The following is a 143071-nucleotide window of genomic DNA, read 5'->3' as shown; positions in this document are numbered from 1 at the left end:
TTTTTGAGTTAGATTGATGGTCTGGCCTTCCAGTACCCTGATGTTGTCATGAAATAACTGCTTAAAGATGATAAGATTAATGTTTTTAAAATCAAATCGATCATCAAACTGAAAAAATTATCAATTTTATAATTTAATGTTTAGATCAATAATTAAATTAGGATAAACTAATAACATCATAAATATATAATTTATATATTATTCAAATTAAAAATAATTATAAAAAACTAAGAAAATATGTATAAATATAAATTTATTAATACTTTAAATTTTAACAAATAAAATATGCATAATATTTAAGTATAAAAATATATTTACGATGGAAGAAAAATTATAATAATTAATTTTATCTATGTATTAGAAGTTATATATGGTATATATGATTTTACAATTTTTAAATTTATTACATTATTTGATTTATATTATTTTCATATTCATCACTATATAAATAAATGTGCAAAAGTGTTTTTCATCCTCTAATGATCATTATGCATGTGGTGGGTTGTGGACCATGATGACCAAAATGTGCTAGACCAATGCATATTATTGTTTCTTTTTTTTTAGAGTATTAAAGTTCCTATATGCCTGATGATTATTCCCTTGACCCCAATCTATAAAGGATATATATGTTTGTATCGTTTCTCCGTTTGAACCCTCTTATGATCAGTCCCACATTGAAAGATGTTAAAGCTATGGCGTATAAATAGGTTGCAACAAATGGAAGCTTTACAAGCTGGTTGCTTGAGGGGCCTATGGAGAGTTTGGGTTTTAACAACTAATTGACCAAGGTTTCTAACAAATGGAAATTTGGGTTTTATTTGATTAAAAAATAAAAAATAATCCCAAAATGGTATAAATGAGAGTTTTTGTGTAGGGGCTAAAAACTTCTAATACAAATTATATGCAAAGGAGTTCATTTTCTTTATATTGAAATTGTCTTTTGAAAAGATGAGTTCACTTCTAAATTAATAATATAATGGTTTTATAATTATTTTTTGTGATTCGGTTTTTTAAAATATTACACTATTAGTGTAAAAAAAAACCCCAAGGAGTGAATGATGATGACATTTGGAAAGGAGAAATAGCAATAGGAGTTAATATAATCGACAGTGATAGGATATCATTTTCCTTGTATAAATCTCCAAACAACACTTGGAAGAGTCAGATTTTTTTTCCTTTTTTGGTAGTATTATTCTAGGGTTCTTGTCCTTAATGTATGACTCTTAACTTCAAAAATGGCACACCAACCGTCCTGTTTGTGCGTGCTAATGAGTCATGTTTGGTAGAATCTTATATTATGAAGAAGTGACCCCCGTTGGTCACTCCAACATGGATGATTTATCTATGACTCTATAACCCCCATGAATTGAAAAAGTTCCAAGATGAGCTGACACCCTTTCCCTAGATCTATTACTCTATAATCGCCATGTGTTGTCAAGGAAAACAAGGATGTCAATTTTGTCTCCAACCTCGATTTTAATCCTACCAAAGACTCTATAAAAGGCATCTTGTATAGATGTCAACTCAATCTTCTCTAATCGACCAAAAACTCCATAATTTTAGGTTATGAAGTCATCTTGTATAGATGTCAACTCAATCTTCTCTAATCGACCAAAGACTCCGTAAATGGAATAGGTTGTGGCTATTAGACTGATGAAGTAATTGAATGTTATGAATTTACACATTGTCATATTATAGTGTGTTTGATAATGATTATAAGAAGTATTTCTAGTATATTTAATATTTAAAAATAAAAAAATTTCAAGTGTTAAAAAGACCATAAATACTTCTTAAAATCAATACTAAACGTCCTCTTAATTTACAAAGATTTTTATAATTCTATTAAATGACTAGTACGAACAATATTTTTATTTATTAAATATATATTAATTGATAAATTATTTAGAGAAATTTATCTAAAGCTTATAAAATGTTTATTAATTCAACCAATCCAAACATATATTTATTAACCTGATTTGAACTTGAGTTTAGAAAAATAAGTTTGTGATAAACTTAGATTGAACAGTTGTCTACTGAATCATGGATGAATGGACTTAATTTCTATTAAAGCCTCCTCAACTGTCACTTGAGACTCCAAGGGCATGTTTGAAATGTTAGATAAGCATGTGGAAATGAGGCTTCATTTTGTGTTAAAATAACTTATTAATAATGAAAAATTGGAATTAAAATTTTCATTCTTATAAATATCAAAACTCAATCATGTTAGAATTTGGATTCCTATCTTCATAATTTAACTTCCCAACTGAGTACTTTTTATGATGGTTAGTTTGCAAAGAGGAGATACGGCAACCCTCACCTTCATAGCTTGGGATTATAACTCCCAACTTTTTTTGTGGAGTCTTTATTCTACTATTAAATGCGTAAAAATAGCCCATTAATTTGTGCATTTGTAATGACTAATTGTTACATTATGTCAATGCTTCTTTTTCCCTTTTCTATCCAAACAAACATTTACCTGTCCGAACATGGTCTGTCTAACCAATTCATGTCCGGGCATCTCATTCCCTATTTTAGATAGTTCTACACATTTTCTTAGCCGAACGTGATCTAACCGCACAGTCCATGCCCAAAAACGCTTTGCTTCCCCACAAAACCAACCTAGGAGCCATACTTATCTTAGAGTTTCCTCCCCAAATAACAATATTGTTGGACCCTTAGATTTTGGAGTCCTCTTTTGTTGTGATTATGACACAAATCGAGTTATAGATCTGTAAGAAAATCAAGAAGTATATATAAAAGAAAAATAGAGTAAGTTGTATAATACTTGAAAAAACAAGGAGAGTACACCTAGGCCCCGCATTGTGAGCACTCTAATACTTAAGTTAGTCATCAAGAAAAGTCTTTCTAATTAGATTTGACATTATCTAGATTTATTTTTATTAATTAGATGAATATGGGCTAAGGGTGTGTCTCCTGTACTTTTTGAAGACTTAAACTAATTTAAAAGTTTGTTTGATAATGTTTTTAAAACACTTCTAACATAAAAGCATGCTTAAAAAATAAAGCATTTGAAAAGATTTAAAAAATACTTTTAAAAAATTAAAAAACCATTTAAGTACTTCTTAGAGAAACATTTGATAAATATTCTCCTAAAAACACTTTTAAAGATAACGTTTATATTAAAAATACTTTAAAAAGAAATACTGTTAGAATGTGTTTGACAATTATTTTAGGAAGTATTTTTAATCTTTTAACATTTGAAAATTTTTATTTTTCAAGTGTTAAAAATAGTATAAATATATTTCATAATATTTGTCAAATACACTCTTAGAGTACGTTTAACAGTGATTTTAAAAAGTGTTTTTAGCATTTTTTTTTTTTTTTAATATTAGAAATGCTAAAAATACTTCTCAAAATCACTATCAAACACACTTTTAAACACATTCTAAACCTCTAGCTAATTAAAGCAAGAAATTGGTGAGGACACATTATGGGCCATTAAGGCTTGCATGGGAGGTATTACATGGTAGGTAGAGGCTTGGCCCATGGGCCTTTTGACAAATGCTTCATGGAACTTGGTCTATATGCCTAGTAGAAATTGCTCTATGGATCTTAATTTATGGCATTTCAAAAATTGCACTATGGATCTTAGCCTATGCATGGATTGAAAAATTGGATTTTATCGGCGATATATCGGATATCAGGTGACCTCGAAATGAAATTCAACACCAACTATCGAAGAGGAGGAATATCGACGATATATCGGTTTGGAACCGATAAATCAGCAAAAAAATCTAGTGTGAAGCGATGTGCGGAGCAACGAAGAAAGCCTATCAAAATATCGGAGATATATCGACAATATATCAGGAAAATATCGGAGATTTTTTTGAAAGTTTTTTTAAAAATATTTATCCTTTTTTATTTTTTAATTATTCATTTTTAATTTATTTTTTATTTTAAATCTATATTATCATTTTATTTTTAACTACTTTTTATATTTATCTCATTTATGCATGGCATGTTCATACTTACAATCAATACTATCGAAACTTCATGTCCTAGTATGAATATTGTCTTCAACAAGATGGGCTCCCTTCGTCTAACAATATGATAGAATCACATCGATTTTCATTTTGGTATTAAGGACTATTACAATGTCATATGTATTATGTTTATGTGTCAATTATTTTCATTTAATAAAATCAAATATTTCTTAACTCAATTCTAACTTTCTAAGTGTGCAATTTCAAAATTTATATTTTCTATTCTTAAAATCCAAGTATCGTAAACTGTTTACCAATATTTTTTTTCTTTGACCATATTTATGTCAATTACACTTATAAAATAACTTTAACATGTATATTCTTGTTTATTTTATCATTCTTTGAATTTTTCTAAGCATTCTCATCAATTTTGGATAATTTTTGTCTCACCGATATTTGTGTAAAAATATTCATCGATATTTCTCCGATATTTCTAATATATCCGTAAAATTCAAGTACCGATATATCTGTATTTATCGATATTTCAATCCATGAGCCTATGGGCCTTTCAAATTTGTTCCATAACAATGTTGGGTCATCAAAGCTTACATCGAACCATATACATGGGTTCTTTGTCACAAAAGTAGCTTCGTCACAAAGTTAAAAACTTTTCCACCACTTGAAAGACGTATCAGCAGATGATGAGACTCAAGAATTATTTTTAAAAATATTTTTCTGATTTATTTTACGCTAAAGTTGTTATATGTACTTATATATAATGTAAAAGTTCTTAGAGTATTCTCAATTTTAATTTTGTTTTAATAATTAATATATTTTATAAAATTAATCCAATAATTTTAAATAACAAATCAAATTTAATTACTTAATGTTAATGTTGCTACAAATAAAAATTAAAACATGCACTTTTCCCCAAATTTAAATATTTTTTTTTAAATAATTCAATTATCATTTTAAAAAAAATATGAAATTTGAAAATAGAAAATTTTTCATCAACAAAGTTAAATGATAATAAGGTTGGGGTGAAAAGGGATGAGCACGTGGGGTTGTGGCATTTATCAAGAGTCCTATTTCTCTTTTAAAGAATTTATATTTGTATCCCTTCAATAGTTATAATCATTGATCTTATATATGCATCCACTTTAAAGCATTAATTTTATTAACACATACACCTAAAAAAATTTAATTCACCTCAAATATTCCTTTGATTATTCTCTTCCACGCTTACCTTCTTCCTTCATATCTTCATTTTTTTCTTTTCAACAACAAAACTTAAACCAAAATCCTTTCTTGGAAACTTGTTTGTTAACAAAAAAATATTTAAGATAAATTCACAGTTAATTCAAACCATTTTTATACATATTTTAATTTGCACACTAATGTTGTGGTCGTATTGCCACATGAATATATTTTAGTGCTTACTCACAGCACCACTCTCCACCTGATATTGTCAGATTCAAGGTTGTAATGATGCATGCACGACCTATTAGTCAACTAGAAAATATCTCGATAGTGTGTTATGAAAGCCCTCGTTGGCACATTTCTAACCGAAAATTAGGTCTTATACCATTCTATTACAGTCCCACTCTCCACCTAATATTGTCTTATTTAAGGTTGCAGTGACGCACACAAAGCCCACTAGTCGGCCCTAATTTTGCTTCTTTACTAGGCCTATGCCCTTAAGAAAAGGTCTCAATAGCGTGTTATGAAAGTCCTCCATATATAGTTTTTCACCATTCACTCCTCAGATGATGTAGGACACTACAATCTTATATAAAATTTGATAAAAAAATTGTTATGAAGATAGTTAAAATATATATATATATATATATATGTAAATAATTTAAAAGTGAGAAATTTTAAAAAAGTGAAAGAAAAATGAGAAAAACAAAAAATTATTTCGTTGTATCTAGACCTATGAGGATGAATTCTAGGTCAAAATTCTCATTGTATTTCTCCTAACTCAGTCACACTAAATTCTTCATTGGACTTTTGTTATTTCCAAATTGTTCATGATTAAAGATTGTTAGAGGAGATGATATAAGTGTTTTTGAGGTAGTGGATGATATCAAATATTAGTCAACCAAATTTTAATCTTTTATCCTTTTGTCGAAAAATGGAGTTGAATATTTTAGTGTCAAAAATTGTATTTAAAACATTTCAATTGATTTTTGATCGATCAAACTAAAAGGTAACTAGTTTCAACTTGTACCAAGATGTTTTTCAATCTTTTCTAATCAATTGGACTTCAATCACATATCCGAATTTTCATTATTTTCCAAATGAATTTCAATCATTTCATGGGTTTTAAAACCCTATTATTTAAGCCCTATTTCTAAAAAAAGTTAAGAGAAAGCTAAGAAAGCTTGGTGACCCCTCTTTGAGCTTTACACTTCTAACCAAATTTGGAGCGTGTTTGTGTTGAGAGAAAATCTTATGGGTTTGAGTTGAAAATCAATTTTTGATTGAAAAAATTTCCTTCAAAATGGGTTTATTCAATGTGGTTTTCATCTCTACTCTTATATTCAATATATTTGGGATAAAAACTCAAATTTCTTCTTGTGTGGATTCAAGAAAAGGACAAAATCAAACTTGATATAGATTCCAAGTATTCTCCAAAAGAAAAAAAAATGGAAAAGTGAAGTTAGAAGGTTTTAGGCAAGTGATCCGACAGATGATTGAAGGTTTAAGTTAAATAAATCTTTATACTCAATTAATTTTCTTCATAGTGAATGTCTTACTTGCTTAATGTTCATGGTTTTCATCTTTTCAGAAGTTTTCCATATTAAAATTTTGGTGTCATTGCCTGTTTATTTTTCTCTCATCTTTTTATTAGTTTTTCATTATTTTATAATATTTTCATTAGGTTATTATGTCGATTGATTGAAGTTATGAATTGGAATTGGTTCGTTTAAGCTTTGGAAGAGTATGAAATATTTCAATTTTGATGTTGATATCAAGGGACATATGAAAATGTGAATTTGAGTTGATGAAATGTCTTATATTTCTTAATTAAGGAGCCAACCTATTTCTTAATTAAGGAGAGTTGGCTCATTTGCATGTAAATTGTATTGACTATGAGAAAGTGTTAATGCATCCATTATTACTTGTAATTTGCTTGCTTGTTAATAGAATTGGTTTTCAATACTTGAAAAATAGGGGAACCTTGCATAGAGGTGGCTCGAACCCAAGAGTTCCTATCAAATCAAGATACTATATTAAACTATCAATTTTTCTAAAAATTTAAACTTGTAAGATTTAGGTTTAATATTCATATTATGCTGCTTAACAATAAAAAACACCACTTAAAAAAATAAAATAAAAAATAAAAAATAAAAAAGGCCCTATGCAGTTCCTTAAGCTTTCAAACATTCAAAGGAACATGGCAAATGATGGACAACACATTGTAAATTAGGAGAACAAGATTTAATGCCACAAGGCCCACGACCGTCCAATCTTATCTATTCATGTCTCATGTCCTGCAAAAATTCAATGCACCATTCTAGATTTTTCATTTTGGGCCCTCTTCCTAAAGTTGGACCGTCTCACAAATTCAAACTATAATTATTTTTTAAAATTTTCATTTTATGAAGTGTTTTTCAAAAATTATACATGTAAACAAGAGATTTTTATTTTTATATTTGAATTTTAAAAATTCTTATTTTTAATATAATTTTAGGTAACTTACAAATTATTTACGGATTTTGAAGAATCTATATTCATTACATATTTTGAAAAGAAAAAAAAAAACTATTTGGTATAATTATACTTTTACATTTTGTTGGTAAAATAAATTTTTTATTAATTAAATTATAATTGAATTCATCGTCAATATTGTGACTTCTCTGAATTTAACAAATTCAAGTTTGATAATATACATTGAACACGTGATATGCAATTTCAAAATATAACATGTAATAAAATTTAGAAAGCTACAAACCAATCAAAAATAAATAAAACAATTAAGGTAAAAAAAGAATTAAAAACATAATTTTTTTATTGATAAATTTTCTAAATAAATGAAACAAATTATTAAAATCATAAATCGATTTCTACTTGTACCAAGATGCTAAAAAAGGCACATTGGATTGATTTTTGATCGATCAAACTAAAAGGTAACTAGTTTTTACTTGTACCAAGATGTTTTTCAATCTTTTCTAATCAATTGGACTTCGATCACATATCCGAATTTTCATTATTTTCCAAATGAATTTTAATCATTTCATGGGTTTTAAAACCCTATTATTTAAGTCCTATTTCTAAAAAAGGAAAAGAAAGTTGACAAAGCTTGGTGACCCCACTTTGAGCTTTACACTTCTTGCCAAATTTGGAGTGTGTTTGTGTTGAGAGAAAATCTTATGGGTTTGAGTTGAAAATCAATTTTTGAGTGAAAAAAATTCCTTCAAAATGGGTTGATTCAATGTGGTTTCCATCTCTACTCTTATATTCAATATATTTGGGATAAAAACTCAAATTTCTTCTTATGTGGATTCAATAAGAGGACAAAATCAAACTTGGTATAGATTTCAAGTATTCTCCAAAAGAAAAAAAAAATGGAAAAGTGAAGTTAGAAGGTTTTAGGCAAGTGATCCGACAGAGGATTGAAGGTTTAAGTTAAATAAATCTTTATACTCAATTAATTTTCTTCATAGTGGATGTCTTACTTGCTTAATGTTCATGGTTTTCATCTTTTCAGAAGTTTTTCATATTAAAATTTTGGTGTCATTGCCTTTTTTTTTTATCTCATCTTTTTATTAGTTTTTCATTAGTTTATGATATTTTCATTAAGTTATTATGTCGATTGATTGAAGTTATGAATTGGAATTGGTTCATTTAAGCTTTGGAAGGGTATGAAATATTTCAATTTTGATGTTGATATCAAGGGACATATGAAAACATGAATTTGAGTTGATGAAATGTCTTATATTTCTTAATTAGGGAGCAAACCTATTTCTTAATTGAGGAGAGTTGGCTCATTTGCATGTGAATTGTATTGATTATGAGAAAGTGTTAATGCATCCATTATTGCTTGTGATTTGCTTGCTTGTAAATAGAATTGATTTTTAATACTTGAAAAATAGGGGAACCATGCATAGAGGTGGCTCGAACCCACGACTTCTTGCCAAATCAAGATACTATATTAAACTATCAATTTTCTTAAAAATTTAAACTTATAAGATTTTGGTTCGATATTCATATTATGCTACTTAACAATAAATAACACCACTTAAAAATAAAAAATAATAATAAATAAATAAAAGGCCCTATGTAGTTCCTTAAGCTTTCAAACATTCAAAGGAACGTGGCAAATGATGGACAACATATTGTAAATCAGGAGAACAAGATTTAATGCCACAAGGTCCACGACCGTCCAATCTAATCTATTCATGTCTCATGTCCTGCAAAAATTCAATGCACCATTCTAGATTTTTCATTTTGGGCCCCCCTTCCTAAAGTTGGACCGTCTCATAAATTCAGAATATAATTTTTTTGTTTAATTTCATTTTATGAAGTGTTTTTCAAAAATTATACATGTAAACAAGAGATTTTTGTTTTAATATTTGAATTTTAAAAATTCTTATTTTTAATATAATTTTAGGTAACTTACAAATTATTTACGGATTTTGAAGAATCTATATTCATTACATATTTTGAAAAGAAAAAAAAAAAAACTATTTGGTACAATCATACTTTTATATTTTGTTGGTAAAATAAAATTTTTATTAATTAAATTATAATTAAATTCATCATCAAAATTGTGACTTCTCTGAATTTAACAAATTCAAGTCTAATAATATACATTGAACATGTGATATGCAATTTCAAAAAATAACATGTAATAAAATTTAGAAAACTACAAACCAAATCTTGTCAAAAATAAATAAAAAAATTAAGGTAAAAAAAGAATTAAAAACATAATTTTTTATTGATAAATTTTCTAAATAAATGAAACAAATTATTAAAATCATAAATCGATTTCTACTTGTACCAAGATGCTAAAAAAGGCACATTGGATTGATTTTTGATCGATCAAACTAAAAGGTAACTAGTTTCTACTTGTACCAAGATGTTTTTCAATCTTTTCTAATCAATTGGACTTCAATCACATATCCGAATTTTCATTATTTTCCAAATGAATTTCAATCATTTCATGGGTTTTAAAACCCTATTATTTAAGTCCTATTTCTAAAAAAGGAAAAGAAAGTTGACAGAGCTTGGTGACCCCACTTTGAGCTTTACACTTCTTGCCAAATTTGGAGTGTGTTTGTGTTGAGAGAAAATCTTATGGGTTTGAGTTGAAAATCAATTTTTGAGTGAAAAAAATTCCTTCAAAATGGGTTGATTCAATGTGGTTTCCATCTCTACTCTTATATTCAATATATTTGGGATAAAAACTCAAATTTCTTCTTGTGTGGATTCAAGAAGAGGACAAAATAAAACTTGGTATAAATTCCAAGTATTCCCCAAAAGAAAAAAGTGGATAATTGAAGTTAGAAGGATTTAGGCAAGTAATCCGAGAGAGGATTGAAGGTTTAAGTTAAATAAATCTTTGCACTCAATTAATTTTCTTCATAGTGGATGTCTTACTTGCTTAATGTTCATAGTTTTCATCTTTTCAGAAGTTTTTCATATTAAACTTTTGGTGTTATTGCCTGTTTATTTTTATCTCATCTTTTTATTAGTTTTTCATTAGTTTATGATATTTTCATTAAGTTATTATGTCGATTGATTGAAGTTATGAATTGGAATTGGTTCATTTGAGCTTTGGAAGGGTATGAAATATTTCAATTTTGATGTTGATATCAAGGGACATATGAAAATATGAATTTGAGTTGATGAAATGTCTTATATTTCTTAATTAGGGAGCAAACCTATTTCTTAATTGAGGAGAGTTGGCTCATTTGCATGTGAATTATATTGACTATGAGAAGGTGTTAATGCATCCATTATTACTTATGATTTGCTTGCTTGTTAATAGAATTGATTTTTAATACTTGAAAAATAGGGAACCGTGCATAGAAGTGGCTCGAACCCACGACTTCTTGCCAAATCAAGATACTATATTAAACTATCAATTTTCCTAAAAATTTAAACTTATAAGATTTGGGTTTAATATTCGCTTAACAATAAATAACACCACTTAAAAATAAAAAATAATAATGATAAATAAATAAATAAAAGGCCTTATGTAGTTCTTAAGCTTTCAAACATTCAAAGGAACGTGGCAAATGATGGACAACACATTGTAAATCAGGAGAACAAGATTTAATGCCACAAGGCCCACGACTGTCCAATCTAATCTATTCATGTCTCATGTCCTACAAAAATTTAATGCATCATTCTAGATTTTTCATTTTGGGCCCCTCTTCCTAAAGTTGGACCGTCTCACAAATTCATAATATAATTTTTTTAAAAATTTTCATTTTATGAAGCGTTTTTGAAAAAATTATACATGTAAACAAGAGATTTTTGTTTTAATATTTGAATTTTAAAAATTTTTATTTTTAATATAATTTTAGATAACTTACAAATTATTTACATATTTTGAAGAATCTAAATTCATTACATATTTTGAAAAGAAATAAAAAAACTATTTGGTACAATCATACTTTTATATTTTGTTGGTAAAATAAAATTTTTATTAATTGAATTCATCGTCAAAATTGTGACTTCTCTGAATTTAATAAATTTAAGTTTGATAATATACATTGAACATGCGATATGCAGTTTCAAAAGATAGCATATAACAAAATTTAGAAAACTACAAACCAAATCTTGTCAAAAATAATTAAGGTAAAAAAAAAATTTAATATAATTTTTTTTATTGATAAATTTTCTAAATAAATAAAACAAATTATTAAAATCATAAAATCAAAATCAAATAATCAAATTTTTAGAATTTCAAATTTAATTTCATAACTTCATCTATCAATAAAAGTAACTTCCTTCAATGTTGGAGCCTTGGAAGAACACTTCACAAGACATTCTTAAATCTAAAAAGGCACACAAAGCATAACGTATACGCTTCATTATTTTCAAGTTCAATAAAATCATTCAAGAATAAGTCACATTAATTCGACTTTGATATTATGAAGACACCTATATCAATGATGAATGAAATCGGATCAGAATAAATTATTTTTTTATAAAAAATATTATCCCAAAGAATTAGATTCAACAATTATTTGAATGGAAATATTTAGATTGGACCCATTAGATGTTGTGAACCCATCAAGACAATCACATCTTTGGGCTGTCCAAGAGAGGTGTCAAGCATTTGTTGAAGGGTTGGCCTTTCATGACCCACCATGTCATAAATGGGCAATAGGTAATATCCCTAGTGTAGGACTAACTACAAATGAAGGTGACCCTCGTTCAAAATGTCCCCCCTCTCCTCAACCATTGGGGACCCCCTTCATGGGTCTTCTCCCTCTACAGTCTTCTAGAGATTAGACCAAGGACCTTTTAGCTCATGACTTGTGGGTAAGAAAATTTTTAGAATAAAAACATTTAATTTAATAATAATAATAATATATTTTAAAAAAAAAATTCAACAAGTTGGTATGATGGTCCATCCAAATAAGACAAATTCTATAATCTAACTACGCTGGATGCATACAAACCTTAAAAATTCATACTTTGACACTGTTTGGATTATGACTAAAAATAGGAATAGGAATCAGATTTTCGTTTTCATATGAATCAAAATTGAAGAAGTGCAAAAATGAGTGAATAAAAATCATTTGATATCAAATGAAATGGGCCATGATCAAATCTAATGTCAATTATTAAAAATAATAATAATAATAAAATCTGTCATGTACATATTCTCTACATGGAGTGCGTCATGCATCATGGTGTCCAGCGAAGTTGAGTGCTCAGACATAAACACGACGTTAATAAACAAAGACAGACAGTCCAACACTCGATTATTAAAACCCATGGTTGCCTAATTTCAAAGCGCCCTTTCACCGAGCTTAAAGCTGGAGCTTGCTGCACGACACTCAGACCCAGATCATGCAAAATTCAAAGACGTCAAATTGCTATTAAAATAATGAAAAAGTTCTAGTCCTTTTCCCTGTACTAGCATTAAAAAATGGTAAAAAATAAATAAAAACCCATGTCACATAGAGAGAATCCAATATAATACAGCCAAACAGCCCCTCTGGGGCTTCCTAAATATCAACAAAATTGGGAGAATGTCTCTATATATACTACTACTATATATAGAGAGTAGTAGAAAATGAAATAAAGGTTCAGTCGGTGCTCCCACAACGGTCCACGCGCTTTTCCTTTTAAAAATGGCCACAAAACAAAGACACGGCATGGCTCGGTACTCTGCCCCATGTTTTTGAGTCCCCACAACACCCTCAGCAACCAGGCAAGCCATTTCATTTCTCATCATCTTCCCATAATTTTACTCTCAGAAAACGTCTAAAGAAATGGCCTCCAGTTCAATTCAAATGTGCTGTGGGTCCATATGTTGTGCCCTATCAGCGCATTCGATAATCTTGGTTCCATGGCAGATTAACATTGGGAGAGATATACCTGACACTGTATAACAGTTTTACCGATCCTGAATCCTGGAACTACAGTGAATGCCACTCGTGAGTGGGTTTCCGGTGGGCAGTCTGGGGCGGGAGATGGTTCATCGATAATGCTTTCCATGTAGACTTCAGAGAAGGGGCAGCCCTTGTTGACTTGGAAGATTTTGGCCTCAGGGTTGAATGAAAAGGCCAGGCAATGCAGGAGCCAAACCCGCTTCGCCATTTCTGAGAATGAGGTGAAGAAGGGGGTGTCTGGAAACTTTCCAGAGTTGACAATGCTTCTCTGGCTGAGGTTGCCGAAGAAGGATGATTCCATCTTGGGGTGGACGAGCTTCAGGTACTTGGCACGGCAGAATTTACCAAATGTTGACTTTGGCTTCTGGGCAAGATATTCCTTCACTCTTGTGGATTTCAATTTGATGAATCTCTCAAAGAAGAACCGCTGCCATTGATTTTGCTCTGGCAATGACTCATTTGGGAGAGAAAAGTTTGGGAAGTGAAAACTGTCAAACATTTCTCGGCAAACAAACGACTCAAAGGCCAAGCATCTGTGAGTGGCTTTCAAAAAGACTACACTTGGTTGTATAGCTGCGGCAGCTGCATTGATATCCCAGCCTGATGATTCCATCTCATTGATCATCAGTCTGACAAAGCTTCGAATAGATTTAACCGTATGCTGAAGAACTGTGATGAAATGGCTGGGACTTATGCCCGATAGGTGCAGATTGTCGAGCACAGATAAATGCGCACTTGGATTTAACCTCTTCTCAAGCGACTTGTTCTGCTTATGGCAGTCTTCCAACTTCTCTCTAAGAAAAGTGATTTCAGAATCCTTAAGTTTCATCTGACATTCCAACTTCTTCCTCATGATTTCATACGTTTTCAAAAGACTCTTCTGCTCCTGAATTTCGGCCAAACACAGTGTCCTTTCAGGGGAAGGATCAAACTGTTTCTTCAGATAACACCGCTTCAACTCTGACAAATTCTTCAACTCAGAAACCACAATCTGATCAGCAGATTGAATCCCATTGGAATCATAAGGAGACTGAGCATACTGTAGCTGGGCATATGCCGATTTAACAGATGATATGCTAGCAAATAGTTGTGCAAGATGGGCTTCCAGCTCAGCTGTGTTCCTGAGTTTTTCATCGTTGTCATCGTAAGACTGAGACCGAGACCAACTACCGGTATCCTGATCATCCTTGCTGCTTTCCGGTGCCTTGATTTTCTGAATTCCATCTACTGGGGCAACGCCAGTGACCATGCGAAGGTGAAGGACCTTAGCAAAAGTGCGGGCCAATCTACTCTTACTTGGGGTCACTGCTGATCGCTTAACTGAATCCATCTGAATCAAAGAAAACACAGATAATTATGAAGATTATGATGAGGCCGATGTTGATGAGAGGGACTTGGCAATATATTTTGAGTGGTTGCAGGTATTAAAACAAAGGATATTAAAAATTGACACAAAGGTGACAAGGATGGCAATGATGAGCCTATTCCAACAAAGGAGAAAAGTAATATGCTTTACACTCTTAGATATGCTTTAACTCTTGGATCGAGGCCATCAATGGAGGATGAAATTCTTTTTCCTTTTTGCCTGTGAGAATTTCCAATTTGCTTCCCTTTTGAAAGTGTAAATAATGTAGATTTTGAAAGTGGGAAAAAGAAAAAGATGTACAGAGAGGGAGAAACAGGAGGAACAAGAAGAAGAAGCTGATAAAAGCGACTCAAGGGCACGCTCAAAAGACAGCATCCAAAGTTGAAAGTTCCAAACGCTTATCCCAATAACACAGATTTTTCTATGCCACAAACCTCTTGTGCCAAAAAGAGCATCTGAACTAACAACTCGTGAAAATTATGCCCACACATTTTTTGTTTGGTCATCATATGCCTACTATTCAACAATGTTTAGGTAAGAAAGTCCTACTAAAGAATTTTAGTTAGTCCAATGTCATTCCACACAAGCAATGTATCTTTTAGGAAAAGCACAGACGCACAGCATTACCTTAAATTGGCACTTCTTAGAATAATCAACCATATGTCATTAGTGATTGAAACTTCCCTTTTCATGTTCAGTGTATGAGACGATGTTATTATCGAAATTGTTTTGTTACTTTCAGGGTAAATTAAAGCTAATTATGTTAAATAGCTATATGTGTAAAGCCATGGAAGCAACAAAACAACTCTAACAATAACACCATCTGAACATATCTATCAAAAAAAAAAACACCATCTGAACATGAAAAATATTCTTTCTATCTGCAGAAGCATCAATGACTGTTTAATCACATGGCATACATGAGGAAACTCGGTGATTGAGGCTCCAATTTATATATGATTCCAAAGGGTCATTCTCTTATTAATCGAACTTGGATTCCACCCTTCAAAACAAGGGTTCAAGTTATAAATCACAAAGGAAAAGGGTCATCATTTTTGGAACGAAACAAATCTCTTCATGCAATAAACCTCTTTCAATTCATGACCACCGTGTGACACACCATAGATAGAACTCATGCTCTACCAAAAGAAATTCATGTTGCGTAACACGACTCCCTAAAGATATGTCAGTCAATAAATTGAATCCTAGCTAACCTTAACACATTTTAATCCCGACCCTTATGCCCAACCCACAAACTGAGTTTGGCTTTGACTCACCATGCAGCCAGGTAATGTGGAAAACCTTTTTCCTCATATTGGATCCCCATTAAAAATGAAGACAAGCATGATCAATTTATCCCATCCTCGCAAATTTTTGCACATTTCCTTGAGGGTCTATTCTAAGTTTGCGGGAAAGAAAATAGGAAGACTTTAGGTGGTGTTTTTTTTTTACTTAATTCTAAATAGAACCTTAATGCTTAATAGTGTTAAATATTAGGTTGTTTGTTTTTGTAGTATTTTATTTCTATTAAGTATTAAAAAGTAAAAAAATCCAATATGTTGTTTTTTCTATTTAGAAAACGCTATATATTTTTGTTTTTTCTATTTAATAAAAAGTTTATAATAAGTCATGAAAAAATAGAAAAACAAACAACCTAAATTCTGAAAACAAACTACTTTAAACAAAAAGTCAAAAAAACAAACACCACCTAAATAAACAATAAGATTAAACCCTATAAATTTTGAAATCTATTTTCCCTCTTTCAACTTCTATACAAAGAACAAAAATTTTGAAGATGCATGAATTTTTAAATAATTTTTATCACATCTTTCAAGATTCTTGCCTTTATTTTCCTGCTTCTAATACTTCTCATGACCCCAAACAGATCCTCCGAATAATGTTAAATACTTTAACTTCTCTTTTAGCCAAACTCATAATTACTCCCATTCTTAAAAAATTCACCCTCTTAAGTGACTAAACCTATCCTCCAAAATTAATCATAGGCTGAATTCTAATCTTAGCAAAATGACTCCCACCCATAACACGTGACCACATGGATTCTCAGTCCCACCCCCTTCAATGTGCCAAGCCATAGCCTACTGTGTATCACCAAATGTTGCAGAATCATGTGGGCCCATCTTGGCCCACCATTTTCTCTCAAATTTGTTTCCTACACATGACAACTAGTCACTAGACTCACAACCACATAATACTCAGGTCTCGACCGTTCGATTTCATTGGCACAGAGGGCTGATCCTTGGGATTCGTCTTTGTCTTACTTTAAGGTATTTCAATAAATCCAACGGTCATGATAAAGTTTCCAGTCTTGCTTACACAGAAGAACTGGCATTTACAGAGAGTATGACAGGTCGCTACCCGTCTACCAAGTCAGCAAGAAATATTTTCGTCCTAGCCGTTGGATTTATAATTAAGTGTTTTGGACGGAGGACAGAGCTTAAACACATGTGGTCCCAATCGGACGGCTAATATTCATATCACCAAAACGCGGCGCTAACGTGGCGACAAAGACATCGCGCACCTCCATGGAGGTTCATAGAGCTTACCGAGCCACACCGAACAAAACCAGTTGGTTTCGAATCAGCGAGAAATTGGCGTACCTTTCAAAATGCCGCGAGAAACCGCGATTCACGTTCAACTCGTCCTCTTCATCCCAACGCGAATCTCAAGAAAATAGAGGAGCCGATTCCACGGCCGCTAACGTCCTCCGACGGGCTCGACCTCTGCGAAACCAAAACCGTAAGCGAAAACAAACTTCATATGCTTTCCGAGACGCAAAAATGAAAATCAAAACCATAAAATTTTGTCATTCTCACAAACAAACCCTGCAAACCGCTAATAGACTCTGATTCATCAACGAGAATCGGAAACAACACAAATAAATAAATAAAAATTCGAAAATAAAATTTTAATGATGCTATGAAGATTAGAGACTAAGAATGAGGATGAAAACCGACCAGGAATGGAAAGAAAATGGGAAGAAAAAGAGAAAGAATCGGTGAAAGGATGGTTTCGAAGAAAGCTCCTTACCTTGCCAAGAAGCTTCGTGTGTATGTATATGTACCAAAAAACAGGAAGAAAATCAGAGTTTGACAAGTGACTTCAATGGCGGTTGTTGTGTATGGAAAAAGGGAGATTGCAGAAGAAAAAAAAAAAAAGAATCAAGCCCAAAAGGTGGAAGAGACGAAGAGGAGAAGACAGAGCGATGGCAAATTCAGAATTTGTCAGAAATGGGAGGGCATCGAGAATTAAAAATTTCTTAGCTTCGGTCAATTTTTTATTTTCACCAGACGGTTTTACCCTTCATATTTGCTGCTTTTTACGATCCTAGGAGAGATACTTAGAATTTAAAAATTAAAAATAATAACAATAATATTACACTATATAATTTTTACATAAATTAGAGTAATTTATACCATACTTTCTATAAATTGTTTTTGAAAATATGATTTTAAAAATGTTATATTTTATGAATATTTCATTAAATTTAAAAAATATATTTTTAAATAGAAATTAATTTTTATAGAAAAAATAATTACTTCTTATTCCATTCATGCCTTGTTAAAAAAGAACAGGTTAAAATATAAATATAGTAAAATTATTTTTAGATTTAATGCAAATTATTTTTAAGATATAAAATTTAATTATATTATAAAGGGGAAAATAAAAAAAATAAAAATAAAAAAGGTAGTGGGTGGCATAGTGCTCGTATTATTTCTCTAAAAGAGTGAATTACTTAAAATCTTCCAAAAAGGGCATTGGTGGCAGAGTGGGAGATATCAACGTCTGGAAGGGTAGTTTCGGCATTTCAGAAAAGTTCTGATATAGAAATGGGCTGATCCCGCGATGGGTGACAGTGGAATCAACGGCTGATATGTGTCCTGGAGAGAGTGTGTCCCGTGTAATTACTCGGACAGGGTGGCTTGAAAGTGATGTTGGTGGGTGCACGCCATGTGGCTTCTATGACTGATGTGATGTGTCCACGTGTTATATGCCAGGTGATTGTGATGACTAATCACCAGATCACCTCGAACTTGAGGTTCAAATTTGTTCATAAGCCTCTCTAATTTATTTTATATTAATTTTGGAAACAACATATATATATATATATATAAATAAAATAAATTTTTATTATTATATATTTTTCTGACCAATTTTATTTATTGATATTTTAAAAATGTTTACATATTCTAGAATGTCCACAAGCCAAATTAATAGTTTTTATTTTAAATTTTTGATATTTTAAAATAATTAATACCATCATTTAAATGATAATTAATGTCATCCTATTAAAAGAAATATTAAATTAAAAAAAAAAGTAGAAGGGAAAATAGATTTGAAATATTTTCATGGAAAAATAAAATAAAAAGAACATTGATTAGATGGTACTATTTACCAAAGATTTGTAAATTATAATGAAATAAATAAGTTTTTAAAAATCAGTATTATTTTTAAATAATTTTTATTTTAATGTTATATTTGAAGATAATTTTATCTTCATTTTGAGATTAATGTTTGTCTTATATTCCACTTAAATTTTATTTTTTTAAATTCTTTTTTTATTTAATATTATTAAAAAAATTAAATATAATAATTTAAAAAATTATTTCCAACTCGTAAAATTCAACAAGTTATTTTATAAAAAGACAATTTTTGAATATTAAATTATTGAAAGAAATCGACATGTTTCTAAATATTTTTTACAAATTTTTTTATTAAAAAAATCAATATAAATATCAAAATTCCCAAAAGTCCAAGCTCCCATCAAAATTAAAAGCTATAGCCAAAAACTTTGACCAAGCCTCATCATAATTTTCATACTTGCATACATTCATCTTTAAAACTTTTAATGTGCTAGCTCATTTCAATTGGTGGTCCCACCTTTGAAAATTAAGAGATTTAAATATTTGATGTTGGCATCTTGAAAAGGCGTTGTGCAATTAATTAGATGACTAGTTTTTTTCTTAATTAAAGAATAAAAATAGCCCAAAAAATATTTAAAAAATTTTAATAATTGGGTTTTAATTGGTCTGCACACATTTTTTTATTAAGCATATAAATTAATGATTTTCCCTTTTTTATGAATGTGTCAATTATCATGTTGGAAAAGTCCACCATGGACTTGTGTATGTGGAATAATAATGTCTAAAAGTATAGACTTAGACTATGATATTAAAAGAAAAGGTAAGTAATCATCACAAATAGTAATTTTCAGTGCCATGTGGAATAATTTTGTTCAATTTCACTTGAATATGTCGAAAATAATAATATGAGGAATGCATAAATAATATGATTAAAGATACAAAAAAGTGTGATTAAGATTACGAATAATAAGATTAAGATATGAAATCACATTAATATATTAAAATCTCGATATTAAATTTTCGTTATTGAAAAAAAAGTTTTTAATCCAAAAGGTTTTCTAAATTTTAACACGGGTTTACATGATTAAACGAAATTTATCTATGAAATATGAGATATTATGATAAAGTTTTTTTTGTATTTAATGTTCTACATCATTGACGGGATATTGTCAGAAACTTTTTCTCGTAACTAATATGGATACCCCATATCAATAAATATTACCAAGTTTTTTCTATTTTGAAATGCTTCTAGTAGGGACTCTTCAACCACTCAATTGCCCTTTTTTCTTTCTCACCAAACAAACTAATTTATCCTTAATTGTAGCCTTCTCATTTTCAAGTGAAAATTACTTTTGGTGTATAATTTAGTATTTCTAACCAACCAGCCACCAAGAATTCCCAAGCTTAGTATTTTCTTCCACTAGGAGTTTTAGCTTTGAAGTTTATCAATAGGTCTTCTATCTAGTATATTGACTTTTCAATTGAAACCTTTCTTTCTAATCACAAATTTGGTTAGCTACATTGTTTGATAAAGCCAAAACAAAAATTAAGAATATTTATATTTTTTTATTGTTTTTAATATAAATATTTATTATTTTTTTAAAACTACATTTGGATTTTGAAAAGTTTGTGATAAACCAAAAGTAAAAGAAAATAAAGAAGAATTTTAAAAATTAAGTAATATATATATATATTTGCTTGAATTTTATAAATTTATTTCTCTTTTTGCTCTTTGAATAAGAAAAGAAGAATTTGAAAATATGTTTTTTTTTAAATAATTTTTATTATATTTTATTTCTTTTGAAAATCTTAAAATAAATTTAATAAGAGATTTTGAATTCTTTTTCACTCTTTTTTTCATTCTTTGGTGCTTTTTATTATTCAAACATATTATAAAATTATTGAAGGGAAAAGGTTTTTTTTTTATTAAAATAGCTTACATAAAAATCAATAAAACATGGCTTCTCCCACCAAAAGTTTAAAACTTTTTTTATACCAGCATTGCCCTTTTAAAATTACAAATTTAGCTTTTTTTTAAATAAAAAATTAATTGATTAAAATGAATGAAATAATCTCAAATTTATACCAGTAACCTTTTTCATATTTGAACTTGAAAAATAACCCGTGTTTAACATAAATATCCTTCTATATTTATATTACTTTTATATAGTTCTAGACAGAAATATTACTTTTACAAGAAAATATGAAAGATATTCTTAAAAAATATTGATCATTTTTACATGAAATTTGTGAAGAGTTAGATTTACATATTTAAAATTATTTCATCTATTTTGATCTAATAACCCATTAAATAAAGCCAAAAATATCAAACCTATACAAAGAGAACCTTACCCTATGAGGAGAAAGAAACATTTTCCCTTGGTTGGGTTTGTTTAGGTCAAAAACATGATAATTCTATGCCAAGCTCAAATGGCTATGAAAGCATGGTCACATTTCATTTTAGGTGATGAGTCTTACATCATTTCATTCTCTTATGAATCAAGCAAAGGGTTACACATTGGCTAAGAAAATGAAATAGTAATAGTATATAATATTTTGTACTTGTGGGTGTCAACCAAAACCCACAAAGGCAAATATTTGGTTCTTCCCTTAAAAATTGAGATCACACCAAGTGTTTCAACATCAATGGGGGTGGGGGGCCAAAAGACCAAATCTAAAAACATGCCCAAATCTTATTTAACTCTAGTTTAACTAAAGCATGAGCCTTAATCTTTGAAAAAAAATCCCAATGAAAATGACCCATGAACCAATAAAAATTCCAAAAGAAAAAGAAAAAGAATGAAAAAGAGGGAGGATCTAATAGGTTTTTATTTTTTATTTCTCTCTCCCAATTTGGTAAGAATGATGGAATTGATTGAATGTTTCTCTATTAACCACACCTTGATTAGATGTTTCTAATTGTTTATGAAATGGGTTGGTGGTGACCCAATTGTTTGATTCATCAACATCTAAATTTTGAAATAAAATCATATATTTGAAAATGGATCTTTAAGAACAATAAATATAACATTTTTATTCTAATATTTGGATAAAAGCTATTTTATGTTCTCATCAAGTTTTATTCTCATAGTGCTGTTTATTTTTTTTTATTTTTTATTTTAAATAGAAATTTAATGTTTAATAGTGTTAAGTAATAAATTATTTATTTTTTAATATTTTATTTCTATTATACATTAAAATGTAAAGAAAAGTCAATATGTTATTTTTTTCATTTAGAAAAAGTCAAATATTTTGACATTTTCTACTAAAAAAAAATTATAATAAGTTATGCAAAAAAAAAAAACAATTTAAAATTTGAAAGCAAATTACTTTCAATAAAAAGGGTTTAGTTAATTTAAAAGTTGTTTTAGAGTAAATGCAAATTTGTTTTATAATTTTAAAAATGATATTTACAAAATTGTATTTATTTTTAAATAAATAAAGATGTATTGTTAATTTTTTTATATAAATAATTAAAAAAAAAATTCATTGGCCAAAGATTTTTAAATTTGAACGAATTTTATATTCAAATATATACAAAAATTTAAGATCCCATATATTTTAACTTTTCATTTGAAAAGCAAGAACACAATTTCATACTTAAGTGGTGTTTATTTTTTAGCTGAATAGAAAAAATTAAAATATTTTGTTTTTTCTATTCCGTTAAAATAATATATTGATATTAATCAATATAATTAAAATAAATTTTTTATTAATATGTTTAATTTAATTATATTGATTGATATTAATAGGTTACAAAGAATAAGAAAATATCCCAAAAGGTAGGGCCAATGTGTTGGTGGGTCTACCATCACATTGGATGCATCAAGTACACCACCAGACAAACAACACTCCAATGAAAAACAATATTTGTGTGACGAATTGGTATCAGGCATGCTTAACAGGTCATTGTGCTCTGGATGATGATATATGCTCAATTATTCATACCCCTTATTTATTTATTTATTTATTTATTTTTATTTTTATTTTTTTGAAAAGTTTGGGTGGAAAAAATTAGTATTTGACATAACCCTTTAGTCCCAATAAAAGTTTTTGTGTAGTAAATTTTTGGATTATTTGATTAAAAGCGTATTGAAAATCAATTTTGGAAATCTAATCTTTTATATATTTTTTACAATATTTTGACTAAAATACCCTTATTTTTTTCTTGTAAAAATAATTATTTCTTTTAAAACTTATATATAAATACTTAAAATAATTAAGGGTGTTCATATAAAAAATGAGTTATTTTTCAAAAAAAAATATGAAAGAGATTAAAATCATAAATATAATTAATTTTAACGGGTGTTTGGTTTGATTGCTTAAATTTCATAGAAAATGTGCAAAAAAGAAAAATATAGAATATAGTAAAATGAAAGAAAAATAAAGAAAAATAAAAACTAAATTTAAAATTGATAAATTATTTTTAAATTCACACTACTTTTTTTTATGTAAAGATTAGATAATTTGAAATTAAATAAACTTATAATTAATTTTAATTATTTTTTATATTTTTTTTTTCATTTTCTTTAAAAAAAAATGCCGATTGGATTGAAGATACCATAAATTATTATTTTCTCATATACAACAAATGATAATTCAAAATAAAGTCATTCCACTTTAGCAAAAGTTTCTAATTAGGGTTTTGAACAAAAGAAAGTGTTTCTATATTTATGACCTTATAAATTTTAGAAAATGATAATTATTCTTCAACAACATTTAAAGAATGTTAAAAATTACGTATTTATTTATTTATGTAAAAAGTCATACTAAATAACTAAAAAATATTTTTTTCTAATAAGCTTCCTTTAGGTATTGATTTAATAAGGTTCCGAAGAGTATTAAGTAAAGAAAAAAAATAAGAAAAATGATTTTCTCATATTTAGTTTCATCATAAAAAATTCAAAAAAAAAATTATAATTGAAATTAATTAGAAAGTTATGTATTTTTGTATTATTTAAATTTTATATAATGAAAGAAAATAAATATAATGAGTATTAATAAACACAGACAATAATTATTAACTTTAAATTAATTTTTTATTTTCTTTTTAATTTTTTTTTTTAATTTTCCAGGATCAAACTTAGCATAAAAGGCTTTATTCAAACTTAAAAGGTTAAAAAGGAAATTTTTTTTAAGTATAAAAAAAAAATAGAATAAATTTTCCTTTTAAAAAATAAATTTTTTTTTTTGAAAATTTTTTCTATGAAGTACTTGTTGCAACTTTTGAAAGTTGAATCAGCAATAATTTCAAAAGCAAAATGAGAGGAGATTGTGGGAGAATAATGATAATATTTCAAAATTTTCACTCATTTTCACTCTATAGGTCAATCCTACAATCCTCAACTATCCCACTTTTGAAGGGCACCGTGCCCTTAAAAACTTTTATAAAGGCTTGATGGGAAAATTCATCACTGCTTCACCAGCTTTTTTTCTCCCTCTTTCCTCAGTTGAGCACCCACTAATTCTGCATAAAAAATATATTTTTTATTTTTCAAAATAAAAATAAAATGAAAAATGAAATGTATAGAATATGTGGTAATATTAAAAATAATTAGTTTTTAAAATAATCACTTGAATATTCTTGAAGATTAAAAATAAAAAAAACAAATTAAATAAATAAATAATTGTACGTGGATGAGTATTAAGAGACCATGCAAAGGACACATTCACATGGTTTTCATGAGTTCAAACCTGCACGTACACTTAATGCAGAAGACCATTTTAATGAGCTGAGCGTATGGTATTATTATGAGTGATTACATCGTGGGCCCTGACAGCCCAATTCAAATTCTCATGCTGATTAATTAGGCTGAAATTTTTGACAGTCCATGTGCCATGGCCTCTGAATTTCTTTTTCCTTTTCAGTCTTTTTTGTATTTTTTCATGACTTTTTCAGCCTTTTTTGTACTTTTTTATGACTTTTCAGACTTAATGTCGAGGAGGAAGGCTTTGGGTTTTCTTTTCTTGTCCTTTTTTTTTCCACAGATGAGACAATCAGTGGAAGGTATTCATTGAATCCAATGGGAATTTGATAAGCAAGGGCCAAAAGAAGAAGAAGAAGAAGAAGAAGGTAAGCTAGGTTTGTCCACACTGGTCTTGATATTGTAGACTTGGGTATATTTTAAGTTCATTAATCCTCTCCATTCAACAACTCTATAAGAATTGAGTATGACATTGAAATAATTACTATTTATTTATATAGATATTATCTATTTTAAATTTATTGGAATCTTAAGATATTTCTCATCTCGTATTCACATAAATATCATCTACTAAATCTATATTAATATCGTTTACATTAAATCCATTAACTTTTATGAAATAAGTTGTAATATTATAAGGTGTCACATTCACGTAAATATTAGACTTTTAAATTCTTGATTTAAAATCAATATAAATATTGTACCAAATGAGAGGAATCGGTCAAAGATTCATATTCATTCTCGCATGTATGCAAAAGGGTACTCATCATTATCCATAAAATTTACTAATTTACTTTTTATACTGAACCCATCTTTTTAAAAGACGAGTTTACTTTTTGTATTAAATTTGTCTTTTCAAAAGGTGAGTTCCTTTTTATATTAATATCATCTTTTCAAAAAATGAATTTCCTTTTTATTCTAAAACTTATAACTTTTTATACAAATTTGTTTTTTCAAATAAATAGTTCATCTTTTTTATATTGAACTTGTTTTTTTAACTTTTACACAAGACAAATTTTATTCAAAATTGAAAAATACCATAAAATTATTTTTTAAAATACACGACTCCCATAGAAAACCCCGCCTTTTATAAGTACAAAAATTCCTTCCCCTCATTGAGATATCGATAGTAAAATTTTTAATATTTTTTTTCTCTCTCTCTATATATATAAATCATCATTTCCACTATGAAATAATGTTAAATTTAATATTACATTATTTTTAACCAAATTTAATAACTTAAATTAAGTTGTTTGATTATATTAAATCAATAAATAGATTTATCAATAAATAGATTTATCAATAAATAGATCTATCAATAAATAGATTTATCAAACCTCTCTTAATTGATCCTTAGATGTGTTTGGTCTAAACTCCAACAACATTGCATCATTCTTAATTCACTGTAACAAAATTAATCATTTCTATTGAATTGAATTTTAAGTTTCAAAGCTATGTTTTAAAAACAATTTGATTAATGATAAAAGATAATTATAATATTTTTAAAATTTTAATTAAATAAAAAATTGAATCCTTTTGAAAAAATTCCATATTTGTTTGAATTGTATATAAGAATGTGTTTGATAGTATTTTTACTCAAAATGTTTTTTCAAGAAGTGTTTTTATGATAATCATCCATCATTCCTAAAAAGCATTTAGTGATTTTTCAAGTTGTTAAAAATGTTTCTTAAAATTTGTCAAATGTTGTAAATGAAAAGTAATGAATGACCACATTGATGGCCATTATGAACTCCATTTACTCATCTTTAAGATGAGTAATGGGAGTTCATATTATGAAGCCTATAAAAGGCTTCTTACCCCCCCATGTAAAAGCATCCCGAGAAAAGAAAGAAAGTTCTTCCTCTCATTCTCTCTCTCTCTCTCTTTCTTTCACTTTCTCAATTCTCTTATTTGATTCCTTCTTCCATATTATATATTAAAGTAAGATATATTTTATCTCTACTACTTTGATTTGCATTATATTTGTCCTTGTTTTACAACACGTTATCAGCACCAATTGCTCTGAAGGTAATTCTCGTATCTTAAACTTGAAGTTATTTATATAGAATAAAATTTTACATATTTATATTATTGTTGATTTGTTTTGTTACATATTGTTAAAAGTTATAAACAAATTATTTGATTTTGTTTATAATCAAAGTTATACCAATGCTATCAAGTTATTATAACTGATTTTAATAATATTGTTTTGTCATATATATGAAGTTATTTGACAATGTCGAATATCACAAAACTCGAATTTGTGGCACTTGACATTTCGGGAAAGAACTATCTATCTTGGATCCTTGATGCTGAATTACATCTTGATGCAATGAACCTTGGAGCTACGATCAAACAAGGAAATCAAGCATCCCTGCAGGATCGCGCAAAAGCATTGATTTTCCTTCGCCATCACCTCCATGAAGGTTTAAAAAATGAGTATCTTACGGTAAAGGACCCTTTTACTCTATGGAGTAATTTGAAGGAAAGATATGACCACCAAAAAACTGTGATTCTCCCAAAAGCTCGATATGATTGGATGCACCTAAGGTTGCAAGATTTTAAAACTGTTAGTGAATACAACTCTGCACTTTTCAAAATCAGCTCTCAATTAAAGCTGTGTGGAGAAAAAATCACAGAGGAAGACATGTTAGAGAAAACTTTTACTACGTTTCATGCCTCGAATGTGCTCCTGCAGCAGCAATATCGAGAGCGTAGATTTACAAAATATTCTGAATTAATATCATGTCTTCTTGTTGCTGAACAAAATAATGAGCTTTTGATGAGAAATCATCAGTCTCGTCCAACTGGATCTGAACCATTCCCTGAAGTGAATGCAATATCGTCCCAAACTCGTGGACGTGGACGAGAACGAGGACGTGGTCGTGGTCGTGGTCGTGGAAGAAATCCTCGATACCATGGTTCTTATAGTAATAATTCTCAAAAAATGAAAGCCTCATTGCACCACCAGAAGTGGAACAATACTGAGACAATACAAGAAAATGGGAAGCGTTTACAAGATAAACCTCCTAAGAACCATGAGAATAATTGTTATAGATGTGGTATGAAGGGGCATTGGTCGCGTACCTGTCGTACGCCCAAACATTTGGTCGACCTTTACCAAGCATCAATAAAAGCTAAAGGAAAAGAGATAGAGATGAACTTTACCGATGGTGATGGATTGGACCTAACCTACTATGACATTGATTTCTTTGGAGGTCCCAATGAAAAAACAGACCATTTGATAAATGATGAAAAAATTAACATTGATTGATGTTACTCTATATATAAAATAATATATTATTATGTCTTATATTTACATCTGATTTACTTTGTTATTTACATTATGCCTTGTTTTTTTGTTATATTTGAAATCCATGTGTTATTTGGTCTCAAGATGAATGAGGATGATGTATGTCTCGCAGACTGTGCGACCACGCACACAATTCTTCGAGATAAAAGATATTTCCTCGAATTGACATTAATAAAAGAAAATGTAAGTACCATATCTGGTACTACAAACTTAGTTGAAGGCTCTGGAAGAGCAAACATAACATTGCCAAATGGAACTAGATTCCATATAAATGACGCGTTATATTCTAGCAAATCCAGAAGAAATTTGCTCAGTTTTAAAGATATCCGCAGAAATGGATATCATATTGAAACTATGAATGAAGATAATGTAGAATATCTTTATATTACTTCCATTATATCTGGCCAGAAGCTTATAATGGAAAAACTCTCGGCTTTTTCCTCTGGGTTGTATCATACAACTATAAAGCCTATTGAATCATATGTTGTCGTGAACCAGAAGTTCAACGACCCAAAAGTTTTTGTCCTTTGGCATGATAGGCTAGGTCACCTAGGGTCTTCAATGATGCGTCGAATAATCGAACACTTACATGGGCATCCACTAAAGAACCAGAAGATTCTTTCGCCCAATGAATACTCATGTGCTGCCTGCTCACAAGGTAAATTGATAATTAGACCATCTTTTACTAAAGTCATATCTGAGTCACCAATCTTTTTAGAAAGAATACATGGGGACATATGTGGGCCTATCCATCCACCATGTGGACCATTCCGTTATTTTATGATCTTAATAGATGCTTCTACTAGGTGGTCACATGTTTGTCTCCTTTCTACACGTAACGTAGCCTTTGCCAGACTCCTTGCACAAATAATCAGATTACGAGCACAATTTCCAGATTATCCAATTAAGACAATACGTCTTGATAATGCTGGCGAATTTACTTCTCAAGCATTCATTGACTATTGCATGTCAGTAGGGATAAATATTGAGCATCCTATTGTCCATACTCATACCCAGAATGGTTTAGCAGAATCCTTCATCAAACGTCTCCAATTAATAGCTCGACCATTACTAATGAAAATCAAATTACCTACTTCCGCCTGGGGACATGCTATTATGCATGCTACAACTTTAGTCCGTATTCGACCTACAACTTACCATGAATACTCCCCTTCACAACTTGTGCTTGGAAAACAACCAAATATCTTTCACTTACGAATCTTTGGTTGTGCAGTATATGTACCAATTGCACCTACACAACACACTAAAATGGGTCCCCAACGAAGACTTGGGGTTTATGTAGGTTTTGATTCTCCATCTATCATAAGATATCTTGAACCTTTGACAGGCGATGTTTTTACAGCCCGCTTTGCGGATTGTCATTTTAATGAGAGTGTTTTCCCATCATTAGGGAGAGAAAAGTCGATTCCTGAAGAACGACGAGAAATTAGTTGGAAGACATCTACTATGACCCATCTTGATCCTCGTACAAATCAATGTGAACTAGAAGTTCAAAGGATCATTCATTTGCAAAATCTTGCAAATCAATTACCAGATGCATTCATTGATACAAAGAAAGTGACAAAGTCACATATCCCGGCTGCAAATACTCCAGCACGGATTGATGTCCCTGTAGGACAGTTAACAAATGAATCTAAGATACGCCTGAAGCGTGGTAGACTTGTTGGCTCAAAGGATGTAATTCCCTGGAAGAGGAGAACCCAAGAAAAACTTGGCACTCTAGAAGAGGCCATCAAAATGACTGATCAGTTTAAAATTGATAAATCTATAGCCCTAGAAGAGGCACAAATAATGCAGAAAACCCCTGAAGAGGTACATATTGAACAAGAAGCCCCCGAAGAGGCACATATTGAACAAGAAACCCTTGAAGATCCACATATTGAACGAGAAGCCCCTGAAGAGGCACAGGTACCTGAAAATTGTGAGATCTCAGTAAGTTATGTACAAACGGGAGAAAAATGGGATCGAAATAATATTGTTATTAACAATATTTTTGCTTTCCAAGTGGCCTCTGATATCATAAGAAATGATGAAGATCCCGAACCACGAAATGTGGAAGAATGTCGACATAGAAATGATTGGCCAAAATGGAAAGAAGCTATACAGGCAGAATTAAACTCATTAACAAAACGAGAAGTTTTTGGACATGTAGTCCAAACACCTAAAGATGTAAAGCCTGTTGGGTACAAATGGGTATTTGTACGAAAGCGCAATGAGAATAATGAGATCATAAGATATAAAGCGCGATTAGTAGCACAAGGTTTCTCGCAGAGACCTGGTATTGACTATGAGGAAACATATTCTCCCGTCATGGACACAATCACATTTCGTTTCTTAATTAGTTTGGCAATCTCAGAAGGACTAGATATGCGTCTCATGGATGTTATTACAGCATATTTATACGGATCCATGGATAATGATATATACATGAAAATCCCCGAAGGATTTAAATTGTCTGATGCAAATAATACAAAGCCTCGTAGCATGTACTCAATCAAGTTACAACGATCCTTGTATGGATTAAAGCAATCTGGACGCATGTGGTACAATCGCCTTAGCGAATACTTGCTAAAAGAAGGGTATGTGAATAACCCTATATGCCCATGCATATTCATTAAGAAATCAGAAACCGGATTTGCAATTATTGCAGTGTATGTTGATGACTTAAATCTTGTTGGAACTCCTGAAGAGCTCACAAGAACAACAAATTACTTGAAAAAGGAATTTGAGATGAAAGATCTTGGAAAAACAAAATTTTGTCTCGGCCTGCAGATCGAGCATTTTCCAAATGGAGTTTTAGTACATCAATCAACATACATTAAGAAAGTTTTGAAGCGTTTTTATATGGATAAAGCGCATCATTTAAGTTCTCCAATGGTTGTCCGATCACTTGATGTGAAAAAAGACCCATTTCGTCCTTGCGAAAAGGATGAAGAGTTACTTGGTCCTGAAGTACCATATCTTAGTGCTATTGGTGCACTTATGTATCTTGCTAATTGTACACGTCCAGACATTGCTTTTTCTGTCAATTTATTAGCAATATACAGTTCCGCTCCAACTCGAAGACATTGGAATGGTATCAAACATATATTGCGTTATCTTTACGGAACTACTGATATGGGTTTATTTTACTCAAGGGAATCAAAACAACAATTGCTTGGATATGCAAATGCAGGATATCTTTCAGATCCACATAAAGGCAGGTCACAAACAGGGTATGTGTTTAATTGCAATGGTACTGCTATTTCATGGAGATCTGTCAAACAAACAATGGTAGCCACATCATCAAATCATTCAGAAATACTGGCAATTCATGAAGCAAGTCATGAATGTATATGGCTAAGATCTATGATTCAGCATATTCGGGAATCATGTGGACTCTCCTCTATCAAAGGTGGCCCGACAACATTATTTGAAGATAATGCTGCATGCATTGCACAAATAACAGGGGGTTATATTAAAGGAGATAGAACTAAACACATTTCACCAAAATTCTTTTATACACATGAACTCCAGAAGAGTGGTGAAATTGATGTGCAACAAATACGCTCAAGTGATAATCTAGCAGATTTATTCACAAAATCATTACCAACCTCAACATTCAAGAAGTTAATACACAGGATTGGAATGCGTCAACTCAAGGATATCGACATGAGGGGGAGTATGCTTGTAAAAGGGTGTTAGTGTACTGTACTCTTTTTTTCCTTCGTCCAGGTTTTGTCCTACTGGGTTTTACCGGCAAGGTTTTTAACGAGGCAGTCCTAATATACCAAGAAAAGAATATTGTACTCTTTTTCCTTCGTTAGGTTTTTCCTATAGGGTTTTTTACTAGAAAGGTTTTAATGAGGCATATTCTTTTAATATGATGGTCATCCAAGGGGGAGTGTTGTAAATGAAAAGTAATGAATGACCACATTGATGGCCATTATGAACTCCATTTACTCATCTTTAAGATGAGTAATGGGAGTTCATATTATGAAGCCTATAAAAGGCTTCTTACCCCCCCCCCCCCATGTAAAAGCATCCCGAGAAAAGAAAGAAAATTCTTCCTCTCATTCTCTCTCTCTCTCTCTCTTTCTTTCACTTTCTCAATTCTCTTATTTGATTCCTTCTTCCATATTATATATCAAAGTAAGATATATTTTATCTCTACTACTTTGATTTGCATTATATTTGTCCTTGTTTTACAACATCAAACACCTAATTGTTTTTCAAAAACACTTTTTAGATTAAAAACACTTCCTAAAATAACTTTCAATAAGGTTTTTAAGAGTTTATTTAGTAGTGATTGTAGGAAGCATTTTTAACATTTCTAATACTTGAACATTTTTATTATTCAAGTATTAGAAATACTAGAAATGTTTTCTCTCAAAAGGAATTTCAAGTATTAAAAATAGAGTTCCCTTACATTCATAAGACATGAACTATAATAGACGATGTTAGTACTATACAAAACTTATTAAAGATGAAAACACATTTCCATAAACCAAAACAAAATTTTGAAACAAAAAGCATTTTTCTTGACTTTCGTATTAAACCCTTTCTATATATATACATCATAAGCTTTTAAATAAAAAATTAATTAAAAAAACATAAAAACTCTTATTGAAGTTCAAAAAGAATTTAAAACTAGTGATCTAAAAAGGGTTTGACATTCATAATACTATCAATTAGAAGGAAGAATTAATAAGTTAACTTCAACTAAAGCTAAAAGAATGCTATCCAAACAGGCCTTAAATCATATTAACAAATGTGAAACACATTTCAGAGCTTTATCCGACCACTCCTAAAAGTTGAAAGTTAAGCCTGTCGCATTTACAAAACTCTCAGAAAACATTGCTTATTTCAATATGAAACAAACAAGAGAAACCCATCAACAATGGGGAATGATCAATAAAGAGAAAAACACATGGCAAAACAGATTCTCTAACTTTGAATCAAATGAACAAAAATGCAAACAAAGGACTGATTACCCTACAGCTCAGTCAATAAGCCAGTGCCAACTAAGAACAAACAGTTAAGTTTGCCAGCACCAACTAAGAACTGATGGTTAAGTTTGCCAGCACTTTCCCAGTTGCTTTTGGATGTTTTCAGTAGATAACCTCAAAAGATTTACGGAACCAAGAATGTTAATCTCGTAGAGTACATATGAGTAATTGAGGTTTGGTAGGTAGAGGTAAAGAAAGGAAAATGTTTGTTTGCTATGATGAGCTTTTCTGTATCCACGAATATCAAACTTTCTAGCAGCAGTACAGAAACTAATAACAAACTATTTAGAATCTTAAACTCAAAGCTCTTGGTGTATCTAACTACATCCCTTTTAGCTCACCAAAACTGCCAGAGCTTTTCGGCACCACCAATCATTCCTCAGGTAAAAAACGTAAAAACTTAGAACCCAAAGAAGCCAAGCTCGCTGGCTCGCTCCTTCTCAAATGTTTCAAAGTATTGATAAATAATGGTCACTGCAAGTAAAATTCCTGTGCCCGAGCCAATTGCACCCATGAAATCGGCCAGCACAGTCAATGCACCGATACACATACCCCCGAAGGCTGCAGCAGTGGGTATGTAGCGATTTAGCTCTTTCTGCAAGTTGGCCTCCCGATGCCCAGGCATCACCATTTGTTGTTCCTGAAAAATCATCAAAAATTCAACTGATGGCCACCAATTGTAACTAACAAATATTCCTCATAATCTATATATTCATACTGCTAAACAAATTCGTATGGTACAATAGTGTGTTTCTCTATGATTCATGAAAATTAGACACAGTAGCCGAACTGTTTGGTAAGTTAATACAACATCAAACCAAAATGGGGAGACAAGGGAAGGTCCAAGACAATACAAGCATCAGTCTCAAAGACACAGAACACAAAGTTAAGAAACTGAACTGAAAGATAATAGTTCTCTATATACTTCTTTCAAGGTCCGGAAACAACTATCATATGCTTCTGCCTCTCTCACTCTTTTTCAAATGGGGTTCGTTCACTGCAAACATTTTTTTTCTACCCCACAAACCAATTAGACATTGATTACCTATAAAATATATTAATATTTAAAAACATCTTAAAAAATAATTAATATCCACGTAGTTGATAATATTGCAGATCCTCTTTATAGAATTTTGAGGACCACCTGATTCCAGATTATTTTCCAAATATATATACAATATTTAGCAATAAAAAGATTAGGTAGGGGTCCCATTATAGGATTAAGAGGCAATATTGTATAGTACAGGGAGCCCAAAAAACTAATATCTTAGTTAGACAGTATGCTAACATGTGCTTTGCAGGGACAAAAAATAAACAGCTGACTGGGTTTGGCTAATGCAGAAGAAAAAACAATAAAGACCCCTCAACTGCCTAACTCTCCAAATCAAATAATAAACTCTACAAAATTATTACCATCCACTCCCAACAAATACTTTGACCAGACACAATGCTTTTAGTGAATTATGAATACTTTCAAAACCTGAATAGATTGCACCATAAATCATCATCATTGCATATCTTGTGAGTTAGCTATTACATGGATCAGGCATATTTAGTACCACCTCAGCCTAATCCAATTTGTTATTTTGGCTAGGTCCAGAACTGCATCACTCAGACCCAACCAATCAACCCATTTATATTAAAAACATCATGTATGATGCATCCATGCAGGCAAGTAATAGATGACTAGTAATTAGTCATTTACAATGCCTAGCAAATCACCAAGTCAATGTATCTATGGTTCCCATAATTGAAATCCACTAGCAAAAAAGACTGGTCCTATCGAGCATGTGTACTGGAGCCTGGAACAGGATGCTGACCCCCCATGGTAAATACATGAAAACAGGAACTATGATAATTGCTTTGAACACAAGTTAACAAGTCCCATATTGTTAAAACATCCTTGAACCCCAAAAGAAAACCCTCATTTCAATAACTGCACAAAAATATTGTAGAAATGGAATGACAAAATTAAGAGAAGTATAGTCCCAAAAAATTCATACTTTGAGCTGCTTAGCCACATCTCTGGCAGAGGATCCAGATACTTCAATCCAAGTTTTTGAGAAAAGTGCACAGGCAGCCAACATAAAGATTAGATAGAATAGAGCATGGAAAGGATTGGCTGCCATATCAGCCAAGCTGCAAAATATTGTCAAAGTGTGTTAAAGGAGTATAATCATCATTAAGCACAGGCAGAGAGCGCAGGGAAAGCAAACACAGCAAATTGACAACTCAACAAACAAAAAATGTAAGGCATGACATAGACCATCTACAAAAAGTCAAAAGAAAAAGATGATCATGTTACCTTGATGGTGCAGTTATATAATAAGCAAGACCACCAACAGGGATGTATTGACCACCCGAATATTCAGATTCCTTCCACTTGCCCAAGAGATTTACAAGGAAATTTCCACTGTACCTCCTGTACAGCAACTGTAAGAAATAAAATTGTTAGTATAACACCAGAAGAAAATGACCGCAACTCATGTATACAAGCTTAAAGCTCAAGTACCTGGGATATAAAGTAAAGGTTGGAAACAAGAGCAGACTGTAAAATGATGGGCATGTTGGAGGTGTAGAACAGCTTAATAGGATATGAACCCTGCTGTCCACGAGCATTCTTTGACCTCACAGGCAAAACCACCCGGAACCCTTGGAAGTAGATAACAATAAGGAAGATCAAGACTGTTGCAAGCAAATTCGTCACATTTGGAAGGTTCTGTCGATAGAAAGCCTCCCGTAGAGCTCGAACCTTATCTGTCCGAGTTATTAGCAGATGGAAGAGAGCAATAACGGCACCTTCAAATTCAGCTCCACGACCGCTATTAATAGTGGTGGGGCTAAAAGCCTTCCAGATGATGTTTTCACTGCCAATTGATCAAAACAATTGTCACTATTTGACAGTAGAGTTAATGGTCAACCCAGAAATGAGACCACATTCACCAGACGCTGGCTGCTAGATAGTAAAGCTTCTTCAAATATTCCATGTTCAAAATGATAAATTAATAAAAAAAATCCCAGAAAAAGAACCAGATGCTCACCAGATATTAGTTGCTATGAAAAGAGAAATTCCAGAGCCAAGCCCATATCCTTTCTGCAGAAGTTCATCTAAACATATCACAATGATACCAGCAAAACAGAGTTGGACGATAATAAGGATGGCATTTCCAACTCCAAGTTGGCTAACGCTGCCATACATTCCTGAGAGAACATATGCAACAGCTTCACCAACAGCTATCAGGATGCCCAGTAGTTTTTGTGCACCATTCCTGAGAGGAAGAGAAAATCAGATCATTGTATATATATAGAACAGGCTACATAAGGAAATTGAACTCCTAAAAAAATTGAAATCTACTTTAGTTATTCCTGAAAACTGCCATTTGTGCAAACACCAAAAAATGCACAATCATCCAGAATAAACGTGAACATGGAGTACATGCACAATGCTATAGTTAGCTCAAAAACAGTATATCTACTAGAGGCTTTTCAACCTGTTGAAACATCAACTATGTAACAAATGTAGCAGTGAGAATAATATCTCTAGATCACAGATAGTACATGAAATGTATCACATCTGACCAAAAACCCAAATAGAACTTAGCCTAAAGGATACTTACAAGAGAGCGCGATCCTCGCGCACATTGTTGTCCACTTCAATAATTTTTGACCCGGCCAAGAGTTGCATCACCAGTCCAGAAGTCACAATTGGGGTGATCCCCAACTCCATAACAGTTCCACGGTTTGAGGCAAGAATAACACGCATCCAATAGAATGGATCAGCCCCTGTCGTGGAGTGTATTCCATACAGTGGTAGCTGACTGCATACCAAAAAGATGAAGAGAGAGATCACAGTGTATATAACCTTCTCTCTAAATGGGACTTTCCGGTCAGCACTCTGAACTTCTGGCAGGAAAGAAAGAAATGGCCTGACAAGATGAAGCACCCTAAATCCTCCTCCCATCTTATTTAGCCTAAATTAAACAGGTCCAACCTGCACCAGCCATTCACCAAAAACAGAAATAAATAAGTAATCAATAGCAATATAATAGATGATGCAATCTTCCATTCAAAGAGCAAACACCCAAATATCTTTTTGAATGACAAAATTGGTGATTTAAATAAAACTTAGAAATTAGAATCAATGGAAAACCTATCAAGAATACTGAATAACAAAAGCTGAGATTCCAGGGAAAAACAGGATTTTTCTTATTCATGGAGGACATTGAATTCATATTCAGTTCAGAATCATATTAAGTAATCAAAAGGCAAATCAAAATTGGAGATTTAAATTTGATTTTTTTTGTAAAGCAATATTTAAATTGGAATTTCAAGGTCATAACCCAGAGAAAACAATACCAACTTGGAATTACAGACACCCAAATTCACAATTTCTACTGAACACTTGATTGTCCATGACAACATCCAAAATGAGGGAAAAAAATACCTTGCACTCTCATCAAGGAGGTAAAAATATACAGCAAATTGCCCTGAAAGTAGATAAAACTATAGAGGATTTTATTTTAAAAAAAACTGACAATTAAACATTCAAACCATTTCCAAAACTAATTTCATTAAACCATCCCTTAATGAATCTAAACATCTTGTTTTTTTGTCTACCAAAAAATACCTTCAAGTCCATTTCTTCTCATTCTGTTTCCAAATCATTCCCATTTCCCTTCCCCAAAGACGCCTTCAATTTCCCTTTCTCGGTTAACAGAAGGCAGTTCTCCCTTTCATCACCAAAAACAATACCAAACAAAACTCAAACCTCCACTTCCAATCCTTTCCCTCCTCTGCTTTCTCAGCAACCAAACAGATCACGGTAACCGTACAGAACCCAAACCAATAAACTAAATAACAAAAAACTACATGCTGATCTCGATCTACAACACAACGTACCAATAAAAAAACCCAGGAAACACGACAGAGGAAACAACAATCAAACACGAATAAATCGACAAAAATTCAAAACTCAAGAGAAAGGAGCTACAGATCCAGAAACAATCGAAACAAAACCAGACAAATGGAATGAAAGGAAAGCGGTGAACAGAAATTGAGATGAGAATCGGACCCTACCCCGTCGGAGAGAACCGTGGAGATCCGACTTTGAGAAGATCGAGTCCTCCCGAGAGAGATATTTCAGAGGCCGAACGTAGATCTGAAACGAGGGTTTCGTTTCCCTGCGCTTCTCTCTTTGTATAGATGGGCGGCTGCCACGAGAGGAAGACCAATGATACTTTGACACGTGTGAGAAGGATTGACGTGGACGGATGATTTGAGTTGACCTCATTTTAATGCTTTGGTTTGGACTGTCCGCTTTGGACCAGGCCCGCCCAAAGCCCAGCCCGAGGTTCTCTTTTGTGTACACTGTCCGTTTTCCCATTTTTACAATGGAAAATAATATTAATTTTTATATAAAAAAAAAATATGAAGTTACCTTATCTCTTTTAAAATTTATTTTAAGAGTTTTCAAAATTAAAGATAGTAAAAATTTTGAATATCCTAATATTTTAAAAATAATTTTTAAAAGTCGTTATATTATTAAGGGAAATGCCAAATAATTATTACATTTTATATAAAAGTTATTATTATTTTATGTTTTAAAAAAATAAAATAAAAAATGTATTCGAATTATGTAAACTAAATGAATTGTTTTATAATGTATTTAAAACAAATATATATATATATATATATATATATATATATATATATATATACAGAATAATTACCAAGTGAATGTCATATTTGACAGAGTTTTGAAAATAATTTTAAAAAGTTAAGAGATTTATTGCAAGTGATTACTTTTGAAAATGGCAATGGTAAGCGATTTAATATATTGTGAAATAATGCTAATATATGTATTTCTTAATATACACAAATTGTTTTTATATATTAAATAAAATAATATAATATTTTTATTTTTATTTTTGAATGATGGTTATGAACACTAATTAAAAATAAATAAAGAATTACTCGCCATATTTTAAATTATAAAACAATTTCAATATAATACAAAAGATATTAAACTTTGCTAATGTAAAATATTTGAATGTGATATAATTTTATTTTACACAAGTTTCCAATAATAAAATGTAATATTTTTTTATTATATAATTATTTTTTTATGAATTAAATATAAGCACGATATAATATATCCATTAAACTAGGGATATCATATCTTAATAGATAAAATGTCCTAAGTTAATATACATATCATATTTTTTTTTTTTACCTGTTCATTTTGTTTCAATCATTTGCGATACGCTTTTTGTTGTCTCCATTTGTTTATTAAAAAAATTTCATAAAAACCCATAAAAAAAATATATATTTCGAATATTTGATGATCCCAAAACGAAGGGTCTATACATATCTTATGTAATGAGATATGATATTTTAGGATACCAATTAATAACCTAAATATAACACAAGATATTATAAGATACTGGATAATATATTTTATCAAATGTTTAATTGACAATAAGATTTTATCTTATCTTACTTAGAAGCTGTTTTAATAAATAAATAAATAAAAAGATTAAAGAGGAAAAAAAAAACTTTGAAACTTTGAAAAAAAATAAATATTTATTTCTTCTAAAAATTAATGAACAGTCTAATATGCTAATAGAAGTTTCACGGAGGAATTGAGACGGAAAGAAGAAAAAACGAGAAAAAGAAAAAAAGAAAAAGGCAAAAACAAAAAAAGGGACCCGCTTTAGAAAAAGTGCTTTTACCAACAGTGAAAAGCACTTCTTTCTCCGCTGATTTTCCCCCGCTCATGGAAAAACGCACTTTCTATATGCTTAAACAAGCTAGCGTCACATGCACGCTGATGGCTGTGATAAATAAAAACCATAGGATTCACTGAGTTAATTATTTTCTTCTAAAACAACGGTCTTAAAGTGATCTCTGTTGGCTGTCACGGACAAAGATGTCATTTTAGCATACGGGCAACAGCAGAAAAAAAGCTCAATGAGCAAAAGACACAGAAGTGGTGAGAGCAGAGCACAGTGCCATAACTTGAAAACCCCAATCCAAGATGTCTCTGCAGGGATGAAATCATCTTGAAAGTCCAGTCCGGGGCTCTGCTACAGTCTCTTTCTGAAGCTTAGGTTTGGTGGTTGTTCTGAGAGCCATGAAAAAATCCCTTCTTTTTCTCATTATCTTAACGCTTGTTTTCACTTTTTCCCTTCAATTTCGGGCTCAGGCTGCCCCTCCTTTAGGTCAGTACCTCTCAATCTAGATAAAATTTTGGGTTCTTTTGATCTGATTGGTAATGGGTATGCTTTTTTTTGGGGCGGTTTTTACTTACCCACTTTGTTGGGAATAAGGATATGCTTAATCATTCTGCTAAGTTCGTGTGTAAAATTTTGGGTTCTTTTGATCTGTTTGGTTAATGGGCATGCTCATTTTCTTGTATTTGTTCACTGATTTTGTTGGGAATAAGACTGCTTAATTATTCTGCTAAGTTAGGATGCTGTTTGATCTGTTTGGTTAACGAGTTTGAATGGTTCTGATTGTTTGTGTGTTATTTTGATCTGCTTGCTTAACGAGTCTGACTGATTTCATTTATTTGTTCACTTGTCTTGTGTTTTGAACAATGACAACTCAGGACCCTTTGTAAGGCACTTTTCCTCTCTTCTCAAATGGACTAGGTCTTCCTCCAAAGCACCCCATTCAGGTAGTTTGTAAATTATTCCTGTTTTTATTTTATCAATAAATGAGGAATTGAGGACTATAATTATTGCGTGTGTTGTAATTTTTACAGATGGGCATGTTCTTCAATTTGAAGATGGGTACCTGGTCGAAACTGTTGTGGAGGGAAATGAGCTTGGGGTTGTTCCTCACTCAATCCGGGTGTCTGAGGATGGTGAACTCTTTGCTGTCGATGCAGTTAAGAATAACATCGTTCGGATTACGCCTCCATTGTCACAATGTATGCTTTTGTTATCACCTTTTTCCCATGCTAAATTGCTTGATTTTGGTTTCTTTTGACATTTGGAAGTTGACAATCCATAGTTCTTGTTTTTCCCTAACTTAACTGAGCAATTGGGTTTGTGTGCTGAACTCGAAATCTTGGAATTATGATTTCTTTATCCCTGTATGCTCCATTTGAACATCGAGGAAAGCTAAGAAATGAACAGAAACTAGAGTTTTGAACTGTGGTGTTCTGGTATTTTGGACGCAAGAAACAAACTTAACCAAGTTTCATTCAACTATTTGGCTTAGTTTATGTGACTTTTCCATTTATTAGAAGCCAAAAATGTAAAACATGAGACTTAAAGTTCTTTTTATTTGGTTTTACTCAGTTTTTCTTGGCAAAGACATTGGTCTTTGTTGGGCGAATTTAAATTTTTTGCACTGTGGATTGAGGGAACTAATTTGGTTTTCATATGTAAATTCAGCAATTTCTCTATTTGTTTTGTGGTATATTTATATTTATCTTGTTACAGATAGTAGAGCAAGATTGGTTGCTGGTTCATTTCAGGGTCACACGGGACATGTTGATGGAAAACCTAGTGATGCCCGTTTTAATGGCCCCAAAGGTGTAACTATGGATGATAAAGGGAACGTGTATGTTGCTGACACCTCAAATCTGGCCATCAGAAAGATAGGAGATTCAGGTCTGTCAATTGGTGTTCTTTCGAAGTAATACTTATCTAGATTTTAGATTCTGTTTCAGTTGTTAAACCTTGGTCTGCTGATGCTGGAAATAATCCAAAGTAAAATTTCTCTGGCTAATATATAAACTACCTAAACTCTGAACAAAATCTGTTTTGGAAAATTGTAGGTGTGACAACAATTGCAGGTGGGAAATCAAATGTTGCAGGGTACAGAGATGGACCCAGTGAGGATGCAAAGTTCTCAAGTGATTTTGATGTAGTGTATGTTCGGCCTACCTGTTCTTTATTAGTTGTTGACAGAGGAAATGCTGCACTTCGGCAAATCTCTCTCAACCAGGAGGATTGTGATTACCAGAACAGTTCTATTTCTGCCACAGGTTTGGACTTGATGTCTTATGTTTTTTCAAGTTCAAGTATATGATTCTCTGAGAATGGAAGTAGCCAGTGGTGGAGGCAGAAATTTATTCTTGGGGGCACTCTTTGATAAATTAAACAAAAATTTGACTTAATAATAGATAAACTTAGATATTGATATTCAATAGATTTATCATAACTCTTGAAGAGTTATTATAATTGCATAACCTTATTATTAATGTTTTGACAACCAATCTATCATTCATTTTTTTTTTTTTTTCATTTGATTGTATTGAGTCTAAAAATTTTAATAATTTCATTAACAGATTCCTGTGAAAAATTGTTGAAAATTTTATGATAAAAAACTCAAAAGAGAAACAAAGCAAAGAGTGGTAAGAAATTTTAGATTTTTTTTATAAAAAATGGCAAGAAGTTGGTAAGTGAGGGTTTTTTCATGGAAGTTTTTGCTCTGGTTTTTTGATAGGCAATCAGGAAATATATTGAAACAGCTAAGAAATTAACTCTTAGTCATGTAGAGTGTATGTGGATCCATACATTTTAATAGTGCCTCTTACCTGTTCAAGGAATTGTCAACCTTCACAGTGTATTTTTTATATCATTGTCTTCTTTTGTCCTAATTTCAGTTTGAAAATATGTTGGAAAAGCTGTAAGGGACTTTCCATATGGAGCGGTTTAGTAAGGGTAAAGAAAGATGCACTTTTTTCAGTTGGAAGACAGTTTCTTCTCCCAGAGAGAGAGAGAGAGAGAGAGAGGGAGGAGGATGGGTTCTTGGTGTGAGGAGCTTAATTATGCTCGATAAGGCTCCCTAGATAAGTGGCTATTGAGATTTTTGGGGAAGAGAGAGAATCAGTGGAAAAAGGTCATGGCAGGCAGGTCCAAGGAGGTGAGTGCTTGGTGTCGCAAGGTGAGAGATCCTGATGGGAGAGGGCTATGGAAGAGTATTAGGATGGGGTGGGCAGATCAACCTGCTGAGTTTCCCTCTCAGGGATTATGTTGGAGGAGAGTGAGATTTCAGGTTGATACTTTAAATGGGTCAGCCCCTTGAAGTATCATTTCCCAAATTTGCTCAGCATAGCATTCACTAAGTGCACCTTGATGGGAATAAGAAGTGTGGCTCGTTAGTTTCTTGTTTTTGTTTGTAATTTTCAGGATTGGGAATAATTGGAGGCAGTCCTGCTTTATGAGATGGTGGTGGTCAGGATTGAGAAGACAAGGTAGAAGCTTAAATTTGCTATTCAATGTGCTGTAGGTGCTTCCTGATTCCATTAGGGACATTACTGGTGGTAGGCATCGGAAGCTTGTGGAAAAGAATGAGTGAGAATTAAAGAGAGCAACTATTTTAACATGCATAAGCATTTATGTCAACATTGATCTCTATCAACAAGTCATGAATGCATGATCTTGAATGTGGAGCTAAGTTATGATAACTACCAAGTTTCTAGTAAAATAAATAAAGTCAGCAATAAGAAGTCCAGTTTTGATGAATGTGTCCACTTCGTGCAAAAACGTTCCTTCTTGTTTATATCACTGGTCCACCTCTCCCAGAACAAGACCTGCACTGGGTCTCCAGTCTGTGTTTCATAGTATATGCTGATTTAAAGCATATTATCATTCAAAATGGCGACGTTGCAATCACTATTATTGTGAGGAAAATGGAATACTGAGAACGGCATGCTCCAGAACCTAAAACCTTGACAGTAGAAATCCAGATGCTTCATTCTGGGTGTAACACAGGCCATGGTTTCCTCCCATTACATGGCATTAAGAGAAGTCTGCCATATATTAGTGTAAGAAACTTCTCTCTCTAGCCAGTGTAGGGTGACATGGGATTGCCAGTCGAGGTGGACAGAACCCCCCAGCTGATGTGGGTGACATATGATTACACTGTGCCAAGGCTATCACTGGTTTAAACATGTTTACACAATTAAGAGGAGCCCACTATATATGAAGTATTAGACACTTTTCCCCGTACACGATATGGGATCTCATGGATCATGTGTTCTTTTGATTAATGCCATGCATCTGTGGCTATTGGTGAGTAGAAATGTCATTATCATGTGCCAATGTCCATTGTGGCAATCTATCTTGATATGAAACTTGAACAATCCTATGGTGCCTAAGGGCATTTGGGAAGCCAAATATCAGACAACCGAAGATGACCTTGTCCAGATATATGCCTTATTGTGTTTGAGCAGAAATTCTGAATTCTGAATAGTTAATAGCTAATAGTTAATGATTTACTCTAGTTGTAACTGAGGTTCTTCGATGAAAATGGCATGTCCATTTTTAGTTTGTTGACTAATGTGTTCGTATGATGGCTTGTGTAATGATTCACTTTCAGTGATGCTCTTTGCTGTCTGTTACTTTGCGACGCTAGAATAACACGATTGATCAGAGGAATAAACCCAGTCTTGACTTGTTTTGTCGGTTATTTTGGCAGATATTTTTATGGTTATTGGTGCTGTCATGGTAGGATATGCTTCATGCTTGCTTCAGAAAGGATTTGGGCCTTCCGCTTTCTCAAAGACGGTAACACTATTGCTTTATTCACTTATGATTCATTTGATGGAAGAATGATAAGAAAATCTGGAAATCTTAGAACAATGGTAACCAGAAATAGTTGTAAGATTCTTTGATTTTCCACTTTATTGCATTGTTGGCTAAGTCTGTTTGCGAATTTCCAGCAGCATTCAGAGAGTGAATTCGAAGACCAACTGATCAAGGAGAAACCAACTCCCATTGTGGAGAGCATAAAAGAGGAACCAGATGCAGGATGGCCTTCCTTCGGGCAGCTCATAATTGATCTGTCCAAGTTCACGCTCGAAGCACTGACTGGCATATTCCTTTACTTCATCCCTTCTCGCTTCATGCCCACCCGAGCCAGGAAAGGCCTCACTCCATTAAAAGATCATCTCATAATGCCTGAAGACGAAGCCGATCCCCCATTAGCTCAGAAGCAGAGAGCCCCCCCTCCTCTTTCCGAAACCAGACAAGCACATACTCCAAACACAAGCGAAAAATATTCAGAAATGAAGCCTCCCAAGATCAAATCATACAGCTTTAAGGACCCTTCATTGTCAAGCAAGCACCGATCTTCAAAACGACAAGAATATGCAGAATTCTATCATTCAGGTGAGGTTCCTCCTCCCTACACCCAAGTCAGGTCCAAGAGCCAGAAAGAAAGAAGCAGGCATAGACAACGGGATAAAAGCGGAGAGATGTTTGGAGCAGTTGGGGCCGAGTCAAAACCAGTAGAGATCAAGGCAGTGGACTACGATGATCCAAAGTTCGACCATTACAACATCAGAAGCAAGTATGGATCCGACGATTCGTTTCGGTTTTGATTAGATTGCAGCCGTCAAATTCATCTTGTTTTTTCTACCTTTTAGATTTGTACTATTTCGTTAACCGGATCGGTTGTTTTGAGCGTCTGTCTTCTGAGCAAAGGCCCCCTCTTGAGCAGGATTGACAATCTTTGAACCATTTGTTGAAGAAGCATAGTAATGAAAGAAACTCATTGTGCAGGTATATGAGCATGTTGAATAATCACCCACTTCTTGTAGTGGTGGAGATGACGAGCTACTCAGCCATGTTTTGAAAAACAGTTCTCGAAAACATTTTGTTTTTGAAATAATTCTTGTGGTGTCAGAATGTTTTCGGAAGCAGAATATTGTTCAGAAACTCAAATATGAAAAACAATTTTTCATATTATCTTTAAATATTATAGCATTCTTCCTTTTTTTTTTTTTTTAATAAACTTTTGAAAAAAATATTTTTTTTTATTAAAAATTTGTTAAACATGATTTATAAATTAAAAAATTATTTTTAAGAATCGTTTTCAAATAGGCCCGAAGGTTTTTAATATTAGTCATTTCTATCATTCAAGTGGTATAAGCTAGAGTGAATTTATTATTTTTTATATATTTTTTTTCACTTAATTACATATTTTAAAATTTTTTATATATTAAAATTTATTTTTATAATAAAATTCATTAAATAATGTTTATATATTATTAAATTAATTGGAAAAAAAAAGGAAAAAAAAAACAAAATACTTAAACTGGAAATTATTTTTAAGAAATAAATCTAATGGATAATGAGAATAGTAGGTAATACCGTAGTAGGTTGTAACGAAACTTTTTTAGTTCTGACGTGGCGGGAAATGATTGGTTGAAATTTCCATAGTTGGCCCACAGCCCACACCGAAATAAGAAGACTCAAAACGCGGAACAGAGAAGATGAAAGCCAACATCCACTGCTGACCATACTGCTTTTGACCTCCGGGAACTGGCCGGAACCCTCGCCGGAGTCTCTAAAAGCCTTCACGGGCGCTTCAATGTCCGTTTCTCCGATTGCGTAGAGTAACCAGAATGGGTTGTGCTGGATCGTCACAGACCAAAGGAGATGGTGAGGTTTATCATTGGCCTCGCGCTCTCTCTTTCGATTTTTTTTAGTTTGGTTTCTGAGAAAAGAATGGAAAAGGAAAGAAAAATAATAGGAAAATTTTGAAGAATAATTCGTTTTTTTTGGTTTTCGAGGAAACGCGGTGGCTGATTTTCTGTTGTTATCAGCAAGCAGACAGGGGATTAGGTTTTGATTTTCTTGATTCGATTTTCATACTGTTTTATGAATTTGCTTAGCAACTTTGCTATTTCAAGATTCTGATTTTTAGAATGATGAAAATTTTGATTGGATTGCTGAACTTCAGCATCGAGTGAATGACACAATTGCTTGATTTGTTAGCCTTCAGATATCTATTATTATCAGAATTGAATTTGATTTGAAATTGTAATTTTGAGAAAAAATTTTGCTTTCGTGACTGTATTGTTGTTGTAGATTTGATTCCTGTACTTGCAAAGCTGTTGGTATTTGAAGCAGCAGACCGCATCCTTAATTAAGAAGACCATTAGTTAAGAATTTTGATGAAAGTTAGACTTAGTAATTAATTTTTTTTTTAAATCTCGGTTGTCCAAATTTAGCTGTAAATTTAGTGGCTAAAGATCTGAGCGGGAAAGGAAAGGGCTGTGAGTTCGCAAATCAAATGCAATCAAATGAATGAATCCATTATGCTCATAGAACTGTGGATGTGGGATTTAGTCTGCTGTAGTTTAGGTGTGTTTTGATTAATTGTTTCCAGGTTGATCAATGTCAAGATTCTGTATCTAAGACCAGTTTATTTTGGCAAACAAATTGTAAATTTAGTGTTTCGTTCTTTATGTTTTTTTCTTTTTCAGTATTGTTCGGTGGGCCAAAATCTGACATGTTAGCTTGGAAAAGGAATAGTCCACCATAGAATGTTCCCAATTGTTTAACCACAGAAAACCATGATACTTGAACATTCCCCAAGGACCGTCCATCAGGCATGTCCAGAACTCAAACATGTAACCCTTCATTCATGGGTGGGAGAGTGCTATAAGATGGAGTTTTAACCCTGTGATTTTTTGCACTCCATTTTCGTAAATTTTAGGTAGCTCCTTTTTTCGTTAATTTTTGTTATATGAAATCAAACAAATGGAGTCTCCCCATCCCTGCCCTAAACTCTTGCCACCTGAGCAAGGACTCACGTGCACCATTTTTGTAAATTGTGAAACTTTTTTTACTGTTTAAAAATTTTGATAAAATAAATTCTTCTTGTAAATTGGGTTTCAACCATCAACATGGGATTTCCCTTATCTTCTGTGGAAAAATTGGTGGTTCTTTTCATGTTACACAGACTATTTATTTCCTTCCATGAAATAACAATCAATGAATATCCAGGATTGCAAAAGTGTTGAGGAAAAAAAGGGGCAGTGTAAGACAAGATTCCTTTCCATTATATTCTATTCATGGTCCAGCCCCCAGTGCCTAGTTTAGGTGGGAGGTGCTGGGATGGGGATATGGGAGATTTCAGTTTGATCCAAGGTTAAAATAGATGTGTACCTATCTAAAAAATATTCTTTTCATCATTTAGTCATTACATGACATTAGATCCTATGGAACCTATGCTATCAAATACCTAGTGCCCTTGTTTTACCTGAAATTTCTTTGATCACTAGACAAGCAGTACTATCAGATTGACAATCCTGACTAATATACTGATATATTTAAGTTATATAATCCTGATGATTTGCAAAAATATTCTTTTCATCATTTAGTCATTACGCGACATGAGATCCTATGGAACCTATGCTATCAAATACCTAGTGCCCTTGTTTTACCTGAAATTTCAGAGATCGCTAGATGAGCAGTACTATCAGATTGACAATCCTGACTAATATACTGATATATTTAAGTTATATAATCCTGATGATTTGCTAATATAACAGTTGCTATTTGTTGATTATCACAGGGACTGTAAAGAAGATACGGAAGCCAAAGCCTTGGAAGAATCCTCAACCGCTTACAAAAACTCAGCTCATGCAGATGCGTGATGAATTTTGGGACACAGCTCCTCACTATGGTGGCCAGAAAGGTAGTGTCCCTAGGAATGTGTAATGACTAATGATTGGCACCAAAATGTATTGGGTGTTCATTGATTTTTGGCATACCTAGCATAAATTTGAGCATGAAGATATTTCCATCATATTTATGTATGTGAAAACAAAGATAAACAATCCTTTGTTGAAAAAGATGAAGCAACTTTCTCATTTTTAGGCAAAAGTGATTCAAACAAATTGGTGCTGATTTATGTGTAAACCACTTCAAGGTCAACAGTGTTGAACAAATCCCATAAAATCGCCATGTCATGATTCATGCATGGATTTTTCTCCTCAATATTACAGATTCAACATCAGGAAACTACTTTCATGTAGCATAATTAGTTGTAAAGGAGAAACCCCTACAGAATCTGTGGATTGAGCTCAATAAACCAGGCTCAAATCTTTTGTGATTGCTTTTATCACCAGAGTTTTTGTGATCGACTCCACATGTTAAAGTGCAGTTATATTGATGATTGAATTGCAAGAGTAATTTTTCTCTTGAACATGATAATCTTACTTCTAAACAAGAGCAATTTTCTTGACATGGACTGTAGTACAATCAATTGATAAAAACACTATATCCTATTATTTTGACATGGTGGAGATTCTCTTGAATTTATCCTGTAATTTTCCCTTGACATTGATTGCTTTCTAAATTAAATTGTAGGTTGACTTCTATTGATTGTTTACTTAACTTTGATTACTTTTTGATGTTTTTTCCTTTTGTGATTGCTCATTGTTCATTTAACTTGCAAGAGGCAATAATTTTTTTCTTTTCCTTGAATTTATCCTGTAATTTTCTTCCTTTTGTTTCTTGTTTTTTTGGGGTTGAATTTTTTATGAATCAGGAAATGATATTTTTGCTTAATGCATATCCTTAAGAGTGAACGGTTAATGAGCCTTGTAGGGTGATGTATGGTAAAAAATATTACCTACCAATACAAAAGAAGCAAAGTTCTGGTCCTGATTTGCTCTCTCATGTGTGGTAACCTCCGTTATCTGTTTTGATTAGGGTTTTTTTTTCCACACACACACGCACAGATATTTCCCATTTTTAATATCTAAAACATATTTATGACTTCTCTAGTCAATGTTCATAATTTTAAATGGTAACCCATTTAAGACAGATTAGGTGGCTATTTGTACTTTTAACCAACTATGGGCAATAGCAGCACCAAGCTCCAAGCTGGTTCACTTCAAGAAAGAAAATTCATTCTAAACTGTGTTGAGTAAGATGCTGAATGTTTTATATTGTTCAGTCCCTTGGTTTAAGTTTTTTGTTTCCTAAAATTTTGCAATTGTTCTTTCACAGTCTCAGGATTTTGCTTCCAGTGTTATTTCTTGTTTTATTATTGGGAAGCTTGGTTTCTAATCTTCTGGAATCGAGCTTATAAAGAAATTCTAAAATTACATAAAGTGTAGAGGTATTCCATAGGACCTATTAGCTCACATGACTCTTGCTTATATGCTTCTTCAGGCTTTAGCACATTTTCTTATGTGTTCTTGTGTGTGCTATTCTCTTTCTTGTCAACACTTTTTGCTTCCCACTTCTTTGTTTTCTCATATTTTTGGAGTCCTTGTCTGCACTGTAGTTTAGAAAGAGATGGAATCATCTCCATTCCTTTTATAGACAGAGGCGATGTCATTGTAATTTTTCTTTTTATCTTCTTTTGATAAGAAACAAGAAATTGTATTGATAAGACACAGACGGACCATCTACAAAGACAAACTAAGCTCATAGGCTGAAAACTGAACCAGAGTGAATAAAACTACAAATTCCTCGTGTGGAAGAAAATCTCCTTCAAGGACTATCCTCCTCAGCTAGTGGGAGAGTGTCCAAGGACCTTCCTTCCCAGAAGAAAGAAAATAACTGCCAAGATCCCCTTCAATTTGAAGGCTTCTAATGCTGACATCTAAATGCTAGGACCAGCCCTCCTGAAGTTCTAAGAGCTCGGCTTCAATAGCCATCCTGTTGTGTGATCTTCTCACACATAATTTTGTGTGTGAATCTAAGCTTCATTTTTAGGTCTAGTGAGACTAATTTTCATTAAAAGTAGATTACTTTCCCAGAAATATGCTTGACATACCTTTCATGAGGGGTTTCACATATTCATGTTGTTTTAGCTGAATCATGCTTATATTACTATGTCACTTGCTACTTCTTTAACTGGAGAACTTGATTTTATCTTGTCATTGTCTCTTGTTAGTATTACAAGATCAAAAATATTAATATCATTTTCCTCAACTCTAGAGATCTGGGATGCACTTCGAGCTGCTGCCGAAGCTGATCTAACCCTTGCACAAGCAATTGTGGACAGCGCAGGGGTCATTGTTCAAAGTGCCGATTTGACAATTTGCTATGATGAAAGAGGTACCTATCCATTTGCATTCCTTCCTGTTTCTGTGGCAAGTATTTCCCGTAGTTTTTCAATGTAAAAATACTCTATTTTCATTTCTCTCTGCCCTAAAACTCCATCCACAATGCCCTACAAAACCTTGCTGCAGGTGCAAAATATGAACTACCCCATTATGTTTTGAGTGAGCCAACCAACTTGATTCGAGACGGTTGAAAACCGAGAGGGTAAACAGCACCATCCCATGCACAAGATTGAATGTAAATCTTGTACATCAATTCTCTCATTCTCCTCCAAATCAATCATAAGGTAGGGTTCCCTTTGATGCCATTCCATCTGGATCTCCTCTGACTTGTCTTAACTTGCTGGATTTTCATAACAAACCAGAAAGCAAAAACTATTTGGTGGTTCTTCTGAAACATCTTAGTTTTTTTTTTCAAGAGTTATTTGTTCTTTGATTGGCTTCTTGGTGGTCTAGTAATAGGTGGTGTTATTAGTTGTTTTTATTTTCTGAACTCAGTCCTTTAATAACCCGAGTTTCGCTTTCAAGTGATCATTTGTGCTCCCATGAAAAGGGCAATTGAGAAGAACTTCTACAGCTATTAAGCTTCTGTGGAAATGTAAATGAAGTGCTGGCATTCCCACAATGGTATAAGCCCTAAAATGATTGGGAAACCCAAATAGAAATGGAAGTGAGGCCAGTGTTCTAATTGTATCGGATTCTTTTCTTTTTGTTTTTTGGTTTTTCGGGTTTAAACTTGAATGAATTATTATCCTCATAATTTACCATGAATATTGTGGTGACATGCAGCATAATTGAGTTAAGTTATTGGTCTTCAGGTTAGAAAATGGACTTATTTGGCCTGCAAGTCTTACTCTACCAAGTTCAACGTTCATTTTATTTTTGTCAGAAACCAATATATACCTTTCAGTTTATGATAAATACAGAAAAGGCCGAGCAATCCTTTCAAGATATACAGTTGTTGATCAAAAAGTAGAAATATCTGTTGCTCCTCAAATTATACTACTATCTTCACAGACTATAAACACACTAAGCAATTTACAAACTACAAAAACCAAGTACATAGCTGATTTTTAGATATATATATATTTCTTGTTACCCTGCCATACATTGTGGATTTACGTAACAGTTAGAAACTTTTTGACTGGAAGTCTTGGGTTCGAGTCTCTAATGGTTTTAAAGCATTAATTGATTAGGCCGTTGAGGTATGATTCGAATGACAAAAGGGTTGGGTAGGTTTGTGGGAAGTTTCACATTCAAGTCCAATAGGGCAAAAAAAAAAAAAAAAAGGGTCATTTGATTCTCAATTTGTAAATTTAAATCTCCACACTTTTTTCAATCTAAAAAGTGCTCACAAAAATAGCATTCTCTTTTAAAACTTATACTGTGTTTATTTTTTTGGTTTATTGATGAAAGCAATTTATTTTTAGAATTTAGATTATTTGTTTTTCTACTTCTTCATAATTTATTATAAATTTTTTATTAAATAAAAAAGGTTAAAATATATATATATTTTTTAAATAAAAAAAATAACATATTAATTTTTATTTATTTATTTAATACTTAATAGAAATAAAATATTACAAAAACAAACAACTTAATATTTTTCGTTATTAAACATTAAAATTTTATTTAGAATTAAGTAAAAAAACAAACACCACACCACCTTAGTTGTAAATAACAGAATAATGAAGCATATTTATATAAAAAATGAGTTGCTTTTCAAGTTGGAGGGAATGAATTTTTAAATTTGCAATCATTTTATACCTTTTAATCAGGTCTTACGTTCGAGTTTCTAGGTATGTCATCCATCTATATACTCGGTGATACGTGGTCTTCGTCTTCGATTGTCATAGCATCTATCCATTCACTGTGAACTCCGAACCTTAGATTGTAGCAAAACTGTGGTTCAATACAAGAGGAACAAAGGTAGTACAATTCAAAATTTTATGGTATTTGCAGCAGCATCTAACAGAAACTGGTAATGATCCCTTCATCTTTTCAAAGAGGGATGATGGTCTAAAGAGGCTAAAATGAAAGAATGACTTTTTGCAATCCAACCTATACAAATCTTTCAAAGAATGAGAAATCATGCGCTTTGCCAATGTCCACATTGGGATTTTTGTTGGCCTTTTCTTATTATTATCTTTGATAAATAATAGATTATATTAAAATCGCCAAAAGAATATGGTTATCGATCTAGTGATCATGTTTAAAAGTGCTTTTCTGAATGCAATTTCCGATTTTATTTTTTTTTGCTTAAAAAATCCGTTATAACTGGAGTAGGCCACATTTGGGAATTTTTACGCCTGATTGGAGCGTTTTTTTAGAATAGTTATTTAAAGACAACTAAGAACACGGCAAATTTATTGTAAATAACAATCCATTTTCCAAATTAAATTCTTAAAGGTTGTCAAATGTGTTTTTTGAATTAAAAACCTATTTTGAAGACTAGGACCCGCTTATCAAAGTTTTTAAACATACCTCTGTAAAATCAACGATTCTTCAAAAAATAATTATAATTCTCCTTCTCTAAAATATTTTCAAATGTTTATAGAAGCATTCTGCATATAAACACCTAAGAAATGACCCGATTCTCACAAAATCTAAATTTTACCAAATATATTTTTCTAGTCGGAAAACCTTTTTCTTCTCTTTTAGAACAGACCACTGTTTTTAAAAAAGAGTTATCGAGCAAACCCTTGTTTACAAATCCTTAAAAATTTGCTTTTGGAGTACTTTTAGAACACAGAAAGCTCTCCGAACGTATAGATGTGGTCAGTTCCGTTCAAATGAATGGCATGAAAAACAAGAGCAAGCACAATCACTAAGACCATTAACAAGCTTTAAATACCAACCAGTATGGAGACCAACTATGACGAAGATAACAAATATAAAAGAAAAAAGCAAAAATAAAAATAAAAATGGAAGAAACTAAGTAGAACCCTAAAATTACACGAGCAACTAGTATTTGAAGAACCTTCAGATTCAGTAAGATGCAGAGGAGCCTCCTTTGACAGTGGGTACTTGCCTGAGTTCCAAAGATTTTCCCCTCAAACCCTCTTGAAGAATGACATAATATTTCCCTGCTTAGGATCTTTCGAGTTTCCTGCTTTCTTGCTTCCTGCTTTGCCAGTTACATTAGAAGGGGCGGTGTTTCCCACTGCTGGCGATTTCTTAGCAGGAGGGGCCCTGAATTCATAAACCAGTGGTAAGAGGTCTGCCATTAGGCATTAGCTGAAGCTTTCACCAATTTATACACGGTGACTGTGTTTCTGATTAGAGTAAGATCAGAAACTAAGAAGTAATTATAAAATTTAGGAAAATGAGTCTAACCTGTTAGCCGCATTGGTGACTATACTATTTTCAGATTTCTTTGTCTCATTGCTGTCAGCTTTCTTCGTCTCTGCCTCACCCTCCCAGACTACCTCGGTTACTAGAGCAAAATAATAAAAACATTAAATAAAAAACAAAAATGAAGAGGATATACTGATCAGAAAACAAGAGAATAACATTGAGGTTAGGGTAAATAGGATAGACTGGTTGGTTTTAACACAGCATGTCCAAGAACACTGTTCTCTTTTCCATTGACAAAGTCGGTTTTAACACAGCACATCCTATAAAAAGAATAGACAGAAGATATTTTATTTAAGGCTCTCAGGGCACATAAACACATACATACAAAGCCCATGTCCTGGAAGCACCTAAAGGAGTATAAATTTTTATAAAATTCTTAATTAGTTTAAATCATGAAGAAGTTAAAAGCACTACCATAATATTAGGGAATCATCTAGAGAAATTTTTTAAAATATGGGTGTGTTTATTAGAAGCAGTACTAGGATGAGAAACCGACAAAATTTAAGAAGATTTATCAAACAATATCAATTAAAATACCATACTCTTTTAATTAAAAGAACAACCATGAACATAAACAAGCCTCCTGAGAATAGCGGGATATTTGGCTGAGCATGATTTTACCTTCTCTCCCACGCTCATCTATCCGTGTTTTCATCACTTTCCTTCTTTTAGGAGAATTTGGAGCAGCATCTGTCACTTTATCCTTCTTATTTACATCAATTTCAGGAACTCCACCTGCAATCTTGTCTGAAGAGGAAATCCCATTGTTCTTGCCTTTGCTGAGAACTGAAGAATCTTCCCTTGGTGATAGGTTAGATTCTCTATTAGATGATTTCTCTTCCTTGACCTTTGGTTTATCTTGTTTTTGCTGGTCAGAATTCAAATTGATTTTGTCAGGAACCAAAGGTTTAGGACTTTGTTTTGAAACTATACATGATTTCCCTTTTGGAGGATCTGGTGATGCCAAATTGACTGCATCTTCAAACTCCTCTTCTTCATCTGAGAAATCAAAAACAACTCTCCTCTTTCTACCACCATCACCATTGGAGGCTCTCTTAAAATTGGCATCTTGACCATCTTCATCACTGCTCGCACCTTCTACAGCTTCACGAGCACAAATTTGAGCTTCTGCGCTAACTAAAGACAGTAAAAGGTAAAAAATTTCAGCAAAGAACAAAAGATAGTAGAATAGAAATTTGTTTTACTAAAATGCATGACAGAAAAGAATTCAAAATACAAGTTTTTCATGATAGTCAAAGAAGAGAATGTTTCAGTTTTCTTTAATCACAAATGACAAAAGCAAAAGGAAACCAAGGAATTGGATTTGCAATGAATTTACCAACATCCACTGGGGCACAACTGGGCTTTGACTTTACAGATGCACGCCCCCACATATTTGCCAATGAGCCTTCAGTTCCAGAACTTTTATCATTCTGGCCTTTCTTTTTATTAGCAGGCAGTGGAGGAGCTTTTCCTTTATCTGCAGGAGGCTTGCTAGCTTGATCATGAGCTCTGGTGCCATTACTTTCATCTTTGACATCTGTTACCACACTGGGAGACTGCAAACTGACTTTTGGGCTTGATTGCTGTACTTTTCTTTCCTGAGGCTGTTGAACAGCTATGGTTTGAGGTGCAGAAATGCTTTTGGATGGACCCAGCAATCCTGTAGTTTTGGGCTGTGAAGCCACATTGCTGACAGGTGCTCCCTCAGCAATGCGCTTGACAAAAGAATTGGAAATTCCACAGAACCTGAACAAACAAAGCTATGTGCATCACTAGAGGAGCCATAATTTGATTCATGAATACTTCATACAATGTACATCAATTTTAATATTGACCCCGATAAGTTTATTCACAAGTTCATATGCCTCCATGACATGTCACATTATCATTATTAGTTTTGTCTTTTTTAAGTGCAGGAACATCTAGGAAGGAAATAAGTTATCTTCACGAACATGTAGGAACTATTAATGTGCAACTATCCTAACTTTGACATGATAAATTTCCTGATACTCTTGGATGTGACAGGACGATGGCACTTCACTTCTACGTATAGGTAAAATAACAATTTGGTATGCCACTTAAAAATACCTCTTTGCTCAAAGAAAACAAGGAGAAAAAAATGAGCTGCCTGTTAGTTTGATAACCATGGTGACCAAGTTTAATGTCTACAGTAACTACCTAAGCTCTAAACAGCAGCAGGATTTTTTACCAGATAACCACTGACTCCTTGTGATATGAAAAAATATCTTTATCAGCTCACCTTCATTAGTAACAAGTTTACCACTCATAATGACGGGGCAGTGCCAGGCAGCAAGATTTAAAAGACATCAGCATTTTGGCAATGACGTCTCACTCAATATTACATGGAAAAGAAGGCAATAGAGATTTCTATCAAACTTTGAAGTAGCAAGTAGAAAGTGCTTCATAACAAGGCAAGCAATCGTAAATTTCTTTAACAATTTATAAAAAAATCTGTTCAAGAAATAGAATTACTGGAAATTCAACAGCCTACAAAAAATAAAAATTTTATTCCCTGGAAGACCTAGAGGCTGTATTAACCTTTCAATTTTCTCAATTATAACTTATGTGAGGATAAGTTCGCCTGACCTGAAATAATAGAAGGAACCAAAATACAGAAACTATCTTACCTGTTATCTCTCAAGCAATTATCAACTGCGAAGGGCTGCTTAAAAAGCTCTTCTGCTTGCACAAATTCAGCATTCCAAAGTGCAGCTGGATCCTTTGGAATGCAAGCTTGCACACTATAAACCTGAACCGAGCAATGGCCATCAAATTCCTGTTTTGCTTCTGCATTAAAGCGAGGATAAGATAGTCCCATATTAATTCCTCTTCCTTCGGGTGGCAACAAAATAACCATATGTCAAGTGACAGTACAGAAATAAACAAGAACAAGCACTCCAATGATATAAGACAATTTACCTCAATCTAGCTAATAGCTTTATTTTTAGAAAAAAGTAAGCAAAAACATCTCAGTTTTGAGGAAGGTGCAAGGATTTGATATCTGTCAACTAATTAACATGTTCCCTTTTTTTATAAGAAATTATACTTGTACTAAATAAAACAATAAATTTCAAATATAGATAGGTGGTCCTTCCAAAAAACAGAAGAAATACTAGTATGACTAAAAAAATAGAGATGGACAGTGGCCCATAAAACCCCAACTTCCTAACCTAATGCAAGTTAATTAATTAATATGTTACCACCAACCAAAACAACGATGATAAGCATAGAAAACTAGAAATGATTTAAGGAATAAACAGCTTGTACCCTATGCATTTCCATCAACTCCGGAATGCAACCTTTTATAAAGAAATGTATCATCATTTTCCTGTATTGTGCTTGGAAGACCATGGCTTTTCAATGAAAGAGTGCAACACGATGGCTATAAGAATATTTATATACTTATGCATGGACATAAGAAGATTCTTCATCCAATGAAGGAAATTCCACAATCTAACCAATAGGTGGAGAACTCAATAGTCTTTAAACCAAAATAACTGTCAAATACTCCCATTAAGAAACAATTCGAAGTTACAAGTAAGGAGAAAGAAGTTGTCGATAAAAATCTAGTATGCAAGATGTGATGGAATTGATACCAAAATAATTTGTAAGACAACCATAGAATGGTTGTCTACAATCAAAGAGGTGGGGTTAGGGTCTCGATCTTTTAGGATTTAAGGAGAGGAATGAGGAATAATAATTTATGGTGGCAGAAAAAGGTAAAATAAAATATAAGGAAAAAAATTAAAGAAGATGTAAAACCTTATAATCCCACTAGGACCTTCTAGGAATATCACTTAAAAGAAAATCAATGAAATCTCACCATTAAGAATTACAAGGTATGTAAAGAAAAACTTAATAATATTGATCATCACTACTTAATCTCATTTGACATCAATTAGCCCTATTTTTAGGCTTTAGAAAATACTAGAATTTCAATAAAACTATGAAAAAGTAAACTTAACTTATGTAGTAACTAATTTGAACTCTTATTCCTTTCCTAAAACTATTAAATCTTCTAAAAAAATTAGAAAATTCCTTTTTAAAATTAAAAACTTACTTTATAGAAACTTCTTGTAATAAAATTTCTAATAAAGAAAACTTCTAGATTCTAAGAACTAAATATAAAAACTTTAGAATAAAAATTTTATTTTAGGAAATTTAGAGCTTCTTTTAAAAGAGAATTCAAGAACTTCTCAAATTCTAAATAAAACTCAAATACTAACTAATTACGACATTTAAAATTACCTAAATACCTTAATTAAGTAATTTAAGATACTTTTGGTCTTTTATTGAGTAGATCGTAGAGGTTCATCTTCATCAATTCCCCTAAACTTGGAAATAAAATTCGACCTTGAGTTTTAATGCCTTTCCACGGTCAATGGAAATCCTGAGCAATATCTTCCATCCTTCTTCCATCCTTTCTCTATTGATGTACATCAATGAATTGGTAATGCAAAACAAATAACTTATCATTCAAACCTTGTGAATTGGCAAGTTAATATATTGTCTATGGAAGACTTTATTCAAGCAAGGTGGAGCCTTTATAGAGTTCCATGCTTATTAACTCCTAAACGGGATGAGTTATATGAATGATTAGTCATGATCTTTGGATTAACCAATGCACCAAGCAAATTTATGCAAGTCTTGACATGTGCTAATATTGAAGAGTATATACACATAGTTTATACGCATATTGATGGTCATTTAGGGTTTGTCCAAGGAGGAGGAAGTTCAATGCTTGCATTTCCAAGGCAAGAAATTGTTATAAGCAATTTGAAAATTCTAGAATCCTACAATGTTGTGAAAAAGAACACTGAAAGGACTACTTCTATAATATTTTTTTTTAATGGAAGGCTTTATTGTAATGCTTTGAAAAGATTAATTTCCAAGTTCTAAAATCATGTTTTAGTTAAAGAGATTTTGAAATCCTTTAAAACATTAGCAAAAAATGAACTTGAAGAACGCTTAGAAGATCTCAATTGATGGTTGTATCTAATAATGAATTTATAAGGTTCTAATGAAGAGTTCTTTGTTCTACACTATCAATTCATTCATGTAGGTCAACGGAGAAAGAAAAGGTGGAAGACATCGCTTGGGATTTTCATTGACCATGGAAAATCACTAAAACTTGAGGTGGAGTTTTTTCCCGAGGTGGAGTTTTTTCCCAAGTTGGAGGGAATTGTTCCAAGATCTACTCAAGAAAGGAATGAAGGAATAAAAATGTCTTAAATTGCTTAATTAAGGGCATTTAGATAATTTTGTAGTTTTGTAGGCGTCATGACTACTTAGTAATTGGTATTTGAGTTTTATTTAGAATTTGGAAAGTTTTTGAATTCTCTTTAAAAGAAACTCAACTTTTTATTTTTTTAAAATAAAATTTTTATTCTAAAGTTTCTATTTTGAGTCCTTAAAATCTAGAAGTCTTCTTTATTAGAAACTTTATCGCAAAAAGTTTTTATAATTAAATAGTGATGATCAATAATATTAAGTTTTTCTTTGTATACCTTGCAATTCTCAATGGTGAGATTCCATTGATTTTCTTCCAAGTGAGATTCCTAGAAGGCCTTAGTGAGATTCTAAGATTTTACATCTTTATCTTTCGTTCCTTATATTTTATTTTACTTTTCTCCAATGCCATAAATTTTTGTTCCTCATTTCTCTCCTTAAACCCTAAAAAATTGATACCCTAACCACCTATTTAATTGTAGACAATCATTCTACGGTTATCCTATGTCAAGAAGGAAACTCCTAAAAGTAACAATTCATTTGGCAAGTCAAAATAAAATCGATGCCTAGTGCAAACAAAATAACAGGGCAAGGAATCTAGAGAAAAAGTTATGTTTCTTGAATGATAGAAAATAGTTAGTTTCTTGGATAAAAAACATAAGAACTCAAATACCATTATGCAAAATGAAATCAAGGAAGGAGAAAGAAAGTTTTGAGAAAAGGGAAAGAGGGCGTTAATGGGAATGCCATAATGCAAAATCTTTGAATTTTGGTAGTTCTTAGAGCCTGTTGAAGCACCAATTCCCATGAAGATGCAGGGAACTCATACTAATGCTAGGACTTGTCACAGAAAAGTAGTTGTATGATTGCAACGTTCCCTTCATACTGAAACCCAAAATATGTGTAAAGAAGCCTAAATTTATATCAAATAAATGCGAATACAATAGACAAAAAGAAGTCACACCAAGGAAAATAACAATGGAATCTGAACTTAAAGAAAGAAACTCTTTTTATAAGAAAAAGTGGCATGATTTGGGATATCAAGAAGAGCAATAAAGTCCAACAGTTCAATAAAAGATATGGCTCTGAATAGAGTGAGAACAGCAGAAAGGATTTGTGTACTTAAAAAACCTAATCTTCAAGTTGGAGAAAAAATTTAGCATTCTGGAAATATATGACATTTCAATAGAAAATCTAACCTGCAAGTTTAGGTTCAGAAACAAGCCTTATATGGTAAACTGGAGGATCATTCTTCAACCAGCCAGACAAAGTATAAACTACTTCCAACCCACCTCCATGTTTTTCAACAAACTCATGAAGCAACCTAAACACAACAAGAGCAACTATTTTTGTATGAGGAAAAAATAGTAATAATAACTACAAGTCCATTCTTGATATGCCCACTCTTACCTTTTTGCCACATTTGATGTCACCAAAAAACTACGACTCAGCCACTTGTAGGAAACCTGAGAAGCAAACATGAAAAGTTACTAACACAATTCAAATCAGAATACCGCTGCACAAGAAGACATATCTGGCTCCAACACATGAGGGCATCAGTTGAAAGGGCAGATAATGTAAACAGGTATGCAACGTTTGGTGTCACCAAGTCTATGAAAAGCATCAACCTCTAACTGTAATGGATAATAAAATCTCACAAAAATTTACAAGGAAGGATCCAAAATGGGATAGTACGAAGAGCAACACAATGGCACACATGGTAGCACCATGTGAATGTTATCCCAAGAGTTACATAAAAGGATCAAAAAAGGGATAGCACAAAGACCCCTCACTGTTGATCATAATCGATAAAAATGTTATATTATATGGTTCTTATGGAGGGAAAGTACATTCAACGTTAAATTGCTGCGGAGTTTATTTTAAAAAGACATTACATAAACATAACAATATTGCAAATTGCACATAAAACGATATGTATGGATTAGAATTGGCCAGATTACCTGACACCTCAACTTAAGCCTATCTCTAAGTTGAAAAACTTCAATCCAAGCTTCTCAATTGGTTGGTTGGCTTGAGTTTATATTCAAGTTGCAGCCCTAATTTCACAATGGTAAAAAAATATATGCAACTAAAATGATGGGCAGCAGTGAGAACTTTTTTTTTTTTTAAAGAAACTGATCCTCCTCATTTTTACATACATAGAAGAAAATAAATGAAAACTAAATTTGTTGAGTCCACATTGAACATAAATTCAATGTCTTAATAGTGGGGAAAAAACATTTTCCAACCTCTTTTCCTTGGCAAACAAACAGAACAAATTAAGAGGTGCCTAACAAAAAGAGGGAGCACAACCCAAGTACAAATCAAAAAAATTATTTTCCAATTGTCACCTTCCAAACTCCACTTAACATCCTTTTGTAAGTCTAATTAGTAAAGAAAAACACTTATTGAAATTCCATGATGCAGGCGTAGAGCACAAAAAGAAAACCACTTTGACATGAGGTGAAAAAGACAAGAAGCATTACCAAACCAATTATAATGCTATAGTACCATTACAAGAGAATCAAAACAACACAACAACTGCAGTCGAATAAAACAACTCCATTTAAGTCATATCTCCATAGCAACTGACTGAAGCACACAATTTCATCATGATTTAGTGCTCTTTATTCTCTAAATCAAAAGCTATACCACTAGAAATTGTCAGAAAACAAAATACCAGTTTCTAATTTAAATACAGAAACAACCTAAGATCCAAAAGTATATAGAGTCTAGTATTGATTAAATCATAGAAAGGTTCTATAAATAGGGATTTCATAAACAGTTTCTCAATTTCTAAACACTGCTTATCAAAAGACATGTGATCCAATCGAACCCAAATTCCATTACAGACCTCAAATTAAGGTATGCCACTGATATAGGCTAACAAACATGAAATACATGCAACCCTCAACACAATTAAATAATACAATGTCTATCTGCATAGATCTTATAAATGCTAAAAGCTTAGTGATGTGGGACAAACTTAGAATGGTTGTCAACAATCAAATGGGTGGGCTAGGGTTTCAATCTTTTAGGCTATGTTTAGTTTCCAGAAAATTTGAGGGAAAATGCAAGGGAAAGAAAATACAAAGGAAAAATAGAAGGAAAGAAAAAGTGAAGGAAAATAAAAAATAGATTAAAAGTCGATAAATTATTTTTTTTGTTATTTCAAACTCATTTTATTTATTTTCACTTATCAATATAAATATTAAATAATTTAAAAATACATAAGTTTTTAATTATATTTGATTTTCTTTGATATTTTTCATAGGACAACCAAACATGAAAAAAAATTTCCTTTGCATTTTTTTTTTCCTTAGTATTTTCCGGGAACCAAACATAACCTTAGGGTTTAAGGAGAGAAACAAGGAACAAAATTTCATGACAACAGGAAAGAGTAAAGCAAAAATAAAGAGAAAGAAAGATAAGAAAGAGAGACATAAACTTTAGAATCTCATTAAGGCTTTCTAAAAATCTCACCTAGAAGAAAATCAATGGAGTTTCACCATTGAAAAATGCAACGCATGCAAAATGAACTAATATTATTTAATCACTCTATCTTAGTTTAATTCAATTTGCCTTATTCGTAGGTTTCTCTAAAAAATTCAAATTCTACTAGGATTCTAATAGTCTATTAGGACTCTAATTCTAATTTTCCTATTATGATTCTAATAATTAACTACTCTATAAATTTAATTCCAACTGATATTAAGTCACTTCAAGTTTATTTATTCTTTTCCTTCCAATCCTTCCCGTGAGCATAATTTAAGAGGCTTTCTCCCATAACTAGGTCAAAGGATGATCTCCTTTCGAAATCAATTATCAGGATTTCCCTTTCCTTATTCTTCTAATATCCAAACATAGCCCTGTCGAACCACAGACAGTGAAACTCCTCTTAATAAAAGAACTCCTACCTTATCCTCACGATTTTTGTCCATTAGCATTTTTTTCAACACAACCTGATGAAGAGTCCTAAGATATCACTCTAAATTTTTTTACAATTCATAATCTATAAGCCTAAATACCAGAATCAATATCCATGATCCTCTGATTTAATTTTTTTTAGATAAATAAAGAGATTGTATTAAAAACCACCGAAGCAGTGGCTAAAAGTACAAGAAGGAGAAAAGAAAAAGAAAGAAAAACACCCCACGCTCCCTAGCAGCCTGCCAAGGAACGAAGAGCCACCCTATCCACACCCTTAACGGGAAGCCACCCACCCGACAAAATCAACTAAGGTCGAGGGACCATCTTTTATAGACCTCTTCGTCTCCGACCAAAGAAAATAAACAAAAGAAGCCTTGAGTCTTTGGATTGACAACTCCTCTTCCTCAAAAGCAACTTTGTTCCTTGTCTTCCAAACCGTCCAAAAAAGGCACAAAGGACTTGCTTTCCAAACACCCTTCCTCTTCTTCCCCACAAAAGACCCATTCCACCCCGAAAGCGTCTCCTTAACCGTGGCAGGCAGCACCCACTGCACCCCGAACATTGAGTAGAGCAGCACCCAAAGATTTCTAACCTTTTCACAATGAAGAAGAATGTGATCAATTGATTCTTCATGTCTTTGACAAAGGTAACATCTGTTCGCTAGAGCCCAACCTCTCCTTTGAAGCTGATCCAAGGTGAGAGCCTTTCCCCACGTTGCTTCCCACCCAAAAAAACTCACTCTAGGCTGCACCGTAACTTTCCAAATAGCCGACGATGGGAAGGAGATTGGATGGCCTGATACTAATGATTTGTAGAGAGACTTAACCGAAAACTTCCCACAATTAGTCTCTCTCCAAATCACCCTATCATCCACCCCTTGCTGAATTTGCTTCCTATTTAAGGCCACAAAAAAACTGCACACCTCTTCCAACTCCCAATCATTAAACGGTCTAGAAAACAACGGGCTCCAACTTCCCCCACCCTCATTGCACCTCCAAACATCCTTAACCCAAGCATCCTTGGAAACAGCCAATGCAAATAGAGAAGGAAAAGAAACACAAAGGGGTTCATCCCCACACCAAATGTCTTTCCAGAATTTTATCCTTTTCCCATTCCCCACAACAGAATTTAATTCAATCCCCTTTATGTTTCTTTTCAATCGGAACCTGAAAAAAAAATCAATAAAATGGCTTTTCTCAAACACTCCAGTCTCCTTTGTTTTCCCAATACCTGTATACATTCACTTACGAACTCAAAAATTTATTGCAGAAACCAAACCCTCCGAACTGATTACACGGGCCCGAAAAAATATATAAATAAATAAACAAAAACAGAACCAAGAATTGGAAAATTAACAGAAAAAATCCGATACAAATTCTACAAAGCAGATGAACATAAATTCTAAAGGGAGAGGCGATTGTTGTTGTTACCACTTGAAGCTTATCGGAGACTAGGGCTTCGATCTCTTCGAGAATACCTAGGGTTTCGATATCGGCCATCTATTCTCCGGAGATAAGTATAGAATCCCCAGCGATATGCGTCAGATCTCCGGCGAGATGCGTCGGCGAAGGAAGAAGTTGAAGAGATTTTCCCTCCGGAATGGAAATCCTTTTCCCGCCATTATCTGCGTTTAGGTGGTTTTGTGGGGTCTATGTGGCACGTGTGCGATTTGGTGGCACGTGTTTTGCTTCAAACATCCAATATGCGAAGAGATGTAATCAGTATATCCTCTTCTAATTTTCTCCTAAATTCATTTATTTCAAAAGACCATTTTTGTTAATATTAATTTAATTTCCTTTCCCAACTGAAAAAATGCGATATCATATATATATTTTATATCAAATATTAAAATTATATTTGATTCCCACAAAATATTATGAGACAAAAAAAGATTAATAATATTTAGTTATAATATGAAAAATATATTAAAAAAAATCAAATATAATTAAAATTAATCAAAATTTTATACATTTTTAAATTTTTTAAATAAAATATAAAAAATAATTTATTAACTTTAAATTTATTTTTTAATTTTAATTTTCTTTATCGGCTGTTCCTTCTTTAACACACGGTAAAAAGCCTCTCTCCACCTCACTAAGCAGCCAAACACAGAGAACAAATATCTAACAGAAACAGACTAAAAGCCCAGCTTCAGACGCTGGAACAAGTAAAATATTGCAACAATTAACGTCCAGTTCAGTTCAATACTAATGAGGGCAGTCCTTACATCACAATAGATTTCTTTTTACAATGTGAGAATTAACTTTTTACAGATACAAATGCCTCAGGAGAAGATGTAAACTTCGTCATATCCCTTCCTGCAGTTGAAAATCGAGTCAGTAATTCATACCTAAAACCCTAATAAGAATGCAGTCAGGAACCATTGTTATGTTTGGTTCCTGAAAAATACTAAAAAAAGAAAAAAAATGCTAAAAAAAATGGTTTTAAAAAAAAAGCGAAAGAAAAGCAAATCAAATATAATTAAAATTAATTAAAAATTTGTATGTTTTTAAATTATTTAACTTTTACATAAAAGAGAAAAAAATAAGTAAAATTAATTTAAAGATGCATTTTAAAGTTATTATTTATTTCCCTTCACTTCTTCTTTTCTTCAATCTTTTTCCCTTCTATCTTCCCTCATATTTTCTGAGAACCAAATGGAATTTGAAGCTTACCCAGCCTTCCCACAGTAAGTGGGACTGTAATTGTAAATAAGATTGTCAAGCACTTTGCGAGCAGGTGGCCTGTTCAGAGATTTCCTAGCTTCACTGCATCCACAAGTGAGAAAAAATTCAAAACAATTCTGATTCTGCCCAAGGGGCAAAAACATGATTCAGGTTTTGCCCATTTGATTTTCAGATCAATCTCGCATTCCAAATTTCACACAAGAAGAAAGATTGTTTGAACTAAAATGATCCCCTAGAAAATGGGGATCATATGTATGATTTTGTCTGAAGTCACAACTAATAAATAGAAGCGTTTAATAGGAAACCAGTCCCAGACCTGATAAAAAAGTTTGCAACATGTTGCGTCACTTGAACTGCATCTTCAGAGTGTGGAATCCTCGACAACCCCCATTCAAATGCATTTTTCTGCATTGGATTTGATCAATCAGTTCATGTTGAGTAGTAGGTCTGATATTAAACCAGGCCCAGTGATCGAATAACGGTAGCAGTTGACAAATAAAGAAAGCATCAATATTATGCTCCTCTTCATCTTCCAACAAGCAATAAGAGAAAAAGACTAAAATCCCATAAACAATACTTAGAGAATTGACACATTCTTTCATATCATTTCCAATCAAATTGAAGCTAAAATATTAAATACAATTCCCACCACATTCTCACCATCACTGTAATATTTGGAAAATAATTCAGGGCTAACATGTATTAAGGTAAGATGTACATTCAATAAGCCAGATCATTCATCTCGCAAACCAGCAGCAGGTACAAAATCAGCAAAAAGCAAATGCCAAACAACACCTACCTCTGGATGCCATTGGAATGCAGTCACAGGATAGCTGTGGGCTTGTGCTGTGGAGACATATACCTGATATGGATGGATGAGAAAAATAAGAATTTTTCAGCAGAAAGAATATATGGTGCAGAATTGAATATTATTAACTTTCATTCTAGAATGAATAAAATGTAGAAATTTGTTTGGTTCCGTACCTTATCATCTTCATCCGTGCTAGTAGTTAAGATCTTAAAGAAACTAGATAGATCAGTATTCTCTTGGAACCTTTCTGGTGATATTCCATACTGTTGCAATGGGAAATCAACTTCAGATGCTTGTCTTGGGTATAGAAGTATAAGTAAACACATTAAGATTAAGATAGCATTAAAACAAATTCATGTCATGCTAAAAGAAGAAACCGGTAGTTCCCTATATGGTCTACACAGTCACAATATATAAAGTTTGGATTACTAACATCTTCACAAAGAATATATTCAAATTACAAACAATCCAGAATACATCGTCTCCCTTCATCCAAAACCAATTGGTTGTTTAACCAGTTAGGTCACTATAGCTAGGGAGGATGGTAAATTCCCTGGTGGTCTAGCATAGACATTTTTTGACAGATTCTCTAAACTGATCTACATAGAGCTTGGACCTCCACCCAATTTCTTAGATAGAAAACTGAAATGTAAGTATATAACTTCTGTTACTATTGATAAAAAAAAAAAGTATATAACTTCTGTTAATATAATTATATTACTGTAATAGTGAAAGAAAAGAAGTCATAATAACTCACATGATGGTTTTGCATGACAAGACAATCAGTACTCAATTTTCTCAGTAAATCTGGAGGAAACCTGCACAAGTAAACAAATATTAACCCCCTAGTTCACAACTTCTCCGATTGGATGAAATTCTAAAGGAATGCCTAAGGACATATCTACAAAAGTATTAACTGGCTTTTGAAGCAAAAAATAAAAAGTAAAGACAAAGAAGAATGCAAGTGGTGTAACGCTCCTTTGGAATGATCTTTATATGCAAATAGAAATACACAATATTCTGATTGAAAAACTAAAAGTGTGACTTCATTATAGCATAAAGTAACATCCAAGACTTCCTCACAAGCAGGTACACACAATCTTAGGTATCTGGTTTCATGCCAAGTTCACACAAATGGTATCAGAATTCATATTTAAAAACCTCTTGGTCAAAATATCAAGTTGATTCATTGACTACAAATAAGGCTTGCAAATCTGGCCAACACTCAATTTCTCCTTTAGCAAGTTTCGAACATTTCAAATCCCACAATGATGTTCTGGGTTATGTGTGATGGTAATCTCAGTTATACTATCACAAAGAAGCCTCATGTGGTCACTGGATGAACACCAATCTCTCTCAACGGGATCTTCAAACAAAGCGGTTCACTACCTTTTATCATTATTAAGATTCTGCATCAGCATTTGATGTATCAACCAATGAGTTAATCTACCCTACCAAAATCAAGAGAACACCTTGAAGAAAGGTACATTATCCTGAGATGGACCCTCCATCATTACTTTTCTTTTAATAAATAATAAAAGATCTATATTAAAGTGCCAAAAGGGGAGAACCCTATCATACAGGGATGTCATATTATTAACTTGGCCAGCCATTACCTATAGTATTCCACCATCAAGGCATCGATTTTAGCAAACAAAAAAACCTTCCCAATAGTTGACTTTAAATACCAACAAATCCCAAAACTCCCTCAAGATGGAAAAACCAATGAGCATGAGCAATCCACTAACAACATAAATAAAATATCAAGTGAAGTATAAACCAAATAGATAAGTTTTCCCAGAATCTTCCAGTATATCACATGCATAATATTAAGTAGAATAATACAAGTAGATAAGCTTTCCCACAAACTTTTCTAGTTTTATCTATGGATATCTAGAAAGAACTCTTACCATCTCACCTGATTTATGATTGTGTTCAATTGATATAAACCAGCATGAAACCAAATATTGTAATCCACTTCAACAGATTAAGGTGTATAGTGCACCTTATTTGAAGATTAAGAGAGACTTTTCAAACCTGGCCAACTCAATCCCAAGTAAGAATTTTAGGCTTCCAAATTCACTTATTTCAAATCCTCTGGCTAAATGAGTCTGTCCACCTTATGTTTCCTACCATTACCATCCACCACAGTGCCATCAATTTAGGACAATAAATAAGGCAACTTTACCCTGTAATGCTTGATATCAACGGGTATTTGGCTTGGTTCAGCTTAGTCATGATCAAATATAGGTGTAGTCTTCTTGGCAAACTAATAGGATGAACCCCTTAACCATGATTTTTCATTGCTTCGTTAACTCTCAAAAATCAGGCTCTAAGAGAGTTCTCCAAACCATATAGGGCTTTCTTCAATTTACACATTATCCAAGGATGATGTTCAGGCTGGAGTCATTTTACTCATATCTAATTCACTTCTTCATTTAGGTCATGATGAAGAAAAAGCTTCTTCACATTGCATTGCCAAAAGAGCAGACTATGTTTCACAACAAGAGAAAGCAAATTCCAGATAAGTTTCATCTAAAGCAAAAGGCTCTATTAGTCAATGCCATAGATATTGTTAATCCTTTAGCCACCAGTAGCATCTTGTCTCCACAAGTCTGTCAACCAAGTTATCCAATAAGTGACCACTTGTGCACACCCGTGTTTCTCCCCAGCTCCAAAGTATTATTTTTCCATAATGCTCTCATCTACTCAGAAATAGCCAAGCCTCTTGCATTGATTATGTGTTTCATCTTTCCGGTTCTGAGGCCACATGGGGGAGCCTAATATAGCATACATAATACAGTAGAAGATTGGATGTTAAGTCCATAAAGAACTCCCTTATGGTCAATAATAGGGCAACCAGACTCAATTGGTAAAAAGTTCAAACAACCTTGCTTTCTCCTGCTGTGAAACCTTATGTGTCATGCACAGCACTAGTCATTTTTGACACTACAGATACAAACTGTATGGTCTATTCGAAACTGCCTTTTGCATCATCCTCTGTCTTCATCACATCTAGAGTTTCTATATTCATTCTTTTATATATAATACATATTACAGTTTTTCAATTATGAAAGTTTCATAAATTGCTATTATCATCACTTTCTTGTCGTTTCATTTGTGCCTATTGCAATGCTAAATTAGTGACTAAAGTGGCAATCTGCTACTGGCTTCTGAATCTTTATTAGCTTCTTATTTCCTGGAGAACTGAGATGCAAAAGTTGTATTACCAATATCCTGTTAAGACTCTCTCACTACCTCATCTTCTTTTGATACTTCACCTAGATAACTTCTTAATGAATATAACACTTTTTACTTTTTTTTCTTCTCACCAACAAAATATCAATTTATGATCCCCTATGAGTTCAAGAGGGATGTCATGGACAGTGCTCATATGTGTATATCTATGGGCAATGCCTAGTGTGTGAATATAATAATTTTCTATTCTCCAATTAGGTGACTAACAGTGAAGTGAAGCAGCAGGCAAGAGAAACACATGCATATCGATTCTCATACATTCACAAAAAACTTGAATGCATTCATAATCTGGTTGCATCAAAGTCAAGTGACAATATTACACACACAAACAAATTTATACCTCTGAAACACCGTTCCTCTAATATCTGTGTTTTTCATGAAATTGAGGGTGGATGCTTGATCTGCTGCACTAAATTCTTCAAGAATTTTTATGTCCTATGATCAGAAAAAAGAATGTCACTTCCCAAAAACGAAAACAAAACCAGGCTTTATAAAATTATCTTCAATACGTAAAAGATCCCAAAGCTGAAACAAAATTACTTCGACACTAAGTCAAATTACAGTAATTTAACAATAAATAGATTAGTTTAGCATCAACACAGAAAAAAATGAAATAAAATAAAATAAAAAATTTGAGGATAAGGAAGTGCAATTCAATCGCATATAATCTTTATGGATGAAATTTTGAGTTCACTATGATCTCTAAAAGGTTGGCTTCCAGTAGTTTAACTCCTTCGTTCCATGTTAAATATTATCACTGCAATATTTTGAAGAACAGATTAGGTCATTCCCAGGCAAGTGATAACAAATGATCAAGAGTCAGCCCATTCATGACACGGGAACATGTAACTATGCATACAGGAATTCTTTAAATCAGTCCAGCAGCAAACATCCAATCATTTCCCTCTTTTCAGTATTTAAATTAAAATAAGTGCCAACTAACAAAACCAGATTGGCTGTCCTGATTTATTTGTTTGTGTGTCTATACATTTTACTTGATGAATAAAAAAGTAGCTATAGTGGCATGTTTAATATAGAATAACATTTCTCAAGAAGGAAAGAAGGGGATGGGAAAGAGGAGATATCATCTTAATGAATAAAAAAAGACTGAACTAGTGGAACCCCCGAACCACACCCATAAATGGATTTAAGAAAAAGGATAGATCACCTTACTGATGATCATTGTTAAAAGTTCGAAACCCAAGCAGGTGGCAAGTACAGGAAAGTGGTCCCCAACATCATTCTTCTCTAAACTTTTCTGCAAAAGGACAGATAAAAGAGCAGCTTATAAAGGGAAGCCAATGTCAATTATAAGAACACATGCACCATGATGTATGATTGTTGAGACTCTTCATAAAGAGAAGTTATATTATGTATCACCAAAAGAGAGAGAGAGAGAGAGAGAGAGAGAGATGCCTCCAGAAAATATCATTCTTGCTAAAGTAAATCTACAATCAGCTCAGTCAAAATTATTTTTTTATCTCAGATTTATTTCACCGTCAAACTGCTGTTCCCTGCCTGTGATTGCATGTTTCTTAAAAAAAATGTATATCTCTGTTTTTTCTTTTTTTCTTTTTTTTGAAAAAGATATATTCAGAATTTGTATTAGCTGTTCCTTATGAAGCCAATCATTCAACACCATCTGAGTACTCTGGGAATGAACGGATGGAGCAGGAAAAACTTGATGAGGTTCACCTTTAAAAGCTTCAAGAAATCACCACGGAACTTCACTTGAAAATCCAAGCAGTAGCTTTCATGGATAAACCACACATAATCCAATGCAAGCATAAAATCTTAAATCACGTATCAAATTTCAAATATCTACAGTCTCCTATTTCTATGCTCAAAATGAATGATTGATACTTCCACAGGACTTGAAGTTGCCCAGATTCTATCCCATATTTATATTGTTCTTCTAAGCTTAATAAAAATTCCCCAAAAACTTTTCTCACCTCCAAACAATGACGGTTTCTACATTAACTTCCTATTATTTTGCCATTAAACTGAAGAAATCTTGATATGGTACACATATTAAAAGAAACGAGAGACACACTTGAAAAAATTAACTGAGTATATCTTTCATATACATAACTCCCTCTCCAGCATACTTATATTTTCCAAAATTTACATTCACTGCCGAGCTTCACACAAGGACTTCTTTCAGCTTACTGTCATTTGACTTCCAGAATCTTTTCCTTTATTTTTATCAGCCATCTTATTCAAGAGACCATTAATTTTTTCTTCAAACTCCATTTCATTTTTTAATCAGTTAAACAAAAAGCAGCAGTTTTTCTCCTACATTCTACCCCAAGTTTTATGGCTCATAATCTCCTTTTTTTTCCATCTCTATACAATTATTTGATATTGCTAAATTATGGGGTCTGTCAAGCTCCCTTATGAGATACCCAGAAATTCTTACATTTAACCATTATACTCCACCAGTTCAGCAGAAAAAAATCTACCCAGGATCAAATGTGTTCCACTCTTAATTCATGTTCATCTCTTTTTTTTAAAACATGAAAATGCTAATGCAATATCTAAAACCCTCTCTCTGAATAGTTCACCTTATCAAATCCATATCATTGATGCACCATCTCATACTTCATCATTTTTCAGTAGCACTTAGTTTCCCTCCTGCAAAAAAATTCTCTTCCTAGGGAACACTCGAATTAATTCACCAAGACTTTGAAAAACTTTACCTAATATGGTTGTGTAGGCCATCTTAGAGGGTATATGCATGAATGATATCAACATTCTCCATTTCTAAAACAAGTTTCTTTATGATTAACCTCTAGTGGCTTCAACATCTCCTAAATCTGAAAAATCTGATTAGCTCATAAAGAGTTCACCTACATGTCTAATTAGGATGGGCAAATGGCATTTAGGTTGAGACTGGATAAATAGCAAGGAACAAAATGATAAGATAATAAATTTTGCAAAACTTTTGTGATATGTCACAATAGATCCACAAGAAAAAAAAAAAAAAAAAATAACACATAACAAAAGCATGGGAAAATATTCAATTGTCGTGCCCATCTTTTAAATGTAACAAAGTTCTGATGTAAGAGCAGTCTATATATTTCACAAGTTGAAGACATTCCCACTCCAATATAAAAGGCTGGGGGATATTTCAGAGATTAACAGTGTAAACCAACATCTAGCTGTATGGCTATTTAGCTTTCAGATTTAGATTTCAAATGAAAAGATTCTAAAAGAATTTAAAGCACAATTTGCATCACATACAAAAGGGAACTTATAATGGAGGCAGACTAAAAATGAAGCATACAAACCACTTCCATAGTAAACAGGTTTCTATATAGCCCAAAAGATTCTCATCTAATCAGAAAACCTTGGAACAGTGAATTACCTTAAAAATCTCCCCAACAGTCGTGTAGTACAAACCGCTTTTCGCCCATCCTCCGGTAAAAATAACTCCATTGACCAGGTTGAGCTTCTGCAAAAAGACTATTAATATTGAGCATAACAATGGATTATAGGTAAAGAAAGTATAACTGAGTATTAGAAAAGGTAACTGAGAATCATACTATAAACACATTATAGCAAGTAAAGCAATATAGTGGGATGGTTCTTCTAAGAAAGCTTGAAGGAACCAACAACCTTCCCAAGTATAATTCAAACAGTGGACCATGATGACCTTTATGGACAGAGGTTTCAGATTTTGCCTAACTTCTTATCGCATAAACTGTACCAGTCAATTAAAGCAATAATTTTTCTTTGGGATTATGGCATAGGATATACTCACAGGCTGGGATGGTGTGGGTTCAGCTAGGCAGTGTTCAAGATATGATGGTTATTTCTTTCAAGTACTTTGGGAACTCTGCTAGAGGCAAGATTGTTTGGAAGATGGCGTGTCTCATTTTGTTGTGGATTGTGTGGAAAGAAAGGAATGCTAAGATTTTCGAGGATACTTGGAAGATCCCAGAGATGATGTGGGACTAGCTTCATTTCTATGTTTCTTTTTGGGCTTATCGTATTGACATTTTTAAACCCTATCCTTTGAGGGTAATTCGGCTTAATTAGCTTTCGATATGTACACCCTAGGGTTGGGCCTATAAGGTCAGGTTCCTTAGCCAAAATTAATTTCTTTACCTCTGGTTCCTTAGCAACCAGAAAGATATTCAGATAATAGAAATCAAAATTAATAAACCAATCAAATGTTGCATCTCTTCCTAAAACAATCGCTGAAAATTTCTTGGAAGAGAAGCATGGCAGTCGTTGCCGGAGTTTTTGGCTGCTTCCCACGTGGAAATCACACATCAGTAAGACCGTTAAGGCCATCGTGGAAGCAACAAGAGAGCTCTGGAGAAAACAATTTCCCACCAAAAAAACCGCGAAGAAAACTCTAAAAAAAAAAAAAAAACCCAACCTCGTGGAGAATCTCAAGAGGCTCGTTATAAATTAGGGGAATAACGCGAGCGCCAGCCGATTCAACGAATTTCACGTACGACGCCGCAATGTACGAAGCGTTTGTATCATTGTTAAGCCTGCCGGAGGCGCCGTCGCCAGGATGAGTCAAAATCCCGACCACCGGACGGAAATTCAACTTAGGATCAGGCGCCGGGCAACTCGGAGACGATCGAGCCGACCCAAGTCGGACATCACTCGGGAGCAGAATCGTGGACTCGGCTTTAGCAGCGGTCAACTCTTTAGAGACGGAAAGCAAGAGAGGAACCCAGAGGTAGTTCCAGATCTCGGAGTAGCGGCCGGAGGAGGAGGAGGCTGAAACGGCGTCTTTTGGCATGTCGGATGAATCGGCGGGCGATGCGGTGGATGAGGTGGAGGCGGAGGAGGGAGAGCTAGAGAGGAAATGAGCCGGCATGGTGGTGGCGAGAGAAGTAATTGTTCGTTGTGATGGCGATCGTGTTGGTAGTGGTGCTGATGGAGAGTATTGACATGGATGTGGCAGTGGCGAAGGTGGCGGAGCGCCGGGTAGTTGGCGGTGAGTGGTAGTTGGGAGTCTGGCAAATTTGAAGGAAGACAAACTACGGAGCGGAGAGATAGAGAGGACTATTTGTGGGGTCCACTCAGTCTTCACACTCAATCTTCATTCGAAATTATTATTACATTTTAAAAGAAATTTATAACTTTCTTCCAAATTTAATTACTTAAATCTCAATCCACTTTTTGGATAATTTAGGGGTGCGCAAAGTTCCACTTTTTAAAAATCATTTTTTATTTTTTAATTAAAAAACAATTTTTGAAAATAAATTTCATAAAACAATTTTTAAAACATTTGTTTTAAGAAATAAAACTTTCAATCTACTAATATTGTAATTTAAAAATAAAGACTTTAACTTCTCTTTAAAGCAAAAAATGAGACGTCCATCCAACCGAGACCTAAAATATATATCACATGTGATAAGATAAAGTATATAAAAAGTATAGAATATCAAAGAAGATGATGAGGAAAATGAACTAATATGTTACCCAAATTTGGTTTATAACTCAAGCTAGAAATCTTTGGTTGAATATGGTTACATGTTGCTTTTTGTATAAGATGTGTCATGATGACAATTTTTTAAAAGAGTTTTGAATCACTAAGAACCCGTTGGATAGTGATTTTAAAAAGCGTTTTTAATATTTTTAATATTTAAAATTTTTTATTATTTAATTGATAAAAATATTGTAAATGCTTTTTAAAATTACTTTCAAACCCATTATAAAAATATGTTTGACAGTGATTTTAGGAAACGTTTTTATCATTTTTAACTATTAAATGATAAAAAATTTCAAGTATTAAAAATATTAAAAAAGTTTCGTAAAATTATCACTAAATAAGCCCTAACTCTTTTTATATTTTTATTTGAAAAATAATCATTTTAAATATAAATATCATTTATTACTTTAAATATTTACATAATTATTTAAAAAAAAATGAAGATACGGATGGTACAATAGATATTTTTAAATAATATTATTTTGTTGTTTTAAAAGGCATTATCACATGTGGGGGCTATGGTGACCCAGCAATGGTCCATTGATTTAGAATACGTGGCCGCATCTTTTTGCCCTTGTCTTTCTCTCTTTCATCTTCTTTCTCTTGTCTGGTTGTAATTTAATTCATGGGCACAGAAGTCATTTTCTCTGTGTTATCTCCTACTTAGTGGAGTTTGGCTTTTTGCCAAATGGGAATTGAATTATTGGCTATATATGTCACCTTGATAGAGAGATATCAGGAGAAAAGGGAAATTTTTGTTGCTTTTGGACTACTTTTTTAGGCTTTTGTTAGATGAAAGAAAACCAGGGACAAGGAAAATGCTATATTTATAAAACAAAAGATTTAGACCATTAAATATGTGTGGTGAGATTCGGGATATCAAATGAGGTACAAATGAATAGGATGAAAGTATAAAAATACAAATAAATAAGATTTGGATATGAGATTTAAAAATATGTTCACGAAACCATTTAATTGACAATACAGTCTTGATCGACATAAAAATGATATACTTTTATACAGTAGTCTATGAAAAAAGGTAACAAAAAATATGAAACTTTCGAGGATTTCATTTAATTGTTAAAGTTTGTTTGTTAGATTAAAAGGTTTTTTTTCATATAAACGTTTAAAACATATTCGAATCTAATTCTCAATTATTTTTTAAAAAATTTCTTCATTTATTCACCATGAAGTTGTTACTTACTTACATGCAATGTAATTTTTTTTTTAAAGTATTTTTTATATGTTCATTTGTTGCTCAAAATACTCTTTAAAAAAATATAAAAATATCTTAATTTTGTTCTAAAAAGTAATATATTTAAAACAAAAGTTTTAAATTTTTTTTTATATTTTAATTGTTGCTAAAAAATACTATGAAAAAAAAAATCCAAAAAGGCACCGAACTTATTCTTAAAAAACAAAAACAAAAAAATATACAAGTTCAAAATAAATTCTCAAAAAATTATTTTCTATCAAAAATCTATGAAACTCATTTTATAAGTTATAAAATAATTATATATATATATATAAACAAGAAATAAATAAATAAATAAAATTTAACTGCTTAGAATTGTGTCCAAAATCGATCTTAACCAAAATCGATCTTAACCAAGGAATTAAACAAGATTCCAAAATCTTTTCCCCCTATATTTTCTTAATTATTAAATAGAAATAAATACTCTATTGATGAATCGACAACAAATGGTGTCATTGTTTTTTAATAATGATTGCCTTTCCATGTGGAGAAATCCATTAGATGTATCACGTGGCTCAAATCTTGGTTTCTTACAAAGGATTGAATGATATGTTTGCTTTTCCGAAAAGTTTTAAGGAAAAAATAAATAAATAATGTGGTTGCTTGTGCAAAAAGTTTAAGGAAGAAAAAGTTATATATGTATATAATACAAGGAGTAAGATAAATAAAATCAAAGAAAATTATTTTCTTTCCATTTTTCCTTCAAAAAAAAAAAGTAGAAAAAGTTTAAGTATATCATTCAATAATTTTTTTTAAGGTTATTATGGACCCCGCATTTTGCATGATGTATTCCCACTCGATGACGTAACTTTTTTTTTTTATTATTTGTGAAAATTTTGATTTTTTGAAAAAGAATTAAGAGTTTCGTCACTTATTTTTGTTTTATTTTTAAAGAGAAAAACAAAATAAGAAAAAAAAAACCCTAAGTGTGACTCTTGAAGGAAAAACAAGTTTGTGAAAAATCAAAGTCGGGTCCAGGGTCAGGTTACCTATTGGGAAAGTACGATGGTGAGTCGTAACACGTCTTTAAGCCCTATAATAAGGTATCTACTAAATAAGGTGAAACAAGTGTGACAATTGATAAGAAAATCAATAGATATAAATAAAATGATCAAATAATAAAACAAATCGAGCATGAGAACGAATAAATAAATGAAGTAGGAGTGGGAGCATACCTTAGCAGCAAATAAGAACGTGCTATCATGGAAATAAGGTTAGCTCATAGTAATAAATGTAAAATATCTCACACAAAACTGATCAAGATCAAACAATATCAATCATGCACTTCACTTGAATTATTTTCAAAGAAAATATTATGAATGTTGGGCCTCCACCAAAGCCCAATTTATCTTACATGAATTAGTCTCATAAATTCCATTATTTTGGAATTATGAAGAAAAAAAATGCATTCATGCTTATAAAAATCGAGAAAAATGGAAAATTATTTTAAAATCAAAGAAAATTTGTGAAAGTGCATGCCAAAATGAGATTGACAACAAGCTTATTAAAATTAGGATTTTTGGTGACCTAAAACCCTAATGAAGAATGAAAATCGAGGACTTAAAATTACTTTAAAAAAAAGGAGTGGAATTAAAATTATTTGAAAATCCGAAGTTTTGAAGATCAAATGTAAGAATTGAAGTATTGAAAATTATTTGAAAATTAAATTTAAAAATTGGAGTTTTGAAAATCAGAGTTTTGAAAATTACTTGGAAATTAGAGTTTTTTCGAAAATTAAATTTAAAAATTGGAGTTTCTAAAAATTATTTAAAAATTGGAGTTTTGAAAATTGGAGTTTTAAAAATGATTTAATAATTGGAGTTTTTAAAATTAAATTTAAAAATTGGAATTTTAAAAAATTATTTGGGAATTGATTTTTTTTAAAAAAAATAATAATAAAATTTACAAATTGGAATGAAAATAAGATTATTTGAAAAACTGGAATTTTGAAAATCATTTAAAAGAGAATTTGCAAAAATAAAACTTTGACACGTGATGATAAAGAATAATAATAATAATAATAAAAATATAAGGGCATGTGCTTGCCCACCAAAGGTATGTGGTGTTGTCTTTCCCAACAACAATCATTTTTATATGACCATTTCCATGTGCTAGCTCTTTATGCATGTGGCCAAATACAACCAGGGGTGGAGAATTTGGTGGTCTCTTTCAAGTGGGTCCTGTAGTAGCTTCATTATGGTCATCAAATTCAAAGAATATCAATTAGCTTCAGTACATTCCTTTCCTTCTCCATCAATTTCAATGGCGTCTCCAAATCATATACTTGAGTATTTGCAGGTTGAAGATTTGTTGAGTAGCCTAGTGTAGCAACCTCATAATTGATTTTTCTGAAGGTTATGGCTTGCAGGCATTGGGAGCTATCTTTAGCTAGAAAATGGAGGCAAGTTGCAACCTCCTTCTCGTTGCATAAGAATTGTCACCGCGAGTTGAGGAGTGGAGAGAAACGCGAAACCCATGGGATGCTCCCCCTTGAAATTCACCTACAAAGCCTCGTATCCCGAAAGCCACCTTAGCAGATTCTGGAGCTCCCTTTCCTTCACGTCCTCAGGTAGACCTGAGATGAAGATCGTACGTACCTCGTCGGAAGGTGGAAGAGCCGGGGGCGGCGGCCACTGCTAGTGGTAGGGGTGGATTCCGGCACTGGCTATTTTCAGAGGGTTTGGAATATGAGATATACGGGAGACCTTGGTATCCACCCAAGAAAACTAACCCATCAAACATCTTACCATGGACTCCTTTGCTAGTCTTGACCCAACTGAAATGCTCATCACCCCAAACACACCAAAATAAACATAGAAATACAGAAGAGGGCAAAGACCAAAACATAGCATAAAATAAACAAACCAAAGACCATTAAACCTTGCTCCATCTCATAGTTTGTTAATGAGTTAGCAAATTGATCGGGGATGACCAAAATCGACTCTAAATATATATATATATATATACATAAAAACATGGTGGCAAACATCTCATGAAGGAAACCAAAACAGGGTGAAGAAACAGAGCGTGATGTAGATTCTATAGAAACCTAAAAACCAAACAAAGGTGTATGCAAATGATCTCAGATATGCATGGTTCCCAATGTCCAACTCAAACATTAGGAACAAACCCAAATATTAGCAAGAAATAGAACAACATGGTGCAAAAAATAGGACAACCGAGTATACAATGACGACACCTGAATAACTCCACTCGAGCAAGGATGGCTTGACTTCCAACACTTCATTCTGTAGCCCCCCTCTTAAAACTAAGCCAAAGTCCTCTTTTTCCTCTTCTCTTCTCTCTCTGTTTTTCTAAATCTCTTTCCCTCCCTGTTTTTCACATTCAACCATTTTTCCACTGTTTTCCTTCCTCTCCAAGCTTCTACCAACCCCACCCATTCCACTGCTCTTCTACTCCTTGCTTAGAAGAAGTCTCCATCTCAACCATCACCATGGCGAGGTGGTGGTGTCTTTTTGGCACCTATCTCATGCATGTAGCTCACCTGAAAACCATAGAAGCTATCCCCCACTCTAAAGCATGTTTCTAACTCTTCCCAGGGTGGTAAAAAAAAAGTGCTTCAAAAATAGCAAAAAAAAAACTAGACCAAAATGAGGGTCTACAATTATGTTTGGTTTTTAGAAAATATTAAGGAAAATGATTTTCTTATATTTAGATATAATATATATATATATAAATGTAATTAAAAGTTATTAGAAAGGTATATCAAATTATTTAATTTTTATATGGAATAATTAAAATAATTTATTTATTTTAAATGTATTTTTTATTTTTTCTATATTTTCTTTTAAAATTTTTAGGAATCAAATATAATGTTAAAGATAATTTCATTCAACTTATATGAGGTTTTGACTAATTACACTTTATTCTTATTGATTTGAAATTTCATTAAATGCTTTTTATGTTTTTTTCATTTATTATTTTCACTCACATTCCCTTTTATTCAAAATAAATGAAGATATTTTATGAAATTTTAAATCGAGCTAATGTATTTAACCCAAAGTTTAAGGGAAGTGAATAAAATTAACGGTTAAGGTGGGCATGGAGCTAGCTTCAATAAGAGACTTTTTCGGGCATTTCTAGCTTTAGAGCACATGTAGAAAGAAGAGAGGCATTGAAAGGAAAGAAATGGAGTGATGGGAAGAATAGTAAAAGAACGTTTCCCTTTGTCAAACCAATGTGAAGATTAATATTGGAATCAAAGGTAGGAGTAACAAATAATAACGAAGAGTGCGTTTGACAATAATTATAGAAAGTATTTTTAAGCTTTATAATACTTGAAAAATGAAAATTTTTAAGTGTTATAAAATTCAAAAATACTTCCTAAAATTACTATCAAACGCACTCAAGGAAAATTCAATAAGAAGGCAATTGATGTGCGGTCCTTGGTCTGCATATCTTCATTGTGATGTGGAAGAGATTTAGTGGCGGTTTTTCTTCCATAATCCACTCATCTAAGTGTGGTTAATTACTAAACATGGCTATGGGCCACCCAATTTGTGTCCAAGCCCATTGCCCAACAATACAAGCCCATTGCTCAAATTCATACCAGCAAAACTAAAATTAAAAGTGAATAACAATTTGCAAACAAATAAAAAGGAAAATAATAATAATAATACATAAACCCTCCTAAACCCCCAAAACCTCAGGTGCCTGAATTTCCTTCTTCTTCAGTCATACACTCATACCCACATGTCTCGCTTCAGAGCCCTCTGTTCTCACCATTTCCACGCACTCCCCAAAACCCCTCTTCACTCCACTCCAATCCTTCAAAGACCCATATCAACATCCCCGCAATTTGAAGATCAAATCCCAGAGAACAAGACCCAGAAGGGGAAAAAGCCCCTGGTTGATCTCTTCAAAGAAGCCGTGGGACTGCGCGAAAAACCCGAAAGCGAAAGCGAGGGAGAAGACAGAGAGTTGAAAAAGAGATTGAGGGAATTGGAGAGGGAGGTGAGGAGACTAAAAGCCAATGCTGTGACTGAGAGCGAAACTCCAAAGAAGAAGAAGGAGCTGAAGAAAGATGGGGTTTTGAAGGAGCAAACCAAGCCCAAGACCAGTAGCCTGTATTCATTGTTTTCAAATGGGAAAAATAGAGATGGGAAACGTGGGGAATCCGGTTCTCTAGAGAAGAAGGAAGATGAAGAGGAGGAGCCAGTGGTTTTCAAAGACTTGTCAGAGGACATGTTGCTGTTTGTTAGTCATTTGCACAGGGAGGGCTACTTCAAGGATGCTAATTTCTTGCCAAGAAGTGGATTGATTTATGGGGCTTTTGATGATAGCTATTCTCGTGCCTATATAAAGTTTGCAGCAGAGAGATTTGGCAAGGATAACCAAGAAATTGCCAAGTAAGAAATTGTTTCCTTCCGCTACTAAGGTTATTATTTTTTTGATGTTTTTGTGTTTGTTTTAGGTTTTACATAGCTGTACTGATTGTTTGCACATCACCACCATGAAGTAGGATCCTTTTTTTTATAAATATTTTGGTATTAATTTATCTTAGGACCAACATCTGGTGAAGTAATTTTAACTTAGCTTTGTCAATTTCGGTTAACAATTGAACCTTTTCCTATGAGGAAGCAAATGTGTGTAACATTATAAATTGGATCATCATGGATCATTATGATTGAACCTAGGATGGAATGGAGAATTATAACATTTGATGATCGCCTATAGGTTTGGGTACTTCACTGTGTAGTTTGCCCGCTAATAATCTTTTAATCCAAATCCAATTAGGATGGTCTTTGAGTGATAACTTGTTCAGTATCAGAAATGATCAAGAAACCAATGAATTTGCTCCCTTTTTGAAATCGACAAAGACAGATATTTTGCATTGTTGCAGTCTACTTGTTGATAATGGAGTCTTATGGAAGGGGGTCTTATGGAAGTGCTATCCCTTGAGAGATACAAGGGAAGGCGACCTTTACCTTAGCTGACAGCCAATGAAGATGAATGTGGATGATAACCTTCAATTGAGGGGATCCTATATCTGATTACAAAGCGGGTCTTATGGAAGTGCTATCCCTTGAGAGATGCATCAGGTGCCGGGATGACATTTTCTTTCATTATTTGGTTGCTTGGTGTTGGGTGTTTAGAGTGGTATATACCAGACTTCATTAAATTAGTCTAACATCAGTCAGGAGAACCAAGAAGGGTCTGAACATAAAGTGAGCTTCCCAAGTCTTGAGTGACATTTTTTCCCCTTCTGATAAGCCTCAAAGACAATCCAAGATTTTGGAAGGAAATTGGAGTAAGAATTCTTTGAGGTAGAGATATAGGAATGGGAGATTTTGACTTCTCTGCAGGTTCTGGACACTCTTTTTATGACTGTTGTGCTTTGTTTTTGGATCAAAGCAGAAAGAAATTTGCTAGGTTGTTTTCCAAGATACTGCTTCATTATTGCATTGTCCATTCTGAGGCTTGATGCATAGTTCATGAATTATTGTAGCAGCACAGTTTATTTAATGAGTGCATTAAGGAGAATGCTTGAATAAGAGCTGATAGGTCAATCAACTTCGATAGACATTTTCTTTTGGATGCATATGAGCAGTAATATATCTTTACAAGTTTATAAAACAATTCTTTATGAAATCTGTAAGGTTAGCCTTTATTTATCTAGTATGAGTCTCGTAAAAATACACATTCAAAGGTTATGTAGATAAGGAGAGGACGCTAAGGTGGATGAATATTCTTTTTTTTTTTCCAGTTCACTATGCCAATTCGACTTCCATGTTCATCCTATTTCATGTTCGTTCTTCTAGTGTCCATGTATTTGCTCTTCAGGATATTGTGAACTTAACTTGTGGATGCACAGATGGTTGTCAGGCAGTGACTTGAAAAAGGTGGCCCTCTTTGGTTGTCCTTCCCTATCAAGAAAGAGTGTTTTTGCTGCCAAAAGATTGCGCACTTTCTTCAGAATTCAGGAAGAGTTAGTAAGTCATTTTTTTATTTGAAATTCCCATTAAAATTGTTCTTATTCCCCATAGAATCTGTTTTCTTTTTGACATCCAAATTAAGACATTTCCTCACCTTTAGGTATGTAGTAAATGTGTCTTAAAGCAGTCATGCAAGTTTGTGAATCAGAGTGTATGGAAAGGCGATACCAAGAGTTTAAATTTGTCAGTTGTAATGAGACTTCTCACTCTGTATGCCATGGAGTCGATGCCTCCACAGCTGGTACTGCCCGACGAGGTAAAAGCTTCAGTCGGTCGACTACTGAAGGAGGTCCTGAGACTGAGTGAAACTGTTGCATGAGGTTACTTCAGGATCCCACACATTGATGTTTCAGGTACTGTGAAACTAATTCACACTGAAGTTGTTTCCTTCCCATTTCATTTTGACGGTTTCTGACTTTATTCTAGCTTTCAGCTTGCAGGCACACAGAGACTTGTCTGATTGCAGAAATCTGGGTTATGGGTCTTTTGAGTACTGGGTTTCTTCATCTCACACTGATGCTGGGAGCCTGAGGACTCAAGTTATATTCATTAATCATGTATGTCCTCTTAATCAACTTCTCAGCAAATTTTTTTTTTCAAACTTAAGGCAGTAGTGTTATCTTGCGAAATTTATACAAATGCAAATTCTTTAACAGAAAACCAAGCTGTTTATTTGGTTATTGATCTGATTATGCATTCAAATAATTCCGGTTTCTTTCTTGGCTTGGAAATAATTGCGACTTTTGTATCCATCCATGGTTTATGTTGAGAAACAGGAAGTGAATTTTAGGGAGGAGAGGTTCATCTGCATGTTCTGTATGTGTTCTATTTTCTATTCTTTCCAAACCAATTGATGAAGAAAAGTAGGGTTACACCTCAAATGGGCTGTGTTGCATTTGCAACCAATCCAAGTCCAATCCAAAATTTTAAAAAAAGACATTTATTTTTTTAAGCTTGGATCGGATTGGGTTGAATTTGTCTAGTCTTTTGACCTTATTTTCTATATATATAATAAAAAATTATATAATAATTGGATAAAATTGTATTTAAAACCCGTTTGCCAGTGATAATAGGAAACGTTACTAACCTTTTGAACACTTAAAAACTTTTATCATTCAAGTGTTAAAAAGACTATGAACTAGAATTACCAACAAACACACTCTCAATATTGCAAAATCTTAAAAAAATCTATGATTTTCAGTCAATCAATATTAATGTCCAAGAAAACCTATAAATTTAAGGGTAAAATTATGATTTTTCATAAAAAGCCAAGTGGGTGAATGGTTGGTATAGTAGAGGCTTCTGGCTTGCCATCATTTATGTTAGGTAATTTCCCATTCTGTAATGGAACACAATCATACCATTGTAGAAATGACCACCCCCTTAAGTTGAAAAATATGAAGTAATAATACCACTAATGAAATGGTTTCATATTTTACGTATGTAATCATGACCAAAAATGACTAGAATGTGATGTTTGTAATCCTTTCATCTTCACTTCATTCCTTAGAAAAAAACACGAAGAGGGAAATGCTTGTTACAATTATTGAATATTACAATTTGGGCAAAAAAAAAAAAAAAAAAAAAAAAAATCAAATACCAAAAATGGTCAACTATTCAGTGTTCTTCTTCTCTTTTGCTATGTACAATGAGATCGTATGACGATTAGTGGTGTAAAATACGAGTATTTCAGAAGTCTATGATGGGTTCTCCGATGGTTAAGTTTCTTTGGACAGTCCATGGCAGATTGAAGAGCTTGGCCATGATGAATTTGAAGATTTTGTTCACATTTATGTTGTGTGTGGCACTTGAGAAGAAGAGTGTTGCCTTCATAGCCCTGGCATATCCTCTTGCCTGCATTAACAAAATGGGTGCGAGTAGGATTACAATGTGAGAATCAATCTGTTTTTTGCCTTTTTCTTTTCTTCTGATTTTTCTCTTTTATTTTCTTTCATCCCTTCAAGTTTCTTAGAAACCAAACATGAAATTAGTGAAATTTTTATTTATGGGAAAAGACGTTCGTGGAAAAGTAACAAAGTGGGTACAATTCCACCTGCAACTTTAATTGAAATGTTTCCCCCCAAAGAAAAACTTGGCAAAGGGTGTCCCATTTGTGAAGAAAATAAATGAGGCAGTGTTTGGGTGAAGGGAAAAGTACTTGACATAGGGTGTCCCATTCGTGAAGAAAATTAATGTAGTACAATAAAGTTTTTCTTTGTTTGGAGGGAGAAATTTTAAGCTATGTTTGGTTAGGGGAAAATTTGAGAGAAAAAGTGAAAAAAAATAAAAAATAGAGTTAAAAGTAATAAATTATTTTTATTTGCTACTTCAAAGTCATTTTATTTATTTTAACTCATTAATATAAAGATTAAATAATTTTAAAATATATAAATTTTTAATTAATTTTAATTATATTTAATTTTTTTTGAAATATTTTATAGGACATCCAAACATAAGAAAATCATTTTTTTTTAATAATTTTTTTTCTTTTGTACTTTTTAGGAACCAAACATAACTTACGGATTAATCGCAATTTCTAGAACTACTAGAAATAAAAATATTAAAGATGAAATATCAAAATTTGCAAGAAAATACAAACTAAATAATTAAGTATGTTACCTGGGTCACGATCGGCCTTTGTAAGTCCGGAGGAAGTTTCACAAAATCATCAAATTTGGTTCCAATCATGATCGGGATCGCCGTCTAAAAAAAGAAATAAATAAAAGAAAAAGAAAAAGAAAACATCATCTACAATGGAACAGTGCCATAAGCTTAAATTTATTAAAATTGTGGGCCAAAATCTTAATTATTGAAAAAAAACCCTCTAATTAAAATCTTAATTATTATCCCTTAACTGGCAATGTCTATAGTTTCTGTACCTGATTCCACCTTCTTGCTTGGCTATACCATCCAATTACACTGCCAAAATTAAAAATTAAAAAGCTTAATTATAGTCTAAAATTACAAATTTTAGTGGAAAAAATCAATAATTAGACGTAAATTAACCTGTTTAGTGTACATCGACTGGTAAGATCGAACATGAACAGGATCGCCACTGCGTCTTTGCAAGCGATTGGAACATGAGTAAGTGAAGTATGATCACCTGAAACAAAAAATTAATCAAATATTCGAAAAATTAAGGTAAGATGAAACAAATTTAGTAGGTTGAAGTTGGTACCTCCGACATCCCATATGCTGAATGCAATTCGGGCGTCTTGGACGATTAATGTTTTGTCCATTAAATTCAATCCCGTCATTTCTAAACATTTTTTTTCTTGTTCATCACCTACATACTTAATCTTAAAATCCACAAAAAAAAAAAAAATTAAAAAACTAGAAAAATTATGACATCATCTTATTGGTATGAGAATGAGTAAAAGTATGATTGGAACTCACGAGGAAGCTGGTTTTTCCAATTTGGCAATCCCCCATCACGCATATCTTCAAGCTCACTAAATCGGAATCGCTGTCTCCGGCAGCTGTCGACGGGTCATCCGACTGCAACCCGGACTCGATCGTCTCCGGCGACGGCGATGGAGGAGGAGAGCGGCGGGACAGCCGGTGGTACCGAATTGGCTTCCCTATGGAGCAAACGATAATTCTGTCCCAAATGAACCTAAAAAACTTCTGAAAAATCGTTACTCTGTCTAGTATCCTAACCCTAATATTGACCCGCACAATTTTCCGGCAGAGTTGGGTCATTTTTCCGGTGGCCTCAGCCATTCTCCGCCCACCCATGAAGAAAAGAAGAAGAAGAGGATGAGGAGGAAAATGATGAATGGTAGTTTTCTTGGTGTCTCATAGTTTTGAATTTTCTCTTAAGTAATTTGTCCTGTAACGGCCGAAGACCCATGACGGTGACTTTCCCTTTGGGACAGTTGACCGGTTTTTTCCTGTCTAATTCCAAAACAGTCCAGCTTGCCGGCTTCTTCGGTTTCACGACCAAATTCCAATACAGTGGGCCGAGGGGTATTTTGGTCATTATCTCGATAAGGGCATTTTGGGTATTTTGTAATGTTGGAAGGAATCAAGAGATAAACCTTGTCCACATGAGCGGGGGCACAGGCATCTTGTGGGTGGGGGTTTTTTTAGGGTGTGTATGTTGTGTTTGCTCAATAATGGTGTGAGTGGTCTCTGGAGTTGGTGATGGATCCCATTTTTTAGATCATGTGCCTGTAATCTTTCTGAGTAAGGGATTGAACCATGTGATCATGGTGATTCGAGGAAATCAGAGGTTTGTATGATGAAATATTTACAAGTGTGAAAGTCAAATTTATTCTCGGCGTCGAAAGTTGTGGAATGGTGGCCTTTGATTGGTGGATCTAGATCAAGAGTTCCAAAAGCGCTTTTGGAATAAAGGAAAAGCTGCATGCACCACCTACACAATGACCCATGAACCCCTTCTGCTTTTTTCCCAAAAAAAAAAGAGAATAAACATTAAATAAATAATAAAACAGTCCTTTTGGTAATTGTGTTGGTGGGCTTTCAATCTTCCTCCTCAATCCAACCATAAAAAATTGATTTCCATTTTCATATGAATGAACATAAGATCTTATTATTAGATTCACTCATTAGTTAAGTACTTAATTGTATTCATCAAAAACAACTTTTACCAATTCTTCGAGGCAAGGAAAAAAAAAAACATAATTAAAAACGATAAAGATGAGTTATGAGTGATTTCGCATAATTAGTATTACATTATTTTATTTAACAAAAGTTACGTAAATTATAATTAATACAGTCTAAAGAAACCGTAATTATAAGAAGAGTAATTATATAACATCTTTGAATAATTCTATGTTTCTCGAGAGCATAATTAATTTTAATTTATATAATCCTACTACATGCATGCGCATAGAAAAACGGTCTGTTTAGTTTATCTATATTTAATCATAACATAAATAATAAAAATGCATTATATTATGCTTAAATTTTATTTTATTTTATTGTATTAATTATATTTTATAGATTGGCATTGTCCCTAGAATAAGAAGTAGTAGTAAGTTAGTAACCACCATTCTTTGATTTAGGCCCCTATAGCCATCCAAAGGTGGGCACTTGGTCTAAAGCCACCTAACTATTTTCAATACACTTAAAGATTATTATTAATATCAAAGTTGATGTGTTGGGTAGGATATTCAAAGGGGTTACCAAACTATTTGGGGTTCAAGAAATGTAACTTAATCTATGATTTTTATAATAATGTGAATGCTTATAATTTTAATTTGGATAGGTCAATATACCAATTCTATTTTTGTCCCCTTCAAGTTTTATTTATTTATTGCTAGGTGGTCATCGATCAATGTTAGATTTTTTATATAGACTTGTCCTTATTCGAATAGATAAAATTATTTTATAATGTCACGTTTTTTTATAAATAAATTATTTGTAAATAATTTAACTTAGACAAATCATGTATCATTATTGTTAAAATTTGTTTAGGAATGATTTTGAAGGGGTTAAAAATACTGCATTGAAAACCCTTTCCATATATAAATAGATATTTGATAAATTTTTAAAAAATCTAAAAAAATATTTATATATAAATTAGGGATGAAAATTATTCATCTTTCATCCTTGTTAAAAGTTTGTGTAGGGGTGATTTTGAATGAAAGTACTTTCTAATATTTTATTTTATTTTTATTTAAAATTAAATATCTAACAAATTTTTAGAAATTTAAAAAATCATTTAAAATAATTTTTAAATTAGTATTTCAGTGATTATGAATGGTATTATGTCGAGAACCAATCATCCATTTTTAATGTTATATTTACTTTTATTCTATCTAAAAAATGACATGATGAGTGTATGAAATTTTTATACTCATTATAAAATTTGTCTAATTAGGAATGAGACAGATACTCGAAAAAATCCGTTTTATTATTATAATTAATGATTTTTAAAATTCTATTTTTTATTTTTATTTTTTTAAGAATCGAAAATATCTTCTTTAAAATACTATTGAAAAAAAAAAAGGCATTTTTACCCAAATCACCCCCAAGCCTTTGCGTATCTACGTAAAATTAAACATCAAGTGGGAAAAAAAAAAAATCTAATGTCACATCCTACCACCACCCTACCCTATAAACCCTTGTAAAATTAAATCTTTATCAAGAAGCCCTAAAATTAGTATGATTAAGTACAAAAATTGGACACTCAATTTCTATATATACCAAACATTAGGGCACACGTGTAGACACCTCCAAAGTGAGCCAAAGCCTCACGTCTTCAATCATGGTGGGTGGCTGCATGGGTCCTACCCCCCTATACACAAAATTTCAAGAAAGATATGCTACATGCATTATTTTTATTGGTTACAAAAATAATAAAAAATTAAATTAAATTAAATTAAATTAATTATTTATTGATCATAGTGTCCTATCCTTTTGGGGCCAAATGGGGTTTTAGGTATGTGAAAGTATGGGACAGTTGGGGTTGCTTTGTTTACCACTTTCTAGTGCAAATAATTGGAACAAAATTGAATTCTAAAGTTTCATTTCTTTCAAAAATATCATGATTTCATGATAACATGTAGTTTTCTAATCGTTAGTGGTTAGGGTTTGTTTTTAAATGTTTTTTTAAATAAAATAATAACATATATTTAAGGTTGGTTTGGGATAATGGTTGATTTTGACATTTATTGGTAAAAAATGGAGAGGTTTTAGGCAATTACCATTATTATTATATAATTGGATTTCATAAATATAATTTTAGATTTTTAAAATTTTAAATAAATAAAAATCTTCTTGTATCAATTTTCTACTCTTTCAAAGTACAAATACATCACACTTGAGAGCAACATCTGCCGAGATTTTTATTCAAAGTTCTATCCAAACACTCTAGAAAATAGTGTTGTAGGTGATGATTAAATATCAAATGTTTTAACATCATGGGGTCCAAAATTAAGATGATAAAAAAATAAGATGAAATTGATTTTTGAAAAGAAAGTAAGAAATGAAAATTAAAAAGTTTTAAAATTATTCTAATATTTTAGAAAAATTGTGATATTTTGTTTTATAAAGTCAAAAAAAGTATTTAAAAAAGTAGAGGGAAAATCATGGTTTTATTTGATAATTATTTTTTAAAACAATTTTCCATTATTCAGAACAAAAAAAAAAAACCATGTAAGGTAATCAGAAAATAATAAATAGTTTTAAAAATAAAATATTACGTATAAAAACTATCTTTAAAATATACTTAAAAATATAGAAATAACTTAAAAATATTTTAGTTTTTCAAATAAATTTTTATTTTATAAAATATTAGAGAATAATTTTCAATTTTTTTTTTAAAAAATATCGTAGTTGCAGATATATTTTCTTCTTTAGAGAATCATGGACAATGAAAGATATATACATGTGCATGGTTTCCCTTTTTGAAGTGGAAATTTAAAGGTCACTCAACTATAAAAGGATACAAATAAAGAGATGCCTCGTTTCAATGGATTGAGATTGAGGGAGCAGAGGAATATGGAGACTAATCCAAATGGGTAATGCCCATATTGAAAAGACATCTTCAATGCTCCAATTCACATGCATACAATTACAAGACACCAAAAAAAAAAATCTTATTCTCCTTAAAAGATAAAGTAGTTTGAATTGACTAAAGGTGATTTCATATCAAATCCACTCAAAAAATGGCATATGGTATGATGGTATAAATTTGCAAGCAATTCAATATATGAGTCCCCACCACACCTACCTTCTTCACAAGGTCCACCACCCTACTCATGGCTAATTTGAAGTAGAGGATTTCAACTCAATTTTGATCTCTACCCATATAAAGACCTCATTTGGTATACCTTTGACTAGGTTTTTTGAATTATGGAAATATTTGATTCTTGTTGTAGGTTTTTAAGTTTGAATAGTCTATCTCATTTCCTTATTTTTCTTTCCATTTCTTATGGGTTTTAAAGTAAGTTTTGACTCTTTTGGGTTAGAATGTTATACCTCAGTTATTTATTTTGTTTATCTTTCAAGATATAATTCGTAAACGAGCTTTTGAAGTTAAGTTTTAACTCATTCTGTGAATAAATTGTAACCCGATTTAATAGTTTAAATTTTTATATCAAATTGATAACTTTATGATAGACAATAGTTTAAGTTTTAAAATAAGTTTTTAAAATTTTAGATTTATTGTTTTTTTTATAAATATAATGGATTATTTTTTTATATGTGTGTTAAAATTTGAAAAAAAAATTATCATACTTATTCCCCTAATATTGTCATTGCTTTTTAATAAGGTGGTTGAATAAATTCATTCAAAATGAATCAACATAGCTGAAGTCCCCATTCTTTATTTATGGAGATGGCGCATTCAAAGAGCAAGAAACATGCCTTCATGCCTCTGCTTGGTGGTTGCACCTCTCTCTTAATTATCATTATTAACCTGTCTCATCTACAAACAAGGATGAAGACCTACTAATATGAAATATTCACATGTGAAATTTGTGTAGGATAATAAACGAAATAACAAATGAAATTTGTAATCCAATTTTTACGATAACAAATAAAATATTGGAGGATACTAAAGTTTTGAAATTAAGTTATCATCTTATAAAATCGAGTTTAGTATTTTGATTTCAATGTCAATGACAGACATTGACATTGAAAAAAGTATGAATATGACAATTCATAAAATTATTCTTTATATTTTTCAAAGTGATTTTAGCATATGCTTAAACTTTGCAAAAAAAGTGCTTATAATAATTAGAAAGAAACTTTAATTCTTTAAAAATCACTCCAAAATGTAATTTAAAATATGTGAATCAAATGACATAGTTAGGTTAATAGAAAGCCTTTAAGCTTTCCTTTGAAGTGTGTGGTTTGTTTGGCCCACCCATTTATGTTTAACATGTCATATGGTTTTAAATTTGACTAGCTACCAAAATAGAACTTGTGGTTTGGAGCGGGTGGTTGAATCAAATTCATATCAAAATGGCTAAGCCAAATGAAAGGACCTCACTACATAACCCATTCAAAATGTTAGATGCCTTTTTATGTCTCCATAGAGTGGCTGCACCTTGCCCTTGACAATTATTATGCTCTTTTAATTCATGCCCTTTGAAATAAAGACGGGGACCCAATATTTAACTTGTGCAAGACATATAGCCTAAATGACAAAAAAATAAGAAAAATGTTATATAAAGTTGCAAGTGTTGTGTCAACCGTTTTATGATATTCAATATTATAATTCGTTCTTGAATTTATTTAGAATTATCATTTGGATGAAGTTGTATTTTTATAAGCTTTAACATGAGAAATTTGTGAACGTGAACAATTGGTTGAGGCTCAAAAATTGAGAAGCCATTATGGTTAATAAAATGCAAATTCAAAAGTATTTGGAATTATGATATCTTATTGTCTCAAAATTTATCTCAATTTGTTTTGCACATGGTCAAATAATAATTACTCATAAAATAATCTTCCATTTTGGGTTTTTCAAATTAGCCAAAGCAATTCAATATAAACCCAATTAATTATATAAAATCAAACTCATGAAGTGAATGATACATTTAGCATGAAAAAATTGTGAAGGCCCATGCCATGAACTTTTTGTTGATTTAGTTAATATTTTATATGCTTTAAATTTGACAGCACTGTACTAACAACATCTAATGTTTTCCAACAGTAGGGAAAAATCAGATATTGGAGGATATTAAAAATCTGAACTTACAATATTTATATAAGCTCTCAAATTGTCATGATTTTACCGTTTTGACTATTTTTTTAAATTTTAGAAGAGTAAAAAATATAGGATCATAAAAAATTTTTGGAATTTTAAGTAAGGTAGCCATTTAAATTATATGATGAGAATGCCAAGAAGTCCATCTTTGAAGGGTTGAGAGTAATATATGCAATGAAAATTCATGGATAACCATACGAACTAGTTAGATGTTTTGGTTTGATTATGTATAAGATAATTTTTAGCATCAAGTGAAATATTTTGGTTATATTTGATAATTTTGTACAAAATCTTATTGTTTAAAGGATGAAATGAAAAAAATAGTTTTTTTTATTGAAAGTAAAGTAATATAAAAAAAATCTGTTTTTATTAGTATATTATATACTTATACTTGATTTTTTTTTTAACGTGAATAGATCATATTTAAAAATATAAGATCATATATTTCAAAATTGTATCCAAACATTCTTAAAAATTTTCAAAACATTACACATTCTTTAAATTAAATTTAGCCTGTTTAGAGTTTTACACAACTTTCTAAAACCAACTTTTAAGAATGGTTTCCAATAAGGAAATATTGAGTTCTTACAAAATTAAGGGAACTTAACATGGATAAATCATTGGAGTTTAGGATCATGTCCTTATTCCCCTAGGGTTCCAAAATGATCTAAATCCTAAACTTAGACACATTATAATTCATTCTTCTTCTATAGTTCTAAGTTTTGGGTAAAATGTGCATTGAAGGTTCTATAATAGAAGAATACTTTTTCCGGTGACAGTCCATTCTAAATGCTAGTATAGGAAATGTGAAATGATCTAATTAGGTTAACATAATCCTTTAATTTGCCCATTGAATCTGTTTTGGTCCACTCATTTGTGTTCAAAGATATGACATGATTTCAAATTGGCCCACTTATTTTTTTTTTTTTCAAAGATATGACATGACTTCAAATTGGCCAGCTACCAAAATAAAACTTGCTGTTTGGAGTGGGTGGTTGAATCAAATTCAATGCAAAAATGGTTTGGCCTAGTGAAAGGACCTCACTCTTTATGCTTATATGCCTTTATGCCTCTATTGAGCGGTTGCACTTTGCCTTTAATAATTATCATCTTTTAATTCGTACCCTCTCCAAATAAAGACTAGGACCTCATGTTTAACTAGTGCCACCCATATACTCAAAATTAAAATAAATAAATAAAATATTTAAATAAAGTAATGGATTTAGAATTGAAGTATCAATTCTTTTATGATCTTCGATATTATACTTATTCTTGAATTTACTTTTAAAATCATTATTTGGACAAAACGGTATTGTTATAAGCTTTTAACATGAGAAATTTGAGAATGTCTCACACAAAAATTGGTTGAAATTGAAAAATTGAGAAGCCATGATGGTTAATGATATACAAATTCAAAATTATTTGGAACTATGGTATCTTATTGTCTAAAAGATTATCTTAATTTATCTTATAACAATGACTAGTCATAAACAATTGATCTATAATTTTAGGCTTTTTCATGTGGCAAAATCAGCAACATATTGTTACTCTAAACCCAATTACTTATGTAAAATCAAACACTTGAAGGGCATGATATACTTAGCACGAAAAAATTGTGAAGGCAAAGACATAAAGTTTGTGTTGTTTAGTTAATCTTTTAGGATGTTTAAATTCGAAGGCATTGTACCATCAACAACATCAAATGTTTTCTTATATCTATTTGTGTTTAAGTTTGGGAAGCAATAAGATATTGGAAGCAATTAAAAATTTCAACTTGTGTTGTTTTCATATCTTTTCAATGCATCATAATATAAAACCAAGATTATTTTCCAAATTTTGAAACATAAAAATTTGGGATCATATTAAAGTTTTGGAATTATCAGGAAGGTAGCCATTTAGACAATAAGATGAGTATGACTGCAATTCAAATCATGGAGGATAATGGATACAAATTGAGGTTTTAGTTTTTGCTGAAAATAGATGATTTGGGCTAAAAGTTAATTGAGTTATCTGAACATGGACTCAAGTTAATTCTGTTGATGGTTTCCTATTTTGGGGATAAAAATGATATTTTGTATTTGGTTGATGTTTGGTAATTTTGTTCCAAAAAAATTGTTAGTTAAAAAAAAAATGTTTTTATCGAAAATAGAGATAATAAAATTATGAGAAGTTTACTTTTTTACCTATATTTTTCAACATATAAACACTCTTTATTACATTCCATTTTTAGTTTCAAAAGATTTCTCAAAACTACTTTTAGGAAGTAATCTCAACATAAAGAGATTAATTCAAATTTTAAATTCTGTTGCCTTTATTGATGAAGCTTCTAGTTATTTATTTTTATTTTTTAAAAAAACCCTTAATATTTGAACATAAATAAAAAAATGTTTTGATAGTATTATGAAAAATATGTTATATAATAACAATTCTTTTGAAAGAATTAACCATCAAGAATTACTTCCAAGCATTAAAAAGCACTACTAATATATACATCTCCTTTGTATATCTCATGCTTTTCACCGTTAGAAAAAGAAGTCTATTTCATTTTTCATTGTTACTTTGTTCGAATGATTTACTAGAAATATGAATAAAAAAAAAAAAAATCATTCTCACGGAAACCAAACTTACTCGGATCAGGATCAAACTCTTCCCTACTCATGGTATCATGATCCACATCTATTCCCATTCTGAGTCCCTACTCTCAGTCTTTGACAGTCTCCCTTCACCAAGAGTAAGTTAAAGATATAATCTAACAGGAACAAAGATGTGTGAAATTAGGCTTTCATTTCTTACCTGAAAAACTGATACCAGGAAATGAACATCAACTGATAACTTCAATCTATACATACTGCATGCCGATTACAAAATGCCACAGAAACAGCCAATCATTATATATGTGTTGAAATATGACAACATGGCTGAAGTCCCCATTCTTTATTTGTGGAGATATGTGGTGCATTCAAAGAGCAAGAAACATGCCTTTATGCCTTTGCTAGGTGGATGCACCTCTCTCTTAGTTATCATTATTTACATTGTCTCCTCCACAAATAAGGATTAATACCTACTAATATGAAATATTCATATGAAGAATTTGTGTAGGCAAACGTATATGATGAATGAAATAACAAATGAAATATGTCATCCGATTTTTGTTACTACAAATGAAATGTTGGAGGATACTTAAGTTTTGGGATTAAATTATTATCTTATAAAATTTAGTTTAGTATTTTGATTTCAATGCCAATGATAGACAAATGAAAATAACAAATATATTTGTTCTAATTTAGAACCATTTTTGTTTTATTGATACAATACTCATGGTTGAGGCAAAATAAAAAATTCATTCACTTATTAAAATTTAGATTTTAATTTATATATTCCTTTCTATTTTTATTCCTACTACCATTGGAAATGATTTATTATAATTAGTGAATTACTCTAATTTAGTTTATGTTTCAACTAATCACGTAATCCTCTACTAGATCTCGGTATAAAAAAAGATATAATAATTCATAAAATTATTTTTTATGTTTTTAGAAGTGATTTTGTCAAATGACTAACTTCGTAAAAAAAAAATGCTTCTTATAATAAGAAAATACTTTTAATTCTTTAAAAATCACTCCAAAATGTCATTTAAATCATGTGAATCAAATCACCTAATTAGGTTAATAGGAAGCCTTTAAACTGTCCTTTGAAATATGTTTTGGCTCACCCATTTACGTTTAACATATCATATGGTTTTAAATTTGACTAGTTACCAAAATAAAACTTGTGGTTTGGAATGGGTGGTTGAATCAAATTCTTGTCAAAATGGCTTGGCCTAGTGAAAGGACCCTACTACACTACCCATTCAAAATGTAAGTGCCTTTATGCCTCTATAGAGTGGTTGCGCTTTACTCTTAATAATTATTATGATATTTTAATTCACACCCTTCGAAAATAAAGATGATGACCCAATATTCAACTTGTGCCAACCATATGGACTAAATGACAAAAAAAATAAGAAAAATCTTATATAAAGTCACAAGTCTCTAATAAGGATGTCAATCATTTTATGACAAAATTGTATTTTGTAAGCTTTAATATGAGAAATTTATGAATGTGAACGATTGGTTGAGACTCGAAAATTGAGAAGTCATGATAGTTAATGAAATGCAAATTTAAAAGTATTTGGAATTATGACATCTTGTTGTCCCAAAAATTATCTCAATTTGTTTTGGACATGGTCAAATAATAAGAAACACTCATGAAATCATTTCATTTTGGGTTTTTTAAATTAGCCAAAGCAATTCAATATAAACCCAATTAATTATATAAATTCAAACTCATGAAGTGAATGATATATTTAGCATAAAAAAATTGTGAAGACCGGAGGCAAAAACTTTTTGTTGGTTTAATTAATCTTCCATGCTTTAAATTGGAAGGTATTTTACCAACAAGATCAAATGTTTTTTAACAGCTATTTGTATTTAAGTTAAGGGACAAATTAGATATTGGAGGATATTAAAATTTTGAACTTTTAATATTTATATAAGTTTTCAAATTGTCATGATTTTATAGTCTTGACTATTTTTTAAATTTCAGAAGATTAAAATATAGAATCATATTACAGTTTTGGACTTGTAAGTAAGGTAAACATTTAAATTAAATGATGAGAATGCCAAGAATTCGATCTTTAAAAGTTTGAGAGTATCGTATGCAAATGTATATTTGTGTTGAAATGAATTGAGTTAGATGTAGGTGGTTAATTATTTTGAAAAGTGTTTCTCATCTATATACATTGAGTTGAAACTCACTTATATTATAGTTTAATTATGTTTTAGATAATTTTTTGGGATCCAGTAATAAATATTTTGGTTCTATTTGATAATTTTATACAAAATCTTATTGTTTGAAGGATGAAATTGAAATATTTTTATTGAAAATAAGGTAATGGAAAAAATTATCTGTTTTTATTAGCATTTCAAAGTTATAAGCATATGCATTTTTTTGTAACATGAATATATCGTATTTGAAGTATAACATCATATATTTCAAAATTATTTCCAAATATTCTTAAAAATTTTCAAAACATTGTACATTCTTTAAAATACATTTATACTATGTTAAGAGTTTTACACAACTTTCTAAAACCAACTTTTAAAAGTGGGACAACTGAACATGGACAAATCATTGTTGTTTAGGATCATATCATTATTCACCTAGGGTCCCAAATGATCTAAATCCCAAACTTAGATAGTTCATTCTTCTTCTATATTCTATAGTTCTAAAGTTTTGGGTAAAATGTACATGGAAGGTTTTGTCATAGAAGAATACTTTATATTTTTAGAAGTGATTTTTATGATTTTATGAAATGCTTAAAATTTGTAAAGATAAGACTTCTAATAATAGGAAAGTATTTCTTGTTTTATTCTTTCAAAATCACTCCTAAATGGAATTTTTAATTACACCAACCTTAAAATTGTCCTTTGAATGTGTTTTGGCCCACTTATTTATGTTCAAAGATATTACATGACTTCAAATTTGGCCAGCTACCAAAATAAAAGTTGTGGTTTGGAGTGGGTGATTGAATCAAATTCATGAAGGGCTTGGTCTAGTGAAAGGACCTCACTCTTTATGTTTGTATGGCCTTATGCCTCTATCAGGTGGTTGTACCTTGCCCTTAATAATTATCATCTTTTAATTCCTACCCTCTTCAAATAAAGACTAGGACCTAGTATTTAACTAATGCCATCCAGACACCCAAAATGAAAATAAATAAATAAGATATATTATTTAAATAAAGTAATAGGTGTGGAATGGAAGGTCCAATCCTTTATAACATTCAATATTTTACTCATTCTCGAATTTCAAACAAGACACGGTATTATAAGCTTTAACACAAGAAATTTGTGAATGTGTTGCACAAATTCAAATGATTTGAAATTATGATATCTTATTATCTAAAAAATGATCTCAATTTGTCTCATAACAATGACTAGCTATAACAATTAAATCTACCATTTTAGGCTTTTTCATATAGCAAAATTTGGCAACATATCGTTAATCTAAACCCATTATGTAAACTCATAACTCATGTAATGTATGATATATTTAGCATGACAAAATTGTGAAGGCCCAACAAATGAAGTTTGTTGAAATTAGGAAAATTAATTGAGTTGTCATATAGGTGGTTTACCTATATTGACGATGAAAATGATATTTTACATATTTAAAATATTATTGCTTACTCACATATTTGATAATTTTGTTTGAAATATTATCACTTAAAAAGTGTTTTTAGTTTTTACCGAAAATAAGGATGATACAATAAAAATAAAATTATGTGACGTTTATTTGTATTTTTTTTGTAATACTTATATTTTTCGGATTGTATCTAAACATTCTCTAAGAGTTTTTAGAATGTTATACATTCTTTGAAATTGCTTTCATGGGGAAGAAAGAGATTGTGTAAGGGCAACTTAAGATGGATAAATCATCTGATCTGTTACTTTTCGAATGACTTATTAGAAATATGAATAAAAAAAAATAAAAATTCATTCCCATAGAAACCAAACACACCCTAGTCAGGATCAAGCTCTTCCCTATTATGATTCACCTCTATTTCCATTCCGAGGCCCTACTCTCACTCTTTGACAGAGTCTCCTTTCATCAAAAGTAAAAGATATAATCTAACGTCAACTGAATTCCATGTTACAAAGAGTTACCAGGAAATTAACATCAACTGATAACTTCATCTATCCATACTGCATGCTGTCATTTGATCATGCCAATTACAAAATGCCACAGAAACAGCTAATCGAGACCTTTACAGACCCAATCCCAACCCAGGTCGAGATTTCCACGTGATCAACCACAATGTCAGAGCATACAATGGCAAAGTATATATACGAGTAACTGATTCTGCAAGTGAAAGCCTTCTGTAGTTACAGCTTTGGCATAGATAACTCAAGTCTCAGGGCTAGGATGGAACTGTGTCTTCAAGGTGGAGAGGAAGCTTGGAACAGTAATAGGGGGGTCCTTAAGCCAAAAACCCAGGTCATTTTCAGGCAAATGATGCCCTTGTCTACTTGGCAAAGTACCAGTTCTGGGCACATTTTGCATCAACAGCAAGGAAGACACTAAGAATATTCTTGCCGTCAAAGGGTTTTTCCATGCACTCCCCAACCATGGCCTTAGCAACCTCAGCCGACTCTGTTGGTCCCCCCAGGATGATTTCATCGTGAACCTGCTTTCCTACTAGAGTCATTTTTGAACAAACCCGCTTTGGGTGGCCTTCACACTCCTCTTCTTAAATCCTTTATGCAAATTATTGTGTTTTTTAAAATCAGATTTGGGGGAATTATTGCTGATTGAATAGAATAAAGGTATGTGATTTCATATCAAATCCACTCAAAAAATGGCATATGGTATGATGGTATAAATTTGCAAGCAATTTCTACATGAGTCCCCACCACACCTACCCTCTTCACAAGGCCCACCACTCTACTCATCACTAATTAGTAGGGAATTTCAACTCAATTTTGATCTCTAGCCACATGAAGACCTCAATTGTTACACCCATTGATTAAGGTTTTTTGAAATATGCATATATTTGATTTTTGTATAGTCTATCTCATTTCCTTGGTTTTCTTTTTCTTATGGTATAATTCATAAGTGGGTTTTGAGGTAAGTTTTGACTCTTGAGTTTGAATCTTCTGTACCTATTATTTCTTATTTTCTTGTCTATTTCTTGAGGTATAATTTATAAATGATTTTTGAAGTTATGTTCCAACTCATTTGGGCAATAAATTGTTAGTCTGATATAATGATTTAAGCTTTTAGGTTAAATTAATAACTTTATGGTAAATATCAGTTTAAGCTTTAGAGTAGATTTTTTAAATTTTAGAGTAGTTATCTTTTTATTTTTATTTTTTATTTTTTAATATAATGGGTTATCTTTTAGAAGTGATTTTTTATGAAATGCTTAAAATTTGTAAAGGTAAGACTTCTAATAATAAGAAAATATTTTTTATTCTATCCTTTCAAAATCACTCTTAAATGGACTTTTAATTACACCAAATTAAATGTCCTAATTAGGTTAATATAATCCTTTCAATTTCCATTTGAATGTGCTTTGGCCCACTTATTTGTGTTCAAAGATTTGACATAATTTCAAATTTGGCTAGTTACCAAAATAAAACTTGTGGTTTGGAGTGGGCAACATGAAGATGCCAAGAATCCATAACGTGAGGATGATGGATGCAAATGGAGGATTTAGGCTTTGCTGAAAATCAAGTTGTTTAGTTGGAAATTAATTGAGCTATCACATAAGTGGTTCCATATTTTGAGAATGAGGATGAAGATGATATTTTGCTTTGAGAGCATGTTCTGAATACCTGTATAAAAAATAAGAATGAAAAATCTATTTCATTTTTCATCGGTTGCCTTGTTCGAATAGCTTACTAGAAATAAGAATAAAAATAAAAAATTCATTCTCATAGAAACCAAACTTACTCCTATCAGGCTCAAACTCTTTCCTAATAATTATATTATGATTCATCTCTATTCCCATTCCGAGTCCCTACTCTGAGTTTTTGACAGTCTCCCTTCATCAGAAGTAAAAGATATATGATCTGACAGGGAGCAAAGACGTGTAAAAATAGGCTTTCATTTCTTGCTTGAAAAACTGAATTCCATGTTACAAAGAGTTACCAGGAAATGAACATCTACTGATAACTTAATCTATACATACTGCATGCTCTCATTTGATCATGCCGATTACAAAATGCCACAGAAACAGCTAATCGAGACCTTTACAAACCCCAACCCAGATCGAGATTTCCATATGATCAACTGCGAGGTCAGCGCGTACCATGGCAAAGTATACAGGTAACTTGATTCTGCAAGCGAAAACCTTCTGTTGTTACAGCTTTGTAATAGGTAACTCGGGGCTAGGATGGAACTGTCTCTTCAAGGTTCAGAGGAAGCTTGGAACAGCAAGGGGGGACCTTAAACCAAAACCCAGGTCATTTCCAGGCAATGAACCCTCTCTACTTGGCAGAGTACCAGTTCTGGGCACATTTAGCATCAACAGCAAGGTCGACACTAAGAATATTCTTGCCGTCAAAGGGTTTTTCCATGCACTCCACAACGATTGCCTTAGCAACTTCAGCCGACTCTGTTGGTCCCTCCAGGATGACTTCGTCGTGAACCTGCTTCCCAAGGAATGGTTGTTACTAGTCATTTTTTGAACAAACCCACTTTGGGTGGCCTTCTACTGAAGTTACTTTAGTGTGTAAGTTGATGCCTCTACTAATCAAATACAGATCCACAAGTTTCCGTTGATCAATGTGTGTAAGACTAGGACACTAATTATATTATCAATCACAATTTAATCCCATTACCATCTGACTCAATGCACCTTAAATCCTTTATGCAAATTATTGTTAAAAAATGAAAAAAAGGGAGTTATAATCTATTAAAGTCTGCCATTACCATCTCACTCCTCTTCTTAAATCCTTTATGCAAATTATTGTGTTTTTTTACATCAGATTTCAGCAAATTATTGTTGTAAAATAAGAATATGAAAGGTGTGGTCTCCCAACAAATACTACAGAAGGGACAGTTAAAAAAAAAACTAAAAATATGTCAAGTAGATGAACCTGAAATTGCATAATACAGTCAGTAGAGGTGGAAGGAAGTCATGTTCAAAAGAATGTTGTCACCTATAAAATTGGAGGTAATCAAGAGAATGAGAATGAGAATTTGAATTGGTGGTGAGAGAGAGAGAGAGAGAGAGAGGACCACTGTGTGTGCGTGTCACCAAGAAATAGCAGAGGTTATTGATGTATGATTGGGAAGACCGCAAGATGAAGATAAAAATGGTGCATTATTAAGAACTACCAGCAAGCCTGCACAAGGCACAGGGAACCAGTCCAGTGGGTGGGGGTTGGGAGGTGGAGTTCCTGGCCCTCTAAATGATAGTTCAACTTGGTAAATGAACTGTACCAAAACTTATTTTTAATTTGATTATTTTAGTAATGATTTAAATGAGACCAATGGACAGGGTTTGTATGGACAAACATAGCAAGATGTTAGAGGCGAACATAAGGGCTGAATAGATACTTGAGAAGCAAACCAGGAAGATCATGTCAAACTTGAACATAGACAACCCCCCTGGCCAAATAGAATGAGGACCTGAAGTTAGTCATGGAGGGCTCAGCAGTTTTCGGAAAGTTGGTTCATCATAATCAAAAGTGAAGGTCAAAAGAGATGTCAGTGAGCTCGTTAGAGACTGTAGAAACAAATTTAATTGTTTTGTGTTGAAAAATATTGCTCTCCCTGATGGACTCAAATGGGGCAACAATAACATCTATGCAAAGCTGTAGTATGATCTGAAATTTAGTTATGTAATGCAATTTTCAACAATAAGCAAACTAGGGAAGAAAATAAGAGGGGAAAAAAGGAAGACATGATCCAAACCTGTAAAAGCAGCTTCCATCCAAGCTCCTTTAAGCGTGCATTCCTCGATATTTCTAACATGGCACACATGGCAACATCAGCAGCACTACCCTGTCAAATTCAACTAAATGAGAGCTCAGAGAGACACAGAGAGAGAGAGAGAGGGAGAGTGGGTGGGGGGGGGGGGGGGGGGGGGGGGGGGGGGAGAAGAACCTGCACTGGGGTATTTATGGCAGCTCGCTCAATGTGGCCTCTTTGAGAAGCAGTAGCATGATGCACCGAAGGGAAAGACCGGGCCCGTCCTAGCAATGTGCAAACATATTTTAAAGTTGTAGCTTCTTTTTTACGTTTTTCTTGCCAAGCAAGCACTTCTTTCCTCTCTTTATACCAGCGTTCAACAGTTTCCCTTGCTTCTCTCACAGACACCTGAGAATAGAAATGGTGATGCCGTGCTGTATATAATCAAACTATCTTAATGCAATTTGATCAAAATTACTCATCATTTAGGCTTGGTGCTGAAAGCATACCTTCCAATCCCGGGCAAGCCCTACTGCAGTTTTTCCATAGGCAATGGAAAAGTTGAGCATTTTTGCTTTCCTTCTTTCTGAACCAAAAGCATCCTAACAGATAAATAAATATGTTTCAATCAAACCATGATGATTACAGTTAAATTGGAGCTTCACATGTTTTGTTGTAGGCAAGTGGCAGCCCCTTTAAAAGTTTATCAAAGGCGCAAAGGAGTGGGCTCCAAGGCCCAAACTCTAATTTGGCATTCTCTGGGCCATAATGGGCTTAGATGGGATCTTATACAATTCAATATGGATTCAACCTAGAAAGTACTTTCCAGCAATCAAGTTATGGCCTAGTCAATGGTCACAAGTTACTCTTCTCAATCATTAATATTGTCATTTTCCAAGTCCTTCATGTGGTCTAGTAGTGAGTCCAAGTTTTTGTTATTTTCAAGTTGCATTACTACTATGTAACTAGTTCCAAGGAGTTATAAGTCCCTAGAAAAGCTCTATATAGTAGTTGATCAGTCTTTTGATAAGGATGAATGAATGATGAAATTTTCAGCAGCCACTATGTTCTTTGTGTGATACAAAGAATACTTGGATGTGAAGCCTAAAGGTTTCTAGGAGTGATTCCTAGAGTTCTTTCAACTACACCACTACTCTCCTTGCATTTTACTTCTTGTCCTGTATCATTTGTGCTATCTACTTTTAATAAATTTGTATTCCTTTTAATTCCCACAAATTCCTCAACCACACAATCAATTTTTATTGTTTATTTTTTTTTGGCGAGTAAAGGCAAATGTATTAAAAGAAAAAGTATACATGACGTATACAAAGCAACCAAGGTGTGAGTACACAAAAACAAATCATGTGCTTATTCATTGTCCCAAGGCAGCTATGATTTGGCACCTTATTTTTGCTCTTTTTGGTGTTCATTGGGTTTTACCCAATTCTATCAGGGAAACCATTCTTGGTTGGAACGACACCTTTGTTGGAAAGAAAAGAAAAAAGGCGTGGAATGCAGCCCCTTTATATTTATTTTGGACTTTATGGAAGGAAAGAAATAGAAGAATCTTTGAAGATATTGAATTAGCGGATCAAGCTATTTTACGGTCTTTTTTGTACATGTTTTCGGATTGGGTTACGGTGCATGTAGATTGTACTTCATGGGGTGAATCTCTCTTCCTTGGAAGATATAAAAGAAGGTGTTTGTAGAGCCTACCAGTCCCTCCTCTCAGATTCTGGGGATTGGAGGCCTAGTATCAATGGCCTTAACTTCAAGGAGCCAAGAGAAGGCTTGGCCAGCAGCCTAGAAGTTATGTTTTCTGAGGAAGAAATTTTTACAGCCCTAAGCAACTTCTGTGGTGACAAAGCCCCAGGCTCGGACGACTTCACAATGGCCTTCTGGTTGTTTTGTTAGGACGTTAAACCAGATATTTTGGGTCTCTTTAGAGAGTTCTACCTCCATGGGAACTTCCAAAGAAGCTTAAACTTCACGTTCCTCTTGCTCATTTCTAAGAAGGAGGGGACCGAAGACCTAAGAGATTTCAGACCAATCAGCCTAGTAGGGAGTGTGTACAAATTGCTTGCCAAAGTCCTTGCCAATAGACTGAAATCAGTGATGGGGGAGGTGATTTCTGATTCTCAGCATGCTTTCGTCCATGGGAGATAGATTCTAGACACTGTTCTTATTGCTAACGAAGCCCTTGATTCTAGATTGAAAGACAACATCCCGGGCCTCCTTCTCAAGATGGACATTGAGAAGGCTTTTGACCATGTCAATTGGGACTTTCTCATGGATGTGATGTCTAAGATGGGATTTAGGCATAGATGGATTAATTGGATGAAATGGTGTTGCTCTACGACTACCTTCTCGATCTTCATCAATGGAAGCCCTTCAGGCTTCTTTCGTAGCTCTAGGGGATTGAGACAGGGTGACCCTCTATCCCCCTATCTTTTCCTTTTTGCCATGGAAGCTCTTAGCCAATTGTTGTCTTGTGCAAGAAATGAGGGCTTTATTTCTGGTTTCAGAGTGGGAGGAAGAGGAAGAGAGGGGTTGTTCGTGTCCCATCTCTTGTTTGCCGATGACACCTTAATTTTCTATGACGCCAATGCAGATCAGTTGCAATATCTTAACTAGACCCTCATGTGGTTTGAGGTGATTTCATGATTAAAAGTCAATCTGAGCAAAACGGAGGCCATCCCAGTGGGGGAAGGCATTCCTATGGAGACTCTTGAGACGGTCTTGGGATGTAAGATAGGGAGTTTACCTACCTCCTACTTGGGTCTTCCCCTTGGAGCCCCTTACAAATCCACTAGGGTGTGGGATGCAGTGGAAGAAAGATTCAGGAAAAGGTTGTCTCTCTGGAAAAGGCAATACCTCTCCAAAGGTGACCGTCTTGCCTTGCTAAAAAACACCTTCTCTAGCCTCCCAACCTACTTCATTTCTCTCTTTGTGATCTCCAAGAGGGTGTGTGCAAGGCTTGAAAAGATCCAAAGGGATTTCTTATGGGGCAGTGGAGCCTTAGAGAATAAACCTCACTTGGTGAGTTGGAAGGCTATTTGTGCCACTAAAAAGGAAGGTGGCTTGGGCATTCGCAGTCTAGCTACTTTTAACAAGGCCCTTCTTGGGAAGTGGTTGTGGAGATTTGCTAATGAGAATGAGTCCCTATGGAAGCAAATTATCTCTAGTAAGTATGACCTTCAAGAGGGGGGATGGTGCTCCAAAGGTGTAAGAGACCGTTATGGAGTGGGGGTTTGGAAGGCCATAAAAAATGGTTGGGAGAACTTTCGTTCTCATTCCCGCTTCATCATAAGGGATGGCACTAGTGGGCTTTGTTTTAATAGACACCTTAATGATTGGGAGGTGGGAAAAGTAGAAAGCTTATTAAGCAAGCTTCATCCTTTGACCATTAGAAGAGGTGTGGATGACTTGCTCCGGTGGAAAGAGAACAAGAATGAGACCTTTTCTGTCAAGTCTTTTTATAGCTTACTCTCAAGGGGCACAGAGCCCCCCTTCCCGACTAGAACTATTTGGACGCCTTGGGTTCCAATTAGGGCTAGCTTCTTTGGGTGGGAGGCGGCTTGGAGCAGGCTACTCACCACTGACCACCTGAAGAGATTTGGTTGGTCCCAACAGGTGTTTTTTGTGTAAATATGAGGAGGAAACCACAGATCACCTTCTTATGTTTTGCAAGAAAGCCAGAATGTTATGGCTTCTGATCTTTTCCCTTTTTAGGGTGCAATGGGTGATGCACTCCTCTGTGAAAAGAAACCTCCTAGGTTGGCATAGATCTTTTGTGAGCAAGAAAAGGGAGAAAGATTGGAGAGCTGCCCCTCTCTGCCTGATGTGGACCATCTGGAAAGAAAGGAATAGGAGGGCCTTCGATGATATTGAGAGGAACGATCAAGATATTAAATCAATCTTTTTGTACACTTTTGTGAATTGGGCTAGGATGTATATAGAGGAACACACTTTGTCTTTGATAGATTTCGTAGACTGGCTAGCCACCAAGTAAGGGTCGGGCTTGTTTGTCCCTTTGCTTTTTGCTTCTTTGTATTTGGTATACTCCGTGTATACCCTTTCTCTAGCCTATTGGCTCTTAATGAATTTACTTTACCTATCAAAAAAAAAAAAGTAAGGGATTTTTTTGCCTTTTTCTTTTCCTTTTGGCCTTGTTGCCTTGTATACTTCGTGTATACTTTCAGGTGTACGTCAGGCTTTCTTAATACAATTGCTTGTACTTATCAAAAAAAAAAAAGTACACAAAAACAAGCAACTGCACCCTAAGAAGAACCTAACCAATTCACAAAATCTAGCAAGGACATAGGCATTAAGATTTAAGGAAATAGTTTTCAAAATTTAGCATTAAGATAGTGCCCATAGGCACAAAAATAACAAGCCAGCCTCCAAATCTTTCAAAGCCCATGAAACTACCATGCCAGGTAGTCAAAAATTTTCTCAACTGAGTGAGACAACCCAATTAATGCCAAAAGAAGCAAATAACAGACAATAACAGACTATAAGAACTGAGTTCTAATGAAACAAAAAAAATACAGTTTTCTAACTCCTTGTCTCAATTTTCATCAGAGACAAGGTCTTAATTTGGACAATGTGATGAAAGCATTAAGAAAATAGAAGCATAAATGTTGCAAAAAGAATTATTCACTTACCCAATCCTTAGCAACCAAACCCAACACCATGTTAAGTTGAAAAGCTTCAACTCAGGCTGAGGTTTGGGTTGGAATGATTGACCTTTAACCCAGTCCAACCTGCCTTAGTTGTGGGCCTAAATTCCACTAACATGACATCTTAAGCATACACTGCCCATTTTTTGACCCTCCGACTCAATTATTTTCAATGTAAACGTGCCTTTTCTTATCCAATTTTAAGCCAACACTTTCCATAAATCTAATGTCAAACATTATGAAATATTGGTTAACCCATAACCATAATCCATCTTATATTCACTACCAAACTAACAGTTCATATATTACCTTCAACAGAGGAACTGGAGGTTTGTCTTCACCAGGTTGAGGATGCCACTCAAGAAGCACTTCTCTTTTTTCAACAGCTTCACGAATATGTGGATACATATTCATTGCAGTCCTAGAATGGAAATCTCCACCAGCTTTGAAAGCATTCAACATGCTTTTACAGTTGGCAAGATGTGCAAGAATCCTAAGTTCCAGCTGTAACATCGAACATTGTTCAATCAACAAGTGAAAATAGACCGAACTTCTAAAGAATAAATAGATTTTGAAGCCAAGTACCTGTCCGTAATCAGCAACAATAAGGGAGTTTCCAGGTGCAGCTATAAATGCTTGGCGGATCTTATACCGGTCCTTCTCTAAAGCAGGTTGGTTCTGATTTGTAGAAAACAAGAATAATAACACCCCTAGTTAACAAGTAAAACAAAATAAAATAAAATAAACTATAATACAAAAAAAATGCATTTATTTCCTCATTATTTCTATTTTGCCTTGTCTTGATGAATACTGAAAAGACATCTGAAACTCAGATATCATCCATTATAAAACTCTTGTCAAGGTAACCACTGTGCCTTAATAACAGCTATTATGCAATTCCAAGGAGATAGCCATGAAATGAAAAAATGCATTTGTCGTTGGAAAACTAGGATATTCACTCTCGAGGCATTTATCATTTCAGGCATGCTATTAACTCTACTACCTTTATAAACTCCAGAATTTTTTTCCTCAGTTGATTGGAAGCTACATACTGGTTTTTGACCAGCATTGAATAAGGAAACCATTTTGATTGAACACCAAGGTCATGCTTTATTCAATGATAAGAACCAAGAATAATAGAGCATGAGAACACCTGTTTTCTTTTCTAGTCTTAATTGTCACTATGCAAACAGCATTGGAAAGTAGGTAACATCTACTGTTGAATACTGCAGCTTTATTTTTTAAATATTAACATTACTAGTTAAGGAAAATAAAATATGAACCTGCAAATTTGATCTCCAAGCTGACAAGCATGAATACTGCAGTAAATATTAGCGCTACTGGTTAAGGAAAATAAAAGATGAACCTGCAAATTTGGTCTCCTAGCTGACAAGCGCCCAGTTTCTGTGTTGATATTAAGCGAACAATGAATACGCCCATTCTTGCCAGATATTTCACCATCCTGCATTAGAAAGCAACCAAGATCATCATGAACTACCAACTCAATTTGAAGTTAATAAATGGAAAAACATTAAGAAACTGTTAGCAGAAAGCAACATTTAACATTTAATCTTTATGGAGAGTTCAGAGAGAGAGAGAGAGATGTTTCTCACGTCCATTTGTAGATTTTTGAGGCTTTGTTAATGCCAAACCCCCAATTAGAACCTCCAGTCAATAGGTTCTAATTTTGGCCAAACCAAACACAAAAAATTGTAGGTGATATAAGTAATATACACTAAACCACAACATAACTAACCTGCTGAATTTCCTTAAATAAGATTAGGTTGAAGCAATTTTCTTGGCTTTGTAAGGGTTTTTAAATATTTGATTCTGTAGGATCCAATCTATTCTCAGATGTATGATAATATTCACAGTGGCAATGAAAGAAATAGTTTCATATATCTTTATTTTTCTAGTTGAAAAAATTTATGTCAATATCGTTAAAATGATGATATTTAGGTATTTAGGTGTTCTTTATTCTTGAGGATCCAATGATAAAGGTCTTGAGAATTTTAGCCAAATATTTAATAAAATCTCATAAATGGTAATTAAAACCTTTCACCAATTTTTTAAATGCTTACTCCCTACCAAATTAGCAACCACATGGGTGTAGGTATGTGCATGTGTGCATGGGTAAACATCTCATGTCTTCATTTGTTAGGTATTGTTATAATAACCATTAATATCAAATGAATGTAAAACTCCCCAAAAACCATAAACCTCCCCAAAGCCTTCTTGACTGAGTGGATAAAGTTTGGAGTATTTAGAATTGGAACAATTTGATTCTGAATTAAAAGTTCTTTAAATTATTAACATATATGCTTCTTAATATGTAATGTCACATTGGTGGATTGCAGCTATTGCCTATGAACAGATGCTATTCGACGATCCATGTATGGATAAGAAATTTACACAGTAAACCAACTTTGCTGCTTTTTAGTAATGGTTTTAGCTGGGTGAAACAAAAAGGATCAGTTCGGACAGAAGGAGAAATGAGGCCAGTTATGCCCTATATGCCAGTTCAATCAACTAGTTTGACCAAGCCTCCATACACCGCAGGGCACTCGAATATGAAATATCATTTCCTGGCCTAAATCAGAATATTATCCTTTTATTCAGTAGAAACTTGGAAAACAGAAGTTCTCAAGTGGCAAGGGGTTGAGAAAGTTTCAGTCCTAATTTCATGTAATAGCAACAAATACAAGAAAATAAAAACTAAAAAAATACAAATGAAACAGTGAGCATAGTAATAGAATATGACAGTAGAAATCACCTGCAATGGGAGGATGAAATTGGATATCAAAGAGTTAATAGAGCAAACTTCACATAAAGCAGCAATGGCATGGCAAGCCTTCCTCCCCTCCTGCCCCTCCCCAAAAGCAGCATAAGCTGTTCCATAAGCAGATATGTCTGTGTCCTCACTCTCTTTTGGTCCTCGTGTTCCAGGAACTTCATCAATCTTTTCTATGGCAGTAGTCTCAAAGTCACATTCAGCATCATCAATAAAATCAAAGTCTGCAGAGACCTTCCCTGCAAGGGTCTTCAAGGCATCTCCACTAACTGAGGGCCAGCCAGATGCTGTGCACATCTCAATTGGTATCTCAACATCAAAGCTACTTAGTGTAATATTCCGAAATTTTGTGGGTGCCTTTTTGCCTTCTTCAATCACTTTGTCAACATTGGGAATCTTAAAAGTTTTCTCCATTGGAAGACACTCATTGGGATCCTTTCTATGAGAGAGAGAGAGAGAGAGAGAGAGAAGTGATTAAGTTAAATATATGGAGCTCCATCGGGTCTGTATGGAAAGGATGAGATTTCAGAAAAGTAGTAACTTTCATTTTTGTCTCTCTCCTAGCATTTGAATACCATGGAAATCAAAACATCCCATGTGAATCCAAAAAATTTTGAGAGTGGTTTCCTCCAATAGAACTGTATATTTTTCCTATAAAATTTGCAGGGAAGTTTAACTTAGACAGGAATCATAAAACTCTCACTAGCCTGTAAGTTCACATGCAAGAGATTTGAGGCCAATTTTCTCCCATAAAAAAGAGACACTCCGGAGATATTTTACAGAACACTAACTTCAACAGGAAATTTAATATTTTCATGTAAAAATGCATAACTCTCAAGTGATCCAAGCAGAGTATTAATGATACTGAAGCACACTAAAAATGTGAAGTTAAAAATATGCCAACCATACAGGAAATATATCCTTCATCTGTATCATAAATCTAACATTCACACACATTATCATAAAATGTAGTGTGTTTCTTTAGTTTGGAATCAGACTCCAATGAACTGCACCCCACAATCCCACAATTAATTTATATGCAATCTTATGAATCAGGAGCTCCATGCTCTTGAGCATATCCACACTTAGGGTCATATCCTTCCCATTGTGTCCACTATGAGGCTCTTTTATATGTTGTTCATTATCTTCGTGATGCCATGGCTTGTCCCCCAGTTTTACCTTGTTTTTTTAAGAAACAGCTTACCTCCAGTGGTGGAGCTAGAAAAGAAGTTGAAGGGGAGGAAGAAAGAGGGGGGTGGGGGGGAGAACAAAAATCAATTGGATAGCTGTGTGGTAACCAGAGTTTCCTCCTAAATCAAAGGATAATTGTTCAAACCCTCAATAAGGAAGGTTTTTTTCCAAATTTTCCCCTGGGAGGGGGGAGGACATTTGCCCCCCTTGATCCTTATGTGGATCCACCCCTGCTTACGTCCCTCGTCTTTATTTCAGCTTTGTGCCTACCATGATGTTAATTAAGTCAGATGTGACTAGTCTACACTATAGGCTTCCATGCTTCGCTTGGACACTCTCATTTCCTGGAAGTGAGAGAGGCAAGAATTGCAACTTTACCCCAATACAAATTTGGGAATTTCAAAATGGCTACCACTGATATTGAGGTCGATTGCCTTGATGACTCAGGGTTATTATTCATATACCCACACTATATTGTTATAACCCGAGTGAAATCAAGTTTTCCAGGAACCCAATATTTAGTGAGCAGATAAGAACATTGAAATTAGCTTCTCATCATTACCTTGCAAGACCACTCTCCTACAGCATCACCTTTTCAATCTTTTCATCGTCATTACCTTCCTAGAACACTCTCCCTGCCTCATTACACCATCATTACCTTGCTAGCACACTCTCCCTGCCTCATCACACTATTGTTACCTTGCTAGAACACTCTCAGCCCTTCAGCTCACAAACTTCTTTACAAAATCTAGTACAAATCTTGATTCATTGTGAAAGGACAAGAGTGCTATGAACTATTCTCTTAGCAGTCTTCTGTTTGAAATGAGTGTTTTGAGCTTCAATGAGAAATCTCCTTCTTGAGTGGAAATTTAAGAGGTTGGATAAGAAGAGAAGTACTGTTTGGTGTATGACTCTCCATTGTTTGTTTTGGTGTACATAGAAAGAGCATAACAAAAGATAAAGGGTTGAAGGAGTTCATTAAATCCCTAATGGAATGGTCTTATAATTTGATGGAAATGGCAAGTTCCTTATTGATGGATTTCTTAGATAGTCTAACTTGTGAATAGTGTGGTTTTTTTCTTGTAGGCTGTTCTCCTGTGATATTTTTTGCATACTGCCTATAAATGTAGGGTGAACCCCTTTTCTTGGTGCTGTTTTAATAGATTCTCTTTTTGTCTATCAAAAAAAAAAAAAAAATCTTGTACAAGTCGACATTCTCTCTTTTAACCAACAAAATATTGGTTCTTTTTTTCTAGTGGTATATGAAATGAGAATACTAATATATTGATGACAAATGAATATTCAAAAAAAGGATAAGAATTCCTTATGCACTCCCCTTTTCTTGGTGCTTTTTTAATAGATTCTATTTTTGTCTATCAAAAAAAATCTTGTACAAGTCAACATTTCTCTCTTTTAACCAACAAATTATTGTTTTTTTTTTTGTGGGCAGATATGAAATGAGAATAATAACATATTAACAACGAATGAATGTTAAAAAAAATGGTTAGAATTCCTCAAAACTTTGAGAAAACAAGAGGGATATGGTTAACGAATCAAGATCTCTAATCCAAAAAGATAATTCTAACTAGGACACCAACAAATTCTTGGCCACCACAATCTAAAGGGTCATGAAAACAAGAGGTCTCCCAAACTTCTTCCACCGATCTCTTGTCTTTGACTGTTCTAGCATCCCTTTCAAACCAGATAGCCAACAATGAAGCAAGGGTAGCTTCTCTTCATTAAACCCTCACTCTAGAGCTCTTTCCGAACTCGACGAAAAGGATGGTCATCATATCTACAATGCCTCTTGCAGCAACTTTCTCAATTTCTGTCAGAGAGAACAACCTTTGCCATAACTCTGATGAGAATACCTAGTAAAGAAAGAGATGATCGACCTTCCTACTCCTCACACAAAGAATGTAACACAAGGGCCAAAGGTTTTATAGGACCTCCTTATCTGAAGTAAATTATTAGTATTAACCTTCTAACTCGCCACCAACTGTGCAAAAGCTTTGACTTTCAAGAAAGTTTTGGAATTCCAAATAAACTTGGTTTGAGAGAAAACAACTAGGAAATCATATTTTGATAGAGCATGAAAGGAAATTTTGGGAATAAGAGGTCACTAGGATCTAAGGACCAACCTTGACAAGATGTATGATATACATTATGGACTCAAATCCTAGTAGCTTAAACTTTTAAGAAAATTGGTTGTTCAACATGAAATCAAACTCTTGTTTGATGGGATGTCAAACCTTATAACATGTTTATTTCCCCATTTTATTGAGTCCATGTGTAAGCTCAAAAGGAGAGTGTTTGTGATTTGTTTGCCTACAAGCTTATGAGTCTCTCTACATGTGGTTATTGGATCACATGTAAGGGAGGGTGTTGGAGAGCATGATAAACATGTAAGTCTAAATCCTATAGATTTAACTTTTTAGGAAAATTGGTTGTCCAACAAACATCTCCTTGTTCGGGATTAAAGGAAGAGTAACATTTTGCAGCTAGAATAATAGGAAGTATACATCATTGATCGCTACATCCTTTATTTTATTTATTTATTTTTTTGGAAATCATCTCCAAAAGGAGAGTACAACCTACCAAAAAATTGACATCTATATCAGCATATTTTCCTCAACTATGACCAAAAGAAGAAAAGGGAAAAGCCAAAAACAGACTAAAGACAAGAAAAAGCAAAAGAAAAATAGAAAAATGCAAAATAGCATATTAGAAAATAAGAACTTCTTACCTGTTTGCAACGCCACCAAATAAGAGCTGGCGCAATTGTGTATCACTTCCCACATTCATGTACTTAGCATCAGGGCAATGCTTAGATGCCCAATTGCGAAATCTGTTGGCAGCAACCTGTTCCTCTGCTTTGGCTACTTTCTCCACCTTAGAAAGGTAGGCTCGATCTACCAGCATCCCCTCAGTTTCCATTTGAACTAGAAGCTCACCGAAGGGCCTCCAGTATTTCTGATAGAAGTCAAACATGCATCCTTTACGAGCCCCATCAAGAAGCCATTCCTTGTCCAACAGTTTGTTTTTCATGCTCTCATAAAGCTTGAGTGTGCTCATTGAATCCAATGCAGAGTAACTAATCCATGGTTTCCGATCCTCTCTTTGTAGCACTTCTACTGGAGCAATGGTGATAATTTTACCTTCAGTTCCATCCTTCTTCAGTTTTTTCTTGCCAAAGATGGTTTTCATTGATACTTTGCCAATCAATTCTTCTCCATTAGACATGTGAGCACCAGACATGACTTTTGAGTCACGTGTAAGTGCTTCAAGAGAATATCCACCAACTGCCCGTCTTGAAGAATCCCACAACCGTGCCATATGCATTGTGTCAGCGTGAAAACCTGAAACTTTGAGATCATAGTTCTCTATAACATGGTTGTCAAAACTATAGTTGTGCCAAACCTACACAAAGAATACATCAACTTGTCATTTCCACAATTGTCCATGCACTGAGCTAGTTTCTCAGAGTATAGGTAAAATAATAAAAGGTAAAACAGTTAGAGATTTCTCTCTTTTTGTTTTCTGCTAGCTAATTCACATATTAAAGAAATCTTGCTAAAGGGAACTGAAACAGTTCAATTGTTAAAAGATGATATAGGCAATCAGACCAGTATTTTCCCCCCTTGAGGAAAAGCAAAAAGGGAGATTGTCCATACTGGAGTAAGTACAGTACTCCACAATTCCAGAGGGACTAATGATCAATGAGAATCAGTTCAATTGGTATCGCATATAACATAAAATTGAAAAATCTGTAAGTTTGAAAGAATTTCAATACTTCATCCAGCTGATACCACGTAATAAGAAATTTAAAATCATACCATTAGGTCTCTCATATAGAAACAAACTGATAGACAATAAGAATAATTTTGATGGAAAAATTATTTGCAATCAAATCATTCTTCATGGCTTTGTCCAATACATCAGATGTAATTCCTTTCTCCTGAACTAAATTTATATGGAAATCTAATGTCCCATCCAAGGTCAAGGTCTCTCCTTGGTTAGTGGCACACAAGTAGGTAAATACCAATGACATGCTATAGTTGAGAAGACCTTTCAAATTCTTTAGTCCCGATTGATGCTTTTTATGTAAAGGGAGTGAAGAGTTGATTCACCATCTCCTTTATTGTCCAATAACTTTGGGGTCTGGCACAATCTATTCAAACAAGTCAAGACTGGAGTATATACAATATGATGATCAATTCATAGTTGATTGGGGAGCCTCATTAGAGGCAAGACCCTTTGGCAAATTGTTTGTCTCATATTGCTTTGTAATTTGATTTCTGAATTCTCATGAATAGAGTATAAAGAGTAGTGCCTATTCAGCCAATGGATGGAGCATTGTAAGGGTAGGATGTGTTGGCTAGCACATTGCAATAATTTCACAAGACAATGAGCCAAAATTGTACATGCATAAATATAGGTACACATACATGTATATACTTATAAAGAGGTGGTGCCTCTTCGGCTAATGGGTGGAATAGCCTAAAAGGTAGGACAAGTTGCTCAGACATAGCAGCCCAATGGGCCAAAAGGATGCACACACACGCATACATATATATGATATCTATGTTTTTTTTTTCTTTTTGGTCCATTTTTTCAGGCCCTAAGACTTGAACCTAGAACTTCCTACATCCCACCTCCCCAACCCTTCACCACAAAAACCACACACACACACACATACGCACAAACGCACACGCACATGCACACGCACATATAGATATATATGATAGGTATCTAAGTTTTATTTTTTCTTTTTGGTCTTTTTTTCGGGCCCTAAGACTCAAACCTAGAACTTCCTACATCTCCACCTCCCCAGCCCTTCACCACAAAAGCCAGTCCCACTCACAGCTTCAAAAATCAGCCAATTTGATAAAGGTGGCATGACAAGAGATCTTGCACATGGGAAGAGTTGGATCATCAAATGGCAAGGATTATACAACCCTATTTTCCATTTATTCCCTAAAACAGAGCAATAAATCAAGATTTAAGAACATGCAATAGGCCTATAATCACAGGTATGGAACAATCACCATATCGGGTGTGTGTGTGTGTGTGTGTAACATAAGTATATATGGATGTATTCATGCATGCATGTAGATCACTGGAAGATGTGAACTACACATGACCCGCCAATTCACCATGGTAAGACATGAAAATCTGTCAATTTCATGAGGATGGCATAACTACTAATTTTGTACATGGGAAAAGTTGGATAATGATTAAAATCCTAGATCAGGAAACATGCACCAAACCTTCAATTACAAGTATAACAGTGTCATAGTATCAAGTTAACAGACACAAAGATTCTCATTATTGCTAGCACAGAAGGTTGTATAAATGCTAATAATGCTAAACAGAAGGCGCTGTAGATCAGGAGGACCATCAAGTAAAAGCATACCTTTTGGATTGATGGGTCTTCAAAAAATGGAGCAAATTCAACCAAAAGATCCCTCCCACCACCATCAAGAACATCTACCCAGATACAAGACTTTCCATTTCCAAAATCTGCTTCAGGTCCAGAATAAATACTGAAGCATATTATCTCTCCATGATCAACAGGTGTTTCCCGCTTCACATCAATGTTGGCCACCTGTGAAATTATCAGAAAACATATTATTAAAGTAACTCACAAATGAGAGTATCTTGAGTAGCTTATGAGTAAATATCAACGCTTCTATAAATAGCCAAACATCTTCTTTGTAACTTAAGTAGAGCTCATGCCTCTGTGTCACATGCATGGATAAGATGCTTGTACTGAGTGGTGAGCTTCCTGACAATTTTTTTTGCAACATAGATATCATCAACTATGAGAACTTTTTCATAGATCTTAGAAAGCTTCCTGCGAGCCTCCAACTGAGAAAAAGCATGTGTTCCCGTAGCAGGTATTATGGATCTTTCATTGGATTCGTCATTTTCAATTGCATCAGCAGCTCTATCCCGAGAAAATATGAAATTTGCCTCTTCCCTATCCTCCAAAGGCTTCATTGACAGTGACCCATTAGACTGAACAACCTTCCTTGAGTGATGAGGTGCAGTACTGTTTACATTATTCCTGGAAATATGCTTGTTGCCTGCCTGTATTTTTTCAGGGTAAGCTAGCACATTTGAAGCACAGTCATTAGTCATTGTTTCACATCCTATGTCCCCAGCAAATATTTGCCCCTGAACACTAGAATTATATAGCGGACCGTGAGTTTGAGCTTTTAATTGGCCATGATCAATACATCCTTGCCCTACTGAGCTTTGCAAATTTCCTTTTCTGGTAATACCATTTGAATTTGAACTACGATACTTAGTAAATATGCTTGACCTTACATAAGCATTGCCATCTTGTGAAATTTGCCTTTTTATTTCAACCAGTTTATTGGCCTCCTCAATCCAGATGCTCCCAGGGTTACTGCACCTAGTCACCCCTGAAGTAGCACCAAAACCAACAGCCCCACGAGGAGGAATAAAACCTACCTCTGGCTCTACTGGGCCATGCAGATGCTGCAGGTTAACCAAACCCCTTGTAAAGCATTTTCTTTCAGCACAAATCCAATTGGGATAGCGAGGGAGTATTAAAACTGATGAGGTAGAAAAACAAATTGCATGCTTCGTATGATGAGGTGAGCGACAACAATTGGCTTCACCATTTTTCTTAAGTTGAATAAATGGCCTCCTACAATAACTCAAACTTTGCCCACGCTGAAGTGTATTATTAAAAACAATGACACCAGGTAAAGTACCATTGGCACCTCGGAGTGGATGAACTTCTCCCCTGCAGTTTTAATCAATGTGTTATTACAAATGACAGCAGACCAACTAAATTCTATAACAAATGTATATACATACATAGATATATTACAGCATCGCCTGCATGACCCAGCTAAGGCAGCCCCTCGCATAGAATCAACTCAGTCACTTCCCTGCTTGACTGCAAGCATCAAGTCTTATTTTTCAAGTCACTGCTTTCAACCAAATTCACAATGTGGTGAATAAGAAATCCATAAAGCAAATACATAAAACTCAGGCCTACCAATCCAACTAGAACTCAACAATGTAGGGGTAAGAAACCCATCATAAAAGTTAAAATTCTTAAATTTTTTAATCACTGCAGAAACTCAATCAAGACTAGCACTTTTTCGAATAGGCAAATACATTATATATTAAGGCATCTAACCAAAAGGGGTACAACCCATATACACAAACAAGCTAATGCTAAAAAAATCTGAATATTTTCTGTCTATTTTTTTTTTCCAGTGTAGTCAGCACTGAAAATCTCTAGTCCTGAATTTGTAAATTTGAAATCCTTAAGCCATCAAAATTTTAAATCGTATCTAGGCTAATAAAATCGGTTGGCAAATTTCTGAAAAACAGAAACCAACACAAAAAATTTCAACAACATTTTTGGCATTTAGCAATAACAGAATGCATTTCAAATTAATTCTCAAACCACATTTTCAGCAAAACCTACAAATTTCCTCCATTCCAAAGTGCTTGCATTTACCAGTTCAGAAAATCAACAAAACCCCAAATCTTCACACCAAAACACTTAGAAATTTCTTTTACTGCTACCATCAAAACCCTAAAACGACACAAACTTATTTTCTTTTTTGATTTTTTTTCTTCAAGATAGAGTGTGTGGAGGACGAAGCTGTACCAGAAAATCACAGACTGCACATCGTCTTCTCCGAGCTGAGATGAAACGCTGCGTTTTAAGGATGAAACGACCGCATTTTGGCGGCAAAGATGAGACTAGGGTTTTGGAAAAACCCTTGACTTCGTTTCGTCTTCTTGTTCTATCAGTGTCTCTAAACCCAAAACCCCACCACTTCTTATAGAGAATTTGCTGTATTTTCAAAATGTGTCCCTCGACTTTTGTTATTTTCATTATGGACCACCCAGTGGCTCAGTGAACTTTTTTCCTTATTTCTGAAAGTACCCCTTTTTTATTATTTATTGTATGGTATACTACTATGGCCTTTTTCACGGGGTCTGCGTTGTCTTCCAAATTCCCTCCACAAGTCAAACCTTTTGACTACAAAATTAATTAAATATTTAAAATTATTTTTTTAAACTTTTATATAAAAATTAATTTTTATAGGAATTAATAAATTCGTCATTTGTAGAATTAGTTTTTATTTGTTTTTATGTAGGGTTGGTATATGATTATAAATTTATTTGTCTTATATATTTTCTTTTTTTTTTCTTTAATTTTTTTTATATCAATCATTTTACAAAAACAATTAGATTATAAAAAATTAAAATTTTAGTTCGAAAAAGAGAAAAAAAAGATGAAAAATATTTGTATAATACAATTTAAAATAGAACTAATATAGATTTGCTTTTATATATTTAATAAAGTAATATAATATTTTTTATTTATAAAGTTTAAATATTTAAATCAGAATGCTATTAATAAAAATCAAAAAGTTATTTATTAAATTATAAATTATATAATGATTTTTAAATAATATTAAATTTTGTATTTTTTTAATAATAAGCACTGGGTGTAATATTTTTTTATTTAAAAAACTATTGAACATGTAATATTTCAATTTTTAGATATTATATCCCTTTAATATAATATCCAAGATTATGTTTGATTCGGAAAATATGAAAAAGAAAATTAGAAAATAAAATTTGAAAGAAAAGAAAAAAAAAGGGTTAAAAAAGATTTAAATGAATTATTCCGCTTATTTTAAATATTTTAATATAAAAAATTTATTTTAACATATGCATATTTTAAAATATTATATCCATTTAATATAATATTTAAGATTATGTTTAGTTTTAAAAAATTTATAAATATATATATATAAATAGATTTAGAATAAAAAAATTATTTTTATATCAATCATTCTTTTATTTTAAATCTTTTAATTTGAAAATATATAAATTTCTTTAATAATTTTTTTTATACTCTTGTAACCAAATATGATATAAAGATATCATATCTAGAAACCCTTCTCAAGTCATAGAGTTTATAAGCATCAAATTATGGGTGACAACCATTCGATACCTCATCTTCACAACTGATTATCACACAAAAAATTCACTATACATCCCTCTAAACCATAAAGAAAACTTCCAACTGTCATAATCTTCATCCATGTAAGAATACACCCTCTTACAATCTGAGCTCATTACCCCCAATAGACAACAAAATTCTCAAGAAACCTTGAACAAAATCTGTAATATTCGTCACTGAATATCTTCCTCCTTTTTCGTTGTCTTTCCATTGGATTCACCATTGTCCTCATCATGATCAGTCTCAATACCTCCACTTCTGTTTCTATCAGATGAAGTTGTGTCCTTAATCTCTTCTTCTTCTTCTTCTTCTTCTTCTTCTTCTCCCTCATCTTCATTCTTGTTGGTATCCTCGTCTTCTTCATCTCCATCAACACCTGCAGCCCTCTTGTCAGACAGGTACTCGAGGGCCATTACCACATCGCTCATCAAGGGCCTGATGGTGGCTTCTTCTTGCAGACACATGGCTGCCACTGCAAGTGCTTGGTAGAGACCCTTTATGGGGTAGTTTCCTTCTAGGAGGGGGTCGGCCATGAGAGTAAACTTCCTTCTGTCTTTAAGCAATGGTTGTGCCTGCAGAACCCAAAAGATCACGAAGCTAAACACACAAATAGAATCACTTAGCCCTTCCGAAGCTAAACAAACTCTCACATCATAGCCAGAGTATATTCTAATAATATTTGTAATGATCCCGTCAATATGTTATGTCTCATAAGATCACAAGAGATAAGAAGGGTCATATTGGGGTCGGAATGGACTTAGATACCATTTATAATAACCGACTCAATATGCCTTATTCCACCGGCTCAAGGGGCAAAGAAAACGACACCCTTTGTGGGACCAAATAAATTCCCACGCAAGGTTCGAGATTGACTTTAATATGTTTTATAATGACCCACTCAACATGATCATGTGTCTCATGATCACGGGGCAAGTTGATGAACATGGCTTATGGAGTCCCATCTTATGGTCGGGCTAAACCATGATACCATTTGCTTTTAATAATATAGATATTATCGACTATAAATCTAGCTAGCCCTTGTGATTATTAAAATGGGACTACAAAAAAGAAAAAGTCATACTTTCTAGTGTGTTAATTGGATAAAATAGTGTTTGGAAGATATTAGTCCAATCTTGACATACCCAAGTGACAAGATTTTGCTCCTCAGTCGGTCTAGAATTATCGATCACTCTTCTTCCTGTGATGATCTCCAAGAGCACGACGCCGAAGCTGTATACATCGGACATTGTCGTCAACTGGCCTGTAAGTGCATACTCAGGCGCGCAGTAGCCGTAAGTCCCCATCACTCTTGTGGACACATGAGTCTTGTCTCCGGTCGGGCCGAGCTTGGCAAGGCCAAAATCGGAGAGCTTTGGATTGAAATCCTCATCCAATAGTATGTTGGATGCTTTGAAGTCTCGGTAAATGACCGGGGGATTGGCTGTGTCATGCAAGTATTCGAGCCCTCTCGCTGCTCCTTCAGCGATTTTCATCCTGGTCTTCCAGTCCAGAGGCTTCTTGTTTGGAGCCAAATCTGCGGAGTGGAGCTTTGAGTGAGCAATGTTATAAAGAAAACTATGAACAATTGAAAATATGAAAAATACTGTTTCAAAAACATTTACATTTTAGATTGATGGGTACAATGAAACAAGGTTAAGAGAATTGTTTTTTGTATCGGGGCTGTGAAACAAAATTTTATTTTCAAAAACAGTTTGAGATCTGTTTTTGTAAGAATAATTTTCAAAAACATTGTCAAACACATGTATCGAGTTTTTTCAGGCTTACCGAGAAGGTGATCCTCCAAGGAACCATTGGCCATGTACTCATAAACCAAAATCCTTTGATCACCATCACAGCAATATCCGACCATGTTCACGAGATTAGTATGGTGAAGAAGACTCAACATGAAAACCTCTACAAGGAACTCTCTGTTGCCTTGGAACCCATTCCTGTCTAGTCTCTTAACAGCAACACTCTGAGGATTAAAAAAAACAATACTAAAACATTAGCTGAACCTTGGCATTGTAAAACAAAAGTATTTTTAAAATGGGAAATGTTTTTAATTTATTTTTTATATCTTAAAATAATTTATAATTATTTTTTATAATTATATAATTACTTTCTAAAACAACCAAAAGTGTTTTTGAAAATATCTTATTTTCTATTTTTGAGAATGAAGAATTGTTATTTTTTATGATTATCAAACACGTTTTTTCTTTTTTCTTTTTTTTAAGTATAGAAAATTGTTTTAAGAAAACAATATCTTTTATGAGGTAAAGAGAAAAACGAAAAGAAAAAGCAAAAATACATTATTTGTCTTCTCTACATGGCCTTTGTACACCCTCCCAAAGCCGCCTTCTCCGATCAAAGCCTCATGGTTGAAGTTGTTGGTTGCAGCTGAGAGCTCACCTATTGTGAAGACATGGGCAGGAATACTACCTTTGCCCATTTTTGCTATCTCTTCTGCTATGTATCTTCTCTTGCTGCCATCTGCATATTAAAACAACTTATGATGCATACCATGTTTGTGGATCTGTCTTTGAAGAAAAAAAAATTATTTGAATTGGTATGATCGGTTTATGTTTGATTATTAAACAAATAGAGTTTCTAGTGAAGAAACACTAAACCAAATCAACCTTATTTAATGTTGATTTGGTTCGGTTTTAATGCTTAGCTCGATACAAGCTAATTTATATCGTATTTGAGAGTTATTTTGATATGGTTAGAAGTATTTTTAATAATTATTTTTAAAAATCTAGAGGATTATGTGAAATAATTCTTTGATAATCAATTTATTTTAAAAACTATTATTTTTTAGTATATAAAAAATATTTAAAAACATTTTTGATAGAGCACTTTACAAAAGCTTCATGCTTATTTAAAACCAAATCAATTTAGTCAATTTTGTTTAAATTGTATTAGATTAGGGTTTGGGGTTTAGCAATGAAGCATGCATGAAGTTAATTTCTTACCGGATTTGAAGGAGATGTTAACGAATGAGGCTAATCTTTTGGCGTCACCATACTCCTTAATGCTCTTCTTCAATGACTTACTGCCAACATTTGGATCAGACATGCAACAAGCGAAGCAGCCCATCTTCCTTCTCTTCGGTCTCCTGCTCCAATCCAAACAAACAGAGACTCAACCACCATCACATCCTCACACCCATTATCCGCCTGCAGGTGTTCGACGAAATTGGGTATCTAGAGGACTAGCAAAGAAGTATTCAAGTGAAGAGGAAAGGGGCGAGATTGGAGCTAAGACTTGTCTGAGGATCAGAAAACCTTTGCCTGGAAAGAACCAGATTGTTTCTGGTCTTCCTAGAACCTGAAAATTTTCCCACTCTGTTTGTTTGTTTTTTCTTTTTCTTTTTTGCTGCAACATCTTCTAGCAGAGCCATAGAATTAGGAGAGGCATATGACATGGTCAAACTTTGCTAAATTCAGATCAATCAGACACAACCTTTCTTTCCTTAACTGCCTGCTGCCTCTTCTCTTTCTCTCTCTATAACTGAAATTTCAAAAATTAGTTAAGGCAATGACATTGGTTTTGTATTATATTCTCTGGTTCTCTCCTCATTTCCCTCCAAATCTGCTATGTAGCGTCAAGGAAGAAATCAGGGTGTGCCATGAGGCACATCCACCAAGGTCATCAAGTGAATAAAGAATTTTCTTTATTTACCTTGAGTCAATAGGTCAAGAGAGATACCACGAAGCTTCATGGCATAATACATAGTTTTATCGTCCATAGATATTGTCTACTTTGACTTTATTACCCTCTTCTAATTTTATAAGATTATCGTATAAGTATTGTCTAGTATTACCTCAGGAATATATAAATGATCCCAATCTTTCTCATCATCTACACTAGAAAACCTTACAGGATTGTTTGAATGTACTTTTTCCCATTTTTCGGGTCTTATAGTCTCTATATCAATTTTTCAGGTCATTCAATCGAAATTCAAGATCTTACACGACAATTACAATTCATGTACCTCACAAATTGAGAAACTAAAACCCACCCTGATTTGCAATCATAAGTTGATACAAAATGCCAAAGAATCGCCATACGAGCATAAATCCAGAGCTTATTCTCATAAAAGGTACCCACACTCACACAGCAGGAACAAAAACAAAGAAAGGAAATAGTAAAAGAATCGAAATTCAAAATAAAGACTTACTTGGTCATGTATAAGACATTTCACGCGTTGAACTAATGCACTTTTTTCTTCCCATCGTCTAATAGTTAGCAGGTCAAACTGGTAGCATACTACATGAACATAAACAACCAAGCAGAGGTGCACATTACATATGTTACTATACATACAACATCGGTATCTCAGAGCATCAAGTTGTTAGTTAGTCCATTGTGATTAAATGAAAAAACAAGATAGAAAAGGCTATTGTTAATCTGAAATAAGCTATTGATCAATTCTAGCAATATATTAAATCAGCTTATGAAGTACCAGACTAGGCTGACGAACCAAAGAAGCTGCTTTTGTGTTGCTATCGGTTAAATGGACCTTCTTGGTGGTTCTTTTCTCAAAAGCTGTAGCCAAATCTTTCTGCTTTGAGTCTAGCAACCACCTTCTCAAGCTTGCACATCCGGGCTTCGAGTTCCAGTCCTGGTATCTCAACTGTACCAAAACTAATCTTCTCACCTGTCTCTTTTATCTCAATTGCATCTTCCACACCTTTTTCCGACCCTCCCACTATAGCTGCAATCCCTGTTCTACACTTAGCTGCTCTTTCCATGACTTCCCCTGATGCTCCGTTCATGGTTCCAGTCCCTGAATGACTCCTATTGGCATCTTCCATGTCTCTTTCCGATCCTCCCATCAATGCTGAACTTCCCCCTTTGCTCCCATTCTCACCTTCCATGGCTTTTTCTGATCCTCCTGCAGCTACACCTAGATATTTCATCACCAATTGCTGTCTAATAGCCCCAACCTTGGCAGCTGAGGATGATGGACCCTGCAGTTGGCAGCCTGGTGAAGGCTTATCATCACTGGCTGGTTTGTTCCCTACACTTTTCGGATTTATAACGGATCTCAACATCTCTCAAACCATCATTTTATCCTCATCATCCGAATCCCCCTGTTTGTATCTCGACATCTCTTCAACCATCATCGGAATCTCCCCGTTCTGAGGAATTTTGTGTTGCAGGAAGAACCGGAGGATTAGAGGCACCATTGGCTTCCATCTTAACTGACGACTGCCACCAGTCCAAGTATCTAGTGGTAACATCCAAATCAAATAATCGGGATGGAATATACAATATCCCATTACTGGGCTTACTGTAATTGCTCCAGGCAATTTTAGGACTCTCATCACATTCAGGAACACAACCTGGAAGATCTTGATCCATTCCAAATTGCATTGCCACCCCATGTGGGAAGTACCATTCCTTACAGTCGTCCACACCAACCAGCTTACAGACCCTCAAGAACTGAGCAAATGCCTGCAACTCTCTGTCCGAATCGGAGTATCAGAGCCCATCAACACCCACTTCTCCCTTTCTCTATAAGAACTACAGACACCCAGTTGTCCACTGCCCTTGCATAAGGCTGCCACTGAAAACTAGCTCTGGCTGTGTCTAAAGCTAGCCCCACATTACAACCCCTTATTTTGTGCCATCGAGCCACTATGGGCTCACCAAATTCTATCGGTTTAAGGCTTGGCCTGAGAGCTGGAAACCTCTCCCACACCCAAACCTGAACAAATTGAAGTGGTGCCAAAAGTGAAAGTCCCAGAAAATTTTCTTTCTTCCCACAATTTCCTTTTCTGCTTAAAGCAACAAGAGCTTCTCTCAACAAACTTAAATCCCTGTAAATGCCTGCTAAAACTGCAGGGGCAAGCGCAACTGGATCCCTCTAGCTAGCCTAATTGCTATAGAAAACACATGCTTTTCAATGGTGGAATTAGATTTTGTTGGAAGAAAAAACCTGGAGAGCCACAGGGAGAGAAAGGCTTCATGCTCAAGCTGGCTTCCTGTGCCCATGAACCGAGCCAGCCATACACTCTGGCAGGCCTTCTGGGCACTACCCCTGGAAACTTGCCGTCTCTCTTCGATCAATTTCTCTTCAATTTCCATCAATTCCATCTCTTCGAGAGGGGCTGAAACAGACTCTCCCAAAACGGTGAAACCCCCCAAAATCATCACAGCCTCAAGCGTAATGGTGGCTTCACCCCACGGAACACGAAGGTATTGGTCTCTGGGCACCATTTCGCCGCAATCCCATATACCAAATTGTCGTTTCTTCGAATCTTGTAGGTGGAACCCATGATTGGTTTAGAAATTCCAGCCTTCCTCCATACACAATGGTGTGAAGAGTGCAGGCTCTCGACCCACATTTTCCACTGCTTTTTCTTGCATCGCCATCCGTGAAAAGAAACCTTTATAGCCCATTTCTGGGACTGAGCTGGAATTAGAGAATGATATCAAGCAGCAAAGAATATATATATATATATATATATATATAAAAGAAAATGTCTAGTTATTAGTGGTACCTACAGAACCAGCTACCACCCTCTCAAGCTTGCAACTGTCCTCTTTTTCCATGGCTTTATCTGATCCTCCCATCATAGCTTTTTCCACTGGCACCTTCCATGCCTTCTTTTCGATCCTTTCATGGTGTTGGCACTTCCCCATTACTTTCATCACCTTCTCCCATGGATTTCTCTGATCCTCCTACTGCATATACACCTTGCTTAATATCATCCACGAGTTTCATCAGTGACTTCTTGTAAACAGCTCAAGTCTTGGCAGTTGACAACGATAATGTTGCTGCTTTAGCAGACATCACCTCAACAGCAAACTTCTTTAACTTGGGCCTTGGGTTCCAGTTTCTGATGGCTCACTTCCCTGGGCAATTGCATCATCTGCTCAAGCTCATTCCAAAGGGCCAAGTGTCCAGAGTGCATAGAAGCAAAATCTCCGAGACACTTAGCAGAACATTGGTATCAACTGCCACAAAACCATGTATACATGTTAGAGGAAACAAAATGGCCAAGATAGTACACGAAGGCAGGGAAACAATGGTGAGTATGGTACACGAAGGCAGGGAAATTTAGAATAAGAGGTCGGATATTCCCTCTAGCTAGCATTTCAGGAAGGTAGAATAAGGTTTTGTGGGAAGAACAAACCTCAAAAGCCACAGATGCTGTGCCACCAAACATTCTGGCAAGCAGTCAGCATGACCAAAGACCTGTCCTACTAGCCTTAGAAATCAAGCCATCGCCATCCCTAACTCTCAATACAGTGGGCTAGTGTCAAAACAAGGATATAAAAGAGCTCTAGCGTGGAATTCCCCTTCCTATCTTTGAGAATTTAGATATTTCATATAAAAGTAGAACTGTTCAAGAATTGAGTTTCACTTTAAGGAGTATGCAAAAAAAGGAAAATGGAAAAAACAAAATATTCATATCATGATAAAAAGAAAAAAAAAATGAAACCCTTGAATATCTGCTGACTCAGTAACTAAAACTTGAGCAGCGTAGCAGTTCGTTTGCAAGAGGAAAGGTATGAGTGTTGGTGTGCAATGTGAATGAGTTTGTCTGTGTAAGCATTGTGAAGGTCGAGGGTCGAGGGTCGAGGGTCGAAGAACTAATGTGCTCTTCCCTGTATATGTTGCCATACGGGTTCCTTTGGCATCTAATTCTACAAGATGCATGCAACTAATACTGAGTAGTCAACTTTTGCAGTGTTGGAATTACCTCAGTAACAGATGATTCTGGTTTTCTCATCATCTACATATTGGAAGAAGGCCTTTGAAGAATTATTATTTGAAGTCCTCTCAAAGCAAGAATAAGAACAAAGAAAGCCAAATCCAGAAAGTTAATTAACTGCTTATTCTCATAAAAGAAACCTACACTCATCAAGCAAGAATAAAACAAGGAAAACAAAAAGCAACACACTTGCAATTCAAATTATAAAGTTACTAGGTTAAGTATGAGACATTTCACATTTTCATTTATATAATTTTTTCTTCAAACTATTATGTCTATCGGTTACCAACTGTTTCTGTTAAATATAGCCAAACAAAAATGGTAACTCACCGTATCAAGTCTTGAGTTACTCCATTGTGATTAAGGAAAAAACCAGATACAAAAGGCTACAGTGCATCTGAATGAAGATTAGGAGTCTTGGAAAAAAGGAAAATCTACAAACATTCGGTCCATCAGTTCCAGCAAAAAGCACTAGTGTTAAAATTTAAATACACCTATGCAATTCCAAAGCATTACACTTATCAATTATGTACTGGACTAAGCAGATGTGACCAAGAAACTGCTCTGTGTTGCTATAGGTGAAATGACCTTCAAGCTCTAATGAAATCTTGCAGCTTTAAGCCCAGCAACCACCCTCTCAAGCTTGCATATTCGAGCTTCAAGATCCAGTCCCGGGATCTCAATAGTACCAATGCCACTCATCACTCTCTTCTCCTTTATCTTATTTGCATCTTCTATGGCTTTCTCTAATCCACTCATCGTTGCCGCATTCTTTTCACTACTCCTGATTGCATCTTCCATGGCCTTTTCTGATTCTCCCACCATAACTGGACTCCCCACATTACTCTCATTTTCTTTTTCCATCGCTTCCTCTGCCCCTCCCACCATAGCCGCACTCTCTGAATTATTCCTATTGGCATCTTCTCTGGCTCTTCCCAATCCTCCTGCCATAGCTGTAGTTCTCTCACTGCTCTCATTTGCATTTTCTATGGTTTTTTCTGATGCAGCTACACCTTGAAAAATATTATTTACACAATTTATCAGTGACTCATTTCTTACACCTCCGGTCTTGGAGGTTGACAATGATGGAGTCGCTGAATTCTTCCCAACACATTTAAGGTTTCTAATGGACTTCAACATCGCTCCAACTGTCATTCTATCTTCATCACTAGAATCTCCTGCATCCATCCTACTATGTTTTGCACAAAAACCAGAATGATCGAGGGCATCATTGCCTTCTCCTGCATCCACCCAATTATGTTTTGCAGGAAAACCAGGAGGAACAAGGGCATCATCACCTTCCTTCTTTAGTAATGGATTCCACCACTCCAGGTATCTGGTGGTAACATCTGCCTCAAAGAACCGGGATGGAATGTACAACTTCACACCATTAATGGGTTTGCTATAATTGTTCCAAGCAACTTCAGGAGTCCCATTACAAGGGTGAACATAACCCGGAAGATCTTGATCCATTCCAAATTGCATTCCCACCCGATGTGGGAAGTACCATTCCATAGAGTCATCAACTCCAACCAGCTTGCAGACCCTCAAGAACCGAGCAAAGGCCTGCAACTCTTGGTCCAGGCCAGAGCCCACCAGCACCCACTCTTCCCTTTCTCCATAAAACTTAGGAAAATCCCAGTTACCCACTGCTCTGGCATAAGGTCTCCACTCAAAACTATCCCCCGCCAAGTCCAGGGCCAGCCCAACATTCTCAACTCTACGACCCTTCATTTTGTGCCATCGAGCAAGCCTGGGTTCCCCCAATTCCTTTGGTTTTGGCTGTGGTCTCAAAGCCGGAAACCTCTCCCATACCCAAACCTGGACAAACCGAAGAGGGGCCAGAAGTGACAGGGCAAAGACATTGTCTTTCTTCTCATTGTTTCCCATTTTGGTTAGAGCCACAGTAGTCTGTTTCAACAAGCTCAAATCCCGGTAAATGCTTACTAAGACAGCAGGCCCAAGGGCAACTGGGATCCCTCTAGCTAGTCTAATCGCTATGGAAAATACATGCTTTTCAATGGTGGAATTTGACTTTGTAGGAAGAACAAACCTTGAAACCCACATGGAGAGGAAAGCTTCGTGTTCAATTTGGTTCCCTGTGCCCATCCACCGATTCATCCAACCACTCTGACAGGCCTTTTGGGCTTTGGTTCTAGTGACTTGCAGTCTCTCTGCGATGAGTTTCTCTTCGGTTTCCAGCATTTCCTTGTCTTCAAGAGGGGCTGAAACAGACTCTCCAAGAACGGGGAAACCCCCCAAGATCATCACATCTTCAAGCGTGACAGTGGCTTCACCCCAAGGAAACACGAAGGTGTTGGTCTCTGGGCACCATTTCGCCGTAACCCCATAAACCAAATCGTCGACTCTTCGAATCTCGTACACGGAACCCATGATTCCCTCATAAATCCCAGCCTTCTTCCATGTTGAATGGTGGGCAGAATGCAATGCCTCGACCCACAGTTTCCAATTGCTGTTCTGGTATTTCCACCCGTGAAAGGAGACCTTCAGCGGCCACTTCTGGGACTCCCCACCTGGAATTCGAGAAGAAATAGGACGTGAAGGGAGGCCATTGATGGAAGTGGTTGAGGGTTTGAGAAAATGGGCGATTCTGCGAGTTGGGTTGCCCCCAGTTGGAGACACCATCAACTCCCTCCTCTCTTCCAGGATGGCGTCTGGAGATTCAGCCATTGTTGCAGTCAGTGAAGAAGAAGAAGAAGAAGGTTTCTGTGGTTCCTCTTATCGTCTTTGCAATCAATTGAAGGGAATCACAGGGCATGGAAAGCTCATGGGACAGATGAAAGTTTGAAACTGTACACTTTAATGACATCCAAAAGTGCATAACCCCTTTACTTCTTGGGTTTTTCTCTTCCTTTCCCCCTCTTTTTCTCACTGAATTTAGGCTGCTGAGTTCCCTTGCAGACAAGGACAGTTTTACATGCACCACCTTCTTCTGTGAAGAAGAAAGTGGACTAGTGGCATTGGAGTTGACGTTGATGGATTGGGAAATGGATGTGCATTTTTTTTTTTAAAACACAAAACTCAGATATTTTTAAATTATATTGTCGATTAAATATTTTTACATTTGATAATTACATACCAATAAAATTAATCACTTCTCAAGCATTGTTTATAGAATTAGATTCAAATATCTAATTTTAAAAATGAAAATTTATAAGCAAGATTTTGTTATGTCATTAGTGTATTGAGCACCAAAAATACCATGAATCAAATGCATATAAAAAGAACCCATCATTAAACTTGACAACTTTTGAGCCACAATTTAATAGCATTTAATAGAAAATATACCTTTTTGAAACTATAACAAACACAATTTGCATCAAATCCTCTCTAAAACAAAGAAGCGTTCAAGAATGTTATGGAAAGAATAAATCCATTTAAACCACAAAAATTAATAGAAGTTTTTCTTTTTTCCTTCTAAAATCTCTTAGTAAAACAAAAAATGTTGTGTACATTAGGAATGAAGATGTTAAAAACTCTCTAGTTTTCATGTATGAACAAAAGCCTCATATTTTATTTCCTTTATATACCTCAAGACCAAGACTTGAAATCAATTGAATACATATCAGGATTTGTACTTATGGACTATATTGTCCCATATAGAATATGTGGTTTACTTGTTCATTACTTATTCTAAAAATAACTACATATCTTCATATGCTTCTTATCTTTATTCTCTGTCCTATTATTATCTTTCCAAAAAATGAATTCTTTGCTTCTTTGGAAGGAGTCTTAGCAATAAACCATTGGTATGATTTCCATAAGATAACTCTTTAGTTCTTTGGGAGATATATATATATAGAACTAGTCCTTCAATTCATCTCCTTCACTCAAAACTTCGTTTCCTCTATCCATTCATCTAAGATCAAGGTTAGCTTTATTTTCATTTTATTTCTATATTATTTTTGGTTTATAACTTCCATCGGGTCGATTAATTTGTACTATATGCATTTGATTTGGGGTTGGCCTTCAAAAATCATTGAATGTTGTTGTGTTTGAATCATCCATGTGTTTTGCATTCTCTTATAGGTTTGGTTTGGCTTGATTTGGTCTAAAATAATAATGACCATATTTTCGTATTATTTTCATTAGATTGTTATTTGTTTTGTTTGATTTATTCATTCATATAAGCATTTAAGCAACTAATCTGATAGCAAATTTTCAAATGTTCAACCAAGTCTTAAAATGCATGCAAATTAGTACAACCTATAAACTATAGCTAGGCATAATCTCATGTATAGAATATGTAGTGTGGCCTTGTATAAGTAGCTGCATGATTTTCGACCTTTGTTCCCTATCTCTTCTTATATGCATATAACCCATTCTTTAATATTGCAGGAAACAGACAATTCGACTCCTTCAATACTTCACCTCAAGCTTATTTCCTTCTATTTATCAACTTGAGGTCAGATTTATTTTCATTTAATCAATATATTTGTTGCTTTAAATGTTCTTTCTTAATTGTTTAAATCGTATGGTATGTTTTTGTTTGAGTTTAACCTTTAGGAATGATTGAATATTATCTACAACTATAATGGATATAAAGCTTTCTTTCTCTCTAAATTTGAATGCATATTTTATTAGCTCCCACCATATGTAATTCACTTCTTCTTCCTTTTTATTTTTTATTTTTATGAGTAGCTTGCACATAATTAAGTGCAACGGTGTATATTAATTAATTATTCAACCCTATGTTTAGTTAAATATCATGGAACAATTAATTAATGTGGAATATTTTGACTATTAGACTATGTTTGGTTTCTAAAAAATTTGAGAAAAAATGCAAAGTAAAGAAAATGGAAAGAAAAAGTAAGAGGAAAGAAAAATAAAAAAATAAGTTTAAATTTAATAAATCGTCTTTTTACTTTTCTTCAAACTTATTTTATTTATTTCACTCTCTATTATAGCGAGATTAAATGATTTAAAAATATATAAATTTTTAATTAATCTTAATTATATTTGATTTTTTTTATATTTCTTTTTTTGTGAAATCAAATATGAAAAAACTATTTTCCTTTAATAATTTCTTTCCTTGTCTAGTGTTTTTGGGGAAACAAACATAGCCAAAATTTATAACATTGCCATCAATCAACTAAATGGCTCTTTGGAGTAATTGTATACCTTATCATCAAATTTAGACCTAGTAAATTCCAACTTGTCTAGAAAATCATCAGAATTCAAATTTTAAGGTATAGTCAAATTGGTCAAAAAGGTTGGAGGAAAGTTGGAAGGCTATGAATTGGGATGGGGGAGCTAGAAGAGTTTAAAAAAAATTAGGTGATCATTAAAATTTTAAAAAACATTTTAAAAGTTTAGAAATCACTTAAAGTGACTCATTGATAACATTTAGAGTATTTTTTTTACCTATCAAGTCTATTTTTAACAAATATTACAAATGATTTTTCAAGTCTTTAAAAGTGCTTTATAAATCTTATCAAATACATAATTTTTCTTTTAGAGCATTTTTTATGCTAGAATTATTTTTTAAAAGTATTGTCAAATAGACTTTCAAAATATTCTTTTTGGAAGAATCATTTTTTAATTATATATTTTAATATTATTAAAAATAGTTTCAAAATATTTTTTCTTTTACTTTATTTTCAAAATAAAAATATTTTTGATAGAGATGCAAACAATAGAAATGTTATAAACTTAAAGTGTTTTTTTTTAAGAGAATCACCTCAAATGGAACCTTAGTCTTTTGTTTCTTTGGGGCTTTATAAATACATCAACCTAAATTTGGCTCCAGTCTTAAATACATCATGTTACCATACATACAAGTCACAAGACTCACAACATAGTAAATGTTTTAAGGTACACATGTATTATTTGAATCTATTAAATGATGAATTTAATCATTTTCATTAGTTTTGCAATATTTCAATAAATATTTTAGAATCTATATAGATGATGCAAACAACACTAGTAAAAAAGAAAATAGTAGGAAGAAATTCCACTTTCTCATTTTTGGTTTACCTTTAAAAAAAATACAAAAATAAATATAATAAAAATTATTTAAAAAGATTTTAAATTCTTCATATTAGACAGAAAAAAAAGGAACAAAATTAAACAAGTATGTGAGAAAACTTTTTAAATTTATATCGATTTTCTATTTTTCTATTTTTATTCTTTTATTTTATTTTTTTCTTCTTCATTTCTTTTCCTGTTCACTCTCTATCAAACTTTCAAAGGTCCAAATAGTTTGAATGTCAAAATTGAAGAATTTGTTTTTTTTTTTTCCAAAAGTACAAGAGCTAAAACCCAGAATATTTGTCCCATTATCTCGAGTTTTTAATGAAAGTATAATATTTTTACCAAAATTTTGTGATGATTTTGTGAGCTATCATTCTAGGAACCTTTCATTTCCAAAAACTTTAAAGTTATGTTTGGTTCTTAGAAAATTTAAAGAAAAACAAAAAAGAAAAAAAAAGAGAAGAAGAGTAGAGAAAAAGAAAAAGTGAAAGAAATATTAAAAACTAATTAAAAATTATTAAATTATTTTTATATGTTACTTCAATCTTATTTGACTTATTTTTCCTATTATATGTAAAGATTAAAATAAATATTTAATTAATATTTATTATATTTGATTTTCTTTTATATTTTCACTAGTAAAACTAAATATAAGAAAATTTTTCTTAACTTTTTTTTTTTCTTTAATACTTTCCCAAAGTCAAACATATATCCTAACTTTCTCAAAAACTTCTATTTCTTTGAACATATTGGTACACTTAATTGTTATTATAATTATCCAACTTTACTCTACCAATTGCTTATAGTTTTGAAAGTATATTTTTAATAATAAATTTATTGGAGTAAAAAAGTTTTTATAATTTTCTTACGAAATGAATAAGATCTTAAAAAAAGAAACAACAAAAATAGCTTGTTAGATTAATTCATATTTATGTTATATAAATCAAGAAGCTAAAACTTAGATTTTGTTTGGGAAGTGCTTTTAAAAATAGATTTTGAGAATAATGTTTAAAAATTATTCTCTAATGTTTTGAGAAAAGTTTGTTTGAAAACCCGAATAACTTGTTTTCTATGTTTTTAAAAATAAATTTTATATATAATATATTACTTTTAATCATTCTCCATATTTATATAATAATTTTTATTATTTTAAACAGCTCTCATAAAACAAGTGAATAAATGAATACAAATAAAAGATTGTATTTTTTGTTTTTTTATTATGAAGTGTTTTTTCCTTTAAAAAAAATTTGAAAAACAAAAAATTGTTTTTAAAAACAATTGCCAAACAATGCCTTAGTAACCTATAACATTGGGAAGTTCATTCAAATACTTGCTAGGCAATCTTGGGTTATATAAGTTTCATGAAATTCATGTTGTAATTTGGTTTTTGATTAAAGTTAGAAACTTTAAAAAATAAACTTTTATTTATAAAATTACTTTACCAATTAAAAAATTCTTAAAAAAGAGAGTTTATGTTGGAAATTATTAGGAAAAATTATTCACAAACTTGGTAATACCCATGCATTTTTCCTAAATTGACTTAATTGAGCCTTTTTCTTTTTGAAAAGCTTATAAATTGTAGAGAATCTAGATTATTTTTTGACCTTCTTTGGTGTAAAATTCTCATATTTTTATGTTCATATACCTTTTTCATCAATACAAAATCAATTGTCTCTATAAGCATTTATCATTGATTTTGGATATACTTTAAACTAATATATTTCAATCCTATAAATTTGTGGTTGCTTTGGGTTTACCTTTAAGACATAGTGAATATCATTCCTCTGACTTTAAATCATCCATGCATTTTTTGTAGGTTTAGTTTGGTGTAAAATAATAATATATAGCCATTATGCCTTATTGTTTTCTGAAATATTATATGTATGGTTTATATACCAAAACATGGCCAATTATTGTAAACCTTGTTTAGAAGGTCAAATGTAATTTTTCAAAGTGTTTGAATAGAACTCTTAATCATGGTTTCAAACATCCAAATATGATTTACCCACATTTTAAAAAAGGGAGAGACCCATGCTTTTCCTTAAATGAAATGTGAAAATTATCCCTTTTTTATTTTTAATAAAAGTGTTTTTGAAATATAATTTGAAAATATAAAATCCAATCCCGCAACAACATAACTACTTAACTTCTTCTATTGTTAAATGTAGATTTAAAACACTATCCCAAATAGACCTTATGCTTTGCTTGATGTGTGCAAACAAGCATAAAAGTAATTAGTCTCAAAGCAAAATATCAAATATTATTAAACCAAGGCTTAAAATACAAATTAATTCAAAATTATGGAATGTAGTTAGGCATATTGTTAGGTATTGAAGATGTAGTCCTTCTATTTTCATTATACATTCCCATAACCAATTTTATTACTTTCAACCTTTTTCCCCATCTTTGCTTATCATGAAAATAACCCATCCTTCAATATTTCAGCTTGCAAATAATTTATCTCCTTCAACGTTTTGTAGCAAGCTTTCTTCCTTTCATCAATTATCCAAGAACAAGTCAGGTTTGTTTACATTTTAATTTAGTATTTTTGTTGCTTAGCTCATCCAAAGTTGTTTAACTTGTTTTCTATGCTTTCTACTTGGCTTAATTAACCTTTAGAAAGTAATGAATATGTTAGATGATTATGATGGATTTAAAGCTTTTTTTCCATCTCATTTTGAATGCATATGATATATATATTTCTTTTATTTAGAATGCATTAATTTTATTTGTAGTAATTTTACTATGATATGTCTTTTGTCTATTCATTTCATTTGATTGATTGTTGAATTATGAGTTGCATAATTGAACTAGATACCTTAAGAGCCACCGGAGTGTGAGTTGAAAATTGTAGCTGAACATTCAAACAGACCCTTGTTAGGTAACTTCCATATAATAAACTTACTCCTTGCTTTTCTCCAAACTCCCTCTTAACTATATTTACCCTTTACTATAGCCTACAAATACAACCTATCATTTACTATATAATATTCTTTTCTAAACATATATATATATATATATAGAGGGGGGATAGATGAATAGATAGATAGAGAGAGAAAGACCTAGGAAGACTAAGGTGGTGTTTGTTTTTTGGTTGAATAGAAAAAACCAAATTATTTAACTTTTTTTTATTAAGCTAAAAATACCTTATTGATATTAACCAATTTAACTAAAGTGAATTTTTTATCAGTAAGTTTAGTTTAATTACGTTGGTTGATATCAATGAGTTATTTTTAGTTGAAAAGAAAAAACCAAATATTTTAACTTTTTCTATTCAGTCAAAAAACAAACAACACCTTATATTGGTGAGCATACATAAACTATAAGTTCATTCACTCAAAATGACTATTACAACATAAATCTAAGAAGATGTTGAGTTTTTTCATAAACCTAAGAAGATATTAATTTTATCGTTGAGGTTTAACTTTTTTAATGATTTGTTCCTTCTTTACTCTTAAAAGGCAAAATTTATTAGAGATTTGTGGTGTGTGACTTACTAGATTTGCTTGTGTTAATCAAAGTATTGATGACATAGGTTTTTATAATAAGGTTGTCTTTTACAATGGAGTACGTGGAAGCAGTGCTAACAAGCATTGGGCTATTGAAGGATATGTGGCCCTCCATTTCTAAGTGCTTCAACTATCACAAAATTCTTGATAAGAATTGCAGAACTCTCAAAGAGAAAATGGAGAGATTGAAGAGTCGTGAACAAGATGTCAAAATTGAATTACAAAATGCACAATATCAGCGAAAGAAAGAAAAAAAAGAAGTTGAAAATTGGTTGAAAGAAGTGCAAAATATGAAAGATGATCTGGAAAGGATGGAACAAGAAGTTGGAAAAGGAAGAATTTTCTCAAGATTGGGGTTTCTAAGGCAGTCTGAAGAGCATATAGAAAAAGTAGATGAGCTACTTGAACGCGGTAGATTTCCTGAAGGGATTTTGATTGATGTACTTCGAGATGAAGGAAGGGCATTGTTAACAACACAACTAATAGGTGAAACTACAACCAAAAGAAATTTAGAGAAGATCTGGACATGCTTAGAGAAAGGTGAAATCCAAAGCATTGGAGTTTGGGGAATGGGGGGGATCGGCAAAACAACTATTGTTACTCATATTCACAATCTCCTCTTGGAAAAAAAGGATACTTTCGGCCTTGTCTATTGGGTGACTGTATCAAAAGATTCAAGTGTTCGCAAGTTACAAGATGTCATTGCTGAGAAAATAAATTTAGATTTATCAAAAGAAGAAGATGAAAGGTTAAGATCTGCTTTATTATTTGAAGCATTGCAGAAAGAAAAGAAATTTGTGCTTATATTTGATGATGTGTGGGAGGTTTATCCACCACGGGAGGTTGGAATTCCAATTGGAGTTGATAGAGGAAAACTCATAATAACCACCAGATCAAGAGAAGTGTGCCTAAAAATGGGGTGCAAGGAAATCATCAAAGTGGAACCTCTTTATGAGGAAGAAGCGTGGGAGCTTTTCAACAAAACACTTGAGCGGTACAATGCACTTAGCCAAAAAGAAGAAAAAATAGCCAAGGACATTGTCAGGGAATGTGCAGGTTTACCTCTTGCCATCGTCACAACAGCTAGAAGTATGAGTGTTGCATATGACATTGCTGAATGGAGGAATGCATTGAATGAATTGAGGGAACATGTTAAAGGGCACACAATTAACATGGAAAATGATGTATTTAAAATATTGGAATTCAGCTACAATCGCTTGAATGATGAAAAACTTCAAGAATGTTTGTTGTACTGTGCATTGTTTCCCGAAGATTATAAGATTAGAAGGGTGTTGTTGATCAGATATTGGATTGCTGAGGGGCTTATAGAAGAAATGGGAAGTAGGCAAGCAGAGCGTGATAGAGGGCATGCTATACTGAATAAACTTGAAAATGTGTGTTTGTTGGAAAAATGTGAGAATGGAAAATGTGTAAAGATGCATGATGTGATCAGGGACATGGCTATCAATATAACAAGAAAGAATTCTCGATTCATGGTGAAAACTAGAAGAAATCTGGAAGATCTGCCAAACGAGATAGAGTGGTCAAATAATGTAGAAAGAGTTTCACTAATGGATAGCCATCTTTCAACTTTGATGTTTGTACCAAATTGCCCTAAGCTTTCCACATTGTTTCTTCAAAAACCCAAGTTTTCTTATCCACCTAAAGGTCTACATGAAGGTCTTCCAAATTCCTTCTTTGTGCACATGCTGAGCCTTAGAGTTCTGGACCTGTCATGCACAAACATTGCATTGCTACCAGATTCTATCTATGACATGGTGAATCTTCGAGCTCTAATTCTTTGTGAATGTCGAGAATTAAAGCAAGTAGGTTCATTAGCAAAGCTTAAGGAATTGAGAGAGTTGGATCTCAGTTGGAATGAAATGGAAACAATACCTAATGGGATAGAGGAATTGGTCCTCCTCAAACATTTCAGTTGGATCTCATACCATTCACGCCAGACAATACTTCCCAATCCTCTTTCCAAACTTCTTCCCAATCTTCTTCAACTACAGTGTCTAAGACATGATGGTGAGAAATTTCTGGATGTAGGAGTGGAGGAGTTGAGTGGGTTGAGAAAGTTGGAGGTCCTTGATGTCAATTTCTCCAGCCTACACAATTTCAATAGCTACATGAAGACACAACACTACCGGAGACTTACTCACTATCGTGTTCGATTAAGTGGAAGGGAATATTCTAGGCTTCTAGGGTCGCAAAGAAATCGACATGGTTTTTGTAAAGAAGTAGAAGTGTGGGAATGTAAGCTGACAGAAGGAGGGAAAGACAATGATGACTACCAACTTGTGCTCCCTACCAATGTCCAGTTTTTGCAGATATATACATGTAATGATCCCACTAGCCTATTGGATGTTTCTCCATCTCTCAAGATTGCCACCGATTTAAAAGCATGTTTGATATCAAAATGCGAGGGGATAAAATACTTGTGGTGGGTAGAGGACTGCATTGACTCATTAAACTCATTGTTTCTTGATTTATTGCCAAACTTAAGGGTTCTCTTCAAGTTGAAACCAACAGACAATGTACGTTGTTCCAGTCTCAAGCACTTGTACGTGAGTAAATGCCACAATCTAAAGCACTTGCTCACGCTTGAGTTAGTGAAGAACCACCTCCAAAACCTTCAAAACATCTATGTCCGTAGTTGCAGTCAAATGGAGGATATAATAGTAGGAGTAGAAGAAGAAGATATAAATGAAAAGAATAATCCCATTCTCTGTTTTCCCAACTTTCGATGTTTGGAGTTGGTTGATCTACCAAAACTAAAGGGCATATGGAAGGGAACAATGACTTGTGATTCCCTTCAACACCTTTTAGTATTGAAATGTCGAAATCTTAAAAGGCTCCCTTTTGCGGTTTCGGTGCACATAAACGATGGTAATGGCCAAAGAAGAGCTTCAACACCACCCCTCAAGCAAATCGGAGGAGACAAAGAATGGTGGGATGGGGTGGAATGGGACACACATCCTCATGCCAAATCTGTTTTTCAACCCCTATTTGTACAAGGAAAAGGTTTCAGAGTAAGTATAATTTTTTATTTTATGTATATGGATTTGATGAAGAATCTGTTTGATCAAGTACAAAGTCAAGATAATCTAACACTTTATTTTTATTTTTTTGGTTTCATGCAGTGGCTAAAAAACAATTGGGTCACAAGTCGTTGGAGAGAGACTGTGGACAATATATTTGAAGAAGTGTAATTGACTCCATTATATCTTTTTATTTTTTTGGTGTAGCCCTAAAGGGTTTTTTGATTGTGGAGATAGAAGAAACTTTTGAAGAAGTGTAAGTGGATGTATTTTGAAAATTATTACAAACTTGACAGTGTTTTAAGATACTTATATTGATGTGATTCTTTATTTTTGTTTCATTAATTTTTATTTTATATAATACATGGATTAAACAATACCTATGATGGAAAAATCGTCTTTATCTCTTTGATGACATTAATTCAAACATCCAATACAAGCATGATTAGATCAATAGATTCTTTTATACATTAAGAAACATGAGAGATTTTCAACCAAACACTTGAGTAGTATAATGTACTTAGCCAAAAAGAAGAAGAAATAGCCAAGGATATTGTCAAGGAATCTGTTGGATTACCTCTTGCCATCATCACTATAGCTAGAAGTATGAGTGTTGTTTATGACATTGCTGAATGAAGGAATGCATTGAATAAATTGAGGGAACTTGTCAAAGAGCACACAATTCACATGGAAAATGATGCATATAAGATATTGGAATTCAGTTATAATCGCTTGAATGATGAAAAACTTCAATAATGTTTGTTGTACTGTGCATTGTTTCCTGAAGATTATAAGATTAGAAGGGTATCTTTGATCAAATATTGGTTTTTCCAAGGGGTTGGTAGAATAAATGGGAAGTAG

The 143071-nt window shown here is 33.2% G+C and overlaps 12 protein-coding genes, 1 long non-coding RNA gene and 1 pseudogene across 22 annotated transcripts; 4 read left to right on the top strand and 10 right to left on the bottom strand.

The window, feature by feature from the left end:
* Positions 1-12981: 12981 nt before the first annotated feature.
* LOC100255640 (protein GRAVITROPIC IN THE LIGHT 1) lies at positions 12982-18141 on the bottom strand. 3 transcript variants are annotated; one of them, XM_010645803.3, is made up of 3 exons: positions 17940-18141; positions 17510-17632; positions 12982-14855 (listed from the first exon to the last, which is right to left on the bottom strand). In XM_010645803.3, the coding sequence occupies exon 3, from the start codon at positions 14853-14855 to the stop codon at positions 13491-13493; it is 1365 nt and encodes a 454-aa protein (XP_010644105.1). In that variant the 5' UTR covers positions 17510-17632; positions 17940-18141; the 3' UTR covers positions 12982-13490. The 3 variants fall into 3 exon arrangements, with proteins under 3 accessions (XP_010644105.1, XP_019072995.1, XP_002285510.1); XM_019217450.2 differs by lacking the exon at positions 17940-18141 and adding an exon at positions 17867-17938; XM_002285474.4 differs by lacking the exons at positions 17510-17632; positions 17940-18141 and adding an exon at positions 15042-16369.
* A 15245-nt stretch (positions 18142-33386) lies between these two features.
* LOC100250458 (uncharacterized) lies at positions 33387-38565 on the bottom strand. Its single transcript, XM_002285478.4, has 7 exons — positions 38377-38565; positions 36918-37291; positions 36342-36569; positions 35813-36167; positions 35606-35733; positions 35304-35439; positions 33387-33940 (listed from the first exon to the last, which is right to left on the bottom strand). Exons 2-7 carry the CDS (start codon positions 37259-37261, stop codon positions 33701-33703), a joined length of 1431 nt encoding a protein of 476 aa, XP_002285514.1. The 5' UTR covers positions 37262-37291; positions 38377-38565; the 3' UTR covers positions 33387-33700.
* A 1652-nt stretch (positions 38566-40217) lies between these two features.
* On the top strand, positions 40218-45824 carry LOC100245328 (uncharacterized). 4 transcript variants are annotated; one of them, XM_002285479.5, is made up of 7 exons: positions 40218-40520; positions 40910-40978; positions 41066-41233; positions 41751-41921; positions 42089-42298; positions 44737-44825; positions 44981-45824. In XM_002285479.5, exons 1-7 carry the CDS (start codon positions 40433-40435, stop codon positions 45638-45640), a joined length of 1455 nt encoding a protein of 484 aa, XP_002285515.1. In that variant the 5' UTR covers positions 40218-40432; the 3' UTR covers positions 45641-45824. The 4 variants fall into 4 exon arrangements, with proteins under 4 accessions (XP_002285515.1, XP_059591153.1, XP_010644103.1 ...); XM_059735170.1 differs by having other exon boundaries at positions 40230-40520; positions 44984-45824; XM_010645801.3 differs by having other exon boundaries at positions 40233-40520; positions 40910-40981.
* A 680-nt stretch (positions 45825-46504) lies between these two features.
* Positions 46505-51912, top strand: LOC100267634 (uncharacterized). The gene is made up of 4 exons (XM_002285480.5): positions 46505-46703; positions 48625-48747; positions 51006-51125; positions 51260-51912. Exons 1-4 carry the CDS (start codon positions 46667-46669, stop codon positions 51322-51324), a joined length of 345 nt encoding a protein of 114 aa, XP_002285516.1. The 5' UTR covers positions 46505-46666; the 3' UTR covers positions 51325-51912.
* A 2046-nt stretch (positions 51913-53958) lies between these two features.
* Positions 53959-65456, bottom strand: LOC100250468 (uncharacterized). 3 transcript variants are annotated; one of them, XM_002283334.5, is made up of 8 exons: positions 65101-65449; positions 61151-61206; positions 60940-61064; positions 57139-57298; positions 55827-56236; positions 55109-55624; positions 54467-54566; positions 53959-54322 (listed from the first exon to the last, which is right to left on the bottom strand). In XM_002283334.5, exons 1-8 carry the CDS (start codon positions 65167-65169, stop codon positions 54184-54186), a joined length of 1575 nt encoding a protein of 524 aa, XP_002283370.1. In that variant the 5' UTR covers positions 65170-65449; the 3' UTR covers positions 53959-54183. The 3 variants fall into 3 exon arrangements, with proteins under 3 accessions (XP_002283370.1, XP_019072637.1, XP_019072638.1); XM_019217092.2 differs by lacking the exon at positions 53959-54322 and having other exon boundaries at positions 54479-54566; positions 55030-55624; positions 65101-65456; XM_019217093.2 differs by lacking the exons at positions 53959-54322; positions 54467-54566 and adding an exon at positions 54587-54747 and having other exon boundaries at positions 65101-65456.
* Positions 65457-65805: 349 nt separating this feature from the next.
* LOC100262251 (gamma-glutamyl hydrolase 2) lies at positions 65806-75545 on the bottom strand. The gene is made up of 10 exons (XM_002285489.4): positions 74814-75545; positions 73794-73880; positions 71595-71684; positions 70767-70861; positions 67926-67986; positions 67342-67431; positions 67157-67219; positions 66674-66762; positions 66346-66438; positions 65806-65988 (listed from the first exon to the last, which is right to left on the bottom strand). Exons 1-10 carry the CDS (start codon positions 75264-75266, stop codon positions 65955-65957), a joined length of 1155 nt encoding a protein of 384 aa, XP_002285525.1. The 5' UTR covers positions 75267-75545; the 3' UTR covers positions 65806-65954.
* Positions 75546-79132: 3587 nt separating this feature from the next.
* LOC109121804 (uncharacterized) lies at positions 79133-80684 on the bottom strand. Its single transcript, XR_002029062.2, has 2 exons — positions 80339-80684; positions 79133-79915 (listed from the first exon to the last, which is right to left on the bottom strand). It is a non-coding gene; the product is annotated as an uncharacterized LOC109121804 (long non-coding RNA).
* A 1069-nt stretch (positions 80685-81753) lies between these two features.
* Positions 81754-84755, top strand: LOC100267416 (uncharacterized). 2 transcript variants are annotated; one of them, XM_002283343.5, is made up of 4 exons: positions 81754-82508; positions 83975-84092; positions 84196-84448; positions 84529-84755. In XM_002283343.5, exons 1-3 carry the CDS (start codon positions 81853-81855, stop codon positions 84412-84414), a joined length of 993 nt encoding a protein of 330 aa, XP_002283379.1. In that variant the 5' UTR covers positions 81754-81852; the 3' UTR covers positions 84415-84448; positions 84529-84755. The 2 variants fall into 2 exon arrangements, with proteins under 2 accessions (XP_002283379.1, XP_010644100.1); XM_010645798.3 differs by having other exon boundaries at positions 81766-82508; positions 84522-84755.
* An 814-nt stretch (positions 84756-85569) lies between these two features.
* On the bottom strand, positions 85570-88179 carry LOC100257144 (septum-promoting GTP-binding protein 1). The gene is made up of 6 exons (XM_002285493.5): positions 87492-88179; positions 87274-87394; positions 87102-87198; positions 86975-87014; positions 86715-86798; positions 85570-85949 (listed from the first exon to the last, which is right to left on the bottom strand). The coding sequence occupies exons 1-6, from the start codon at positions 87831-87833 to the stop codon at positions 85785-85787; spliced, it is 849 nt and encodes a 282-aa protein (XP_002285529.1). The 5' UTR covers positions 87834-88179; the 3' UTR covers positions 85570-85784.
* A 14235-nt stretch (positions 88180-102414) lies between these two features.
* Positions 102415-120728, bottom strand: LOC100257153 (DNA polymerase I B, chloroplastic/mitochondrial). 2 transcript variants are annotated; one of them, XM_019217300.2, is made up of 13 exons: positions 120566-120728; positions 119758-119870; positions 118645-119683; positions 118322-118513; positions 115652-116325; positions 111697-112153; positions 110290-110385; positions 109509-109601; positions 109233-109427; positions 104751-104843; positions 104437-104649; positions 104245-104334; positions 102415-102974 (listed from the first exon to the last, which is right to left on the bottom strand). In XM_019217300.2, exons 2-13 carry the CDS (start codon positions 119808-119810, stop codon positions 102813-102815), a joined length of 3357 nt encoding a protein of 1118 aa, XP_019072845.1. In that variant the 5' UTR covers positions 119811-119870; positions 120566-120728; the 3' UTR covers positions 102415-102812. The 2 variants fall into 2 exon arrangements, with proteins under 2 accessions (XP_019072845.1, XP_010644099.1); XM_010645797.3 differs by having other exon boundaries at positions 119758-119839.
* Positions 120729-121861: 1133 nt separating this feature from the next.
* On the bottom strand, positions 121862-126204 carry LOC100252025 (probable serine/threonine-protein kinase PBL23). The gene is made up of 6 exons (XM_019217467.1): positions 126117-126204; positions 124909-125051; positions 124245-124426; positions 123722-123911; positions 123079-123470; positions 121862-122508 (listed from the first exon to the last, which is right to left on the bottom strand). Exons 1-6 carry the CDS (start codon positions 126122-126124, stop codon positions 122110-122112), a joined length of 1314 nt encoding a protein of 437 aa, XP_019073012.1. The 5' UTR covers positions 126125-126204; the 3' UTR covers positions 121862-122109.
* Positions 126205-126287: 83 nt separating this feature from the next.
* On the bottom strand, positions 126288-129853 carry LOC104877487 (uncharacterized; annotated as a pseudogene).
* A 115-nt stretch (positions 129854-129968) lies between these two features.
* LOC104877488 (uncharacterized) lies at positions 129969-132636 on the bottom strand. Its single transcript, XM_010645796.3, has one exon. The coding sequence runs from the start codon at positions 132352-132354 to the stop codon at positions 130261-130263; it is 2094 nt and encodes a 697-aa protein (XP_010644098.1). The 5' UTR covers positions 132355-132636; the 3' UTR covers positions 129969-130260.
* A 6501-nt stretch (positions 132637-139137) lies between these two features.
* On the top strand, positions 139138-142381 carry LOC100258875 (probable disease resistance protein At4g27220). The gene is made up of 2 exons (XM_019216988.2): positions 139138-142201; positions 142313-142381. Exons 1-2 carry the CDS (start codon positions 139220-139222, stop codon positions 142379-142381), a joined length of 3051 nt encoding a protein of 1016 aa, XP_019072533.1. The 5' UTR covers positions 139138-139219.
* The last annotated feature ends 690 nt before the right edge of the window (positions 142382-143071 follow it).

This window comes from Vitis vinifera, chromosome 19, assembly GCF_030704535.1.
Source record: "Vitis vinifera cultivar Pinot Noir 40024 chromosome 19, ASM3070453v1".
Classification (NCBI taxonomy): Eukaryota; Viridiplantae; Streptophyta; class Magnoliopsida; order Vitales; family Vitaceae; genus Vitis; species Vitis vinifera.
Note: the sequence above shows the minus strand (reverse complement) of the source record. Positions and strands in the feature narration are given on the sequence as shown.

Coding starts and splice junctions, on each gene's coding strand:
- LOC100262251 (XM_002285489.4), bottom strand. CDS start 75,266: ATGCCGGCTCATTTCCTCTCTAGCTCTCCCTCCTCCGCCTCCACCTCA. Junction 71,685..73,793: donor CTGTTGGGGAGATTTTTAAG/GTAATTCACTGT, acceptor GTCCTTTTGCAG/AAAAGTTTAGAGAAGAATGA. Junction 67,432..67,925: donor TTGTCATGCAAAACCATCAT/GTGAGTTATTAT, acceptor CCATTGCAACAG/TATGGAATATCACCAGAAAG.
- LOC100245328 (XM_010645801.3), top strand. CDS start 40,433: ATGAAAAAATCCCTTCTTTTTCTCATTATCTTAACGCTTGTTTTCACT. Junction 40,521..40,909: donor TCAGGCTGCCCCTCCTTTAG/GTCAGTACCTCT, acceptor ATGACAACTCAG/GACCCTTTGTAAGGCACTTT. Junction 44,826..44,980: donor CTTCCGCTTTCTCAAAGACG/GTAACACTATTG, acceptor GCGAATTTCCAG/CAGCATTCAGAGAGTGAATT.
- LOC100267416 (XM_002283343.5), top strand. CDS start 81,853: ATGTCTCGCTTCAGAGCCCTCTGTTCTCACCATTTCCACGCACTCCCC. Junction 82,509..83,974: donor GATAACCAAGAAATTGCCAA/GTAAGAAATTGT, acceptor GTGGATGCACAG/ATGGTTGTCAGGCAGTGACT. Junction 84,093..84,195: donor TCAGAATTCAGGAAGAGTTA/GTAAGTCATTTT, acceptor CCTCACCTTTAG/GTATGTAGTAAATGTGTCTT.
- LOC100252025 (XM_019217467.1), bottom strand. Junction 124,427..124,908: donor TAACATCTCCTTCAAATCCG/GTAAGAAATTAA, acceptor TTTAATATGCAG/ATGGCAGCAAGAGAAGATAC. Junction 122,509..123,078: donor AGCAAAATCTTGTCACTTGG/GTATGTCAAGAT, acceptor TGGGTTCTGCAG/GCACAACCATTGCTTAAAGA.
- LOC100267634 (XM_002285480.5), top strand. CDS start 46,667: ATGGGTTGTGCTGGATCGTCACAGACCAAAGGAGATG. Junction 48,748..51,005: donor TCACTATGGTGGCCAGAAAG/GTAGTGTCCCTA, acceptor CCTCAACTCTAG/AGATCTGGGATGCACTTCGA. Junction 51,126..51,259: donor AATTTGCTATGATGAAAGAG/GTACCTATCCAT, acceptor ACCTTGCTGCAG/GTGCAAAATATGAACTACCC.
- LOC100257144 (XM_002285493.5), bottom strand. CDS start 87,833: ATGGGTGGGCGGAGAATGGCTGAGGCCACCGGAAAAATGACCCAACTC. Junction 87,395..87,491: donor TTGGAAAAACCAGCTTCCTC/GTGAGTTCCAAT, acceptor GTGGATTTTAAG/ATTAAGTATGTAGGTGATGA. Junction 87,015..87,101: donor AGTCGATGTACACTAAACAG/GTTAATTTACGT, acceptor TAATTTTGGCAG/TGTAATTGGATGGTATAGCC.
- LOC100250458 (XM_002285478.4), bottom strand. CDS start 37,261: ATGGGAGGAGGATTTAGGGTGCTTCATCTTGTCAGGCCATTTCTTTCT. Junction 36,168..36,341: donor TTCATAGCAACTAATATCTG/GTGAGCATCTGG, acceptor ATCAATTGGCAG/TGAAAACATCATCTGGAAGG. Junction 35,734..35,812: donor ACCTTTACTTTATATCCCAG/GTACTTGAGCTT, acceptor TATTTCTTACAG/TTGCTGTACAGGAGGTACAG.
- LOC100255640 (XM_010645803.3), bottom strand. CDS start 14,855: ATGGATTCAGTTAAGCGATCAGCAGTGACCCCAAGTAAGAGTAGATTG.
- LOC100250468 (XM_002283334.5), bottom strand. CDS start 65,169: ATGGCCGATATCGAAACCCTAGGTATTCTCGAAGAGATCGAAGCCCTA. Junction 61,065..61,150: donor ACATCAAATGTGGCAAAAAG/GTAAGAGTGGGC, acceptor TGTTGTGTTTAG/GTTGCTTCATGAGTTTGTTG. Junction 54,567..55,108: donor AGATGAGCGTGGGAGAGAAG/GTAAAATCATGC, acceptor ATTTTGCTCTAG/TAACCGAGGTAGTCTGGGAG.
- LOC104877488 (XM_010645796.3), bottom strand. CDS start 132,354: ATGGCTGAATCTCCAGACGCCATCCTGGAAGAGAGGAGGGAGTTGATG.
- LOC100257153 (XM_019217300.2), bottom strand. CDS start 119,810: ATGCGAGGGGCTGCCTTAGCTGGGTCATGCAGGCGATGCTGTAATATA. Junction 116,326..118,321: donor AAGACCCATCAATCCAAAAG/GTATGCTTTTAC, acceptor TTCTTTGTGTAG/GTTTGGCACAACTATAGTTT. Junction 109,602..110,289: donor CTAGGAGACCAAATTTGCAG/GTTCATCTTTTA, acceptor TCTACAAATCAG/AACCAACCTGCTTTAGAGAA.
- LOC100258875 (XM_019216988.2), top strand. CDS start 139,220: ATGGAGTACGTGGAAGCAGTGCTAACAAGCATTGGGCTATTGAAGGAT. Junction 142,202..142,312: donor TACAAGGAAAAGGTTTCAGA/GTAAGTATAATT, acceptor GGTTTCATGCAG/TGGCTAAAAAACAATTGGGT.